The 112,766-nt window shown below is 34.8% G+C and overlaps 1 protein-coding gene across 6 annotated transcripts; it reads right to left on the bottom strand.

The window, feature by feature from the left end:
• Positions 1-10,326: 10,326 nt before the first annotated feature.
• On the bottom strand, positions 10,327-108,323 carry ELOVL2 (ELOVL fatty acid elongase 2). 6 transcript variants are annotated; one of them, XM_003760177.4, is made up of 9 exons: positions 59,735-59,777; positions 50,081-50,405; positions 49,461-49,524; positions 39,697-39,884; positions 27,860-27,937; positions 19,977-20,148; positions 17,028-17,152; positions 15,343-15,477; positions 10,327-13,827 (listed from the first exon to the last, which is right to left on the bottom strand). In XM_003760177.4, the coding sequence occupies exons 2-9, from the start codon at positions 50,159-50,161 to the stop codon at positions 13,702-13,704; spliced, it is 969 nt and encodes a 322-aa protein (XP_003760225.2). In that variant the 5' UTR covers positions 50,162-50,405; positions 59,735-59,777; the 3' UTR covers positions 10,327-13,701. The 6 variants fall into 6 exon arrangements, with proteins under 6 accessions (XP_003760225.2, XP_031802713.1, XP_031802712.1 ...); XM_031946853.1 differs by lacking the exons at positions 50,081-50,405; positions 59,735-59,777 and adding an exon at positions 108,202-108,323; XM_031946852.1 differs by lacking the exons at positions 50,081-50,405; positions 59,735-59,777 and adding an exon at positions 107,715-107,837.
• Positions 108,324-112,766: the final 4,443 nt, after the last annotated feature.

The raw sequence follows: 112,766 nt of genomic DNA, 5'->3' as shown, positions 1-112,766 counted from the left end.
ACTCCAGTATATTTGCCAAGAAAACCCCAAATAGGGTTACAAAGAGCATGACACTATTGAAAAATGTCTGAAAAACAACAAAGTTCTCACTACAGTTCCAAGCACTGTGTCAAATACTGGGGATACAAAGAAAGGCCGAAGATAGTCCCTACTTTCAAGAAATTCACAGGATGTGAACTAAAATTCTGACTCCAAATCTCTCTTTTTAAAAATTTGATATTTTATTTCCCCCAATTGCATATAAAAACAATTTTAAAACATTTATTTAAAATTTTTCTTGAATTCCAAATTCTCCCTCTTTCACCTTCCCTACTCAACAAAAGGTGATTTGTTGTAGGTTATACAAATGTAGTCATATAAAACATATTTCCATGTTGGTCATATTGTAAAAGAAAATAAACAAAAACCAAAAAAAAGTATGTTTCAATATATATTCAGATTCTACTAGGTTTTTTTTTTTCCTGAAGATTTTTCATCAGTAAGTCCTTTAAAATTGTCTTGGATTACTGTATTCCTGAGAATAGCTAAATCATTAAGAGTTGATCATCATACAGCATTGCTGTTACTGTATACAATATTTTCCTCATTTTATTTTACTTCATTTTATGTAAATTTTCCCAGCTTTTTCTGTGAGCATCATCATTTCTTATAGTACAATAGCATTCTATTGCAATCATATACAACAACTTGGTTGTCAGCTATTCCCCGGGTAATGGGTATCCCCTCAATTTCCAATTTTTGTCACCACAAAAAACTGTTACATGTTATATGTACTTTTCCTTTGTTTTTTTCCAGTAAATTCCTTTCTCATTTCTAATTTTGTTTTGATAATCATCTCATCATATTCACACCTGTGCCTGAGTATGCCTACTTCTAAATGTCTTAATAATGAGAGGCTTTTTCTTCTAGGAGTTACAAGTATTATTCTCCCATGAAGGAATGTAAACAGTTAAACTTTTTGAATCCCTTATGATTTTTCTTTCCTGTTTACCTTTTTTATGCATCTTTTGAAGCTTATTATATTTGAAAGTTAATTTTTTCTGAATCTTACTAATAAACAGCATTGCTTGCATCTACTGTTTATAAAAGATACTATCATCTGTGGGGATATTTTAGTATCAATATATTCAATATTTCTTTGAATAATTTACTAGTTGAAATAATCTCTTGCCTTTAAAGCTTGTTTATAGACAATTCTTTGTATTCTAATTAATCTGCATTTTAATTAAACATTTTTGAAATAAAGTTGTTTTTACTTATTTTACTTAAGACTTTTTAAAATTCTTGAATATATACGCCAAACATATTCTATTTAGATTTAATTATTATCCTTATCTCCTGCAATCTAGTTCTGTAGATCAATAATTGACTGTGGTATACTGTACTTTGACAAGTTATTCAGATCAACTTTGGGTCCTTACAGAATAGATCTTTCTACATTAGAAAGATTCAGCCATTGCCACAAATATATAGAGAGGCAGTTGCCAGCTTCCTAGATATATTATTCCTTGGAGAATTGTGAATGGGCAACATTTTTTCTATGTCAAGATGCATAGGAAGCAGGAAATGTGTGTCTATAATCCTCTCTACACAAAAGACAGTCATCAGAGCAATTTTGCCCATGTGACAAGGGGCAGAAGCCTGTAGGAGTCAAAGTGTTCCTATCCTTCAGTTTGAGGTTATGGATCCATGGAAGTTGTTTTCTTCCGTTCTATTACTGACATCCATCTTGGGTGGCTTGAAGGCTGATTTCTCTGCAGTTCTAGTTGTCTGGACCCCTACGAGCTCTATGGATTATGGTTTCTGAGTACCTCTGAACAACGAGACACTCCAAGTTCAATTTCTGCAGAGTTTTTGGTTCCAAGAGATTCCCCCCTTTTTTATTTTAGATGAGATTCTGTGTCTATACCCACTTCTGGAATCTGTGTTGCTGATATCGGGGCCAGATAAGGAAGCAGAACCATCTCTGAGCTTTTGCTTAGGAAAAGATTAGGATGTGCCATTTGGAGGGACTAGTCTAAGTAGTCAGTCCCTCTTTTTTAATCTTTCCATTCTGTAACTTTAATTTATGGACTGCCTCTTGCATGATAGTACTTAGTTTCTTTTGTGGTGAGTACTTTATAAGGAACACATCCATCATCTCTCAGCCTTGCCTGCTACCCTCTTGTGTCTGTTTTGTAACAGGAGAATTCATGATGATGCCCTTAGCCTTGATCCTCATCATTATCTTGTTCCCATGGTCACTGGAAGCTGAAGGGCTGTGCTATGAGAATACAAATTATTGTCTCCTTCTTCATCCTTGGAAAAGTTCTGATGCTTACAATTTAGGATGAGTGTCTTTTTCTACAGGACCTTATGGCCCATGTCAGATGGAGGAGAAATCATTAGTGTGAGATCTTTTAGGGGGATATCACAAGTGAGTGCATGCCAAGTGACTAGAAGCCTACCTGTGCTGTGTTCAATAGCAGGCATATCTGTTCTCTGGATATCAATAAAAGACTGTGATCCAGCTGTTGCTCTAGTTAACCTCTGATTTCTATGGTGAAAGTCAATGAAAGCTATACAAATATGACAGCTATCAAAAAGGAATATTCTGCATCTGGTGATAAAGAACAGAGGTCCCAGCAGATCCCATGCAGAGGTGCTCTGGGCTTATGTGGGGGAGAGTGGGAGGGAAAAGAAATGAACATAGCCTGAGTGACAGCATGGATAGGAAGGTGAAACCAACAAAATTCTAGGCCCTGTTCCCTCTCTAAGCATCAAGCTGTAGTAGAAGCTAGATAGGACACAAGAGAACCTTGGGGGTATGTGGGGCTGAGAAGGATAAAGGCTCACTTACCACTTTGAAGATGTTCAGAATTTACAAGTCTTCAGTGGTCAAGGTCTCCAATCTCTTTCCAAAAACATTGTTTCAGCCAAACTTGCTTACTTTGTGAACCTAATATTCTATTTCTTATCTTCCTGCCTTTGAATAACTTTCCTCCAGGCCTAGCATCCCCTCCCTCTTCCCCTCTTCCTTGTAGAATCTATGTTGCCTAGTCATTTCAGTGACCCCATGTGGAAATTTTTTGGCAAAGATTCTAAAATGATCTGCTGTTTCTTTCTCCAGCTCATTTTACAGATGAGGAACTGAAGGAAACAGGGTTAAGTGACTTGACCAGGGTCACACAACTAGTGTTTTGAGGCCTACCTTAATTCAAAGTATAATTGATATCAACTATGAGGCCTTTTTTTTCTTTTTTAAAAAAATTTTCTTAATGGTATTTTATTATTTCAAATACATGTATAGTTTTCAACATTAATTTTTGTAAAATTTTTTATTCCAAAATTTTCTCTATCCCTTAACCCCTCTTCTCTCCAAGATAGCAAGCAATGTGATATAGCTTAAATGTGTGCTTTATTTTTTTTATTTTTTTGCTGAGGCAACTGGGGTCAAGTGACTTGCCCAGGGACACACAGCCAGGAAATGTTAAGTGTCTGAGGTCAGATTTGGACTTAGGTTCTTCTGACTTCAGGGCTGGTGCTCTATCCACTGGGCCACCTACCTGCCCCCAAATGTGTGCAGTTCTTTTAAACATATTTCCATATTTGTCATAATCAGATCAAAAGGGAAAAAATTATGAGAAAGAAAACCAACAACAACAAAAGATGAAAGTATTATGTTTCAATCCACATTTCATCTCTATGGCTTTCTCTCGTTTTTCATCCCAAATCTAGTGGAATTGTCTTGAATTACTATATTGTTGGAAAAAGCCAAGTACATCACAGTTGATCGTAACATAATCTTGCTGTTACAGTGTTCAGTGTTTTCTTGGTTCTGCTCACTTCACTGAGCATCAGTTCATGGAAGTCATTGCAGGATGAAAGGGTATGCACAGTTTGATAAACCTTTGGGCAAATTACTCTATGAGGCCTTTCTTAATTCTTCAATTGTGTTATTTTCCCCATTCCCTACCCATACTGAAATTATTTTACTCTGTACATTATTTGAATATCTTTTGTATTTGTATGTTATAAACTTATCTGTTTGTTTTCCTTTCAGTAAAATTTAGACATTTGAGGAAGGACTATTTCTCTAGGCTCTAGGACAGTACTAAATACCAACACTTATTGAACTGAATTTTACTGAAATAGATTTTAAGGACAAATGAATATTTAATGGATCTCATGGAAGGACTGATATTTTCATTGAGAGCAGGGATTCTTAACTTTTTCATGGATCCCTTTGGCAGACTGGTAAAACCAATGGACCCATTTCTCAGAATAATGTTTTCAATTGCATATAAAAATCTTTTTTCAAAGGATATCAATTATATAGAAATGCAGTTGTCAATTTTTTTAAGTTTATGGGAACTCATAGACTAGAAGAACCATTCAGTATGTACTCTGTTGGAGACACACTATGCAAAGCACTAATAAGGAGAGAAAGAATGTTTCTGATATGGGAAATCTCAAAGGAAGTGACATTTGAACTTTAAAAAAAAGGCCCGGTTTTCAATATGTTTGAGGCTTTTTAGGGAAAGGGGATAGTGTGAGGTGAGAAAATTAGAATTTGATTCTGTATTATTTTATGAGTAACTGACTTTGTCCTGTAATTTCCATGATTTTTTGTCTATGAAGTTAGTTCAAAGTTCAGCTGGGTTGTGATGAGTTAAGTTAAAAAAAAATCTAGCTCTCCTGCCCTAAGGAATTTTGATAATGTAGGCTAGCAATGATCCCCTTTTATCATGAGGCTAAGAAGTACTCGCTGTCTGAAGGCAGGTGCAAGATAGTGGCCCAGACTTTTGGATAGCAAACCAGACATCCTTGAAGGATAGAGAGCTTGGTGAAGTAAAGATATCAGGCCCAAATTCCCTTTATGTTTAGCTGACCTTGGAGAAAGGAAAAGTCAGTGACATTTCTCTCAGTTAGAAGGTTATTGAGCTTGCTGAAACTGATACCATGAAATGTGAAAATGTACTTAAGGGCTCAAGCATTCGTCAGATAAGAAGCCAAAAAAGGAATCCAGGATTCCCAAATAATTTGACTTGAGAAAGGATTCATCTGATTCTGATTCAGTAGGTATACTGTAAGTCTTCCATCTCTATCAGCCTATTGTGGATCTTCTAAATGTAATTTGATGTGTGACCTGACTTTGTTTACCTAGAGAGTCTGTTTAACTAGGTTTGTTTCCTTAGAGGATGTATGAGTTTATAATTCTATTTAAGTTTATTTAGCTTTTATGACATTGTAAGAAGCATAGGATGAATCTTTTTTAAAAATAATTTTATAGTCCAAAAAAGGTAGGAGATTGAAATATACAATTTAATTTAGGTCTTTATCTGTTATAATTTTCTCCATAAAACCTTTTCAGAAACTTCATTTGGAATTCAGAATTGTTTTCCTGAACTTATGCTTAAACATAATAAAAGTTCCATAATGTCTGCAATTTTGGTAAAAACAATTTGGTAAAAACAGCAGGTAGCTACTACATGAATTAACAAAGGTGATGTTTCTCTCCTAATAAAATGGTGGGTAATTTTGACTTATTATTAAAATCCTATGTGATTGCATCATCAGAATTTTGCTTAAGATTCTCTTGCCCTCTTGAGCTAGCTTTGCTTTTAATGTCTCAGTTCATGGGATCTTATGTGTCTGTCTTTTAAAAAAACTTTTTGAAATGTACTGTTTCCATCTTAGTATAGATGATAGAGAGCTTGCCAGGAAAACCTAGGTTCAAGTGTAGCTTCTGATGCTTACTGGCAGCATGATCCCTGGCAAGTTAATATTTGTGTTCTAGGTCAGTGATGTCAAATGCAACTAGAAATGGAGCCACTAATCCATATTTAAAGATCCTTTTTGTGTTTTTTCAGTCATGTGACTCCTCATGACCCCATTTAGGGTTTTCTTGGCAAAGATATTGGAATGGGTTGTTATTTCTTTTCCCAGTTCATTTACAGTATGGGGAACTGAGGCAAACAGGGTTAAGTGACTTGCTAAGGTTTACACAGCTAGTCTGAAGCCAGATTTGAACTTAGGAAGATGAGCCTTCCTGACATCAGACTTGGTACAGTAGTCACTGTACCACTAACTGCTCAATAAGGATGTAGATTGACTTCGTTTCATAATGTATTATCATCTATCCTGGGGTTTTTTGTTTGTTTTGTTAAACATTTCCTAATTACATTTTAACCTGCTACTGGCACTGGGCTGAAACCACAGCAAAATACCTGAGTGCTGCCTGAACTAGATTAAAATGTAATTAGGAAATATTTTAATAAAACAAAAACAAACAAAAATATAATACAACATAGATAATATTAATTTGTAGTTTTCTAAGTCAATCTGCAACCCTCAGGGATTCCTTTTGGTTTGAGTTTGACACTGTCTAAAGCATTTCAGAGAAGGTGCCAATCTAATTGGTAGCAGTACTTTCCTCCCCTTGAAGTTCCCTCTTTCAGTGAAATCATAGGTCTAGTCATCATCCCTATCCATCAAAAACTCTTAAGATCATGGTTAATTTTTTCCTTTCCTTTCTACTTTATTATCCAACTCTTTTTTATTCTGAATCATAAGCAGACACAAATCAGCATTCCCTGAGCAGCTTTTTTCACCTTTTCAAAGCTGACAAGGTAAATCAACTATTTATCAGAGGTTCTGCTTCTAGTAAGTATGAACAGGAACTACCCGATAGAAAATTAATTTCTTGGTATATGTGAGAGTTTCTTCAATACTATGAGGATGTTGATAGTATCATGGAGTAGAGATATTCAATCCATTTCCCTTCAGCAGTGCAGTGTCCACTACTAGTTCTCTTATTCATAAAATTTTGCTTTCTATGCAGAAGGAAATAATATTCTACAAAATTAAACTAGTTTTAAAAATCTTATTAGCATGATTCTAGTTATTCCAAGTACATATCACTTTTTCTTTCAATAAAATGAACATCTGCTAAGGCCCAGTAGTAGAGTTCATTTAATCCAAAAGGAAAAATTATATTCCATTTCTAGTATCAGTATGTTAACCCCTGACAAAGTTGTGAAGTTGATAGTTTGTCCTCAATGCTCATCATTCTAGTTTTGTCCTCACTTCCATCACCCCCACCCCGACTCACCATGGCTTGACTTTTCCTGACATGTCTTTCTATTTGAGAAAAATTTAATTCAAAACACATTTATTATCATTAAGTCAAGGGTGCTCACTATACTCCAGGCAGTTAGTGAGTGCTAGGGACCTAAGAAAAGGCAACAACTTAGCCCCTGCCATTAGAGTAGCACATGTTCTAATGGAGAGATACAAACAACGATGTACCTACAAGATAGATACAAAGTAAATGGAAGAGAATCTCAAACGTTGTCAGAATAATGGAAGTCACCAGTATTAAAGAGTATTAGGAAGGGCTTCTACTATATTGCAAACTGTGCTGGATAGTGATAGCATTTATTAAGCACTTTTATTAAGCACTTACTATCCAATATCTTTGCCAAGAAAACCACAAATGAGATCACAAAGAATAGGAGGTGACTGAAAAAAATGACTGAATGGTAACACGAGTTAAGCACTGTGGTCAGTCTGCAGATACAAATATAAGAAATCACAACAGAAATTGAAGGGAATATTTTTAGTTTCTTTTGTGTTCGAAGTAGGCAAAAATCACAAAGGTAGGCAGGTGGTGAAGTGGGGTATTGTGAGGTGGTATGATGTGGAGATGGCCTAGAAGTGGCATCTCGAGACCTGGTTCTCAACAAAATAAGGCAAAAGCTCATATATAAGACTTCAGCATCCAAAGTGGGGGAATTCAAAATTCCTGGGGAGTAAAGGAAGAGGAGGAGGACTAGTATACAAGCATCATGATCAAATAGCTCCACAGATAAAATCAGACATGATCCCTTTATCCATGGGAGATTACATTTTTTTGCAGGGATAAGACATAGCCAATAATTGATAGGCGATAGAATGTATTAATGTCTAGAAGAGGCTCACAGAGAGGGAGGGAAGAATTCAGGGAGAAAAGATCACTTCTTCCAAGGAGGGTATTGAGTGTCAACCTTTAAATGAAAAATGTTTGGTCTTCATAGTAGAGAAACTGAAACTACCATACATGACTTCTAAAAATTATCTCTATACAGTATGCATGCTAAAAATTTAGACCATTTTATACCTTCCTTTCTATATATAGCATATGGATGGCATGTGGATTATTCCTGTTTTTACAACTATGTAGAGAAAAGTAGTTCATTATGTTTGCTATATACCCAAGACCTAAGTGCATCCATAGAATGTATAACTCCTTACTCTTGTCTCAAATGATTATATGAATGCACTCAGTCCTACTGCTGTTTGTTTTAAACTGGCCAAGGTCAAGTCCATTATAAACTATAAATAGATACTTAATTTTGAGTTCTCTATCAGGGATGCATTACATGAAGGAAAAGGCCATTTTAAAGAAGGCAAGGAAGAAAAAAGTCTATTATATACAGTCCAAGAAAAAACCTCAAGTAAAATATTTGGGGTTTTAAAACTATAAAATAGTTTAAAAGGGGCCTCTTTATTCACTCAGAATCCAATTTTGAGAAGCAGCATTCTTTACCCAAATAAAATCTTTTCAGGGTTTTTTTTCCAAAAGTAGTGCCATACACTGCTGTAATCCCTGCAAAGTAGTCCTGGGCTTGAATTTTACTTAATAAATGCAGATTAGTTATATTAACTAATGTGGTTGTCTTTTTCATGTATAAGTAGTTTTTCCTTCTAAATAAATTAAACCTCACATTGTAAACTGGTGTTTTCCTTTTCTGGCTTCTTAAAAACTAAGGCTTTTGAATTTCGTTAAGTATATTAAATTGAGTAACACTGATCTTCATTAACCTGTTAGCTAATTCCTGCATATCTCAATGTCAATTGTACAGCTCTATTTTCCCTTCTAAACATAAAGGTAATTGCCAAACCTGTTGGTTTTACCTTTATAACATCCTTCCTACCTGCCTTTCCTTTGATAATTAATGGGGAAAGGACACTAGAATTAAGAGGATTAGGAAAGGTTTTCTATAAAAGTAAGATTTTACCTGAACTTGAAAGATGTCAAGGAAGCCATTCTGATGTGGATCTTCATCTCTCCCCATTTCAGTCCACCTGCCACTCAGTTGAAGATCTTCCTGAAGTGCAAATCTGAACATGTCACCTCTCCCATCTTCCATCAACTCCAGTGGCTCCCTAGCTTTTCCATGATCAAAGATAAAAGTCTCTGTTTGGTGTTTAAAGCCCTTCTTGATCATACTTTTCAAACTCCCTACCCTTTTACCTTTGTGGTTCTCTTACACCTTCCCATTCCCTTCTGCCCCTTTAATCTGTGATCCAGGGTGCTGGCCTCCTTGCTGTTTATTCTTCAGACATAATGGCTGCAAATCCAGGCATTTTCATTGGGTACAATTCATGCCTAGAATGTACCCCCATCTTTATCTCTATCTGCTGGCTTTCCTGACTTTTTAGTCCCATCTTTTATAAATATCTTTTCCTGGTCCCTCTTAATTTTAGCACCTTCTCTCAGATGATTATTTCCAATTTTTTTTTTGTATATAGTTGTTTGCATGTTATCTTCTCTCCCCCCATCCCATCAAATTGTGAGCTACCTAAGAACCAGAACATCTTTTGCTTTACTGTATCTCTTGTGCTTAGTTAGCACTGTTCCTAGCAAATAGTAAGCACACAGTATTTACTATCTGAGAAAAAAGAAAAGACATTCCTGGAATAAGGCCTTTTATTGTCATTATAACTGAATAGGTAGAGTAAAAAAAAAATAAGATACTGTTTGGGCTTACCAAGTGGGGCAAATAAGGCAAGTGGAAAGTACATTAAAGTGGCATATTAATTTTTTTCTTGTCAATTTAATCCTTCTACTAATGCATATCCATAATTCAACTGTAATCAAGAGACTCCCATGCCTTGAACATGGAGAAGCTGTGCTTGCCTAGGGTCAAAAGTTTGCAAGTGTCAAAGTAAGAACTTAAGCCCTGATTTTCCTGACTGAATTCCAATCCCCAGTCCAATAAAACACACCGTCTATATAAAATTAGAACTTTAGGATCCCTGTTTCTATCAAAATTCAGCTCAAAGGCCACCACTTGGTCATTCAGGTAGGGAATGGCAGAGCTAAGATTCCCATTCACAATCCCTGACTTTAAATTCAAGTTCTTTCCACTCTTACCCACTGTCCTATAGAATCAAGAGCTCACCAAATCAAATGAGGAGCTTAACACTTACAAACTTTCCTAGGTATAAATATTCTTCTGGGTGACAAATGATTCAGATGTATAAACAAGCATATACTTAGGAAAAACCACAACTTATGGCTTAAGGTAAAAATAAATTTAATATACAACAATCATACTGAATGCTTTTAATATATGAAGAAAAAATAGCTTCTCCTGCCTCTCTGCCCACCCTTATCATGATGCTGTATTCTTGAGATTTAAGTCCTTTCTATATGAATACAAGAAATTGATGTTCTATTCCAGGTTTCAAACAGAAAAATACCCAGAAACATTCACAAAACAAGGAAAGTGTCTTTGACTCTTTGGAAAGAATTCAGACTGGCTTTTTACCCACTTGTTTTCCTCCAACCTACCAGCAAATGACATTTTCCCTCAAAAACAAACACAAGTAGTACTCAGGTGAAAATAATTTTATCCTTCAATACATACTACATGAATGATAGCACTGTATTTTAAAAGTAAGTTGAAAAATTTCACGTTCCATTCTGTTTAGACACATTTCATTTTAATTTTTTCATGGGGAAACTATCAACAGATAAATGTATTCACTAAAATCTAATTTTCTTTTACTGTTATGGGAAAAGAGCATTTCTTCCCCACCCAAAAAGCTCTGCTCGCACTTATTTCCTAAACAACATAGGATTAGACAGACATGTAAAAGTTTTATTTACAATGTTTTTATAAAAAATTCAGCATGTTTCTATTTTTTTCAAAGTTGCAATATTTCAAAGGTGTTTTAAGACAGAAGTATTTGGAACACACCTGATTCAGTTCTCACAGCTAAGATTTCAAAGCTATGAGTGTGTGCTTTTTCCAAGCCCTTGAATGATTTTATGATTTTATATGTATATTATAGCTATATATAATGTGTGTATATTTTAAAATTAGGCCTTAGTGAAACTAAAGACCAGTTTAGATTTGGACAAAGCTCTGAGTTAACCTTGAACCATTAATTGCTTGTGTATTCAAGGTGCCAGCTTACGTGCATGCTTGTCTATGGAGATTATCCCAAAATGTCATATTTCCCTCTTTGCCTCCAACAGCCCTGAGCTATCCTATGCTCACAACTGTTTGACTATGATTCCACTGAAAGAGGACCTTCCCTCTTTGCTTTTTTAGTATTAAGCAGCATGAAAAGATGACTGACTAGTGCAATACTCATTTAGCCCCAGACGCTTAAGTGGGGACTTTTAAGTTCCTCACTAATAAGTAAGTAAACTGACTAGAAGGAACAAGCTGGTAAATGGGCCTCTTTGATGGCTATTTGCAAAAAGTTCATTTTTACCTTGATTATACGTAACAAGATTCAGCTTTGTCTAAGACCTAGTCCTGAAGAAGAAACAGATTTCTCAAAAGAGCATCCTTCTCATCCTGTTTTATTCTTAGCCAAAGAGAAGCTATGACAATTGCTATCAGCTCTAGCTCTAGGTTTAAAAGGCATTGTGCAAATGCTATGCTGGCTTGAAGGTATGACCTCACTGAAGGACTATTAGAAGGTAGTAACTGCTCCAGTGGGGGGGTGGGGAGGGGCGGAACATAAGCTAATGCAAGGTGGAATAAGTGGTTAACTATTTTGGAGGCCTAGAGGAGGCTGGACTTAATTGCAATATGCCAGAAATAAAGAAAAAAATCATTGAAAAGGCGCCAAGATGGGACTGAAATCTGCTCTGTTGTGCTCAATAGAAATGGATCAAAGTTAAAAAGGTAATTAATATTAAACTGTGGTAAGAAAAGGAAAAACCAGATAGTCATACTAAAAATTTATTGAGACTAAATGCTGTATTCAGAGGACCTCTCAGAAGATGGGCACAACCTCCTAAGTGAATAATGTAAATGAATGAGAAAGTAGGGGTAAGCATAAGTTTTTATAAGAAAATAATTTAAAAGCTATTAAGAGTGACTTGAAAAGGTAACAAGCAGCAGGTGGAAAGTTACCAATTGAAAATGCTTTTCTGTGGCAACTGATGCCAAGAGAATAAATTAAAAAGCATTTTTAAAAGACTTAAAAATGAGGAACATCTGCAGTAAGCCCAAGTGTGGGTGAAAAGATGTTCTAAAGCTGCCCATTCTAATTCTGCAGGCTAGAAATTATTCTTTATCAAATATTCAGACAACATTCTCTTATTTTTAATCTAAGGAAAGTATCACAGTATTAAATTAAATCTCAATATTCCCTTGGGGAAAGAGGAGTTCTCACCAGGGCTTTCCTATGCTTTTAAGGTTGGCCCCCATTAAATATAGCAATGCCAGCTTTCACTTGCTAACCTGGCCTTTGCCAGTGTCTCATTACTATCTCACTATTTTCTATGGGAATTCTTTTTTAAATACATCTTTTGGCCCACTTCCTCCTTCCAAAGCTGGAGAATGTAAATAGTTTCAAAGGGTTGAATAAGGCAATTATTGCCATATCTCTAAGTCCAAAATAAGCACCATAAAAATTCCATTTTTATCTTATCTCCATTGCTCAATTAATTCTGATGTCAAAATAAGTGTCAGTATTGCATACAACCCAACAGAAGAGAAGGTTGAACTGTAGTCATTGCATAGAGATGGGAAATGTGAGCATCCTGTTTCAGGATACTCTTCATACTCAGCAGGCTGTCTCTCTGCATTCTAACTAATCCAAAGGATTTCTGGATTAACTAATTCAAAGGCTAACCAATGAGGAGGATAGACATAAAGATGGTAGTTTAAAAGGACCAAGGATTCCATGAATTTCTGAAGAGTCAGATTACTAGCCAAAGTCTCTGTGGTTATGAGGATTTGGCAGTGCATGTTTTCTCTCTTAGCAGAGTTAATTTTCAAAGTTTAAAATAAAAAAAGCAAATTCTATCACCAATTCACTAAGGTTTTTTTTTATGGACGAAGTAATCAGAGAATGTGAGACAAAGTAAATTGTGGTTTTGGAAAGAAAGACATTCTGCTTGATCCCTTTCTTTCCTTGTTCCATTTTCCCTTTTAAATGATTTCTAGAGATTTATGCCAAATTGAGCCCAATGGATTGACTACTCTATCCATAGATTTACTGCCTACTCTATGTAGCTAGAAGATAATAAACATTGTAGTCTAAACATTTTAACCTGAACAAAATCCTAACTTTTTTCCTTAAAGGCTTACCACGAAAATGCTTAATGTTCTTTGGGTTTATTTGGGAAACAGTGTATAAGGCATCATAAAAAGAAACATGGGGATGGGAGGGCACTTGAGAGGTTTTTACATTAATGTTGAGATCTAAAATTTCCAGCATCATCTCAGTGGTTAACCTTTGACCAAAGCATCTAGTAAATATGTTAAACCTAATAGCAATGAATTAATAATACATTTTTGGTACAAATGATTTATAAACAACAGATGTCAGTTTGCACTAAAATTTAAAGAACTGTTTCAACTCAGTTTTTGTTTTAAAACAAAAGACTTTCTTGGGCTCCATTGTGTGCTGTTCTCTTTCCTATTATCACTGTGCTTTCTTGTTTCCAATTCCATTAGTTGCAATGAAATGAACTTTGGGAAAACCATTTGTGATTTCTTTTCCTGTAGGGTTCTCTTTTGTATCTTGTCGCAGAGGCTTTTTCCGGTATGTCTGTTGGACATGCAGATCAGGAAAAAATATAAAAGTATTTCAGTGAGAGAATGTCTATATCACTGTAACATCCCCCCAACAGTACTTAAAACATTTTTACTTCTTCACAATGACTCCAGTTGACTTTTTCCCTTTCCAAGCTTACTATAGATTATACTTCTTTATTCATAGAACTTTCTAAGTCAAATTGGCCTAATTTCTATCCTTTGCACACAATTTTCTATATTTTGCCTTCATGCAACACAACCTCCTCTATAGACCTCTGTAGAGCCTCTATAGGCTCCCTCTCTTTACCTCTGCTTTTTTGAACTCCTAGCTTCCTTTAAGCTCAAACTCAATAGCCATCTCCTACATGAGACCTATCTTGATTCCCCCCATTTGCTAGTATCCCTTCTTTACCACTCAAATTACCTTAGACATACTTTGTACAGATTTTATGTTTACTTATCTGTATACCTAGTGTTTCTTACCAATAGAATATAAGCTTCTTGAGATCATGAAATGTTTTATTTTTGTTTCTATCCCCAGAAGTTATATTACAGTACCTATGATTTATGAAGTTCTTAATAAATGCTGATTTAATGCACGAATGAACACAGAATTTCCTTTTATTTAAAGCTAGAATATCCTCCGAGCTCTGTTTATATATGACAATTAGATCTCTCATGTGACTATTGCTATAGCAATTATCTCTCCAGTAAGTGTAACCAGATTTTTGGACCCAAGGAGATCTGTCCATGCATGTTTGAATACCTCGTTATATAAGGGCGCAATGAAATGCTATTGAGGCTGTAGCAGGAAAAGTCAAGGTATTGGTCCTTACCTGAACTGGCTTGTGCCATTTCCCCACTACCCTGACCAAAATACAGGAGCTCCACCTGTAAAGGCTGAGCAAGGGAATTATTTTTAAGGCAGGCAAGGGTATCACCTAGGATTGAGAATGAAATCATATGCCTTGCTCACAAAAGGCTCTGGTCTAATTTGAGCCAGTGTAACCAATTCTAGCCGTTACTGGACTGTCCAATCTGCTTTTCTTTGTTCTTGGCCATGAAGTAGCAAAGTGAATGACTCTCTTAGCTCCCTTTGATATGATCAGCAACTTGACCTATTTCATGTGCAATTATCCCTAGAAAGTATCACTGGATACTTATCTTTTGTAGCTTACATTCAAAGGCAAATTTACCAAGCCAATTTCAAAGTGTTAGTTTCTTTATGATTTGGCAAAATTATAATGTCAACATACACAAGTAGAAAATAAGAAGGAATATTTATTTCTCTATTCAGAAAACAGTTGAATACAATTTCCAAAATTATTTGGTATGTCAAATTTATCTTTTTCTAATGCTCTTTATTTTTGCTCCACTCCTATAAAAGTAGATTAATTTAAAATTTCATTCACTTGTGATCCATGTACAAAGTACTAAAGTACAAAGCAAATATGATGTCAGGATGTAGAAATCTATTTTAAAAAGATAACATTGCTTACCCATCTAACAACACTTATTTTTAACTCACCTGAACATAAAAATTTAAGAATAAGATGACTAATGTGAGCATGTAGGAAGACTGGAAGATGAGACAGCCAAAAGGAAAACCACAAGGTATCACAACTGCACTCAGGGTGTGTGATATAGTTAGCACAAATTGGATCTGTTAAGAGTTACACAAAAATTAGAGCTATAAATGAATCAACTTTTGAGTCACATAAAATCTTCAAAATCATGAAGCTTGTTCCTTAAGTTTTTCTGAGTATAGCAAGACATATTAAAATAATTTCAACAATTCTTTTATCCTAGATAGAATATTTATAAATATATAACTGTCTATTATATGAAATATATGATGAATAATTAAATTATATTCCTTATAGTTATGATTCCATAAGTTGTGGGCCATAGGAAAAAGAATTCTGGATTTAGAATTGGAATTTGTTGTTCAGTTGTTTTCAGTTATGTCTGATTCTATATGACCCCATTTGGGATTTTCTTGGCAAAGGTACAAAAGTGGTTTGCCATTTACTTCTCTAACTCATTTTACACATATTGAAACTGAGGCGAACAGGGGTAAATTATTAGCCCAGGGTCACACAGCTAATAAGTCTGGGGTCAGATTTGAATGTAGGAGGATGCATCTTCCTGAATACAAACCTGACATACTATCCACTGTGCCACTTAACTGCCCTTCGAATTGAAGACCTGGTTTCAGATCCTGGCTCTGCCACTTAAATACCTGTGTTATCTTTCTGGGCTTTAGTTTTCTTTTATATAAAAGGAAGGAGTAAGACTGGATGATTTCTAATGTCTTCTCCAGCTCTAAATCTCTGATCCAAGGATTCCGTAAGAGTCATACCTTCTTTTTTTAAAATCTCACTTGTCTATTTACCGTAGAGAGAAAGTTGGTTTTAGCATCAAAAAGCCAGGTTTAAGCCCTGTCTTTGTCCAGAGGCAATTTACTTAAATCCTCATTGCCCATCGCACATCTTTAAGACTACAAATTACAAAGAAAGTGCCAATGTACATTGGTTGAGTCTTTTCTAAACCTCAAACCCCTTAAAACTGAAGACATTAAAATTGTTTCCCTTTCCCTCTCCAAAAGACTATGATTTCCTCCAAACCCCTTACAGTGAATGATAATGAGATTCTAATTATCTAATTTACAGGAGAAAAAAAAGAGATTTTAGCCTATAAATAAGTTTGAAAGTTTTCCTAGTGAAGCAATATGACATAACTGATAAAGAATCCTGGCCCTGAAGCTAGAAGTACTGGTTCTGCCAGGAATTATCTGTTTGACCTTGACCAGCTGCTTCACATAACATATGGCTATGTATGATGTTCTCCAATTATAAAATGAGGAAAATAGTCCATGGTAGTGTTCTCCATAGATCTTTTGAGTCTTAATATTTTAAAATATTATATAAACTTTATGTAATGAGAAACTTATTGTCTATTTCAAAGTAGCAGCTAATCCACTCTCCTCTGCTATATATACAAATATATACATAGGATATGTGTATACATATATACAAAGGATATTCTAATATACAAGGATTAGTTCTTTTAAAGTTAGCCATCAAAACTATGAGAGTTTAACAGGATAGAGATATCTTGGGTATCCTTTCCTCTTCCATGAAAGTATGTAGATTTTATCAAATGGCCTATGGGCCTATAAAAGGAAAAAAGTTGAAATAAGTATTCACGTACCAGTTGTGCCTGTGTGAGGTATTTCTTCCACCATAGATACTTGTGCATGGACGGAATTACTGAGAGTCCATAGTAGGAATACATTAGAATGTGGATAAAACTGTTCAGTGTTGGTCCAAAAAAACCTGTGAAAAGAACATGAAAATGACTACTTTAGAAATCATGATCAAGTCCATTAAGGTCAAAACACAACTCTTTTTTTTTTTTTTTTACAAAAAAAAGTTCTTTGCTGTGTATAAAAGATAAAAATCATTAAGTAATCCTGATACCACTATCTAATAATAATTATTACAAAGGCTCTACACTGGCTATGTCCTTTCTTACTCTAAATATTTAGGGCAAGTTTATTGTTGGAAGGGCTGCATCATAATTTTTTTTCTTTTTGCTTTTTCCAGAAAGGCTATAGTTTCCATAAGAGTCCCTGTTTTTTTCTTATTAGACTAATGAAGATGACATGCTCCTAGGTTGCTATTAATTTGACTATAACCAATCTCCAAATATGTATGAGCATCTACCACATGGATATGGAGATATATAACAGATCATTAGAGGCCATCCCATAAATAAATGCTCAATGCCTGGATGATAATATAGATTGTGATATCTTTATCCCATCTCTGTCTTGAGATCCTATACAAAGCTCAAATTGTGTTTTGATGCCTCCATAAAGCTTTCCCTGGTGCTCCTCTATCTAAAAAGGTTCATTTCTTCCTGTGAAACCTCATAATGTTTGACTAATATCCCTTTTTAGACCTTACATTTTATTTTGAATGAGCTTTTTCCCCTACACACCTCATTTTCTCCACTGAATTATAAACTCCTCAGGGGCAAAGATGTGCCCTTATTTATTTGATTGATCTTAGCAATTGCCCTGGCTCCTAGCACAGTGCCTTCTATGTAGTAGACACTTAATATATGATGGACAGATAGAAGATTGTAAAATGAGAAAAATGGACTAGTTGGCTTTGGCTTTTTAAATCTCTTCTAGCTCTGAATTTATGATCTTAAGATCCTGAGAGTTAATGAACAAATGAAAACATTTGTGTTCTTGCTTGACAATGCCAAAGAGTCATTAAATACAGTTTTTAGTTCTGTTGGGCAATACATTGATAACTGCAAGAAAGAGATGCCCCCACACACAGTGTGGGCTTAAAGCAAAACTCTGAATATATTATTTTTTAATACATTCGAATATATTATGAATGCTTTTGTATTGAATACAATTACGAATACAATACAATACAAATACAAATGAATATTTGAACACATTACATCCTTGCTGCAGTTTGTCAAATGTTTGAATAGATACCTGTACTAAAACTTAGAGGAAGACATATCTGGAGCAGCCATTTATACATTGGAGAAGATGGTTGCATAATTACTTTGCCATAATAAAATCACCCAACCTTTATAAACATCCATAGGATACTAAAGTTTTTGCTAAGCTGAGATAGATTAACAATGTGATAACATATTGTGATTGGGATGAGGTGAGGGAGAACTTGCTTCTCACTCTGGAATTTCTGCATTTCTTTGTTGTGTCCTCATCCCTTTATTATGGGTTGAAGCTAAAAGCTAGAAATCTGCCCCTTCATCTCATTTATCAAATTATGTTAAAAATAATAATGACAATATTTTTTTCCTCTAAGGAATTTAAAACAGTGTATAGCAATCTTGCACATTAATTCCCAAAGCCATAAACCTTTTTTTACTCATTAGATAAATAGAAAAGCAAATGTACAATCATAATTGCTATATTATGTTAGCTTTAAACTTTGTAAAATGCTTTTCATACATGATTTCACTTGATTTCCAGAACTACTTGTGAGATAAATAATTTAGTTATCATCATCTCCATTTTAGAGGTTAGGTGACTGAATTTAGGCAATTTAGTGGCTTACCCAGGATATCACAACTAGACTAGCTTCATGAGGCAGAATCTTCCTGATGAAAACAAGTTCCATAACATGTCCATTACTCGACACTGGCTCCCATTAAAATGTTGATTAATTGAATATATCATTGGATAAACTATTTTTACTTTCACAAAAATACAGATACTGATCTTTATATTAGGTCACTAGGTAGCACACTCAATGGAGTTTAATTCATATTTTTCACTCACCTGAGTTCCTCTGACCTTCATTAACAAAAGCAAATGAGTAATTACTAAATATTATTTTTATAATATTTAACCTAGCATGTAATTTGTTATTTGCAAAATGCTCTATTAACACTAACCAGGAGCCTTTGGGTACAGCTGTTGTTTCATATTTATTTTTAAATCTGGGGAATGTGAGCACTGATAAATAAAAGTCAAGCTTGTTCATTATCCTTTGGATTCTCTAGTATCATGCCCACTTCTATTAGTACTAAAAGAAACCTTTTGGGAGAGATACTTTCAAAGGACTTTATTTTCTGCTTCACACTGGTTTCAATTTGCATTTTTATCATTAATTGGGGAAATCCAGTTACTTGTTCTTGGGATTTTAAGTAAGAGAATCAACACAGAGGCCCAAACTTCTGGTCAAACTATGTGATGTAAATTTGGTCCACTCTGCTTTTTTCAAATACTGGATAACTTTGGATCTCAGTATTAGGTTATGGAAGTAACTTCCATTTTTGAGGATAGGGGGAAAGCAAAACACTAAGTGGAATAAACTAATGTCAGCTGCATCATAATCTGTGATCATGGGTATTGGTGTGTAGTCAATGTACTCCCAGAGACACCAAAATAGGAATGTGCAAAGCTTAAAGAAATTTTAGCTTAAGAAAACATCATTCCTGATTTTGCCAGCCTCAAGTCCCTGAAGCCAGAATCAAGTCCTTGGGTCCTAAAGATGTGAAGTATCCACCTCTGCTCTTGCAGCTTTATGCTGTTGGTACAGTCTGAACTGTTAGGGCCAGGATCACATTCATCCAGAAGTGAAAAAATAACCAAATCCTTACTTTGTCCACATGGTATCCAGTTCAGAACACACCACCAAATGTTAAACATTGATGTATGATGGTACACATGGAGAAAAGTAATCTGACTGGTTTTCTTCCTCAGAACAAAGAAAATTGTATCCATGAATTCTATCAGTTTGGAGAAGTAGTACCACCACAGAACTCTGGCTACCTACAAAGTGAAAAAGAAGAGTTACTTTTGTTTCAGAACAGAGCACCTATGTGCACTGTCTGCACTGATCTATCTTGTATTTACTATGCTTCCCTAAAATCATTCTCTACTTGTTTCACAAGCACAGGCTTATCAAATAAAGAGCTAAGGCATTTTTCCCCTTTCTTTTTCCTTCTTGCCAAGATAAGGAGGGGAAGGGACTCCTTGGTCTCCTTGCTATTCCAGGCAGACCCTTCAGTACTTCATAGTCCTAACTCCTCATAAGTCTCATGTTGGAAAATGCCTCTTCTATAGTTACTACCTTTATAACAACTTATACTTAAACCTGATACCATTAGAGACACTGCATCATGTTCTCTTTTCCAGGTAATTAATAAGATTGTATTGCTTAACATCAATGTAAAAAAGACTTATTCTGCATAAAGTTTTATACTTCCTTCTCACTGTTTGAAATCCTCCCCACCCCAATAAAATCCAAAACCCTCTAAAGAGACTTCTAATTTGACAACACTGAAAGAATTGTATGGAAGCCCAAATTCATGATGACAAGAATCATAATTAAAATGGGTGATACACTATTAGTTGAGCCGTGAATTGGTGCAGACATTCTAGAAAGTGATTTATAAATGTTGCTAAACTGGATATCTTTGGTCTAGAAATACCAAAGAAACAGGCAAAATATTTATAGCATCTCTTTTCATAGCATCAAAGAACTAGAAACTAAGGAGGATCCCATCAGTTCGGTGACAAGTGAATAAACTGTGGCATTTGAAAGTAATGAAATAATATTGTGCTGTAAGAAATGAAGAAAGATAGTTTTTGGTTTTAAAATTTAGTATTTTTCCCATTACATGTAAAAATAATTTTTATATACTTTTTAAAAATGTTGAATTCCAAGTTCTTTTTCTTTCTTCTTTCTCTCCTCTCTCCTTGAGAAGGCAAGCACAGTTTGATACAGATTATATGTGCACAGCCATGCAAAACATATTTCCCTATTAGTCATGTTGTGAAAGAAAATAGAGAACAAAAGAAAAAAAAAGAAAAATAAAGGGAAAAAAGTTTGCTCACATTCAGATTCCATCTTTCTCTAGAGATGGATAGCAGTTTTCATCCTAAATTTTTAGTAATTGTCTTAAGTCATTATGTGGTTCAGAATAGCTAAGACAGTCACAGTTGATTATATAAAATATTGCTTTTACAATATACAATGTTTTCTTGATTCTATTCACTTTATATCAGTTCATGTAAGTTTTTCCAGGTTTAAGAAAGGTGATTTCATGAACTGTGAACTGTGTACAAAGTATTAGCAATGTTGTAGGATGATCAATTGTGAATGACTTTGGTATTCTCAGCAATGCAATGATCCAATGCTACTACAAAGGATTTGTGATGAAAAATGCTATCCATATTCAGAGAAAAAACTGATTGTGTCTGAATACAGATTGAGGCATACTATTTTTGGTTTATTTTTCTTGAGGGGTTTTTTGCGGGGAGAGATCTATGTTTTCTTTTGCAACATGATTTTTATAGAAATGTTTTACATAACTTTACATGTGCTTTCTCAATGAGGGTGGGATGGGGAGGAAAGAAGAGAGAGAATCTGGAACTCAAAGTTTTAAAAACAAATGTTAAAAATTATTTAAATGTAACTGAGGGAAATAAGATATTAAAAAAGAATTTGTAGATAAACTTAGTTCAACCCAGATTAAATTATCACAAACTTAAAAAAGAAGAAAGATGATTTCAAAAAGAAACCTGGAAAGATGTATGAAGCAAGCAGAACAAGGTGAGTTTTACAAATATAACATTATAAAAACAATTTAGAAAAATCTAAAAATTCTAATCAACACAGTTAACCATGATTCCAAAGGACTAGTAAAGCATGCTATCTACTTCTAACCAAAGAGATGATAGACTAATGTTGCAGAAGGGAACATGTATTTTCTGACATAGGCAGTAGAAAAATTTGCTTTGTATAACTATGCATATTTGTTACAAGGCTTTTTTTGTTGTTGTTTTGTGTGTGTGTGTGTGTGTGTGTGTGTGTGCGCACACACACACACAGAGAAGATGAGGAAAGAGGAAAGAGAATTTTTTAATTTAAAAATTAAATTACATTTTAAAAATTAATATAGGTGATATAGAACTAAAAGAGAAGTGTTCCAGAACTGGAGATAGATAAATGTTTTGATTTTCAAAAATGAGGAGGCTGGATTCTTTAATATATATATATATAACTAGATCAGTGGAATGCATATACTTGGATTTCAGTGAGGAGTTTGACTCATTAACTCATGAACAAAATGGAAAGGTGTAGCAGTTAGATGTGGATTTGGAACTAGTTGAATAATTATACCAGTGATGATTGATGGCTTGATCTCTGTCTGGAAAGATGTCTTTAATATTGCAGAATTCTTTATTTTGACTTTTTTCTGTTCATTTTTAAAAATCAATAGCATTTCTCACTATTATGTTCGTAGGTCCAACATCTAATGCATAATAATAGATGCTTGTTGATTGATTGACTAAAAACAGGGGTCCTCAAACTACAGCCCATAGGCCAGATGCGGCAGCTGAGGACGTTTATCCCCCTCACCCAGGGCTATGAAGTTTCTTTATTTAAAGGCCCATAAAACAAAGTTTTTGTTTTTACTATAGTCTGGCCCTCCAACAGTCTGAGGGATAGTGAACTGGCCCTCTATTTAAAAAGTTTGAGGACCCCTGACTAAAAACATAGTCAAACAAATTCCACAAAGATTTATTATGAAGAACAAGAGGATAGCTAGGTAGTGGAATAGGTGGAGCACTGAGCTTGGAATCAGGAAAATCTATCTTCCCAAGTTCAAATCTGGTCTCAGATACTTATTAGCTATGTGACTCCAGGCAAGTCACTTCACCCTGTTTGCTTCAGTTCCTCATCTATAAAATGAATTGTAGAAAGAAATGGTAAAACACTAATATTTTGCCAAGAAAACTCCAAATGGGGTCATAGAGAGCCAGACATAACAAACAAACGAATTTGAAGAAGATATTCTGCTCTGAGGAGATTTCAAAATTCTTTTAATAACTGTAAAGCTCCCTGAAATAAAAGTCCATTGGGTTAATGCTAACTTTTTTCTGTGAGGTCACAGAATCATTTACATATATATACTAGGTGCTGGAGGCGGAAATGCAAAAAGTAAATAGTCATTGCCCTCAAGGAGCATATTTATCAGATTTATGGATTTCATGAAGCTTGGGGAGACTTTCAAATAATTGGATAAGAAAATTAGAATCCAAAAAGATTTCAACAGTCATCTAGCATTTATTAAACACATATGATGTGCTAGGCACTGTGATAAGCACTATAATGATAGCACAAGTCTAATAAGTGGAAGCTTAACACACACACACACACACACACACACACACACACACACACACATTTAGAAGCTCTAAATTTGAGTTTATAAGTTGATAATTTTCCCAGTTAAAAAACTGGGAAAGGGAGACTGAATAGTAAAAAAGATCCAAGGAACTGAAAACTCATCATCAGTTAATAGTACTACTTTTATGAAAATATAATGTCCAGAATGAGAGAGTGTCTTGTGCCAAACATTTTAGGGAAATCAGTGATTAACTGGATTGTGACCAGAAGAGGGCCACCAAGAATACAAGGAGACTAAAAGACACCATCTAAAAATAGGTTGAAAGAACTCGGGATTGAAAGAACTGGATAAGAAGAGATTAGTGGAAGTAAAAGACCTTAGAGCCTACCTTCAAGTAACTGAAGGATTGTTATGTGTAAAAGTGATTAACTACCATTTTACATCTCCTGAGAGCAGAACTGGGTAGGGCCAAACCATGGGAGTTACAGGGACTTAAATCATAGGGTTATAGATTTAGAGCTTGAAAGAACCTTAAAGCTCATTGAATCTAATTCCCCTCATTTTATAGATGATCTAGCTGAGAGGCTAAGTAACTCACAGAGTTAGCAAATGTTTGAGGTGAAATGTGAACCCAAGTCTTTTTAACTCTTAAGTCTAGTATTTTATCCACTATTCCCCAAAATTTCCTCTGCAAATACCCCGAATTTCATCTGTATTTAAGAGGAAAAAAATTTCTAATAATTAGATGAATCCAAAAGAATGGGATGTTTCAGAAGGTATTCTTAAAGTACAGTCTATGACTCCTTGTCAAGAATGCTGGAGAAAGGGTTCCTGCTCAAGTATAATAAAAACTCACATTTACATACCACTTTTAAATTTTGTAAAGTGATTATTATATTATTTATTCTTTATAATAACCCTGAGGCAAATGCTACTATTATCTTCATTTTGCAGATGAGAAAACTGAGGTTAAAGTGACTTTCCCAGGGTGTCACAGGTAATGAATATGTTTGGGAGAAGAGGATTCAACTCAGGCTTTCTTCATTCTAGCAGCTCTGCCTGCTAGGGAAAGCTATCTCTCTAGTATGGATCTAACTAGATGATTTCTGAGGTTTCTTCCAACTTGGAGAGTCTTTTATTACTTTTATAGTAGAGATACAGAAATGTAAAAAGATGCAGAGCTCTCTCCACTTCACGATGACTTCTACATTTTGACTAAATGACAGCTCACCTGAAAAAGATCTTGGGCTTTCAGCAGATTGAAACCTTCATATGACTTAACACTAAAAACATAGCAGCCAAAACTGCTAATGTCATTTTAGGCTACAATGAGAGGCTTAGTGTCTAGATGAGAGAAGAAACAGTTTTGCTGTATTTTGCCACAATCCAGATCCCATTTGGAGCACTGTGCTTGGTTATGGATGAGTATTAATAAGTGAGAGAACATCCAGGAGAATGCTGAAGGGGCCTTGAAATCATTCCATAAGGCTTACTAACAGAACTAAGAATATTAATTTAAAGGAAATTCAGTAAGGAATAGCCATACTATGTCTTCTAGGTCAAATCTATGATCCTGTGTCTATAAAATGTCTGATACATAGGGAAAGGATGAAACTTGTTCTGCTTGGCCATAAAAGACAGAAAGAGGAGCAATGGGTAGAAATTTCAACCCATGACAACTATCTGAAAGTAGAAGAATCCACCTTGGAAAGCTGTGGGTTGCTTCTTGATAGAGATTTAAATTTAAGCAAAGGTTCTATAACCACTTATTTGTGTATGGCCAAGTAACTTCTTGTTCAGATGTGGGTGGGCTAGATGGCTCCTGAAAACAACTACATAGTCAAGGTTTGTAGTTACAAGAGAAGCACTTGAGTCTTGACTTTGCTTCTCTTTGTAATCTTGAACAAGTCATTTCTCTTAAATTCATTTTCTGTATAAAGATCACACAAGTGGTGTTATTCGTTGGTAAGGTTAAAAATGAGCTAACTTATATAAAACATATTATAACTTGTGAAGATCTATGCAAATGTCAATAATTATTATAATAGCTTGTATTGTTATTGTAACTGATGCCTCAGGAAGCTTTTTAAAGTTGGTTATCCTAATCCCAAGGTTTTCTATACAATAAGATTATATGATCTTCTGTGATAGCTTAGTACTTTCCAGGATTTCATTCTTACATCATTAGAAAATAATACTTGCATATCTCTCCCTGTAGCTTGAAATGAAGTGAGATGGTAATCTCATGAAAAATTCAGTGAGATGGTAATTGGGTAAAATGCTTTATTTTTCCTGTGTTCTATAAAGCATTTATGATGTCCAGCACAGTATAATCAAAGTTCACACTTCTAATGCCCTTTAGAGTTTAAAAACATGCTATTCAAAAAAACTCTGTGAAGTATCTTGTGAAACGTCACTATCTTCCTGTTGTTGATTGTCCTTCATTCTCGAAGAGGACCATGACATCAAGGAGGTGGTACCATGATATGCAAGTAAATTAAATTTAAGTCAATAGAGAATGTGCAAGTATAGATCAGAATGACTGGAAATGGTCCAGGAGCCATCTTGTTGAGCTTAAATTATTAAGTAAATTTAAATTACTTATTTATTTATCTATGGTCACACTGCTAATGTCTGGATTTGAACTGAGATTTCTTGATGCACACTCCAGAACTTTGCATTAAGTCCTCTATATTTGAGATTAATTTTCCCTGTAAGCATCTGAGTCATTATTAGTACTCTTAAAATTTGTTTAAATTTTATATGGCACATATATTTCAACAACTGCAGTGCTATGCTTGTAAATGTATAACAATCAGCTCTCCCCCCAAAAAGTACAAACAACATATTTTTAAGTGGAATTGAACTTTCTTGATTTTGGTTTTAAAGTTTTAAAATCAAGGTTAGAATTCAAAACAAAGCAGTTCTGGAAGGTTAGTTTGGAAGGTTAGTTTATCCTGACATCGAAAATATTGTTTTATATACAGTAGGTGCTTATTAATTGTGGAATTCAACTATACTGATGATCTAAACAAAACAAAGAAAACATATCAAAGAAAGAAAAACAAAAGGCATAAGCTGTCTCAGTGTATAACTAATTGACCCCCAGTCCATGCTAGTAGGTTGTCACTTCAGTTATTGGATGTTCCCCAAAAGGAGTGTTAGAAATCATATGGTAGCTCTCCTCTTATACAAAGCAGAAAGTAAGATTGACAGCTGGCAGGAAAATTGAAAAAGGACTTTGAAAAAAATCATGAAGATCAAAATATTAGTAAACACTAAAGAACTGAGATTATTTACCCTTTAAAGGTAAGAGGGTAATTTAATAATAGCATTCAAAGGTATGAAGGAGTCTAATACAGAGGAGAGAGAACAATTGTTTGGTGTCTTCCAGGAATGGAAATAGAAATATGTAGCAATGAGAATTAAGGTTAGTTACAAAGAAAAAAATTACTAATAGTAAGAAATAATAAGAGAGGTAGCATGGAGTTAGCAGATAGATAAGATAGCCTCCAGTCAGAAAAAAATGGGTTCATGTCTTGTTCAAGTTGCTGCCTGTGTTAGCGACAACTAAATTCTTTCCTGTAGGCAAGAGATGTCAAACTCTTGGTGTCAAAACTTCCCAGAGGCATAGGGGATTAAAATGTGTAGAAATATTTAACAAAATAAATAATACAACATATATAATATAACATTAATTCATGGATTTTTAAGTCATTCTGTGTCTGCATGGACCTGTTTCTATGTTTTTACACCACAACTTCTAGGTAACTCTCAGAGCCGGTCTAGAGCTACACTGCTGGAAAGTATCTTCACACTGGAAATTCTCAATGAAATTTCAGGTCTGATGTGTGAGAGTAAGAGACCAAGCTAGAGATGGAGAAGACAGACAGACACTGAGCTGGGCTGCCAGGACAAATTGTAAATGTCCAAACTTTTCAAAATGTACAAATTCTCAAATGCCAGGATCATTTAAATATAGAAGTAGATATAGAATACAGAAGTAGAAGTATAGAATGGTAGAGAAATTATTAACATTTAACATTTCTGTTTGACTAATATTTTTGAATGACTAGGTCAAATTCACATTAATATATTTGAAATCAGTAGGATGATTATCACTATCTCCACTCTTGATCTCACTATATTTCTAAAGCAATTGATCCAAAATGGAAAGCTTGTTGCTTTTCATTTCAGCAACTATGAAAAATCTCAAAAATGATATTTTATTTTCACCAAAGACAGGAACCTTCTTTCCACCCAAGTCCACCATTGTGGGTAAAGGCTCCATTGTCTCACAGAGAGACTTTTGTAAAATTATCAGTTTTCTATTTGAGGCTCACCCGGATATCTGCTTCTCCTGCACTGACGAGATTCTGACACTGCAAGTTGTAGCCTCCTTCCCAAGTGGCGAGAACAAGCTGAAATAGAAACAATAAAGAAAAGATAAAAAACAGCAGAAAGTATGTCTAAATGAATCACTCATTAATTTTTTTTTACTGGCATTTATTCAGGAAACTGGCTAGGACTTGGGTTTATGCCAAATCATTCTTAAACAGATGCTATCATAGGATTTGATTCTTGCTTTTGAACTGAATTGAGTATATGACATGCTATCTGCTATATCAAACTTATAATAATTTACAGCTTGTGGGATGACTTTAGAGATGCCTGGAGAGACTTACATGAGCTGATGCTAAGTGGAATGAGCAGAATCAGGAGATGATTATACATGGCAACAAGATTATATGACAATCAATTCTGATGGACGTGTGGCTCTTTCCAACAATGAGATGATTGAAGCCAGTTTCAATGATCTCATGATGAAGAGAGCAATCTACAGAGAAAGGACTGCAGGAATTAAGCGTGGATCATAATGTAACATTCCCACTTCTTTTGTTTTTGTTCGCTTGCGTTTTGTTTTCTTATTCATTTTTCTTTCCTTTTTGATCCGATCTTCCTGTACAACAAGATAATTGTACAAATATGTTTATATATATTGGATTTAACATATATTTTAACATGTATAACATATATTGGATTACTTGCCATCTAGGGGAGGAGGTGGGAGGAAGGAGGGAAAAACTTGGAACACAAGGTCAATGTTGAAAAATTATCTGTGCATATATATGTTTTGAGGGGAAAAAAGCTTTAATAATTAAAAAAATTACAGCTGTGCAGTACCTCATAATTTAGTCGACTCTAAACAGAAGTATATTTTATATAGGTTTAGAAATATTTATCAAGTTCTTATTCTTCCGAATTATCTTTTGTATGATAATTTAAGGATGTTTAACAAAACATCAAAATCAACTTTTTTCTTCTGCCTTGAAGTACTAGTAAAATCTTCTGTTTTGCTTTTTTTTTTCTATTATTGTAGAGGTTTTAAATATATTTTACCAATTTATAAATCGACTCTACAAATTACAGAGCAATCATGTTTGGAATATGGTTAGTATACTGAATTGTCTATAATATAGAGTCTCTAGGTGTAGTTTAAAAATCTGTCCAGTTTTTAAATTTGACATGCTTTTAATGAAACAACTCTTCTTTCCTCACACCCAATCCCTCCCAGTCACTGGCTCTCCATCTATTTTAATTAGTTATCATCCAAAGAAAGTGATTTTCCCAGCCAGTCCATGAAAGCAAATTACTGATTTCAGTTCCCAGAACCAGATAAAAAACTTTTTTTGCATCTTGTTTCTGTAAGGTTTATCACAGAACATATTTTTTGTGCAAAACTACCCATCTTTTATACATTTGATTCTTTATTTTCTCTCAATTTTTAACATTCTCTTAAAAGCTTTTTATATCTTTAAATAATTTTTATTTTCCCTAATTACATGTAAAACATTTTTGTTATATATTTACATTCATTTTTTTACATATTTCCATATGAAACATGTTGAAAGAGAAAAATCAAAGGGGAAAGCTATTAGGGAAAGAAAGTGAAAATAGTATGTGTTGATCTACATTCGGTCTCCAAGGTTCTCTCTCTGGATGTGGATGGTGTTTTCCATCCAGAGTTGGATGTTCCATTTGCATGTCCAGAGTTCAAAGGTCACTGAACCACTGAGAAGAACTAAGTCTATCATATTTGATCATTACACAATATTGCTGTTGCTGTGTACAATGTTGTCCTGGTTCTGCATGCTTCACTCAGCATTAATTCATGTAAATCTTTCCAAAACTTTCTAAAATCAGAATTTTCTGTTCATCATTTTTTTAGAGAACAACATTATTATTTTCATATGCCATAACTTATTCAGCCATTCCACAATTGATGGCCATCTACTCATTTTCCAATTCCTTGCCATCACCAAAAGAGCTACTACAAGATTTTTGTACATGTGGGTCTTTTCCTCCCTTTTAAGATTTCTTTAGGATACAGAAATAGTAATGGCACTGCTGGATCAAAGAGTATGCAGAGTTTTATATCTTTTTGGATATAGTTCCAAACTGCTCTCCAGAATGGTTGGATCAGTTCACAACTCCACCAACAATGCATTAGTATCCCAGTTTTCCAACATCCCCTTCAACACTTATCTATCTTTTCCTGTCATCTTAGTCAATCTGATAGGTATGTGATGGTACCTCAGAATTGTTTTAATTTGCATTTCTCTAATCAGTAGTGATTTAGAACATTTCTTCATATGACTATAAATAGTTTTAATTTCTTCATATGAAAATTGTTAATATCATTTGACTATTTATCAATTAGGGAATGGCTTGTATTTTCATAAATTTAAATCAATTCTCCATATAGTTTAGAAAAGTAAAAATCTTTTTGAGTTTCATTCTCTCTTTCTGCCTTTCCTCATTTGAGAATACAAGCAATTTGATCTAGATTATAGATGTGCAGTGATAGAAAAAATTTCTTTATTAGTCATGTTGCAAAAGGAATTGCATTCCAAAAAAAATAATAAAGACATTTTAAAAGAATGCTTCAGTCTGCACTTAGACTCTATCAGTTTTTTTTTTTTCTGGACATGAATAACATCTTTCATTACAAGTCCTTTAGAATTGTCTTGAATCATACTGCTAAGTTTGCCTAAGTCAGTCACATTTGATCACAGTACAATATTGCTGTTAATTTGTACAATATTCTCCTGATTATACTCATTTCACTTTGCATCACTTCACAAGTCTTCCCAGGTTTTTCTGAAAGCAACCTGCTTTCTTTTTTTCTGCTCATTTTGTATAGTACAATGGTATTCCATCACAATCACATACCACAATTTATTTAGCCATGATGGACATTTCCTAAATTTCTAATTTTTGCCACCACAAACAATGGGCTGCTATAAATATTTTGGTATAACATAGTTCCTTTTTCTTTTGATCTCTTTGGAGTACAGATCTGATGGTAGTATCATTGAGTCAAAGGATATACACAGTTTGACATCCATTTGATCATAGTTGCAAATTACTATTCAGAAAAGTGGGATCAGTTCATATTAGTGTCCTTATTTTTCCGACATATTCTCCAATGTTTATCATTTTTTTTTCTGCCATATTTACTGGTCATTTTCAGTCATTTGTAAAACTTTTGTTACCCCATTTGGGGTTCCTCTAAGCAAAGATACTGGAATGGTTTGCCATTTCCTTCTCCAAAGCACTTTACAAATGAGGAAACTGAGGCAAACTATTTTGCCCTGGATTTCAGAACTAGTAATTATCTGAGGCCAAATTTGAACTCAGGAAGATGAATCTTCCTGACTCCAGGTCCAGCACTCTGTACTTCTAGCTGTCATATTAGCCAATATGATAGGTGTGAGGCTGTACCTCAAAATTATTTTCATTTCCATTTCTATAAACAACATTTTAAGAATTTAGAACTTTTTTCTATAGAAGTTCATTAGTGTCTTGTGATGACATAATTGGCAGGTCTTGAAAAGAAAATTATTTCAACTTTTTTTTTCATGTCTCCTGAAAATCCCATTCTTTTCTCTGAATGGATTCCAGATTCATAGATTTTTTTGATTCAGAGAAATCTAGGCATATGGAGTTTAGATTTTTTTTCTTGGACACTAGTGGTCTTATGTGGTGACTTGCAAAAAAGGTGTTTCTTTAAAAGATCTGTGATTTCCTTGGTGGTATTGCTCTAGCCATTTACAGAGATCACAACTACTCCTCAAATTGCCCTATCATCACCTGAGAGCTGTCCTTATAGCTTATCTATAAATTCAGCTAGCCTGGTCCTTCAGTCATTGATAAAAAATATGTTGCCAGCTTAGTGGGACCTGCCAGTACTTGGGTTTTTTGAAAATCCAAAATAACCTCCAAGCCTTCTCCATAAAATAGAGATCTAGAGGCCACCAAGACATCTGATGTATGGCATTGCTACGTAGAGCATGATACTAACTAGCAAACTGTCTGCTAGTTAGATATGGCCCACTTCCAGTTTTTGAACAATTCTCAAGCTAAGAATGGTTTTTATATATCCAAATAAAGTTTCATTGTGTCTAAAAATGCAAAAAAAAAAAAAAAACCAACATTCTTAGAGCCATACAAATAGGCAGCAGGCCACGTTTGGCTGGGGAAAGATATGGTGTGGAAGTGAGCCTATTCTTTGGCCTAAAGAATTCAAATGCAAGAAAAGTTGCACAAGTCTAAAACAGAAATTGTTCACTAATTTCTAGTCCAATATTTCCAGAGATTTTCCATTCCCATACCCAGTGAAAATAGATGCACCATCATTAGTAGGGCTCAAGAGTCTCTGCAACTCATCTGAGCTTTGGATAACAGAAAATATTCATTTCTAACAATTTTTATATAATTATCCTGATTCCTAGTCAATCTTCATAGTACTCTTCATCTGCTTCAAAGGTAAAAGCAAAATATATTTCTTAAGTTATGGATCCAGATGTTCTTGATATTGTTCCTCTCTGACTTCATTTGGTTTGTTCTTCATTTCAGGGGAGAAAAGCAGGGGGGTTATTTCTATGTCTCTTGTATGGAGGCAAAAGTAATGCGATGTATATCTCTGTTCCATATAAGGTCTTGTAGTTATTTTCTTTTGAATGCCTTGCACTTGGAAAAAAGAGGTTTCCTTGAATTAGTCTGCCTAATGCTATCTATCACACCTATTACTTCCCATATCTTCATTAGCTATTTAAATTGCCACCCTGAGGAAACCAAATATAGATTAGCATCCCAGAAGCATAGAAAAAGAAAGTTTTGTATAACCTGTTAAGACTTAATAAAAAAATTAATATTTTCCAGATGATATTTTTAAATAAATACTTATGATCTAAATCAAGATGTTTCCTTCCAGGATACTGGAACTCAAGGACTTCCATTATTGGCTTTGTAAAAAATAAATAAATAAATAAAACAGAACAAAACAAAAAACCCAAAAAACTTAGCCACATCTAGCATCTCAATTGATGATAAACTTATCTTCTCTTGCAAAACCAGAGAGAGCACACCAACAACTGAGATGATTATCATGTCTTAGTCCTGAGAAAGAAAAAAAATTATTTTATTTACATGGGTCAAATCAAGTTGGATCACTGGTCCACCCACTGCAAAAGTAATAGTACTGATTCTTCGCAGACCCAAGGTCTTCTGGCAATGAGCTTAACCTTACATAATACATATTTAGGGCCCATTAAAACTACTCTAAACAAAGAAAGAAACACTCATTCAGTATCTGCTATTCATCTACTATTCTTTTTCTCACCCTTCCCCATCCCTTCTTCCAATTTCAGATTTCTTTTCCCATGGAGGCTTCAGTTCTGGTCCACACATTCAATTCTGAACAATGAGGAATTTATTTATTTTTAATTGAATTCATGGAGTAGGAGGTTTTCTTAACAGATAAGAAACATAAACTTCTTCCCTGAAAGAGAAGTAAGGATTACAGGAGAGTGACCTTCAACCAATAGGGCCACTCTGAGCCTTTGTCTTTGAGATGGAACTGAAAGGAAGCTCTGTAATCTTTCCTGGGCACTTGTGTTGGGAGATATATGGCATGCAGGAAGCTAGCATATTTAGCAAGAAGGAGAAACTGAAGAGAAAAAAAGTGAGGAGTTTCTGAAGGATTGGCAAAAGAAAGAAAAAAGAAAAACTAATGAGAAAAATCAAGGACAGGACAGACAGAGCAGGGTATGTGATAAACCATAAATTTAAAAACCAGGAATGATAAAAAAGAGAAATATTCTCAAGGATGATATATCCGTTGTGTTCCCATGAAGAGTCAAGAAATAACTAATCTCTTAGGGACAATATCAGACTTTTTAAAAGCAGAACCTCCAAAGAATATAATAAAAACAGCATTTGATTTGAGATTACATTTAGTTGCTTTGAGAATTTTGTTGTTGTTGCAGTTTGCTACTTTCATTACAACTATCTTTGGCTGCTTCTATTTCTCCAAATATGATAGAAGATTCTTTCAAAGTTCAATTCAGTCCCTAACTGATCCATGAAGAATCCAGTCCATGATCAGTGGAGCTTTAGACATTATCTAGTTTAACCTCCTCATCTAAGATGAGGAATCTGAAATTGGGAAAGGTTAAGTGACTTGCCCAATGCAACCTGGATTTTAAGTAGCTGACTCCGAATGCAGCACTCTCCCTTCTACTGATCTGAGCTCCAAATTTCTATAGCATTTATCTGTGTCATTGATTTACATATATTTAAAGCACTTGTTTATATGATATCTAACTATATCTGTCTCATATATATATATATATAAATATATATACACATATATGTAAATATAACTTAGTGTGAGAAACTCAATGAGAAAACTCCTCTCTTTCCACCTGAAAGACAGGTACTTACAGATTGACAGTATTGTTAATTTTCTTTTAAGGTATGTTTATCTAATTTTTCAAACTAGACCATCTGGTCTTTGTTATCCACAACTTTAGACTTCTTATATGTAAGAATTAGGCCTGTATTTCTTAAGGTACTTATTGCAGTGTCTTGCACATAGTAGACCATCAGTAAGTATATGCTGGTTGATTGAAAACTTCCTTTTTTTACTTTAAATAATAGTCAATATTCAGTTAACATTTATTAAATGCCTACAGTGTGTCTACAATGTACTGTGCTAAGCAATGGGGATAAAAAGAAGGGCAAAAGATAAGTCCCTGTCTTCAAAGAGTTCACAATTCAATGGGAAAATACAGTAGTTAGAATGAAGCTGAAAAGGGGGGGGGGTGATGAAATCCTACATCTAGGGTGGAAAATGATGAGGTGACTATCATAGTGACAACCTGGGAGAATCTATTAAATCCCCATCTTCTATAACAGAGGGAGAAAGGTGGATTTAAATTTACAAATTCTAAAATTTCCTCTTTGTTCACTTTTTCTCCCTCACCTCTCACCTCAGAAATTAGAAATGATTATTTCTATCATTCAGATGTAGGCCCTCTAGTTTTAACTTTGCAGGTTACATGGTACTACTAAGTGCTTCCCAGGAATGTAGGACAAGAGAAAGAAAAAGAACAGCAAATATATCAATATTATGCTGACTTTTTCCCAATACATAAAGAGGACTACGGTATTCTCTACTTGACTCAAACTTAGACAGCTGGTGAGCAGGAAGGCAAGAAAATTGTTAGCAAAGGGAAAAGGCTACATTTACCTCTACAAAACTAACCTCATAACTTTTGTGGTTGGGTGGAAATAATGTCACAGCAAAAAAAATTAAGTTTTTCCTCCTCCCTAATATGCCCCAGGCCATTTCCCATTCTGGGGCTGCACATGGCTGGCCATGTCTGCTGAACTAAATGATGAGGAGATAGACTTCCTAAGAAATAGTCAGGACACATAAGGTACAATGTAGGTTGCTAAGGCCAATTGTAAGGTATCAAGGCTGGGGCAAATTATGTTAGGAATATGGATGGGAATAGGGATATGGCAGGCATTCTAATCTGAAATATTCAAGAAGCCAGTTTCAATGCAAAAGGAACTGTATTAGAAGTGGGTTAGAAGAAAAATGAGATATAGTTTGCCATCAGGAAGTTTATTCTGTAGTAGAGAGGTGATGTATACATAGATACAAAATGACTTAAGGTGTCTAACTAAGAAAGAACTAAGAGATCTTAGAATGTGGCAAGTGAATAGGGCAAATTTAATATGTGAAAGATTTGTTTTGCAACAGAAGTTACAAATAGAAGTCCTCAGAGATTCGGGGGGGGGGTAGAAAACGACTTCTAGCTGGGGGAACAGGGACTTTATGGAAGAGGTAACATCTGAATTAAACCCAGAATCAAAAGAAGGGTTTTAACAGGTAGAAAAATGGAAGGTGTGATTTAGGTCATACAAACGCACTGAGCTCAGAAAACACAAGAAGAATGAAGAACAGTCAACAGTCTAATTGGGATTGAAATGAGAATACCTGAAAGTGAATAGAGGCTGGCAAGAGATAATAGTGTTAAAGCATAGAACAGAAATCCTCAGTCATTTGTGTGATGGACCCCTTTGGAAGTCTGCTGAAGTATATGGATCCCTTCTGAAAATAATGTTTTTAAATGCATATTATAAAATATATTGAAGTATAAAAGAAATTAATTATATTGAACTATAGTTATCAAAAATACTTTATAAAAAATAAAGTTCATGGACCCCCGATTAAGAACCCCTAGTAGAAATGGACTAAATGTCAGGCTATGGAGTTTGAATTTTATGTTGTAATTGCAACAAGGACCCAGTGAAGTTATTTGAACAGGGGAAAGACATGATCAGATCCTTATATTGGAAGATTAATTTGGAAAGAATGTTCAAGATAGATTAGGTTATTTCCAAGGTTGAAAAGGAAACTAAACAAGGTATTGTTTTTTAGGAAGTACTTTCAGTAGGAATGGAAAAGTGACACATTTAAAAGATATTGGAGGCAGAATCCTCATTACTTGACAGTTAATCAAATATAGTAGATGCGAGAAGAATCAAAGATGATGTAAGGAGGTGGAACGGGGAATGTGCAGACTACTCTTGTGAAAACTTTGGCAGTGAAAGAAAAGAGAATGATAGCTAGAAAAAGTAACAGGGTCAAGGGAAAAGTTGAGGGAGAGTAGAGGGCATATGTGGACCAAGTAGCAGATTTGTAGAATGAGGAGAAGGGATTAGTAGAGATAGAAACTACTGGATTAAAAATGAGAGACATCCCAATATTTACAGTGATTAAATCTGGTTACAATGGTTATTAAAGATGGGGGATGAAGGGTCAGTTATAAAAGTGGACTGCTAATTACTTGACAGCAAGAGAAAGTGTTTGCACTTAGACTAGCTTAATTTGTTAATTTCATTTTCTTATACTGATGCTAACTTTTTCCAAATAACAAGACAAGCTTCAGTTTAAAGAGCTGATGATGTGTGTGATCTCAGGGATAGAAGATTATATGTTCTATAAATTACATTCTTCATCCAATGACAGATTCCTGAAATTTCCATTAGAAATTCATTCTTTTAACTGAAGGTTTGATTTCAGTACAAAGATGTATCACAAATGCTTGCTGACTGACAGGACAACTAACACTTTGAACTGTTATCAATCATATCTTAGCATGAGGATGAGTTTTTTTTTAACCTTTCCTCAATCAATCAACAAGTATAATACTGGGTGCAAAGTGCTGAGAATACAAATATAAGCAGAAAGAAACTTTGCGTTTTAGAAATTTACATTCCAATGAGGAAAGACAACATATAAAAGTAAGCTGAAAAAGATGGTGTGGAATGGAAATAGAAAAAGGTTCGCAGTGCAGAGACCAGATAGAGGAGTCTAGATTGTTGCTTGTTGAGAAACAAAGAGATGGCTCATGGTTCTGGAAGGAGCCATCCTGAGACTACCTCTGAGTTTTGAATTCTAGGGATGAAGGGATCTTCCAAAATGAGAAGTTTTGAGGGGGCATGATGAAGGCATCCTGAGACCAGGTTTTAATACAAAGGTACAGAAGACAGCAGCAGGGAGTGACAAAGACAGAAAATGGACTCCATCTATGTCCCAAACTGAGGCCCTGAACCTTTCCCTGGCTCCCAGTTTTATTGGCCCTGTTTTTAGCAAAAGAGTGACATGCCCCCAGGGGGTGCATTTAAGGCTTTCAGAATAAGTTCTTGGTAGTATCTGTGTAAAATAACGAATGATTCTGCTGGCAGGACAACCAGTACTTGTTTTTGCCCTTGTAAAAAAAGCCTGAGCCCAGTGCTCTACAAAGGAATGGGAAATGTGGGATGTCATGGGGGCAGCTAGAAAAGAACTGGAATGCCTTCTCACACTTCCAGGGGTCAGTCATCAGGCACTGAGATGCCATTGAGCCAGCCTCACAGAGATGCTGGGAATGCTTCTCAAGGAAACTTAGCTGCTCTGAAAGCAAACTAAGCTAGCTCTCATTTGCTTATCTATACTATGGAGAAGGTGCCTGGATAGAAAGAATTCAAAGGTCACCCACCATCGCTGTTTAAGACCCCTAGTTTCAATATTGTCCTTCCCACCTCCATTTATCGAAAGCATCTGATGGGGAAGAAATTACAAGATACAATTAGGCATCTTCTCTCATCCTTCTGTTTTAGAGAAGTAAGAATTAATATCGACATAAAATAGAAAGCAAAAAAGACAAGGAAAGGAAATAGTTCCTGTATGCAATGAACAAAATGAAGGATTAGTTTCTAAGCAATTAAAACTATAATTTGAATGACTATACCTAAACTGACCAGAAAGAAACATTAAAATCCCACTGAAATTCAAAAGATCATGGAATACTCAGCCATTGCTTCCTTTTCTCAAATTCCCAAACTGAGGCACTGAAGAATGTTTTATATTACTAATAATCCCAACAGCTATTTCCAGCTCTAAAAGCATTTATTAGAGGAGGGCTTCTTAAAATTTTTCCATTCTCTATCCCTTTCTTCCCAAGAAATGTTTACATGATCTTAGGTGTGTATGTACATATATATATTTATATTTATACAAATCAAATGTTCACTGTCTTAATCATTATCATCATCATAAATTATAACTTTGTGACCTCTACATTTAATTATGAACCATAGTTAAAGAAGCTGGGAATTAAAGTACTCTTAAGACAGGCTATATTACATAATGTAAAAAGCATTGTACTTATAGGCAAGAGAGATCTAGGTCTATTTATATCTATCTACCTATGAGACTTACTAACTTTGACTAGGGGCAAATCCCTTGACTTTGCAGCCTAAGTCTTTCAATTACTAAGAGCTCTGAAACTCCCTAGTTGTGTGACTGAGCACATGACTTCTCTGGACTTTACCTCTATCACCTGCAAAATAAGGATAAGAACCAGAACAGTGCTGTCAAATTCAAATAGAAATGAAGGTCACTAAATGATCTATAAGAATCCCTGCAGATCACATAATGACTTAGATAACCATAACTTAACATTATTTCTGATTTATAGTATTTTTATGTATTGTGTTAAATATTATCTAATTACATTTTAATCTGGTTCAAGCTGCACTTGGGAGTGTAGTGGGCTGAACATGGCTGAGGAAGAAGGTCTGATTCCTCTGGACTAGAGAATCTCTAACATCTTCCAACTCTAACATTTTATAGTTCTATGAATCCCTCATTTTTCACAGAATCTTTAAAAGTTGGAAAGGATTTCATCATGAAATAATCAACAGAATATGTGATAAGTGCTCAATCATACCCTGCTTTTTAGAACTCCCTCAAAGAAAACCCACTACTTCCGGAGTCCACTCCATTTTTAGACAATCTACTAATTGTTGGGATATTATTCCTTCTATCAAATATAAATTTTGCCTTTTTTTTGCAACTTTTGCAGACTGCTCCTTGCCTTGCCATCTAGAATCATTCTAGAGCAAGTCTAATCACTTTTCCACATGACTATCCTCATGTCCCTTCCCAAATCATCTCAGTGGGTAATCTGTTTTGAATAAGACATGAACAAAAGAAAATGGATCTAAATTACTGAGGGGGAAATATAACTTAGAGATAAGAAGAACTTCATAAAGAAGACCTATCAAAAACCAGAAGTTACTCAGATCTTCAAGAATACCATAGCCCTCTTGGATTCTACCCCTAAAATTCTGTCAGAAGGCAGGGGCTAGATTGTAAATACCTATAGAAATTGCTCTATTCTGAAACTGTTAATAAATTAAATGGCATTTGTTAAGTGGTTACTCTATGCCACGCATCATACTAAATACTGGAATTGTAGCTTAAATGAAAACTTACCTCCACAAGCATATAGAGAGAGAGTAGTGTGATTCCAAGATTATAGAAAATGAGGATACCCCTGAGAGAAAGTGCAGGCCTGTTCTTCATATACTTGTTACCCAACCATATGGAAAGTAAATATATTACAGTAAGGAAAAAAGTAGGAAGGTAGGAGTCCAACATGAGCCATCCTCTGACCCGAGCATCTGAAAAGAAACACACATAGTGAGATTACTGAGTAAGAAAGTTAAGTAGACTTGCTAAATTTGATGTTCTCTATTCTAAAGAATGTAAAAATTCAGTTTATAACTGAATATAAAATAACACAAAGATGTAGGGGGAAAAAATAAATCATCATTACATTTCAGTTTAAGTGCCCTAAAATTATGTGCCTTCAAAGTAATAAATTAATGTTCACCCTGTGATTATATTATATAAAATGATAATTCCCAATTATATGGTGTTTTAGGTTTACAAAATGCTTCAGTTTTACAACAACTGTGCAACAGGACTCAATGCAAGTCTCGCTCCCATTTTAGAAACAAGGACACTGAGGCTCTAGAAAGTCAGTGACCTCCCCATGAAGTCAGTATATAAACTCAGATCTCTAAATTCCAAGTCTTCTGCTCTTACCTCATTACACTAAGCAGAAAAAAAATTTTTTTATAGTTAAAGGTCATTATGTGCTAAGTTCTGAAGCTGATAGCACAGTAGAAAAAAAGAATTGAATATTTAGTTGTTAATGAAGAGGATACAGGGTGATTAACCCCATAAATTAACCCTGTCTCCCAAAAGAGATATCATGTAATATTGCACATCTATATTGAAAACCATTTTGCCTAACATTTCAATAATAGGACCATAATTGCTAGAGAGGAAAGCAAACTTCCTGCATGCCAAAACTTAAGTTTTCACAAAAAATAAATCTGAAGTTTTCATATATATAAAACATTCTAAATGAATAAAAGCACAAAATGAGTTTAAAAATCCATATTTTAAGGATACCTAGTAAAATAATTAATACAACTGATGACACATATCCTTTTAAAATGTATTTATTATGAGCCAGGTATTATTTTTTAATGATCATTTCTTAGGCTTCTTCTGTACTCATTCAATAAATACTTATTAAGTACCACTGTTAAATGCAGAGATAATATATCTGGTCCCTAAATTCATGATGCTTACAGGGTAGTGGAGAAATAAGATACAAATACATAGCTATAGCAATAATTTATATCATAAAAAGTGCAGTGTGGGTCAGAAATCAATTTCGATGGAGAATAGGATTCAGGGAGGGTAGACTAGAAAAGTAATGTGAATTAAAATGTGAAAACTTTTGAATATCAAACCAAGGAGTTTAGATTTCATTTGGGACACAGAAGGGAGCCACTAAAGACTCTGAACAGTGAAGAGTCAGTTGTGCCAGATAGAGTAAGAGTTAAATAATAAGGAGTTAATTTGTGGGGAATTAAAACAAATTTGATTGTAGACATTGAGTTTGAGGTGGTTATTAGGTATCTTCAAAGTAATTGGCAATTTAAATTTATTAGTTCAGAACAGAAGTCAGATGTAGAGATAGTTATCTATGAGATCACTTTATGAATAACATTGTCAAAGGACAAAATGTTTAGGGAGGAAAGAAAAGGGCCAAAGATCTCTCAAGAAATATATTAAATAAGGATTTTGGGATGAGGATGTGCTATTAATTAAGGAAGTATAAAAGAGTGGTTAGAAAAAGGAGAAAAATCAAAATAGTGAAGGATCTCTAAGCTGGAGCAGGAGAAAAGAATCTACTAGGAGGGAGTGGTCAACTATGCTGAATAGGCACCAAAAAGGCCATTGAATTTGGCAATTATGTGTCAGTGGTGAGCTTTGAAAAAGAAGTTTTAATAGAGTGCTTCAGGTCCTAGGATAGTATTGATGACATAGTAAGACCTCAATAAATATTTGTTATTACTCTGGCTACCAGACTTTAAAAAATCATTTCAGTTTCTTATATTACGGATCTACTATGACTAACATGAAAATGAGTGCCACTAGATAGGGCTATGTAAACTAGCTATCTCTCCCTTTCAGAAATCTCCATCCATTATGAAGAAGCTTTGTTGCCTTATTTGCCACACCATCTAAGTACTCATCGGATTAATAGAGATTATTTATGGGTTCTTTTATTCATATTTCTAAGCCAGACCTCCATTTTTTCTCAGTATAATCAGATTAGGGTGGCTTCCCCTTTCTAGGGTGTGTGTGAATCTCCTTTTTGGTCTAGCATTTAGCTCACACTGTTTTTCATTTGTAGAAAAGCTAGGAGAAATAGATAGCAGTGATCTAGACCTTGGAGACTCTGAAGTGATATGAGAATTTACCCAGTCTACTTCGTGAAGGTCAACTGATACTGTCAATTTTATGATTTCCTGGCTATAAAAGGAAAACTTATTAAAAAAAAAAAAGACTAAAGCCCAGTAAAGTAGCCTATACCAGTAGATGTGGCTATGGCACCTTGTGAGAACAATTATATCTTTGCAGGATGATGGCTAAAGGTCCCAGCCTGGGTATCACTACTATTTTACCACTGATTCTTGAGTCTGGGCTGACTCCATCTTGATCTTAAGGAAGATGAGTGTCTGGGAGTGGGATAAGGAAGGTGGTCTCATTTAGCTGACACAAGCTGCCCATTACTGCCTCTCTCTTAGGGGACCATATTGCTTTGGTGAGGCCGACTCACTTTCCCTGTGAATTATTGGGGAGGAGGGGTGAAAAGAGTTGTGGCCCACTCCAAGAAGTTGCTTTCCCAGATGATAGTTGTAAGAATTAGAATGAAAGCAGAACTGGCAGCCTGGGAAGTGCTGTCACTCCCTGAATTCTTGTGCTTTTCTGATAGTTTGTGAAAATTGGTAAACAGATGTTGCTGATGATGAGGAAGAAGATAGGTCCCTTTTCTACAATTTCTTGCCTCAATGATAGCTACAGGCCTGGGAAAAAAGCAGGTCTGGTGGTGTGGAATTACTAGTATTCTCAATGCTCTTAGGCACAAGGTCCTAGGCTGTCTCCATCAGGGTCTAGGGGAAAATATTGGTTAAGGTAGTGGTGATGGTTTGACCTACCTGGAACCTGCTGTCTCCTGACTCCCTCAGGATGCCTTGGTGCTTCAACAAAGTGGGTTTGTCTTCCTGTGTGTATTAGGGGAGATTCCCTGAATCAGTGGAAATTTTCTGTGTGTACATTGGGGAGATGACCTCTAAAACACTGGTTCCTTAGTCTTTTGAGATCTCACACACTAAAACTATAAAAGTTTTGCAAATTATTAAGTTCCAGTCTTTTTGTTCTACATGACCATAGAAATAAGGGAATATAGACAAATTGAAAGGCATGGTATTGCCCCATACTCATACCTAAATTCTAATCTCCATTAAGTCAAATCACAATTAGCCAATGCTAATTGAGCAGAGTGCAAAGTGCAGAGCATCGATTTTATGCAAGATTAGGACAGGAAACATCTGGTGCAGACAAGTAGACAGGAACAGATGAGGCTGACATCTGGAAATCAATCTGATTCTATGTCAGAGATTTGGAAATCAACAAATACTCAAGTGGCAATTACTAGATGCTAGGCCCTGTAGAAGATGCAATAAAATTTAATGTAACATTTTTAACTATAAACAGCTTACTATCTAGTATTAGAAATGGAAAAAAAAGTTAATCAACAATATAAGAATTAAAGAGAAATACAATAACATAAGGCATATCTTAAGGCAGTATATAATCAATTACCAAATGAATAAATTCTGAGCTAAGAGAAAAGAGATCATTGTGCACTGGAATAGTTGAGAAGTCCTCTTAAAGGAGGGAGTCTTTGTACTAGTCCTTGAAGAGGAAGCAGGATTTTAGATTGCTAAAGAGAAGAGATAAGGGCAATATAGGCAGTGGTGTGAACAGAGGGAAAGGAGCAAGAGAAAACAAAGTAAATTCAGGAAAAGATGAATAGATATGTTTGGATATACTAGAGGAACTATATTTGTTGATTCTAGAAGAAAATGCTAGAGAGGTCAAATGGGGCCAAACTATGGAAAAGCTCAGAATGCTAGATTATATATTCTGGACTTTATTCTCTAGGTAACGGGAATCTATAGAAATCTTCCAAAAAACCCAAGCAAACTAAAAACACCACCTCCTCCAAGAAAATCTTCTGCATTTGTTTTCAATGTTTTCAAGTTAATATAGACAGATTTGAATGTGAATGTGGGGAGGGGAGGGAAAGGGAAGATTAAGAGGCTGAGAGGCTAGGAAAGAAGATATAACTATAATTCAGATCTGAACTAATGAAGGTCTAGACTAGAATGCAATAAAAGGAAAGAATGGCTATGAAAGATACTGCAAAGGAAGAATTGGTGTTTTTGGTGACTGACTAGGGGTCAGAGAGGTCAAAGATGATAACAAAAGACTCAATCTGGATTAATGGGGAAAAATGTTATTAAAAGAAATTTGTAGAAGAACATAGGATGGAGGAGGAAGGAATTTGTGAGCAAAAAAGAACTAGAGATTATTATTGATTACAAAATAGAAAATGTTGATTATATCAAATTAAAAAGTTTTTGTACAAACAAAACTAATGCAGACAAGACGAGAAGGGAAGCAAACAACTAGGAAAACATTTTTACAGTCAAAAGTTCTGATAAAGGCCTCATTTCCAAAATACATAGAGAATTGACTCTAATTTATAAGAAATCAAGCCATTCTCCAATTGATAAATGGTCAAAAGATATGAACAAACAATTTTCAGATTAAGAATTTGAAACTATTTCTAGCCATATGAAAAGATGCTCCAAATCATTATTAATCAGAGAAATGCAAATTAAGATAACTTTGAGATACCACTATATACCTCTCAGATTGGCTAAAATGACAGGAAAAGATAATGCTGAATGTTGGAGGGGATGTGGGAAAATTGGGACACCAATAAATTGTTGGTGGAATTGTGAATACATCCAACCATTCTGGAGAACAATTTGGAACTATGCTCAAAAAGTTATCAAATTGTACATACCCTTTGATCCAGCAGTGTTACTACTGGGCTTATATCCCAAAGATATCTTAAAAGAAGGGAAAGGGACACACATGTGCCAAAATGTTTGTGGCAGCCCTTTTATAGTGGCTAGAAACTGAAAATTGAATGGATGCCCATCAATTGGAGAATGGCTGAATAAATCGTTCTGTAAGAAATGACCAGCAAGATGATTTCAGAAAGGCCTGGAGAGACTTACATGAACTGATTCTGAGTAAGATGAGCAGAATCAGGAGATCATTATACACTTTAACAATAATACTATAAGATGATCAATTCTGATGGACATGGCTCTCTTCAACAATGAGATGAATCAAATCAGTTCCATTTGTTCAATAATGAAGAGAACCAACTACACCCAGCGAAAGAACTATGGGAAATGAGTGTGAACCACAACATAGCATTTCTACTTCTGTTTTTGTCCGCTTGCATTTTTGATTTCCTTCTCAGGTTATTTTTACCTTATTTCTAAGTCTGATTTTTTTTGTGCAGCAAAATAACTGTATGGATATGTATACATATATTGTGTTTAACATATACTTTAATATATTTAACATGTATTGGTCTACCTGCCATCTAGGGGAGGGAGTGAGAGGAAGGGGGGGAAAAGCTGAAACAGAAGTTTTGCAAAGATCAATGCTGAAAAATTACCCATGCATATATCTTGTAAAAGCTATAATAAAAAAACATTTAAAGAAATTTGTAAGATAGGAAGGAGATATTTTAAGGGAACATGAGATGTTTGATTTTAAACTTCAGGATATGAGGAAACTTGACTCCTGACAGGATAGGGATAGCTGAAGTTTTGGGAGCTATTTGATAGATGAAGCTGTGCATAAGAATGAGTAAGTGGGTATGTAGAAAGAAGAGCAGAAAACTATTAACTATACCTTGGGAAATAGTTAGTAGATGGGAAAAGAAAGATGATCCAGTAAAAAATAAGGACGGGAGAAAGGAGAGAGGGAGGGAGGAAGGGAAAGAGAGAGGAGAGAAACAGCGAGAGCGTGTGCAAGAGCGAGAGCGAGAGAGAGAGAGAGAATGAGCAGTTATGGGATAGAACTACTGTATGATTGAGAATTTATAAGGATATGTTTATCAAGTGATTCTTACTCACCACAGGTAATAGAGACAACTAGACATTAAGTTATTAAATGAAGTACAAAGAAATATTTATACTCTATTATATTTACAAAGTGTGAAGACTTTCTTGATGGAATTATAAAGGGAGCTTGCCACTGACTGGCTGAATACTGTCTTTAAAGTGGCCTTTAAAGAACTAGCTTGCCAACTTGCCAACTCTTGACACAGTGGAAGGTGGAAAACTTTGTGGAATGTGACCCCCTGGAAATCTAGAGGACAGCCAATTATGGAGGAAGACCCTAGAGACCACTGGCAGAGAAGGGGATTTCTATTTCCCTAACCCCATTAGCTATGGCCCTTTACATCAGAACTACTTGCCCATGATGAGACACTTAAGAGTAGGCCAAAGAGAGAGTCCATAGGGGCTCCAAAGAATGTGAGCCCTGCCATTAGAGAAGACAGTCAGCTATGGATTCAAATGAAAATTATCCTTGAAAGTCAAGGGGCAAGCTTCAAAGAGGAGCAGGTCTAGGAAACCCAGCTGAGTGATCTGTTCAGTAGAGATACTACATCTAGGAGAAAGTAGCATAAGGATAGTATTAAGAAGAGAAAATATGTGAATTATCTTGCCTATGGCTATCCCTACTATGTATGTATCTATCCATCCTTTCTGCTACATGGGAGAATGACTCAGGTTCATAGGAAAAATATTTTATTGCTACTCTTCTAAAGATGCCATCTTAATAAATGTCTTTGTTTTTAACTATTTGTCTACTTTCTACTAAAGGTAAGCTCCCTGGTAGGAGTTCATGAGTTAAGTTTTAGGATTGCAAACCATAAAGTACCTTGAATTTAGATAATCACCACCACCACTTGCAGCTCCCAACCCCAACCTGTAGTCTGTATTGAGAGAATATGTTACATAAGAAAACAGCTTTGATGTGTACTGATTAAAGCCACCATGTTTCCAGGATCAGGAAGTAGGTAGAGGGAAGGGAACTTTCAGTCTCTAGAAAATGCAATTATATAGACCAAAATACCACTGTTAAATGGCCTCAGGACCTATGATCCATTTCAGGAATAAACTTGTCATGTGACTTTAGAGAAGTCACTAAACTTTTCTAAGCCTGGATTTCTTCATCCAGAAAATGAAGTAGTTAGACTACATAATGTCTTCTGGTTCTAAAATGCTATAGTTTCAGGTAACCAGACACAATAGTGGGCAGACTTAAAATGAAAAGAGCAACCAAGGGGATGGTGAAACAAAAGGATGAAGGAAATAGAATCAAAGAAATTTAATACAGAAAACTCTTAAGAAATGCTTCTTCAACAAAAAGCTTTCTATTGATACATATTTATGACTAGCCTCTACTTGTAAGATGATATGGAAAAGAATACATAAGTTTAGCTTCACGTATAGCCTGGCTTTTTATCCAGCTCTGGCCTTGCCTTGGGAAGATGGGTTTGGGAGGCACAGGAAAATAGTCTCTGAAGGACTAAGTCCTCTATAATTGTCTTACATTTGCTCTGGGATGGGCCAAAGGCATCCGTCTAGAACCATAGAAACTTCAGGGTTATCTTGTACCTTCTTTAAAACTCCTTAAAATTTAGAATTATCCTAGAACTGACTTAGCTTTATCTAATAATATCTAGGATTTCAGAAATGAAGGACCTGGAAAAAGTAAAAACTACAAGTGGCAGAGTGGAAGTTCAAATTCATATTTGATACTATGCTACCTGCTCCATGGCAATGCCACTTTCAATCCAGAGACAGGTTGATCTTAATAGGAGAATTTCAGAAGACTTGCCTGATTCTATGTATCTGTCAAGGGTAAGGAAACTTAGGTTTATTATTTGCAAATACTTCCAAGAGGCAAGATAATATAGTGGAAAGAGTATTGAGCTAAAAACCAAAAGATCTCTGAGTTCCACTACTTATTAAATATATCAAATTGAACAAATTGTATAATTTCTGAGCCTTTTAAATTTCAACTGTAAAAATTGGAATAAAACTTTCTAGAAATGGCAATTTAAAAAATATTTGATTGTTTTTAATTTTGAAACTCACAATATAAAACAGAAGCACTTTATAAAAGTAAAATAAATAAATAAATAAAAATCAGAAAGATGCTTACCCATGAAATAAGTTCTAATACAGAGTTGGATTTTCTTTTGAGTAATTAAAAAAATTCAACCTGGCAAAACTATCCTCATTCTTTCCGGTCTTACTTCTATTCTATTGCTTGTTGGTGTGAGAGCTTGCAGAGTCCTTTTCAGGGCTGCTCATCCACCTTTGTCATCTACCTTCACCTAAATCCATGAAGCTGTAGCAATAGCCACACAATGATAAATCCATTTTGGCAGACAGATTAATCCAGGTTGAGGATAACTGACTGGCCTCAAACCCATCAGTGAGTTAGGGAGATATCTATTCTCCAAAATGTGAAACTTCCCCAGCAGACTGGGTGGATGATAACAATTTTTTTAAAAGATCATGAAATGGCTGAAACAGGACTGATCAGAGCTTGGTCAGACATAAAAGGTCCAAGATCATCTACTATCTCCCAGATAACTGCCACCAATCCTAACTTTTGTCTTGCCACTGGACTTTGATGACTAAGAGAAATGAGTTGACTCACTTAAATCCAATCCATATACAAATCACCACCCTGTGGTATTATTGATCCTCTTCAAAAATGAAGGATGAATGGATTTTAAGAATCCATTAATTTCCTTCTCTTTTTTCCCTCCTCCCCTACCCCAAATTTAAAAAGTGGTAAAACAGTCAATCAAAATAAATTCCTATTTCCATGTACCTAAATATACTTTAATCTACATCTTATGTTCATTACCTCTCATTTGGGAGGCAGGTAAAAAGATCTTGACAAATCCTCTTCAGTAGTGGTTGGTTATTACAATAATATGAGTTGTGATATTTTTTCAAATTGATTGGCCCTTACAAAGTTGTTTGTTGTTACAAAGGGATCATTATCAATAGTCCCTAGAATCCACTCACTGCATTGTAGGACTGACAATTTAAAAGTCATTCACATAGTCTCTAGTCATAAGGCTAAAACACAATAAACAGCAAAGAGGAAAAAAATTCCTTACTCCAGCCTTAAGGATCCACCTCTTTCTCTGAGTCCTATCTTAAACATAAAGAGGAATGAACTTAACTAACATCAATGAAAATGGACATTTCCATATATACAATAGAAAAGAAAAAGAGGACTATTGTGGGTCTCTTATGGATGGCTTGCTTTTCTTTTAAAACTTTTAATAAATTCAACCTATAGCTTTCTCATAAATTGGAAAAATAATCCTATTTCAGCAATTTTCTGTGAGTATTAAATAAGATAATGAATATGCCAGTGCTTTGAAAACCACTATATAAAAAATTTTGTATATTTTAATAATTCACTTAATTCAATAATTTATATATTGAATATTTAATTTTAATTATTTATCAATTTATCTAATTTAATAATATGCTACATAGGTTGTTATATAAATGAAAAATATTTTATTATCTTCATCAAAGAAATTTCATGGGCAATTCAATTCCTATAATTGAATAATACTCTTTCCCCTTCAAAAAGGAATTTGTAGACCCCCCCAAAAAAAAAACTTCACTCACCTCGAGGTCCAAACATATTGTCCAAAAATGCATTGACTTCATTGTCAAAAGCTATTAGCTGCTCCTGAAAAAATAAATGATAGATAATTTAAATTTCTTTTTTGAGAAGTATAGAAACCCAAAGGACTTTGGACAGTTAAATATCACAAGGTCTTAGCTCTCTCTGGGACCTTTAATTTGAAATAGGTGAAAAAAGGAGGGGAGAAGGGATTAAAAATGCCCCTATATCCGTGATCAGATTCTTTAATTGTCTTAAGCTTTTTATCATGCTAGTCATGGTAAATAGGAGCGCAACTCATTTCTTGCTTAATAATGTCCCAAGATTACTGATCCAAATTTCATTGACTTCCCTTGTTCCAAATGCCTTAAAAGGCCCAGAGGGCACAAGTACAATTTTGAAAGGAAAATTTCGCTCAAGTCTTGCCTGAATGTCTTTATGAAACTTCAGAGAGTAACATCTTCTCAAATATTATATACATGTGAGAAATTTTGGGGTTTTTTCATTATTTTTCCACATAATTTTTTCTCAATATTATCTCTTGTATCTCAATGTATATCCGAAACTCCACTTAAGAGTAATACTATTCTTTTAATGTACCATATAACAATTCTATCCTTACCTGGGAGTAGAAGAATGCCATTATAAAGCTAGAAGATCTAGGACAAGGTGTCTTCTCCTGTTTGACATTACTCCCATTCATGCGAATCTGTCATTTCCTTGCTTAAGTAATCTGCTAAGATGTTATCTACAGTTACTATAGAACCTGTTTTCAGCAGCTGCTTAGAGAGGACAACATAAGGCCTAAATCATCTGTGCCTTCTTCAGTGTGGAAAGGGAGAGTCTTATTATTTTGTTTGCAGAAAAGGAAGATGCCTGTCTCAAGGAGGATTTATCCAACACAATTTTGCTAAACAAATATCATATCCAGAGAACTGTATGAGATGCTGGAAGAGATTTAAAATTTATATAAGATTTAGTCTTTTATCCTCACGGAGTTCATAGTTTAATATAGAATAGGATAGATACACACAAAACAGTAACCAAGGTGAAAAAGAATAAATCCAATTCTTTTTAGAACTATTCAACAAAGACCTAGAAAATGTACTACACTGAGTCTTGAAAAATTACTATTTCCAGCCCAACTTAACATAGGGAAGGCTTCTGTCACTGAGGATAAGATATGATCATGAGAGGACTCCAATGATACTTTCAGTCCAAGGATTCAGAGTGAGCATACCAAAGGGTAGGAAGCAGGAATGGATGTAACTAGCAAGCTTTATAAGCTCATATCTCAGAATTGGATCAAAGATTCAGAGCAGCCTGAAGAAGAGACATAATCTGAGGGACCACCACAAAAGAGTGGTGAGGGAGATGCTATAGACCAAGGGGAGCCTTTAGTGAAGAGGTGACATTTGAGATGAGCTTTAAAACAAATGGATAGAAATTCAGTAAGTCAAAATGAGGGAGTAAGGACTTTTCAGGCACAATAGGATCTTTTTGGCAGCTACTCTATCCCTATCTACACAGAAAATGAGACAATTGGTCCTCAATTCCAGGAGGCTGATGTGGAATGTGAAGCCTATTCAAGTCCAAAGGTCTATTTGTAATACTAAATGGCTCTGACTTTCAAAACCTGAAATGTCCTGAAAAAAGAACTGATGATGTGACATAATTGCTGAAAAGAGACTCTATATATTTTTGTCCTGAGCACTTCCCTCAGAGTTAGATGTATCTTACTCTCTAGCCCTGGAGCTTTCTACTGAATGAAATCTTTGGGTCACCCTAGGTCAGAGGTATTTAATCTGGGATCCATGAACTTGTTGGGGGTTTTTAAAAGTATATTTTGACAACTGTATTAACTTTGTAATCTTATGTATTTGTTTTATATATTTAAATTCATTTTTCTAAGGAAGTACCTGAAGATTTCACCAGATTATCAAAGAAGTGGGTCCATGAAGAAGGTTAAAACCCTGGCTTAGGGGTTCTGTTTCAAACTAACCTGGATGTTTTCATTGATTGTGACCACCTTTAAACCTAATATACAAAGAATTTGGAGGCTTCTAGCACCAAAACAAGGGTGAATATACTTGCTTTTTCAGGATAAAAAAATGTAATCTGTGCTGCCCTCCACACTGGATGAATCTGTCTTTGATCAATGAGCTTGACGCCAAAGGTGAATATCAATCTTATTGAAGTATCTTTTCTCCATCCTCCTCTCATAACAGATACTAGTAGAAACCCCTTCTTGGGTGCTGAATTCATCAGGTATCCAAGTGTGATAAGGCTATGGAAAAACAACTGGTGAAATCTATTTGATTTTATACTAATAGGAAAATGAAGTCTGAGCCAGAATTTTGTTTAAAGTGTGTAAGTCTGGTTATCTTTTTCTACTCAGCCTACATTTCAATCATGCTTGATTGTTGGGGGGGGAGGGGGTGTAGGAAAGTAGGGAGTGAAAAGGAAGATAGGTGAGAAGAAAACAGTACTTGTGCAGGTAATGAGAGTGAGAAAAGCTGACTAGTTTGCCATCTCTGTTATCTCCTTATCAGGCCAGAAGCTCATCGAGGGATGTAGAGAACTGAGGAGCTTCAGGGACTTAATAGTTCCTGCAATCTTATGCTTATCTTACCTGTGTAGCTCCTAGCATAATGTTCTGCATGCAGTAGATGAACAATAAATGTTTGGTGCATTTTATAAGCACAATCTAAGTATCATATGCATATAAGATTTTCCAGAAAGTAGTACTTTTCAATTTTTTAAAGAGTAAACAGCTTCTTTCCAATAGCACTGAAGTACTACTTGACCTCTTACTATGAGCCAGGAACTTATAAATATTTTATGATTTAATTCATACAACAAGCCTGAGAGTAAGTACTATTATTTCCTCATTTAAGGGGACTGATGTTAAACAAAGTCAGGGTCACACACATAAGAAGTATTTGAATTCATCTTCCTGACTCAAGCCCCTACTGTGTCATTTAGCTGCCTCTTGAGTAGGCCTTTAATAGAACACTTAATAGAGGCAGGTAAGTCTTTAATCTCTCAGTCCTCAGTTCCGTGGATTTTGGATCTCATCATGGTACCATTATAGTCTTAAAAAGATTAAATAATACATATTGTTGAAAATCTTCCTTAAAGAACACCTTAAGATATATTAGAAATGCATTTAAGATAGAGATGATAAAGATATCAGATAAACAGGTCAAACCAAGGCAAAGTCTAAGATTGGAAAATCAGATGTGATACTATATAGAGAAATGAATGCTGAGGCTTTCAGCATGACACAGCAAAAAGATCTGGAATCCAGTCTTGATCTGAATACCGATTCTTCCATTTTCTATAATATCAATGTGATTTGGGGCAAGTTTTTTAACTTTTCTGGTTTCACCTTCCTTATCCCTAAAATAAGAGGAGCTGAATAAGGTAATTTCTAAGGTCTCTTCCAGCTCTGGATTGATGAAACTATAGCATCAGTAGTGCCATATTGTCATCAGGAATTTTTAAAGATTCAGGAAACTTTGAAAAAGTATTTTGGAAGAATTTTTAGGAGCCAATATGGTGGAGTAAGCAGTAATATTATGGCTGGAACTCTCCCATATTCACTTCCAAAGAACTATATAATAAATAGCATCCTAAAACAGAACCTAAGAAAAGCAGAACCAGCAAAAAGATGGGATAAAACACTCTTTGAGTCCAAGAAATTTGGAAGATGAGCAGAAAAGATCTGTTTCATTCAGGTAAAGGGAGAGCTCAGTCCAGGACAGGAAGAAGCAAGTCCCACCTTAGTAAAACAGTAGTAAATCCTAAGCTCTAATGTGGTAGATAGAGCAGGCAATGGCCAAGATCAGCCTATACCTTAGCATACCCAGGGGAATGGGTAAACTCTGGTTCTGAGAACCTCCAAGTGCTTCAACATACCCTGGACAAGCAAGTACCCACCAGCATGCTTCAATGTAGCCTCAGAGAAATAAAGAAACACATCAGTCTCAGCCCATGCCAAATACCACTACTAGGACCTTGATTCAATACCAAGTTAAGATGACAGATTCCTACAGCAGTACCAGTCATCTCCCACCACATCCCCTCAGTGAAGCACCAGACATAGAGGTCACAAGTGTGTCTTAGAACAACATCAGTAGAGCAGCAGGTCAACAGCAAGGACCTTGCAGCACTTGGCACAGAAAGCCTGAAACAGTGCTCCATCCACCACAGGGAACAGAGCTCAAATTCAAAACAAAGTTAAAAGAAAGGCTAAAAAAGATAACAAAAAAGAGAATCTGACCATAGCAGGTTATTATGGTAAAACAGGAAAGATCAAAACACAAATTCAGGAGAAAACAATGATGTCAAAAAACCTATGGGCAAAATCTCAAAGAAAAAGAGAAAGTGCTCTTAAGAGCAAAAAGAACTCATGGAAGAGTTAGGAAAGGAACTTAAAAATCATAAGTGAAGGGGCAGTTAGTGCAGTGAATAGAGAACCAGTTCTGAAGTCAGGAGGACCTGAATTCAAATCTGATCTCAGACACTTGACGCTTCTTATCTGTGACCCTACTGGCAAGTCACTAAACCTCAATTGCCTCAGCAAAACAAACAAACAAGCACATAAATAAGGGATAGGAAAAAAGGGGAAGGAAATGAAAGATTATTTTAAAAAAAAAAAGAGTCAATACCTAGAAAAAGAAAACAACTGCTTAAAAAGGAGAATTGGCCAAATGGAAAAAAAGATACAAAAGTCCACAGAAGAAAACAACTCCTTAAAGAGTATAATTAACCAATTAGAAAAAGAGCTACAAAAGATAATTGAGAAAAACAATACCCTAAAAGTTAGAACTGGGCAAGTGAAAGTTAATGATTTTAAAGGACAATTAAAATAATCAAGTAAACACAAAAAGTGAAAAAACGGAAGAAAATTTAAAATATCTCAGTTGTTTTCACTGACCTGAAAAATAGACCCATAAAAGACAATATTAGAATCATAGGAGTACCTAAAAGCCATAATCAAAAGGAAGACTTGGACAACATCCTTGAAGAAATTATCAAGGAAAAACTGTATTGATTTCCTAGAACCAGGAGGCAAAATAAGTACTGAAAGAATCCACTGATTATCTCAGGAAAGAGATCCCAAAATAAAAACTCCAAGGAACATTATAGTCAAATTTCAGAACTGTCAGGTCAAGGGGAAAAACCCTTACAAATGGCCAGAAAGAAACAATTCAAATATCAAGGAGCATAATCAGAATCATGCAGGTCTCAACAGCAGTAAGTATTAAAAGATCAGTGATCATATCACGGAATATGATGTTCTGAAAGCAAAAAAACTAGGACTATAACCAAGAATCACTTACCTGACAAAATTGAGCATCATATATCTAAGGGAGTAAAGATCATTCAATGAAATAGAAGGATTCCAAATTTTCATAAGGAAAAGACCAAAATTAAACAAAAAATTTGATCTCCAATATCAAGACCCAAAGAAGCATAAGCAGCTAAAAGGGAAAAGAAAACATAAGGAATTCAAAAGAACTAAATTGTTTATATTTCTACATGGGAAGATGTTGTCACTAATAGTGCTGCTAAAAACATATACATAAATAAAAAGTATGGGTACAAGGTGAATTTGAGGGAATGACATAAAAATTAGAGGTAGAATGGGATAAATTATTTCACATGATGAGGTGTGAAAGATCTATTACAGTGAAGTTGAAGATGGACAGGTAGATGAAGGTCATCACTTTAACCTTGCTTTCATCAGTATTGCCTCAAAGAGGGAATAATATACACAATTAGTTGAATATAGAAATTTATCTTACCTGACAGGGATGTTGGAGGGTAGGGGATTAAGTAAAGGGTGAGATAGGGACCAATAGAAGGAAAGGAACATCAAGTGAGGCAATCAAAAGCAAAACACTGTTGAGGAAGGAAAGGATTAAAGGAAAGAGAAGATAAACAAGAAGAAGAATAAGATAGAGAGAAGTACACAGTAATCTTAACTGTGAATGTGAATGGGATTAATTCTCCCATAAAATGGAAACAGATAGAAAAGTGGATCAAAACCAGAATCTTATAACATGTTTACAAGAAATACACTTGAAGCAGAAAGATACCCACACAGAATAAGGTAAGAAGTTGAAGCACTTTATTTCATACTTCAGCTAAAGTAAAAAACAAATAAACAACAACAAGAAAACAGGGTTAGCAATCCTGATTCCAGACAAAGTAAAAGCAAAAATAGACATTTAAAAGAGATAAAGATGTAAATTACATTTTGCAAAAAGGTAACATAGATAATGAAGCAATATCAATACTAAACATATATGCAATAAGTGATATAACATCCAAATTCTTAAAGAAGAACTTAAGCAAATTGCAGAAAGAAATAGTTATAAAAAGAATATTAGTAGAGAACTAGAGAGGTCCCCTCTCAGAATATGACAAATTCAGCCAAGAAAGAAACTAAGGAGGTAAACAGAATATTAGAAAAGTTAGATATGACAGACCTTTGGAGAAAACTAAATGGAAACAGAAAAGAATGTACTTTTTATTTCAGGAGTATATGGCACCTACACAAAAACTGATCATGTATTAAGGCATAAAATCCTCAAAATTAAATGCAGAAAGTTAAAAGTATTAAATGTATTCTTTTCAGATTATAATGCAAAAAAATACATTCAACAAAGGGAAGTAGAAAAAAATTAAAAATTAATTGGAAACTAAATCTAATCTTAAAGAATAATGGAGTCAAAGAATAAATCATAGAAACAACCAATAATTTCATTAAAGGGAATTTAAAAGACATTAAATTCATTCATGAAGTTCATTAGATACATCCATGAGACAAGATATCAAAATTTATGGGAAGTACTCAAATCAGTATTTAGGAAATTTTTATTTCTCTAAATTCTTACATCAATAAAATGGGGGAAAAACTCCCAAAAATCAATGAATTGGGCATACAACTGGGGAAAAAAAACCTAGAAAAAGAACAAATTAAAAATTGCCAACTGAGTACCAAATTGTAAATCCTGAAAAATCGAAGGTGAAATTAATAAGACTAAAAAAAAGTTTTTTGGAGAAGCTGTCAATTGGAAAAAATGCAGCAAATATCTTTAAGTCTAAAGATCCATGGTACATAGGAACTTGACATAAATATATAGGGATAAGAGCCATTCCCTTGTCTATAACATTCCTGTAGTTGGTCATTCAAGTTTGGTTAGGATATCTTCAATTCCAGGGAATACAAGATGAAGGAATTCATCCCATTTTTAGGACAGTTCTAATTATTCAGGCAATAATGTAATGAACAGTTAACACTTTAACAAAATTTTCAGTTTAGCAGATTAGCTGACAATTAACTGAAAAAATGAAGATGAGATAGGTGACCAAAATGGGAGAGAGAGTAGTATTATGAGAGAAAAATGAAGTGAACATGGATAGAAGAAGCTGGAGTGCATTAAAAGCAAACTTCTCCTTACTTCCCAATTTTCCAAAGAGCCAATCTTGGCATATGAATTACCATTTTAACAGAATGACACATCTGAAAGGTAAGGAAGATCTCTTAATCATGCTATTATTTGATTAAGCAGTTTCTACACTGATGTCTCTTTGTTTAGACAAAAATTTCACCCACAGAACCAATTTGTCTGGATGGTAGTTTTTCTTCCTTGTGATTCTTAATGTTTTAAAACCTAATTCTCTATTATGTATATGGACTATTTTTATCACTCAGTGATTTTAAAAGGGTACTATTACAAAAGAAACTCACTTAAAATCATCTCCATGTTCTACGAAAGTTCTATTTTCTTGATATCTGAATGAAGTTGTTCTTCAAGCTTATCTAAGATGCAAATAAATCAGGCTATGAAAGTTTCCAATACCCAAGGAGAAAGGTAATGCAGTATTGGGCCTAGAGTCAGGAAGACTACCTCCCAAGGTGTTGTGAGGCTGAGACCATATTTATGAAGTGCCTGGCATAGGGCCTGGCACATAGTAGATACCATTTAAATTCTAGCTCTTTATAGTGGTGATGGGAGGAGGAGGAGGAGAAAGAGTAGTAATAGAATAGCAATATTAGTAATGTGACGGTGTCATAATGTTACAAAAGTAGGAGGACTGAAGTAATTTAAGAATATCCCTGTGATTTTCATCTACATTATGACAGGTCTTTGTCAGTGCTTAATATACAAATTAGTTTTTTTCCCCCTCCAAACCGGACCTATGATTTCACTGGTATAGAGAACTTTCAATAAGAAAACTTTCTTCTACCAGTGAAGATTACTATTTCTTTGCAACTTAATAGAGATGTCTAGATGTCACTAACAACTCAAATGACTTGCCTAAGGTCACATAGCCCCTATGTTTCTGAGATAAGACTTGAATCCAGATCTTCCTGTATCCAAGATTATGTCTCCCCACTTCACTACACTACTTCTCAAAATGGAGGGGCCAGTCAGGGACACTAAAATAAGGCCGTTCTTCTTTTAGAATTAATTGCTTAGGAAAAGATTTAACACCAGTTTTCAAGGAGAAAAAAGGACCTAATAATACTCTCCCCCAATGGGCCAAGTAAGAAGAGGCAGAACCTTTGGGCACCTGCCCCTCTTGAAGTTGTGCCAATGTACTTTTGACCTTCCCCTGCATTAAGGAGATGGCTGCAGAAACTACAAATTAGAAAGTATTCTATTCTCTTGTGAGTGAATGATATAGTTATCTCTCAAAGATGGTGCTAGGGATCAGCTCTTTTTTCCCTCCTATTTTATTTTTAAATTGATGCATTTGTCTGCATTTCTTAGATACCAGGGAGATAATTTTCAGGCTCTAGGGAGTTGTAGGGTACAGATGGGGATGGAGCAGGAAGAGCACTGTCAACATAGTTACTGCTTGAGAAATATATTTTGCCATACTTTAAGGAAAGCAAGGATAGATAGGTAGCACAATAGATAGAATGCTGCCAGGCCTGGAGTCAAGAAGTCATCTTCTTGAGATCAAATCTGGCTTCAGACACTAGCTACATGACTAGTTGAATAAGTCACTTAGTCTCATTTACCTCAATTTATTCATCTGTAAAATGAGATGAAGAAGGAAATGGTAAACTCCAATATCTTTGCTAAGAAAACCCTAAGTGGAGTAATGAAAAGCTGGACACGATTAAATGACAACAAAGGAAAAGCATCCCTTACAGCTCAACTGAATTCAGCTAATACTTGTATATTGCTTTATGCTTTACAAAGATAACCACAGAGAAGTTAGAGGTAAACTACAGAATTATGCTAACTAGTTTCCTGCCTTAAAAAGTAAAGAAGGAAAGAGTAGAGCATATACTAAACTTAAAGCCCATAAGTGATTAACTTTTCAAAAAATTAATGTTAGAGAAGAGTGTATAATCACTGGTATTCAATGTTTAATGAATGTCAATAAACTAAAATTTTGTTCCTACTTTTATCCTGGGACCACCAAGTTTTTTGTGTTTTTTCAAATTCTACTGTGCACCCTCCCTATACGTCCATATATGCCACAATAGTAGATTCCAGAATAGTAGTTTCCATAAATCAGTACTAACTACCCCAAGGACATTCAATCATTAACAAGTGATGGTGTCCAGATGAGTTTGCTCCAGCACTACTAGTATGTTTGGAACTGGAAACCAGTCATAAACCCTTACCTATACCATCTGCCCGGTGGTCATTAAATCATTGGCTAGTGATGGTAGGATGAATCTGTGCCAACACTTTTAGAAACAATTTCAGAGAGGTTACTGAGTCATTGATTGTTCTTTGTTTTTACTGAAGCCACAATAATTAAACACCCAACAAATTGTAATGAATCAGTATTCTCCTTTGAGTAAATAATTTTTTGAATCATTTGCCAGATAACTCAGTTTTTTGTCTTTTTATTCTGTGCACCTAGCATGGTACCTGACTCAAAGTAGGTACTTAATAAGTAAAAATCAAAGAATATAAGAATTGGAAGAGATCTAAAAGGTCATTTTTTCAAACTTTCCATCAAATGCAAGAATCCTCTTCTACTTCATCCCTGATAGATGATCATTTAGTTTCTGTTTGAACTCTTCCAGTGATTACTTTGTAAAGCAGATCATTCCATTGTTGGATAGCTCTAATTGTTAATCCTAATTGTGAGAAAGTTGTTTCTTTATATTAAACCCAATTTTGCTTGTCTGTGCCTTCCCCCATTGGCACTAATTCTATCTTCTAGAGCCACACAATATAAATTTACTCTTTTTTCCATAAGACAGCTCTTCAAATATTTGAAGACATACGATCAGCATCCTCCTCCTCCAAGTCTTTTCTAATCTAGGCCAAACATCCCATTTCTCTCCATTGTTTCTTAAACTACCCTGCTTATTTTGACTGAATTCTCTCTAGTTTTGAAATGTTCCACTTACATTGTGACACCTAGGATTGTACTCAGTATTCCATAAGCATCTTTCCCCATTATCCTTCACTCTTTTCTTTAATGAAGATGTAATCCTTCTCCTTCATACATACCTCTCCTCCTCATTTCTCCAACACATTGCTCTGTCCCCTGTCCACTCCTTAATCTTCTAATCTTAAACCTATCAGCTGGCTCTTTCCTAGCTGCCTACAAATATACTCATTGTTTTAAAAAAAATCCCCAGCTATTTCAACTATCTCCATTTTATTTTCATGCTCTTTTGATGGATAAACTTTTTAAAGAAAACTCTGTACCTCTGACTTCTAATCTTATCTTTCAACTAAAACTGTTTTCTACAAAGTTACCAGTGATTGATTAATTACCAAATCTTAGAGCTTTATCTCAATCCTTATCCTTCTTACCCTCTTGGCAAGCTTTGACACTGTTCATAATCATTGCCCTCCTGAATTCGCTTTGATCTTTTAGTTTTGGCACTGTTTTCTCCTAGTTCTTCTCTCATTTGTATGTCTGTTCCTCAGTCTTATCTACTATATCTTCAAAGTCATGCCCAGTAAATGTGGGTGTCTCCCAAAGGTCTACCTTGGTCCCTTTTTTCTTATCTCTCTATACAAGGTTTTCTAAACCTGAGGTAGATGATTTTGTTTGTAATCTTAGGTGTTTTATTTTACACATTTAAAAATATTTGATAAGAAGCCTATAGGCTTCATTAGACTCCCATGGGGTCCCGTCACACACACACACACACACACACACACACACACACACACACACACACAAACCAATTAAGAATCCTTTCTTTCAGGAGCAGCTAGGTGACACAGTGGATACAGCACCAGCCCTGAAGTCAGGAGGTCCTGAGTTCAAATCCGGTCTCAGACATTTAACACTTCCTAGCTATGTGACTTTGGGAAAGTCACTTAACCCAATTGCCTCAGGAAAAAGAAAAAAAAAGAATCCTTGCTTTTTATACTCTCTCATTTAGTGATCTCATCAGCTCCCAAGGACTTATTATCATTCCTATGCAGTTTATTTCCAGAATTATATATCTAGCCATCATTTTTTTCTCCTAAGTGCTAGTCTTGAATCATCAATTGCCTTTTGGATATCCCAAACTAGATGTCCCAGAGAATTTTCTACATTAAACTCAACTGATCCATTTCAACTTATTATTCTTTCCCCCAAATCCCCCTTTACCCATCTTCACTATTACTATTGAAATTAGCACTATCCTCCCAATTACCTATCCTTGATTCCTTACTGGAATTCACCTCACATATCCAATTTGTTGTCAAATCTAGTAATTTCTACCTTTACAATATACTTGATATGTTTCCTTCTCTTCCTTTACACAACCATATACCTAGCACAACCTTGATCACCTTCTACCTATACTATGGCAATAGCCTTCTAATTGGCCTTCCTTTCCTTTCTAATCCATTCTTTATTCAGCTGCTGGAATGATTTTTTCAAGTATAAATCTAAAAAATGTATCCCTCTACTCAACAAACCTGTGCCTCAAGGTCAAATATAAAGTTCTCTGTTTGGCATTTAAAGCCCTTCACAATCTAGCCTTTTAACTTTCTGACCTTTTTATACTTTATTCCATTTCTTCAATCTAATTATATGTCTATTTGTTTTTCCTCTCATGGCACAGTCCATCTCCTAGTTTTTCCCCCCCCACTGGCCATTTTCTTTTCCTAGAATATTCTATTCTCTCCTCTCCATTTTTTAGCCTCCCAAATGTCTAGACTTAATTCATATACTCTCTGCTGCAGGAAATTTTACACCATTCACTTTAAGATTACCTTCCATCTATTCTGTACATATCTTGTATGTACATAGTTATTCACATTGTCTCCCTCATCAGAATGAGAGAATCTTAAAAAAAAAATAGAGATAGTTGAGTGCAGGAAGGTTTTTTGGTTTTTGTTTTGGTAGAAGAGAGGGATTTATTTTCCTCCCTGTTTTCTACATTTAACACAGTTCCTGGCTCCATACTGAATGTATAATAAATGCTTGTTAATTAACTGAAAACATATTTAAACATCCATGCCAGAAGTCCACATATTACATACTAAGTCAGTCAATCAATAACCATTTACTATGTGGCAAGAAGGGTGCTAAACTATTAAAAAAAAAAAAACCAGCCCCTACCTTTGATGAGCTCATATTCTAACAGGAAAACAACATGCCAGTAACTATGTACATAAAGATAGATACAGAGTACATGAAAGAAAATCTCAAGGGGGTTGAAGTACTTCATTATTAACATTATTTCCATTATAAAGAATCTATTATTGCTTTCTGAATGCAAAGAGTATAATAGAAAAACTTAGTGAAAGATGTAATTTTCTCTCAGTATTAATAAATTAGTACAGGATATATTTGCATTTTGAGCTCCTAACATCTCATCCTTGTTGTTATAATGACCTTTAGCCTTATGTTTGCTATAAAATCTGTCTTATCTTAGAGGAACATTTATTTTTCAAATCAAATATTTGTAACTGTCCCCTTTGCCTGACCTGATCAGAATTCCATGGCTAATCACACAGGAGTGAAAGTAGAAGGATTTGGTTGTGCTCCTACTCAATTTGGTTCATGGACTTCTATTACCACAATTCAGGTATCATCATGCCCCTCTATGGATTTGAATGATATGAATTGAATTGGATATGAAAAATTTTCATCACAACTTCTTTTATATCCCCATTTTTGTTTCCTACTGTCTACCCCCTCTTAGAACTTTTGATTCACTAATATTCCAATCTCAGTCCCAAAGAGCAGAAATTTTGAAGATTAATGTCCAAGGTCCTCATTAATAATGTCTTATTTATTTTGGGGAGCACAACAACCTTAAGACACTGTAAAAAATACACTTAAAATTATGTTGGCAATTAGAAGGAATTAGAAGAAAGTATAGAATCTTAGAGTTGTAAGGGACCTCAGAGATAATTTAATCCAATCTAGGAATGAATAGTAATCTTTTTTTTGTTTGTTTTGACACTTTTGACAATTAGTTTCCATTTCTTCTTAGAGATCCTCAGAGATATTCAAGGTAGCCCATTTACTTTTGGACAATTCTATTAGGAAAGAGCTAACTCATTACATCTTTAGTCAAAGTGGCTGTGTGTTAGTTGAATTAGTGAGAAGAGAGGTTTGAAACAGGGATACCATTTAGAAGGTTACTGTAAAGGCATAGGCAAAAAAAGCAGCAAAAGACAAGAAAACAAGTTATTACTGCTTTGGGAAGAAGCTCAGTGAAAGAACAGACCTGAGACAGAAGAACTCGGTTTGAAACCCAACTCTGATGCTAGGCATGAGTAATGTAATAGTAGACAAGTCACTGCCCTGCTCTGAACTTCATTTTTGTCATCTGTAAAACAGGATTACATAATTCTTAGCTCCCTTATAGCTTTAACATTCAATGAATTCTGTAAATTATTAAAACAAAACAAAAAATACCCCAGCAAACAACTTTCAGTCTATATGCTGGAAATAATTTTTACAGATAACTCAATTTCCTATACTTTATTCATATGCAATGAGATAGGATGTTCAGAATTTTGTACCTGGGGCACAAAAGCCCCAAATATGAAGGTTTACTAATGGTCTAATAGACTGCACATTAAGGTAAATTTAACTTTAAAAGATTTTCAACAAGGGTATTAATTTTTAAAAAAGAGTTTGGGGATTAAATCTTAGTTAACAAAATCATTTGCTCAGAGCACTGGTTTCCTTGAGTGTTCAAGTGATACTCTATAATGAATATTTCTGAAAGGCAGCAAGTTATTAGAAAAAAATTAAACTTGGGGGTCAGAAATATCAGGGTTTTAAGGTCTTTGGTACAAACACCTTAGTAAAAAAAAGCACTGGATTTGGAATCAAAGCACTTGAGTTTGAATTTTAGTGTCTGAGTAAGCATTGCAAAGTCACTTAACCTCTGTAAAGTTTAAGTTTTTTCATAAGGAAACTGAGGATTTTGGATTAACAACCTTTCAGATCTTTTCTAGGTAAATGAGCAAGCAGTTATTAAGCAACTGTTATGCCTCAAACACTATGCTAAGTGCAAAGAATGTAAATTTTAAAAATAATACAATCTCAGAAGCTATATTTTTCAGTTCAATAAATATTGATTAAATGCCTACTATGAGTCAGGTACTCGGAGAAAATACAATAGAAGGAGGTGAGTATTTTATTTTGGAAAGTTATATGGTGGTTGACTTTATTTAAGCCATAGGCAGGGGTCCTCAAACTAAGGCCCATGGGCCGGATGGGGCAGCTGAGGACTATTATCCCCCTCACCCAGGGCTATAAAGTTTCTTTTTTTAAAGGCCCGCAAAACAAGGTTTTTATTTTTACTATAGTCCGGCCCTCCCACAGTCTGAGGGACATGAACTGGCCCCCTATTTAAAAAGTTTGAGGACCCCTGCAAGGAATAAACTGGCAAACTCTAGTTGTAATAATGGTTTTGACTTAATTGGGAAGAGAAAGATGGAGAGGAATAGGAAAGCATGTTGGAGTGTATATCTGAATTAGCAAAGTGGCAAAAGGATGGCTGCAGAATCCAGTGAACCATAGTTGGAGCCCACCTATATAACACTCACTAATCAGGATAACAGTTTTTGTGACTCTAAATCTTGACCATGACACTTGCTAAGTGTGTAAACTTGGGCAAATAACCAAATCTATCACGGAATGATAAAAGATAAACAACAACAATTTCTGAGCCTTAATTTACTCTTCAGTAAAATAGGGATAATTATATATTCACTACTTTGTAGGGCTGTTGGAAAGAATATGCTCTTTAAATTGTATATTATACACTATATAAATGTACATTACACTCATAACATTATATATGTTCTTCAGTCATTTTGGTAGAGTATTTTTAGCCTTCTATTCAATGATACACAAAAAGCATGCAGAAAGATATATTCACTAAAGAACACTTGCTTGAATTAGAAAACTTGCTTGAATAAAGTGCCTTATGACACTCTATATAGGCAAATAAAATTTGATGTACAGAAGACAAATGACCTGTATCTCATACCAAATCAAATAATTATCTAATAACATAGTATGATGGGAAGAACATTGCATGTGCAATCAATAGGCTTGAGTTCAAAGCCCAGCTTTGCTGTTTACTACTTGTTTGATTTTGGACATGTCATTTAACTTCTCTGGGCTTATAAAAGGAAGCCAGATGTAATAATCTCTAAGGTCCCTTGCATCCTTGAATCTGTGATTCTGGATCCACCAAAGGAATGATAAAGCTAAAAATGATGTTAAAGTTGCCATTCAAAATGATTAAAGTTTTTATTAAATAGAAAGTAGTGAATGAAGAAAGAATTCCCTGGAGAATTTAGCTAACATTAGTTTTCTGTTTTCTAGGAGATCTTGGAATTATCCCAGCTTCTAAATTATTGGGCAGGGAGGAAAATAAAATTCTTTCACAATTAGAAACAGAAATGAAAGGAGATTCTGTCTGTATGTGCTCTGGTTATCAAGTACCAATCAGAAGGGAAGCAGGTTGGCTAGTTTGTATCCAGAAGCAGTGCCCTTGTGAAGACTAGAACAAAGAAAGGCTTTTAGTGAGTTTGGAGAAGAAAAAATGGGCCAGTTTTTCAATTCCAGTTTCCTAATTTAAATTTAACAATTGCATAATCATGCCCAAATATGTTATGGGACTTTTTTTAGAGAATTCACTTAAGAGAAGAAAGCAGATTTATTAACAATGCCAATAGTCTTATCATGTTAGCAAAACGCCAAGTATAATTCTTCACTACTATTACACATATTAAAAAAAATTAATTTCAAAAGTCATGTGTGATTAGAAACTAGATCCATATGGACATTTTAATATGGATTTAAGGGTGGGGAATATCAACTGATATACACTGCATGACTTTTAGTATCGTATTTAATCTCTCTGGGCCTCAGTTTCTTCATCTATTAAATGGATTTAATAATATTGAGATCTACCTCATTGTGATGCCAGAAAGACTAAATGGAATAGTGTATGTAATACCCTTAGTAATAATAAATCACCAACAAACTGTGAATATTTCTATGATTATTATTTTGGAATGGGAGGTTAGATTATGCACCTTCTAAGGATTGTTCCTTCTAGCTCCAAGATAGTATGATACTTATTTCTTTAAAATGGAGTGGGAGGAAGTTATCTGTAAATCATCATGTACTGTTCTTCTGCATAGTGTGAAAGAACATTTTCTGCTCAAAAAACACTTAATAAGGATATATCCTCATCCTCATCCTCATTGTTACAATGTTTGTGTATGCTGTTACAAAAAGCCATCTTCTAGGAGTACAGAAAGCTCTGGAGCCTCAGATACTTTTATTCATGGAGGTGGTGATTTTAAGAATTTACCAATCCATTCTTTAGGCTATATTTCCAAACTCTAATCCTACTGCCATCCCTAGTTATCTCTACCATTCAAAAGTACCTAAAGAGGTAGCAATTTATAGGGATTTTGTGCTTCTTCTATCTCCCAAAACACCTCAAAATCCAGAGAAAGATTTCTGCCAACAACTTTGAAAGTCATTTAATTAACTTTTTTACAAAATGAAGTTATCAGCTACAGTCTGTCCTGACTAATAATTTTACATTGTGATTTTCATTAGCCATAGAAGACAGAGAATCTCTAGTTTTTACATAATATATGACTGAGCTGACGGTGATCTTAATGAGTTTCATAATTCCATCTCATTGCCTTTATCAGGCCATACCATTCCTTAAAAAAGGAAACAATATGACTAAGAAAAAGAATAGTGGATCAATCAGTGAAACAGATTAGGTTCATAAGACACAGTAATCAATTACTATAGCAATCTAGTATTTCATAAACTCAAAAACTCAAATTTCTGGGATAAAAACTCACTATCTGAAAAATTACTGGGAAAACTTAAAAATTATATAGCAGAAACTAAGCATTGACCAACATCTAACACCCTATACCAAGACTGACATGGGTTCATGATTTAGACATAGAAGATTATACTATAACCAAATCAGGAGAACAAGAAATAGTCTACCTCTCAGATATGTGAAGATAGAAGGAATTTATAGCCAAAGAAGAACCAAAGAACAGTATGAAATGCAAAATGGATTATTTTGATTATATTAAATTAAAAAGTTTTTTCCACAAACCATACCAACGCAGACAAGATTAAAAGGGAAGCAGAAAGCTAATGGGAAAAGATTTTACAGCTAGTGTAACAAGATAAAGACCTCATTTCTAAAATATATAAGGAAGTGACTTAAATTTATAAGATTACAAGCCATTCTCCAATTGATAAATGGTCAAAGGATATGAACAGATAATTTTCAGAAAAAGAAATTAAAGCCATTTCTAGTCAAATGAAAAAAAATACCCTAAGTCATTATTGTTTAAAGAAATGCAAATTAAGACATTAATAAATAATAAAACTCTGAGATACCATTTCATACTTCTCAGATTGGTTAAGATGACAGGAAATGATAATAATAAATGTTGGGGGGGATGTGAGAAAATTGGAACACTAAAGCATTGTTGGTGGAGTTGTGAACTGATCCAGTCATTCTGGAGAGTAATTTGGAACCATATATGCCCAAAGGGCTATAAAACGGCGTATACTCTTTGATCATATAATGTCTCTACTAGGAATGTATCCCAGAGATCATAAAAGAGGGAAAAGAACCCACATGTACAAAAATGTTTGTAATATCCTTCTCCTGTGCTGTGTGACAGCACATAAAATCAGTTAAGTATCAAAACTTGGTGATCAATAATGTCTTTTTTTCTCTAGTATCAAATTCATAGCTTATCATTATAGATCCATGATTACCAGATATGTGGAGGATCTTCAAGTTCCTTAGCACAGAGAGCTCATTAGTGTCTGGTACTCAAAGTCTTAAAAATATTCTCTAGCTCAACTAGCCTTTTTGATCTAATAGATAAGCGTTAGGGAATTCTCTGAGGTACCCAGAGGCACCTTAATCATCACAACATGACTTTGATGGGAGTGAGCAGATTCCTCTTTAGGGCAATATGAGCTGTACATAACTGTACATAACTGTAGTGACTTGTCTGGCCTCCTCAACCCTTTCTTTTTCCAATTTACCCCCCCCCCCAACATTTTTATAAAAATGAAATCATGAAATCATGAACTGTCTTGAAAGAGAAAGAAAACTTCACAAGAACAACATACAGTTTGAGTACTGGGGGTAAAAAAGGGGAGTGATTCTAAATGTTTTATGTTAGTGACAGTAGAGGATTTATAATCTTATTAGAGACTACTAGCTGGTACACTGGTCCTAGAGTCAAGAATACCTGAATTCATAGTTGACCCCAAACATTTTCTAGCTACAAGTAAGTCAAAGCTCAATTTCTTCAGATGTAAAACAGAAATAGTAACAGCACCCACCTTACAGGATTGGTTTTTGTGATGATCAAATGAGATAATATTTATAAAGCGCTTATCATAGTGTCCTATAGTAGGTGCTTAATAAAAGCTTGTTTTCTTTCTATATATATATATATAAAACCCTTGGATCTTTTCAGCATCAACAGGAAACCACCTTCTCCTTGAGCCAAGTTATAGCTCAACCACTTTCAAGAAAGTGATTCTCAGAGTCAGACAAAGACCTTTTATCTTATCTAAACTTTCTAACCTCTCAACACCTCACATTGTGGTCTGCACATTTAAATTTTACAACTTCTAGGCTCTAGTGGTAGATTTCATTGACCATGATCTGGTACTGGTTTCCAGTTTATCTGTATCTACTAGAACTTGTATTCTACTTGAGAATTCAAGGGCACTTCCATCCCATGATAAAGCAACAAAGTTCCATCCTTGAACAATAACAATAATAATAGTAATATTAACTTACATTTATATGGTACTTTTAGATTTGCAAAGAACTATATACACATTATCTCATTCAATTATCATGACAACATTGTGAGGTAGGAATTATTATCTGCATTTTATAAATAAGAAAGCTAAAAAAGAAAAAAGGATAATTTTCCAAAACAAAACAGAAAAACAAATAAGAAAACTGAGACTGTGAGTAATTATGTGACTTGCCAAAGATCACAGCTAGTAAATAGTGGAGGTGAGATTTTGAGCCTAAACCATCCTGATTCCAATTCTAGTATTCTCTACATACAATAGTAATTTAATAAATGTTTCTTGAATTCAAAGTGAGGCTTAGCAAATACCTAACTAATGGCACCTTAAAGATGATTTTGTAGATAGGCTGCTGTTGTAAGTGGCTGAAACTAAATGACTTACTTAAAATATCTGTGTGTATGTGGCTCAATCAAAATTGGTTCTCAAATATTTTCATTTCCCAATGATGCTGGGATGCATTGTCACAAAACTATATCAATATTACAAATGTACATTGTTCTAATGTTTTTTGGTAAGACTTTATCACTTCCATATATTATGTAACCCTTTTTCTGGGGTCTTCAGCAACCACTTTGAATTGTGCCAAACAAGCATTTTTCTGAAACCAAAGTATTCTTCCTTTTAGTTGATAATTTGCAGTAAAGAGTAAAAAGTATTTTGCAATGCAAAAAATCCTTGAACTCTCAGCATTATGATCACATTCTTATAATTTTTATCTAGACAACAACTAGTTGCTGTACATAATATTCATGTGTATGTTTGTATATGCAATTTGTGGTTAAAGTACATCTCCAAGGTTCTCTTCCAGCTGTAAAGAACAAAGTGAAAATAATACTAATGATATTCCTTACATATAAACAGAGCTGTAAGACTTAGGTTTATGGTCAGAGATTCTGGGTGAATGTCATGTATGTGTCCTGATAAAGCAAACTCCTAAGCTTCATTTTCTGCATTTGTAAAATGAGAGAGTTAGATAAAATGGATTCTCAAGCCTTTCCAGCTTAAACTTTATGATCCTATGACTCATATAACATTTTGATCAAGATTTTGGCCAAATTTAATTTTTTGTCAAATTTAATGCTAACCCCAAAGAAGGAAAAATTTTCTTAAAGTATGTTTTACTATTTCTCATAATTTAATTAGGAAAACTTCTTATACTTCCACTGTGAAAAAAGGAAACTATTCTACATTTTCTCCTCCATTTGGTCCAAGAGGCTAAAAAAACTGAAATAAAAAAGGTGACCTTCAAGAGTCAAACAGAAATGGCAGTAACAGTTAGGAGAAAAATTAAATTTGATATTTCATTTCCAGAGTGGGGGAAAAAGAACTAAAAGACATTTGCAGTGAGAGATCACCAATGGGTAGCCTGCATTTTACACTGAGATCCTTAGAGAGTCACAAGGCCCCCACCAGATTAGTTACCTTCCCTCTCCTGTAGCAAATTCAAAAAAGGATATATATGAGTGTCACACTAGAATATCACATACAGATAGGTTGCAATCTGCACATCTGTGGGGGGGAGGGGATAATGTTCACATTATTGATATTACAGATCTATTTGAGTATTCTAGTAGAATTGTCAAATATCTCAAGTGTGCTAACATTTATATTCTTAAAAAGGTGAACTATTGGTTATTTGAAGTTTTACTGTATTACCTATTGCATCTTTTGATTGAGACATCTCTGCAGTATTACTTAGCACAGTGCCTAGTACATAATTGGCACTTTGTTTCTTAAGTGAGTAAATGAATAAATGTTTAAGATAAAAATTCTATGAGTCATATGTCAAAGTATGGCTTTGTGAGCATAACTTACTTCCATACTGAAATTCACTATTTTGAAAACTATTTTATTCAATACATTAAATTCAACAAACATTTCTTGATGACTTACTTATTGTGTAACAAATATTGTTCTAGGCTTTCTTCTTCATGGAATTATTTACAGTCTAATAGTTTACCATGTGATCAATCATTGGATCTCTTCTGAACTCTGTAATGACCTTTAGCCCAGAAACTATGCTCTATTCGTCAAAGAATATCTTGGTAGTCACCATTCAGAAACTGGTTGTGGGCTTTTGGTTTTCTCTCTGCAGCAATTAAATTGACAACTTTATGACATTTTAGCAATACGATGTAGTGGGAAAAGCACTGAACTGGAAGTCATAAAGGAGAGCCCTGTCTCTAATACTATCATCTGGGCAGGCTAATGCACCTTTCTGAGTCTCAATTTCCACTACTATAAAATGACAACAATAATCTTTAAACTATCTCCTTCATAGAGTTTGTGAAAGGCAAGTACTTTGTAAACCATAAACTGTCACACTCTTGCAAGTTACTATTTATATTATTATTCTATCTTGAAAGATACAGACATAGGTAGGTACATGGAGTGTGCCAGGTATTCCTAGGCATAAAAAACATACATACCAGCAATCATTTCATTGTGGGCATGGGGCTGTCCAAGAGCCTACTTGGACTTCCGGCCAAGATGGCGGTAGGAGTAGGAGCAGCTTTCCTACTGTGCAGAAGACCCCTGGCTACTGGAGTCACCTTCCTCTCCCTCACAGTACTCCTCTTTCTTTTTATTTCCCACTAACTTCTCCCCTGCTGCTGAGATCCAAGTGTCAGAAAAGGTATATCTAATTTCTTGGTCACCCTGCCATCCTAACTTCTCTATTTTTTTCTATTTTTGTCTCCCTGCACGTCTTCTCCCTATAACAGTGGCACTTCTACTTAGCACAGTCCAATAACTGTCCTGGGCAGGGTCAAATGGGCTATCCGTCTTCCTTTTTCAAATCTGCAGGAAGTCTGAGATCCTGCACAGGGACTTAATACAGCTGTATGCAGCTGAGTCAGAAAAGTCACCTAAACTTTTTTCTTCTTTGATTCATGTGAGCACTCTATTTTTTTGTGATTCTTTCTGCTTTACATAGTCCTGGGACTCTGATTGGTATGTGCAAGGAAGGTGAAACAGTTAAAATTTTAAATATAACATGGATATGTCATAGATCAACAGTCTTTAAATTTACTTGCTAGTTCCTCATTCAAAAAGTATGGAGCCTAGAGCAGAACAAACCAATTGGAAAAATACTCATTTGGCCAAAAAAGAAAAGGTTGAAAACATTGTTCTATATTTTAAGAAAAGAGAAATGATTTGATTAAAAAAATGGTTCTTAACAGATTTTGTATTATTAAAATAAAACTGATTTTTTAAAAGTTATTTTAGTTTTATGAATAAAAATGTCATCCAGCCTCTGCTGCTTAACTAGCTTCAATGATGGTAAGTAAGCTCATTGCCTCATGAAGAAGACAGCTTATTCCATTGTTGAACAACAGTCAACAGTTTAAATAATGCAATAAAAAAAATAAAAAGTTAATTACTCTCCAATCCTAGAAACAACGTAGACTCTCCCCACTTATGAACAGGTGATATTATAAATGATCATGAACAGTGTACTAATATTTCCCCATAAAAACACTGTTGCTAGGATCTCAAATTAACCCACATAGGCCTAATCAACCTATATAATCTGTCAATCGTACTACAAAAACTAAGCATCATGGTTAACAATAACTCTATGGGAAAATAGATTAATATAATTCCTTTAGATAAAATCCTGGCAACAGAATCAGGAATTCCTCATCCTCCCTTTTCCCCATATTCTACAGAGTGGGAACAGGTCATTCTATGGCTTTAAAGACAAATTAGCTTTCTGTCCTCATCTTTTTTTTATTCTGGGCATTTATCCTATTTCCTTTCACTCTAAAACAAGTTTCCCTCTGTCTTGTTCCTTAAACATGTATAATCTATTTTGAAGTTTTCTAAGGACTATTGTTATTGGAATTTGCATTGGTAAAGAATTTACCACCTAGTAGTCAATTGGCTGGTGATAAGAATCACTGTACTTAGGTAGGCTGGTTCTTGAGCATCAGTCTGCCATCAGAAACAAAGTTCATTTCTGGGGACCATCCTTGAAATATTTCCAGCTTGACAAACCTACGAGAGTTTATGCTCAAGAACCTAGGATCACTACCATGCCATTATAAAGCAGAAAAATAGAATTCTGTGCTTCATAATGTAAAATAAGATCTTTTAAAACACTAATATTCTTCTCATGGACAGCTAGATGGTACAATAAATAGAGCATGGGGCCAAGAATCAAAGATGTGAGTTAAAATCTGGTCTCAGATCCTTGCTAGCTGGGTAACTCTGGGCAAATCATTTAACTCTTAATTTTCCTCAATTCCTCCTTTGTGAAAAATATGGACATGCTATAAAAGAAAATGACTAATCACTCCAGTATCTTTGCCAAAGAACTCCATGGATAAGTTCATGTGATCAAGAAGAATCAGACACAACTGAATGATTCAACAACATTTCTGGTTGTGGTACATGGCTGAAAATCAAGAAATACTACAAACTCTGAAGGATCAAAATTTTGGTTGACTCAGAGGACAGTGGGGTGAGAAGAGATATTACTATCACTACCATCATCATCATCATCATCGTCACCATCTTTAAGCAAGTATTGTAAAGGATTTTGTCAGAGGCTGGGAAAAGATGTCCTGCATGAAGCCAGAACAAAAAATAGCTAATGTGATTGCTGCACTTATAAAAATGGACTATTAAGAGATCTAGAGCCAGGATTGTTAAACTGGAATCTACAGAATTCTAAGAAATCTCTGGATAGATTTCAAGGGATCGATGCACTCACCTAGGAATAAAAATTGCATCTTTGTTTTCACTAAACACTAATTTAGATTTAGCATTTTTATCCAATTATTAAAAAAAAAACATTATTCTGAGGTGTCCCTAAGTTTTACTAGATCACCAAAGAGGTCCATGACACTAAGTCTAGATAGGAACTAAGAAGTTCCCATCTAGAGGAAGGCCCCAGCATGGTGGATATTTTTTTCTTTATGGTGAATATATTGGAGGACATGGATAAGAAATGAACAAACTAAAAAAGCTTGTGATCTCTGTTGGATCGTTGAGTATTATATATTATTGAGCTCATGGTATAAAAACAGGAGGGATGGATATGTGAGAGATACAGGCCAACCTGACAAACATCAGTTAAGGGACTATTTGTATTTCCTCTGAAAGAACATTCTGAAGAATGTTTCATAGCATACTTTCAAGGAAAGCCAAGAGAAAAATCTCATTTCACCTTTCTTTTCTTGAAATATTTCTTTTTCTTTGTGGACTTCTCTGAAAACACAGGAGGATTTTTAGCATTTATTGTATAAATGAGGGGAGAAAAAGTGTTTTTTTTTTTCTTTTAAAGATAGCTTCTCTCCTTTTTCCCTATTTAGTAAATGCCGTGAATAGTTTTGACCCCAAAGTTTCTAAATTTCCTTACTTGACACAATGGAAAAGATATGATTGTTGATAGCAAAAATACTTAATTTACATAAGATTCTAAATTTGCTCAGTGGTCCTCTTGCTCATAGTTTTCCATAAATCTTTCATAAGTGATATACTGTTTGCCAGATTTTCTACTACAGTAGATCTCTTAATATTCTGTGGATACCAATGGAATATATGGGCTATCAGTTTGGTTTCTGCTTTTGTCTCATGGTTGACCTAACTTCATTTCTAATCATACAAACATCCATTGTACTGCTTCATTTGAACAATTCTTGGTTAACAGTGGATTGTACAATCTTCTAAAAGTTATTCACACTATTGTTTTCCTTCTGTTAAATTCTGAGCCAAACTTATTATCTATGTACATTGTCCATACAAGATGTATGTACTGAATGACCAGTTAGTTGAGTTGCTTATCCAATTGTATATTAATTACTAAATGAAACTCTATAATCTGTTGCTTATGAAAACACATCTAAAAACCAAAGACTAGAATAAAAAAGAATATAAATGAGAGATTGAAATAAAATTTACTATGTATGAGATGAATCTTCTAAAGCAGGAATTGTAACTGTGATATCAGATAAAGAAAAAGCAAAAATTCACAATAAAAATAAATAAGTAAATTATTTTATGTTGAAAAGAACTATATATAAACAAACCAATGTCACTAATAAATTTATATGCTCCAAATGACATAGCATCTAAATTCATAAAGGAATAATAACTAAATTAACTGGCCTCAAACATCTGGTAACTCATTTCTGAGTTCATTAGCAATAATAACACAAGAATAGTTTGGAGAGTTTAAATACTAGTTCTCTCAAACAATAATATAAGCAAATATTTGAAATATAAACAAACAGGACAATGTAGAATTGAACAAATTAATAGAAAAATACAGCCAAAAGGCTTATGATAACTTATAAATAAAACCATTAAAAATATTCATATTCCTTAAAAGTCTAGGGCAAAATTACAAAAATTAACTACATATTAGAGCACAGAAAATTTGAATTCATGTAAAAAGGCAGAAATAAAGTCAGAAAAAAGGCCTTTCTTCATCAACTTAGTATTTCCTCTATGAATAGTTAGGTTGACTTCTCTTAAATAACTAGGATGTCATTTAGGAAGATATGCAATGTTCAGAGCCTTGATGCACTCAGTACAATGTTATATACACATAGAAGCATCTGGAAGACCTCACCATCAATGGAAAATCTCTTTCCCATGTGGATTCTGACCATGGAAAATCACAACTTCTCAGACAACTCTTTAAAATGTATAAGTTGCAAAGAAGATAATGTTCTACATTAATCACGAAAGTTTCTCCCTGGAAGCTTCCTTCATCAATGAAATTATAAATCTGATTAGGGGGAACAGAACAACAGTTACAAGTCATTCAATCTTTGAAGTGAATATTCTCCATTCCATGATGGTGGCAAATATCTTTGTGAGTATACTTCTTGCTAATTTAATTCTCAGTTGATACTAGTCAATTAATGAATATTTATTCTCTACTATGTTCCAGGCACTGTGCTAAGTGATGGTGATACAAAAAGAGACAAAAGATAATCCCTGTCCTCAAGAAGCTCACAATTTATTTACAAGACTATTAAACAATGTTGTCTCTGTCTTTATATCTTTCAAAAAATCTGATAAGAGTTTTGACAGTCATAGAAATCTCCTTGTTAGAAGAGAACCTTTTTGAAATAGAAAAAAAAATTTTTGCTATAGGAATTTTTTTTTTGCTGTAGATTTTTTTTAAAGTAGAAAATAAATTCTTTGGGAAAATCAAGAAGACTAAGGGCAGAACAGGGATCCTCCTGGTAGTCCAAGAAGATTTGAAGAAAGTCTCCAGACTGGGAATTAACCCATGTGAAGTGCAAATACCTCCAGGCTAGTTCCACAGAAACACTGAGAGCCCTGGGGTGAACTGAGTTTAGCTGGAGCCTCAGCAGGAACCACAGAAACTTTCATCTCCCAGACTGCTTGAGGAATTGGGATCTGAATCTGGAAGGACTAAGTAAACTTCAGTTGATTAGAATGCCAAGCCCAGCTGTGTGGTAGAAATGCAACTCTGGGGAGAAGAAACCAATTCATCCACTGAGTGCAGAAGCAGTAATGCAGGGATGATACTGGCTGCGGTACTTGCTGGATGATACAGCTTTTGATTTGGGGTTCCTGGTCATAGGGGAGAGCTGAAGTGAAGTTAGAGGCACTATCTCCTGACTCCATGATTAGAGGTGCTTACACTACTAACTTTTATTTTAAAAAAATGAAGAGGCAAAGAAGAAAGAACTCAACCATAGAAACTTACTATAGGAACCAAGAAGATTTGGGTTCATCTTCAAAGGAGTACCCTGTAGTAAAAAAAAAAGCTTCTATCCCAAAGACTAATGGGAAATGGCTTTCCACCCAGAGGGAATTTATAGAAGAATTAAAAAAAAGAATTTAAAAATCAAATGAGAGACATTAAGAAAAAGCTTAAAAATAAAAACCATCCAAGAAAAACAAGATTGGGGGGGGGGGCGGGAAATTAACCAACTAGAAAAAGAGATACAGAGTCTCAGAGATGAAAATAATTCTTTGGAAATTAGAACTGGAAGAGGAGAAGCCAGTGAAGCTATGAGAAAGCAAGAAATAAGAAAACAGATTATAAAGAATGAAAAAATAGAACAGAATGTGAAATATAAGAAAAAATGACAGATCTGGAGAATAGATCAAGAAAAGAAAATATAAGAATAATTAGATTGCCTGAAAGTTGTGATCACAAAAAGGACCTTGATACAATAATGCAAGAAATAGTCCAAGAAAATTGTCCTGAATTGATAGAATATGAAGGGAAAGTAGAAATAGAAAAAATCCACTATTCATCTCAATGAGATCATTTGTGGAAAACATAGGAATATTATTGCCAAATTTCAAAACCCCCAGATCAAAGAGAAAATTTTGCAACAAACAAGAACACAAAACAATTCAAATATGCTGGAGCTGCAATTAGAATTAGTATAGGACTTATCCACAGTCACAGTAAAAGACTGCAGGTCCTGGAATCAGATCTACCGACAATCAAAAGAATTAGGCCTGTGGCCAAAAATATCATATCCAGCAAAATTAACTGTAATATTGAATGAGAAAAAATGGACATTAAATGAACTTGCAGATTTTCAGGACTTTTTGTCAACCAAACCCAAATTAATAAAAAATTCAACATATCAGAATCAACATCAATTTCAAGGTACTCAACGCAAATTGTTTATGGGGTTTTTTAATATTGGAAGTGTATACCATATGTTTAAGATTGACATCAATAATAGAGTAGCTCAAAAGAAAGACTCACAGAATCAAGATAAAAATAGTAATTATGTTATATGTTATATACAGTAAATATGTTATAGACATCAGAGGCATTAGAGGGGAAGGAGGGCTTGTAATTCTGGAAATCTACTCACATTGGGTATATAATAATAGCAGGGCAAATTAAGAAGCAGAGTTAAAGCAAAGAGTCAGCAGGGATAGGAAATATATGTGTGTATATGTGGGGGATGAGGAGAGAGTGGTGTGTGTGTGTGTGTGTTTGTGTGTGTATCTACAAAAGTGTCCATAAATTGTTCTTAACTATAGTTTGCTTGGGGCTTATGGGGGGGAGGGGGGAAATGAAAGAGGAAAAAAAATAAAGTAAAAAAGGTGCACAGCAGAAATAAAAAGAGCAATTTATAGGGAAGTAGAGAAAAGATGGACATTCATGAATATAATTGCTTTTACTAATATATAAACTTTCTTGAACTGGTAATTTGTTTTTATATATTTTGAATCTTCCCTGATGTTCTGCTGAGCACATGACAATGTTCTGTTTTGTTTTGTTTCATCTTATTTTGATATTCATTTTCTGTTTTACTTTCTCTGTTTTTAATAAAATAATTATTTTAAAAAGCAACAACAAAGAAAAGGCAGTAGAATCTTTTATTGTCTACATCTTTTAGTCAGTTTTGTGACTGTTAATATGTAGTTTGCCATAAAATAATTTTGGTAAAAGTCTTCCTTCTCTCTTTTCATGCCTTTACCAAGAAAGCCTTATTGTGTATATAAATTATTCTTATAAAAAATTTGGTAAAGATAAGAAAATGTGAATGTGAATCAGTATTATTGGCATTGTTAGTCACTTTTCCTTTAACAATAGAGTTCAATATTATTTCTTTTTAAATTTTTTTAGCTTTTTTATTTTCAAAATGTATGCATAGTTTTTGACATTCATCCTTGCAAAATCTTGTGTTCCAATTTTTTTCTCTCTCCTTCCTTCCACTCCCTCCCTTAGATAGCAAGTAATCCAATGTATGTTAAACATGCAATTCTTCCAAAAGTATTTCTAATCCCTTGTTATTTTCCCCTTTCATATACTTAGAAAATTGATTTTTCAATGTCCTTAAAATCATGTTACCTCTGTAAAATTGACCTAATCCAGCTCCTTTTCCATCACTGCATTCTTTAGTGCCAATTCTATTTCCTCCAGCACCATATCAGAGTCCCAATATTGTGGTTCCACTATTACAGATGAAGAAAAAAGTTGGCTAAACAATCTTTGTATATCTTTTCCAGGTCTCATCTATTTGTTTTTTTCTTTCTAGTTTTAGCTTTAGAAGCCTTTAGAATAATTGTACATAGTTGGGTCTGACAATAAGATTTCTTTAAATTTGTTTTTCCTTCCCTTTTTCACTGTCTAATGAAGTAATGCTGCTTTATTATCTTTCACTGTCTGACATCATTAAATTTAACAAATTAATTTTTATTCTAAATGAATATTGACTTTGACTGCCATATCTCTCTGGCATTAGATTAAGAGTCGACTGTCTGATACAGTTCCTAGTGTCTCTTGGTCTCCATATTGTGGCAACAGATTTGTGTAAGTTAAATTGTCATAAGCATATATGTACATTTACATAATATATATGCATAAGCACATATATACATAGATACACAAAATATATAAATATATAGTCTGCATTGGTACCTATTCTTTTATCAATTTTCTACTCTGGTGTTGTAAACAATTTATTTAAATAGACCAAGTTAAGATTAGTCCCAATTGTATGCCATATCTTCTAATTTTTGTTCCTTTTTCTAATTTGGTACTGATTTTGATCTTTGTGCTAACAAATGGAGAGTCTGACGATATATAGTTGGGTGACTTGGAAATGACTTGCACAGTGGTAAACCTCTCATTTTCTGTTTGTTAAAATGTTATCATTTGATTTTTTTTTTGTTACTTACTATTCACTATATCCAGAACCTCCTGACTCTTCTTTCCTAAAAACATTCATGATGTTATTTTCCAACATATTTTCAATGCTTTCCTCTGTGTCCACCTTTACACTGAATTAACGAAGCATTATTTAATTATGTTTACTTTAAAGGGTCTTATAAAGTTTTTATCAAGACCATCCATCACAAATTCTCTTTTTTTTTATCTCACATCCCATGAAGTCATCACCTAGTATCTTTGTCTTTAGTCTCTGATGAAAAATGTAACGTTTCTTCTCACCAATGCAAAGCTGTCTATGCTCTTCATCTATTCCTAATTTTTTAGAACATTGTCCCTTCTATAATACTTCTATTCTAATCTTCAGTCTCTCCCCATTCACTGGTTTACAAATGTGCTCAAGTCTCCCCCATGCTTTAAAAAATTCTCCTATAACCTAGCATTCTTACTAATGTTCCATATTTTTTCCTCCTCTTCTCAGCTAACCTCCTTGAAAAATAAGTTTTACAGTCAGTGACTTTACTTCCTTCCTTTTCATTTATTCTTCAATCTTTTGCAGTCTGGGTGCTGATCTTACTCAACTGAAATTCACTGCTTTCTCCAAAATTGCAAATGATATTTTCAGATACTAATTATCAGGTCTAGTAATTTTTTCTTAAACCTCTTCCTTCTTGACCTTTCTATCTCACTGATTGGCTAACAATAGGTCCCAGTCCAAGCCTCACTAGGTCATTGTTTGGGCTTGATGGCTCAGAGTGAGTATAAATAGCAAATGTTTATGTTTTGGCCAGAAATCCTAAAGGTCTTCCTCTCCTAGATTATTTTTTTTATCAAGTAAAAGAAAGAATTTTCCCTCTCATTTCTTACCTAGTCTTAATCACTGAATGGGTGTTGCTTTAGAAACCGAAACATAGGAAAAACCTTAGCTTAAAAAGACCAAGGTTACCCACTGAATCTGGGGCCATCTCTTATCCATTCTGATCTATATCTTGTCACTATACTGATGACTCTGGAAGAGTGAAGCTGGTGACCTTGCATAGCCCTGACTCACTGAAATCCAATTCACTTGTAAGTCATGATATCATGTGACTTCCTGATGTCATTGGTCCTTTCCAAGAATGAAGGATAAATAACAATAGCATTTGACACTATGATCACATTTTCTTCCTGGCTATTCTCTCATTATTCTCTCTTCATTCTCTTCTTATGTAACTGATCTTTCTGTCTCCTTTGCTGTATTTTCATGCATAGCATGTCCATCAATTGTGAATGAATCTCAAGGGTTAGATCTCTTTTCTCTTAATTCTCTCTTTCTTAGTTCCCATAGGTTCAATTATCAATCCTATCTTGATGATCTGTATACCTACATATCTAGACTTAGTTTCAGCCCTGCATCAGTAAAAGACTACTAAACTGAATTTCAAATCAAACGTCCCAGTGAAACAATATGTTCAAAGCAGAATTTTCCACCCTTCTCCCCAAATTCATTCTTATTATTGTCAAGGGTGCCCCTCCTTCCACTCAACCAGTTTTCTCACATTTGGTGTCATTACAATTCCCCACTCTCATTCACTGCTTATAGCCTATAAACTGCCAAATATTGTCCTTTCTACTTTCATAATATCTCTCTTTCTCTCTACTACTTTTTTCCATCCTACTTCAGGTCCTAATTATCTCTCACCTGGATTATTTAAATAATGTCTCATTGGGTATCTGCCTTAAATCTATTCTCACTGAAATCCATTTTCCACATAGTTACCAAAGTGAATTTCCTAAAAATACAGGTCATTATTATGAACCTCCTACATAAGAATCACAGGATTTAAAGTTGGAAAAGGTCTTAGAGGGAGTTCAGAAAGAGGGACTGAAAGGCTCCCTATTACCTCTAGGATCAAATATAAATTTGTCTATTTGATATTTTTAAAAAGATCTTTATAACTCAATTCCTTATCTTCCTAGTATTCTTACACATTATTCTACTCCTTTTATACATTTCTTTCTTTCATGGATTTCCATAACCACAGAATTCATCACTATGTCTGTTGGTAAGCTTTTCCATCCCCTAAGAAGTGGGTAAAGTCTATTTTTGAGTACGTACTCAAAGCCCTTCCAGTATGACAACACATATGGTCCCCTGGGAAATTAAGGGTCAGATACCTCTATGCTATGATGAGGCAGCCGACAAACACTTTGTTTACTATTACTTATACATTATGTAAATACAGAGACTTGTAGTTAAGCTACTAAAGTTTGCTCATGATCTTAATCAGTTAAGGAAACTAACTTAAGAGTATGTCTTTCTGGTCTCCTCTAGCCTAATGCTTCATAATGCTGTGAGAGAACCTTAGATTCTCAAAAGATTATATCACTTCAGGGTCTTATTAGATTAGAAAAGCTCTAAGTACATTTCAGAAATTTATTGTGTTTCTGTCACTGGAGAAGCATTATGACTAAATGCAGCAAAGTTCATCATCATAAAACTAGTCATTAGGTAATAGTTTTGAAGAGGGGACCCCCGAACTTGGCAAATCCTGGAAGGAGAAAATCTTCAATTTTGTCTCAATAAGAGACTTTGCCCCATGTCTTTTCCCTTAAATGAATTTAAGTTCCAACTGCTTGAGGGGGGAATGATTCCAAACATGCTAGCCATGTGAGGACCCTCTGTCCACTGGACCCTCTGTCCAGTACCCTCCTAATCTCTACCTTCACCTATCTCCTACTTCCAAATCCAGTAATAAACCTCGTTTATCAATCTAGCTCTCGTGCCAATAAATGCTTCTATTGGGGACTCACACCGCTACTAGACCTCATTTACCACCGTATCCTTGCTCCGAATCCAGAGGGGTTGCAGGGGAACTCCTTTTGACTCCCTGTACCCAAAACCTGCTACTAGACCTCAACTTAACCCTAATTTCATTTAGGTACCTCAAATTTAGACCTCAACAGTTTTACTGACTAAAGCAGGTCATAAAGGCTGTTTCTGAGGCAGGAAGAGACTGTAACTCTTATCAGTGGAAGAAGTCACACCAATGAAATCACATATCTTTCAAGAAAGTAGACTAGTAACCCAAAAATCAATTTAAGAGGATGCTTTGTCTGAAATTTTTGTGTAGGAAAAAGGCAATCAATTTGTTACAAAGCAATTTGTAAACAAATGTTAGCTGTTGATGCATTAAGGAAATAATTTGTCCATCTAAATAATAAGATAAGGAATGTTCCCCTTCTCACCTCAGACCTCCAGGTAGTTATATTACAGATATGATCTAATTCAAATAAGGAGAAGAAGCATATAGTGAAAAAGATTCTTGAATTTCAATAAAAGGTCAAATCCTAGTTCCCTTACTTTCTACAGTTCTGAATATAAGCCATTTCTTTTCAATTTTCTAAATCCCATTTTCCCCCTGCATTTAAAATGAAATGATTGAAGTAGATAACCTCTAAGACCTTTTCCAACTCTAAATTCTATGACCCTGTGTAGGAAGTCAAATATTAACTTTGCATCACAGAGAAAAAAACTCATAATGAAGTTATTAGGTACTTTTTTCAATAAACATCCATACCTAACTCCTATGAAAATCAAAACCCAAGTATTTCCATTGGTTTCCATTGATTTAGCAGATTCATTGGACATACTACATCTAAGAAATGGGAACTACATAGAGTTCTTTGGGAATGGGAAGCAGTCCTACTCTACATCTCCTACTTTTACCTCTCTTGCTGTCAACAAACATAAAAACTGCCATACCAGACCAGGTCTATATTTATTTTATGAATGAAAGAATATGAATAATGAAATAAATGAAAGAATAAAAATATGAATAATGAAATAAAGTGTACAAAGGAGAACAAAAACTATATTAAAGAAATACAGATATAGTCACCTTCTCATGCTAAATTTTCCCATATCTCAACACATTTTTTGCCCCTAATAACTACTTAGTGCAGAATGAGTTGTGAGGTCATTTAAGTATGTTCACTCTCAAAGTATACATAAACTGTAGGAAATGTGATCTTTTTCAGAATAACTTAGTTGAAGATTTCTCAAGATCTTTTTTCAAATTTAAGTTCAATGCCCGACTTGTAATCTCTCAAGTAGGCCAAGAATCACAAGGGGGAAAATGGAAAAAAAAAAAAAGAGGAAAGAAGGGGTTGTCCATGGTTATGACTGCTTAAAATGTACCACAAAATAGTAATCATTAAAATGATTTGGTACTGGTTTAAAAAAAGAGAGAAATCAATCAATAGAACAGATTAGGTACATAATATGCTTAAGCAAACACAGTTGCATAGTGTTCAATAAACCAAAAGACTCCAGGCAAAAGAACTTTATGTACAAAAATAATTACAGTAGCTCTTTTCATGGTAGACAAAAATGAGAAAGTAAGGAGGTATCCACTAACTAGGCAATAGCTAAAAAAAATTGTGCTATGAATGTAATAAAATATTTTTGTGCCATGAGAACTGAAGAAATAAATAGATAGTTTCAGAGGAAACCAGGAAAACTTCTGTGAACTTTAAAGCAGAATGTATTGAGAATAGCTAAGAGAACAATTTATATAATGGTAACATTGTAGAAAAAAAGTAACTTTGAAAAACTTTACAATTATAATGAATACAATGACAAGCCCCAAGTCCAAAAAAATAAAGATTAAAGAATTGAAGATGAAACAGGTTACTTAACTTTGACAAAAAAAGAGATGAACTTAAAATGCAGAAAGAGATATATTTCTGGACATAGTGAGGATAAATTTTTTGCTGAATTATGCAGTTATATTATAAGTACTTTTTGTGCTCAATGGAGGAATAATGATAGAGACATATTAAAATGCTTGTTAATTAAAAAAACATAAAGAATTAAATCCTCCAAATATTTTTTATTGCTTTTAGAACCAAAACATTAAGAAAAGAAGGATATTTGTAATGATGATTGCCAAATTACAGTATAAAATATGTATTTTCCCCCATATAGGCTGTACAATGTCAGATGCCAAAAAAACAGAAATTTGCTAGGTAATCACTAGCTGGAATGAGACAGATTTAAAGAAAAGACTATTCCTTCGCACTTGTAATAATGATGATGATTCATGATGATGCCTTTCATTTGCTAAAATTCAATAAAAACTCTGTGACATGATTATAGAAATAATGCTGGTGATTTTTCTGAGAATTGCTTCTAAACAAAATGCTAAAAAGAGAATATTTGTCAAAAATTTTTTTACTGTAATACATAATGGCCTCAGTAAAGGTTTAACCAAAAGAATGATTTCCTATTGATGTCTATGCTCCTATTAAAAATTAATACCATCCCAGAATACTACAAAGCCAGCCCTTTAGTGAAATCCACACTAATATATACACATACAAAAGACTGGTTTAATCATCCACATTAAAAAAAAAACAAAGTGGATAAAAAAAAAATCCCTTGCCTAGATTATGATATACAAATAAACTGGCATTCTGTTGATATGTATCTCACAGTTACAGAATGTAAAAATTGAAAAGCACTTCAGAGGTCATCTAATCTCACACCTAACAAAAGTCCATTCTATATTTTCCCTATCAAGGAATCATTTAAACTCTGCTTTAGTGTCCCTAATGAGTCTAATGGATTTTTGAGGCAGCCCATTCCAGTTTTATAAAAAACCTAATTGTTAAGTTTTTCCTAATATTAAAATAATCTACCTTTTTGCAGTATCCTGCATCCTCTGAAATTGAACGTAAGTCCAATCCCTTATAAATATTATAGTTCTCTTAAGACTTCAAAGACAGCTATAATACTATCTCAACTGTTCATGTCTTTTCTTCTCCATTTCAAACACCCCAGTCTCTTTAACCAATCCTATATAGATAATATATTCTATATTCTCTACTATCTCCATCACTCTAAACAATCTAATTCTCTAAATGTAGCTTAGGATGGCATTTGGATATCAAGAAAACTATGGCAGCCTTTTGGGACTGACACAAGTAACCAAAAAGTTGCCTATTCTTTTACAACTGGTGAACCATCAAACATGCCCTATACATTTACAACACAGGGCTTTATAGGCAAAGCAAGCAGTATAAAGAGTGTCTTGGGCTGGGCCCTAATTTTTAAAAAGGAATTGGTGAGGCTACATAATTGCTGGTGCTTTTCTAAAACTACTCCCCCTCAATAAAAGCTCATGTCTTGAAAAAAAAAGACATTTTCCCAGTTATGTTATATGACTAAGAATCATTTAACATCATGATTTCAGAAGAATCAAAATGACAAATAATTCAAAAAACAATGGAAAGATGCATGGTGGGTTTAAGTAAACTGCAGCATATTAGTAACAATGATTTGCAGTCCAGAAAAGGTATAAAATACTTTAAAAACTTGCATGAACAGAAAAGGAGATGAGTCAGTTATTATACAGCCAGAATAAGATCACAGATGACAGTCCAAATAGTACACTGGTAACAGTTAGAAAAGATGAATCAAAACATGGGATCAGAAGACATGGAGAAATTTGGGTTTGAATTAGCAGAACTACGCATACCAATAAAATAATGGAACCACCAAAGTACCAGGATTTTTTTTTCTGTTTGCTTTCATATTGGAAAGAGTAGTAGTTGTTATTAGTGTTTGATTTGTAGTTAGTGTTTGAATCTTAGCTCTGTCATGTGTGTGACTTTGAGAAAACCACTTATACTTTCTGAGTCTTATTTCTTCATCTGTGAAATGAGAATGTATGGTCCCTTGCAACTCTAAACTGATGATTTCTCTTATTGAATTTGGTGGAATTTTAGAGCTAAGAAGAAAACTTGGAGATCATCTACCTCAGCCTTCTCACAGGACAGTTAAATTAAGCAGAGATCAAAGAGATAAGGTAACTAACTTATTCTAGTCCCTGCTAACATTTAATGACAAATGATAGATTATAACACAAATTTCTTGCCTCTTTCCATTATAACATGCTCCTAGCATCTCACTTCTTTTCTGATGAGTCTGAAGCTATTTTCCCACACAGAAATAAATGAATAATAACTATTAGAACACTCTTCAATGATTTCTTAACCTGGCATTCAAGAGCTTCTACAACCTAGCACTTCCCTACATTTCTAGCCTTTTCATATTATTCCTTTTCACATATAGGCAACCAGATGACACAGTGGGTATAGACCAAGACTTTGGCTTTAGACACTTAGTAACTATGTGAACATAAGTAAGTTACTTAATCTCCTTTTGCCTGAGTTTCAGCATGTTTTAAATGGGGAATAATAATAGACATCCACATCTCAAGCTTGTTGGAGAATCAAATGAGTTAATATTTGTAAAGCACGCTGCAATCTTAAAATGCTATATAAATGCTAGCTATGATCATGACAATAAAAATTTTCTCTATACTCTGGTCAAACTAGATTCAACAGATTGCATACACATCTCACACTTTTCTTTCTCAGCTCCTAGCACAGTGTCCTACACAAGACAATAATTTAATAGATAATTGTTGCATTTGCTCAGAAGATGCTCTACCTAAGCATAGCTATGTTACACATAGTAGGGGTACCTATGAAGGAATGGAGGGTTTAGAATTGGGTCTTCCTGTGGGGCTTTAGTATCCTTTGTGTGTGTGGGGGTCTGAATTTATGATTTCATCTTCATTTATATAACCTAAAATATAGAAACTTCCTTTACCAATGCAGATTGGCAACTCTTCTGTAATTTGTTTTCTAAGAGAATCGTTGTTATATTTAAAGATTAAGCGAGTCCCTATGTGACCACAACAGGTAGTATATGCCAAAAAGTTGGATAATGAACCCAGTTCTTCATCATAATCCACAAGCATTTATTATGCATTTATGTGCCAGGCAGCTCCAAGGGTTAGACTTCTACTTACTACATCATGCTGCTTCTTGCTTTAGGACTTTAAAACAGAAAAAAAAATTCCTCTCAAAGAATTAATAGGCTTCATGCTAGCTTATAGAGAGAAGGGGAAAAGAAGTAGTAAATCTGTGTCCTTAAATGGTTTCATTTAGTAAGTATTTATTGAATTTTTATTATGTGCTAGTTGAGCGCTAGGATTCTTAAGCAATTTAAATTTTTTTCTCCTAAAGAGAAGAAAAAAGGAAATGTGTTGATTTGTGCATCTTCTCATAATATACTCCTTTCTGCCCCTTATTTCTCTTTTGTGGATAAACTATCTAGTTCTTTGAGAGAGAAAATAAAGGGGAAAAACACACACACACAACTACTAGCACAGCTTTGAGGCCAAATATCCTTTTGTTTAAGATAGTTCCTCCTGGCCTTCTATCATGAATAGAAAGCCATCCAATGCAAGGTCATTCTGTTTATTCATAGCACTCTCAAGACAATGAAATCTTTGCATCAAGGACTCAATCAAAGAGAATAATCTGATATTCACAAAGGAAGTCTAACAATAATAATATGCTTTGGCAGGCACAGCAGGTAAGAATGATAGCATTCCATGCCAATTAAGGGTCTGGATATCAATGGGAGTTATGATTCTTTTTCTAGGACATGGTCAATGTAGGGGTTATAATAGCAATCTAGGGTAGAATTAAAATACTAAGTTACGAGAAGACCATGGCTAAACCCTGAAGCCTTAGGTATAGATTGAATTCTGCCTCAACCACAGATAGACAAGGAATTTATCAGATATATATATAAATAAATTTAGGTAGAGAGTATAACTTCTGCCTATATGTTAAGAATTTTCCTAACTGGGGGCTTAAAGCAATTATGATGAACTCAGAATTTTTAATCTAAAATAAACTCCCCCAAACCAAAGTAGAATGAATCAAATGGATAAACCTAGGGACAATTTTCTTGCCCAACCCCCTTCCTTAACATCCTCCCATCTGCCTCCCCCACCTCTTAAAATGAGTTAATTATTTAAGAATGTATTTTTAAACTATCCATCAAAAGAAAGGATACTACAGTAGTTTTCTATACTTGGTTTCTAAATGAAAACTCTGCATAAGTTAATTTAATCATTATGGAAATCAATCAACAAGTATTTATTAAGCATGTACTATGTGTGAGAGACTAGTGATAGATACAAAGTTAAAAAACAAAATAGCGCTGATTCTTAGGGATCTTACATTTTATCATGAACAATTTGCTTTATCAAACATAGTGAAAGAAAATAACTTATGGGAAATGGTTGAATTTATAGAAATCTTCTCTTAATAGTTTCTGTGGAATATAAAAAGGTTTTGCTGTTGTTATTATTAGAAGAAATTCTAACATTTAAGTTCATTAGTCACAATGAATTGTCTAATGGTGTATTGAAAGCATTCTAAGTGTAAAACTGCTACATTACTGGGGGTTTGTTATAAAGGAGTTTCATTAAGAAGGCAGTGTATGTAGTATCCAAAATCCAAGACCACTGGCCTTGGAGTCAGAAGACTAGGGAGCCAGTCAGGCACTCCCACTTATTTGCTAAATTTCCTTTTCTAATTTCTGGCACTTTGTTTACTCATTTTTCTAACAAGGGATAATAGCAGCTGACATTTTTGTTAAAGAATTGTTGTGAGGATCAGATGGAATGATCTCCACATTGCATCTTATAACCATGCTGTGTTATATATAAAATATTCCTATTTTTTGACCCAAACTGTGATTTAATTAATATAGCAGCTCTTTTTCTTTATAATGTTATTACACTGATCTGAAGAATCTCAGGGCAATCATGTGATGAGATAAATTCAGAGTAGCATAGTAAAAAGAAGTAGTATTCAGGTATTGAGGTTCAAGTCCTGATTCTGTTGTTGTTGATCCTTCTACTGATCACTGTTTTCTGTTGTTCACCATCAGGGTGATGTCTTGAATTGCTTGTGAACTGGATTTTGGTGAGGGAGAGCTGCACAAAGTCATCAGCCTCAGTCTCTCTTCCAGAGTCACCAAAGTCCAACAGTAATACAAAAGTCAAGATAACTGACTGCTGCTTATTATCTTTGTGGCCTTTAATGAGTCATTAATGTCTGTTTCCTCAGCTGTATAATTACCTGAAGTAGTTATTTTCTAAAGTCCTTTCAAGTTCTAAATCTTATAATCTTATATATTTAATAATACTTTTTAGAGGGTCAACTTATTACTTCATCAATGGTGAAAACCACCAGTGTACAAAAGATCTCCACCAAAGCAAATAAATAATTTGTTTGTAACTTGAAGAATCGGTTGTCCAGAGGCAGCTAGATGGAGCACTGGATAGACCACCAGCCCTGAAATCAGGAGAACTTGAGTTCAAATCCGGCCTCAGACACTTAACACTTTCTGGTTGTGTGACCCTGGGCAAGTCATTTAACCCCAATTGCCTCAGCAAAAAAATACACACACACACACACACACACACACACACACACACACACACACACACACGAAGCAATTGTCCAAGGTGTTGCAAAGTTCAGTGCTTTGCTCAGCTCACAAAATTTATTTGTATCAGAAGTAGGACTTTAACCCAGGGCTTTCTCATTACAAGGGAATCCCTCAACTACAAAAAACATTTATGAATATATAGGTATGTATATATAATTGTAGTAAATGACATAGGTAACTCCAAAAACTTCATTTCTGGGGAATTCTATGTGAAGAGCAAAAAATAGAGCAGTCCAAAAGGTGAAAATAAAATTGCTATTGCTCACACCATTTCCTGAAATGGGCTGATTGGAAAAGAAAGAAAATGAGAATATATACTAGCACTGTAAGTGCTTTCCTTCCTTTTTTTCCCCTATTGCAACTTTCATTTTATATATAGGGCATATGGTGAACACAGGACCCCTGCACTGGCTAGACAATGGATTTTCAAAAAATAATAAGCAGCTTCAGATTTCCCATAATTCTTAGTTTGCCAAGTGAGACAAAGAAGACTATGTTTCAAAACTAAGTTTCTTAGTTGCTGTCCCAGCTGTTTGTAATATAACACTGCGTCCCAAAGACTGGGATTAATGAAGGAGAGACTGTCCCTCTTGTTACAGCCAAGAAGGATCACAAAAGATTTCCTAGCACATGTTCCCCAAATACAGTTTGTAGCCCTATATAACATTATCTGACCATTTTACCTAGCTTGTAGCTGTTGTCCCCTGGAAACAATCCACATTTCCAGCTACAGAGCTATTTGAAAGTCATGCAAATGAGTTGGCAAGACCCTTAATATTGAAAAAACTAAGGATCTACTTAGTCCTTCCCTTCTTGAACTTTTCCAATATATTTCATTCTGAGATGCTATTTAAATCTGAAAAACATTTTTCTTGGAATCTGATTTTCCCACCATTTGGGAAAGTTCATTGTACATACTGATCATGGCTATATTACCTCATATACTAATCAGGTGAATCCAATCAAAAGAGGAGAAAATCCATTCAAGACATCTTTTATCATTTCATCTCATAGGATCACAAATCTAGAACTAAAAGGGACCTCAGAGACCATGTGATCCAACATTTTTATTTTACAGATGAGGAAAAGGAGGCTCAGAGTGGTTCAATGAATTGATTAGGGTTACACAGTTATTAAATACTAGAAATTTGGATCCCAGGTCCTTTTGATTCCAAAGCCAATACTTTTTTTTTCTTTTTTCCATTCTTCCTTCCTTTCTTTTTCTCCTTTTCTTTCCTTTTTTCCTTCCTTTTTTTCTTTTATGAGTTAACTAGGGTTAAGTGACTTGTTCAGGGTCACACAGCTAGTAAGTGTTAGTTTCTGAGGTCACATTTGAACTCGGGTCCTCCCGAATTCAATACTTCAGAACTAGTGCTCTATTTACTATGCCATCTAGCTGCCTGCCAATGCTTTTTTCAACTATACTTCCTAACTTCCAGAAAAGCATATTATTTACATCAAATATTCTTCAGGAAAATGCAAGAATGATTTTTCCCAGAGCATCCACCCTATAACATTTGGTGCTGTTAACAAAATTTCCCTTTCATTTACAACTGTTCAGATAATATTGAAAATTCTTTTTAATAAAACTGTTGACTATAGGATTTACTACCTGTAACAATTACCTGTATTTTTAGTAGCTGCCTCCAAAACAAATTCAAATTAACTTTGTATCCTGAAACAAACAAGTTATAAAAATGAACTAAAGCCATCTATACAAAGTACTTCAAATTAATTGTAAGTTTATCAAATAATCTTCCTGAGTACTGGTCTATGGCATTCCTATGCTTAAAAATCCTCACCTCTAGAAATAAAATAAACTCCCTAGTTTGCCCTTCATAGTCTGACTAAAACCAACTTTTTCATTTGTATTCCATATATTCTACATCCCAGCTAAAATGAACTGCTGAGTTTCTTCCCATTTAGTATGACATAAAGTAGCCAATACTTCTGTGTCTTACATTCATTCAAATTATTCCCCCCAATTCCATGTCTGGAATGTATTCCTTCCTCACTTCTACCTATATAAATTTTTTCTTTCTTTCTGGATTGTTTGGATGCTACCTCTTTCATGAAGTCTTCACTGATCTCACCACTTTATAATGTTTCTTCCTCAAATTATCATGCATTACTTGTTTGATTACATGTAGAAAGTTTGGAGGGTAAGAATTATGTTGCTTTCATGTCTTCATCTTGAACACCAGATAAAGTATCTTGAATATCCTTTTGTTGAATTAGAATTTATTTAGATTGTCATCTCTATATTTACTTTTTGGATGGAAAAGGAGAATCCTTAGAAACTGAAAGGGAAAAAAACTGGGCCTGGCCTAAAAATCCACAGAAAAACTGCTACCCCAGTCACCAAAACCATTTGGTATTGGCTAAGAAATAGATTAGTTAATCAGTGGAATAGGTTAGGTTCACATGACAAAATAGTTAATATCTACAGCAATCTAGTGTTTGACAAACCCAAAGATCTTAACTTTTGGGAAAAGAATTCATTATTTGACAAATACTGCTGGGAAAACTGGAAATTAGTATGGCAGAAACTAGGCATGGACACACACTTAACACCATAAACTAAGATAAGATCAAAATGGGTCCATGATTTAGGCATAAAGAACAAGATTATAAATAAATTAGAGGAACATAGGATAGTTTTCCTCTCAGACTTGTGGAGGAGGAAGGAATTTGTGACCAAAGAAGAACCAGAGGTCATTATTGATCACAAAATAGAAAATTTTGATTATATCAAATTAAAAAGCCTTTGTACAAACAAAACTAATGCAAACAAGATTAGAAGGGAAGCAATAAACTGGGAAAAACATTTTTACAGATAAATGTTCTGATAAAGGCCTCATTTCCAAAATATATAGAGAATTGACTTTAATTTATAAGAAATCAAGCCATTCTCCAATCTGTAAATGGTCAAAGGTTATGAACAGACAATTTTCAGATGATGAAATTGAAACTATTTCTACTCATATGAAAGGGTGTCCCAAGTCACTATTGATCAGAGAAATGCAAATTAAAACAATTCTGAGATACCACTACACACCTGTCAGATAGGCTAAGATGACAGGAAAAAATGATGAATGTTGGAGAGGATGCGGGAAAACTGGGACACTAATGCATGGTTGGTAGAGTTGTGAACGAATCCAATCATTCTGGAGAGCAATCTGGAATTATGCCCAAAAAGTTATCAAACTGTGCATACCCTTTGATCCAGCAGTCCTACTACTAGACTTATATCCCAAAGAAATACTAAAGAAGGGAAAGGGATCTGTATGTGCCAAAATGTTTGTGGCGGCCCTTTTTGTAGTGGCTAGAAACTGGAAAATGAATGGATGCCCATCAATTGGAGAATGGTTGGGTAAATTGTGATATATGAATGTTATGGAATATTATTGTTCTGTAAGAAATGACCAGCAGGATGAATACAGAGAGCCCTGGAGAGATTTACATGAACTGATGCTAAGTGAAATGAGAGAACCAGGAGATCATTATACACTTCAACAACAATACTGTATGAGGATGTATTCTGATGGAAGTGGATATCTTTGACAAAGAGAAGATCTTATTCAGTTCCAATTGATCAATGATGGACAGAAGCAGCTACACTCAGAGAAAGAACACTGGGAAATGTATGTGGACTACTTGCATTTTTGTTTTTCTTCCCAAGTTATTTTTACCTTCTGAATCCAATTCTTCTTGTGCAACAAAAGAACTGTAACGGTTCTGCACACCTTCTACATAGATTGTATCTGGATATACCATAACATATTTAACATTTAGGATTTCTTAACTTTAGGTCCTGAGCTCTAGCCACTGTACCACCTAGTTGGATGAAGCATGCATTTCTTCTAGGATGAGTTGTTAAAATCAAGGCATTCAATATTCTAGAAATAAGATACTGATATAGATAGACAAGAACTCTCAGGAGTAAGCTTAAGGATATTCATAGAACTCTCAGGATTCTAAATCTCTTTCAAATCCATAAAAAATCAACCTTCAAGATAACTTTTTAATTTAATATATCAAATCCAGCCTTTTCTGAGAACTATTCAATACAAAATGATTTTAGTAACAAATACATAGCTTTGATTTCTTTTACTCCTTAATTACAATTATAGTTGATGCTCATGCACAGGTCTTCAGGAATAAAGCCAAGAATTAGAAGGACAAATATCTGAAATACTTTCTCACTTGTAAAAGGTGACACCTAACAGTTATAATTAAAATCCATTGATGCAGGACAAAAAAAAAAAACATTTTGCGCTGTTCAAGTAAGCAGTAACTAGTTAAGGCTGTTCAAGTAAACAGTAACTAGTTAAGGCTTAAAGAGAGGACTTTCTAGAACTGTCAATAGAAAAATGAACAGGAAAGATGAATAGCATCCATGCCCTCAGCAGACCTTTGTGATTGTTCTATATTAGGAATATAGTTAAATAATTACTCTCCTTGATTTGTTTCTCCCTCTCCAATTCATCCTTAAGACTAGTGCTACATTAATTTTTCTATAGCATTGCTTTATTTATGTCTATTTATGTTTATTTATAATACACACTATTTATGTACATAAATATTACGTATTTATGTATCCACTATTTATAGTGGATATAATAATGGACTTGAAGTCAAGAAGACCTGAGTTTAAATCTTATCCTAAATACTTATTTGCAGACTCCATTGCTTTATAAGTATTTTAAAGAAATAGTCACTTTTTTCATTGAGGGGAAGAATGTACCTCATTGATTCTCAGTGCCTTTGCAAAAGAGAGGGTTTTAAGTGCCTGGTTGTTTGAGAATTTTACTGTATTGTTTTCTGGGACATCCTCTTTGGCCACTTTGGATTATGAAGAAAAACCACAGAACCCAAAATGACTGGGGTAGATAGGGAAACACATAACTCTTATTGCTAATGATAATGAAAAAGTCTACCAAAGACTCACTCGGGCATTAAGGGAAAAGGGCATTAACAGTTTATAAAGCACATGCTCATCTCCAAACATTGACTCGGGGAACAATGCAGGCTCGCACAGGTACAAAAGGCAGATTCCCAGTATGGATAGCTTTATTTTCTTTAAAATTTGCTTATTAAAAAAGTTGATGCTGGCTAAAATACATGCACTTTTCACTTTCCGCCTAATTCACTAAATGCAAAGCAAATGATTTTGAAAAAATAGTAATGAAAATGTTCTGTCTTCGTTTCTTATAAGTATTGCCATTATGGTGCTATTGAAAGTTTTGTCTTGTTTAAAAAGAAAAATGCCATAGTTACAGTCCTCTTCCATGATTCTTCCTTACCAATTGCATTAATATGCTTATAACATTAGCGTCAGTTATGTTATTTGATAATGTTTGTTTTGATATTTGTATATTTGTTTGCAATCCAATTTTGCTCAGTAATATGCATGTAAATGCATACCTGAAATAAATGTAAGTACTAATAAAAACAAAAAACAAAACCAAAAAACCCCACTTATTTGCTAAATGACTCTGGACAAATCGGGTAACCTCTCTCAACCTGTTTCCTCATCCATAAAATAAGAATAGTAGTGCCTTACTTTCAGGACTGCTGTAAGCATCAACTGAAATAACACATCATTCGGGGGCTTTGTAAATTTAAAGTGCTGTATAAATGCTAGTTATTCTCATTCTTATTATATGATAGGTCTTCTCACAATCTTTCAATAGTTTCCCATGACCTGCAGAATAGAGCCCAAACTATTTAGCCTGATTGTCAACTCTTGCCACAACTGGATCCCTACATCACATTTACAAATTTGTTTTCCATTATTTCTTTACATTTACTATTACTAACCCAAATTGGTTAGATGCACTGTCCTTCAAAAATGTCTTTTCAATTCAGAAAATCTATTCATTACAAACTGGATTAGTTAAGTAATTTCTAATAAGGTGTAAAATACCTATAAGCTTAATGTTTCCAAGGAACATATTAATTTTCTTTTCCAGTTTAAGTAAACCATAATCTATTAATTTAAAGTTAAAAAATAAAAACAGTTCAGCAATTTTACATTTTTATGAGACATAAATGTATATATGAATTTCTCATAATATATTTCAGAATGTGGCCAATGCAAATTTCTGGTGAAATTCAACACTTAAATAATAAGCAATGCTTGGAGTCCTAAATAACAAAATGAACAATTAAATATTACATCTCAATGACCACAAAATCCGTGGCTAGATTTGTTCAGTGTTGCTTATCAGTAGAAAAAGAGCAAAACTATAGTTATGATAGCATATCTCTACAGCTTTTCTTCAAATTCACTTTGAAAAGTTCAGGAAAAATAGCTGTGACTAACAGGATGAAGGCAACTGGCTCATGAGAGGGAAGGAATGTCATTCTATTTCATATGACTCTTAGTCTGTTTTCCATGTGTCAATTCATCCTGCTTTTCCTGGAGTGATATGGTCTTCATATTAACTTTCTTTAGGCTTTATTTCTCAGCAACTGAACTAATTTTAGTACTAAACTAATCATTTATATACGTCAGTATTCCCATGGATTTCTGATCTTACTAAGTATCTTCTCCAAAGATGTAAATTGCAAGCCCTTCAAGGCTTAAGTATTTAAAAACTTATTATTTCTAATGTCAAACTGAATGGATTTATTGTTATTGCCTAACTTTATCTATAGAAATAGCTATTCTCCACCCACAGAAATCTTACTCATTCTTCAGTCTAGTTCAAATATCATTCATTGATCTCTCCTTTACTGATAGCCTTATATTATGTCTCCTAATTAGTTGTAAGTACCTTTAGGATGGATAATTTGTCTTGCATAAAGCTAAAACTAATAATTCTAAGGACCAGGAAAAATTATGACCAATTCTCTTAAGTATAGGGACAGAGGGAACTTGAAGAGAAGAAATTCAAATCTCAGGACATAAGACCCTGCTAGAGGAAAGACATCATTGCCCCAAAACACTTATTTCTGTGAGCAGAGACCACAGACTGCCACTGGGAAGCTACCTTGGCAGAAGGAATAGTATAGGGCTGGAGAAGAGAAAATTCTTGCTCAAATTTTTTTTATTGACTAAATGCTAAATGTCCATGTCCTTCCTAACTGAAAAGAGAACAGGCATTGTCAACACACTCTAAATTTTGACATCAAGCCACAAGATTGGATTATCCCATGTATCAACCTTAATTAAAACTATGGTTTTATTCATTTTTATATCCTCTACTGGGCATAGCATGGAGCCCAGCAAACGGCATGTTTCCAATAAAAATTCATTTACTTATTGACTAAGAAATAAGAAGGTAATTTTAAATGAATGTGTACTATGAATGAGAAATAAATGGGCTCCCAATTCTGATCTTAATGACATATTTTTATTATATTTATTTATTTTGCTAGTCAATTGGGGTTAGTGACTTGCTCAGAGTCACACAGCGTAAGTGTCAAGTATCTGAGGTCACATTGAACAGGTCTTTCTGACTCTAAGGCCGGTACTCTATTCACTGTGCCATCTAGCTACCCTGATAAACATATTTTTAAAAATAAACAAGAAGCTATATTAGGACTGGATTACCTAATAACATATAAGGTACTTGCCTCTGCCTAATCTTATAAAGCCATAATCTACTTCCTTTAAAAACATAGCTAGTTGTTTTGTTATTAAGATTTGCAACAAAGTTTCTTTCTTGGTAGTAAGGGATTGTTTTAGATTAAAGGTGGTACTTTGACCTCAAGAGGCCAGTTAAGATTTTTCAGTTCTTTAGTGTCTAATTATCTTTGGAGAAACTACCTTCAAAAGTAGATTTTTTTAATTTTTCATTCCTAGTTCATTCATTTAGATTTAATTCAACAATGATCTATTAAGCATATAGTAAATATATGCCTAGCATGGAGCCAGGCCCCTAGATACACAAGGATTACAACAAAAACAATTCTTGCCCTTTTGGAATTTAATATCTACTGGAGAAAAATAGAGCACACAGTTTAATAAATAAGACACTATAAACAGAAAATATAAAGTAAGTTGGGTGGAACAAAGGACACTGTCAACTGGGAAGGAGAAAATCCAAGAAAGGCTGTCATGTGAGCTGAATTCTGAAAGAAACTAGGAAACGAAGGACATGATGAGGAAGGAAAGCATTCTAGGCTTGGTGGATAGAATGGAAAAGAGCATGTGGTTCAGAGATGGGACATCGAGTAGACCAGTTTGGTGGGAACTAAAGGGTTCATGAAGGGGAGTAATGTGAAATCAGTTTTAAAAGTTGAAACCAGATGGTAAAAGGACTTTAAATGCCACTCGGAGGACTTTGTATTTTATTCTAGAGACAATATAAAACCAAAGAAGCTTTATTACGTAGAAAAGTTATATAGTCAGACATGTTTTAGGAATATCAATTTGTTAGTTCTGTGAAAAATGGAGAGGGAAGACAGGAAGAGACTGGAGGCAGAGACCCTTTAGGAGCCTGGGTCTCTCACTCCCATCTTTCTCAATTTCGGATAGTCCTTTCTTGACTAAATAAGTCATCTCTTTCTCCCTGTAGTTGTGTGCTTTAAGTAAAAAGAAAACAGACCTGGATCCTAATCTCAGCTCTAGTATTCACTGATTCTAAGACAAGTCTCTTCATCTGTAAAAGGAAGGCAGGGCTGGCTAAAATAATCTCTTAGGGTCTTCCTAGTTCTAACAGTCATTAAGAGTTTATTTGCTTTATCAAATTGAGGAGGTCACTAATAGAGCATATGCATAGGAACAGGAAAGCTATTTTTCAAAAAAAAGGATTAATTTTTTTGTAGTCTATTGTTTTTTGTCCAAACTATGATTTAATTGATATTGGAATCACTTATTGAGGAAACTTCTTCTAATAATGCAGAAAGACACCTGTTTGGCAATTTATACTTCGAGATTCTAGAGCCCTGAGAGTTGAAATGACTCGTCTGGAGTCACATAGCCAATATATACTAGAGGTAAGAATTGTTCTCAGCTCTTTCTCACTCCAATTATGGCTATCCACAAGGGCACACTGCTAGAATGCAAAATTAAATTGATAAAAATAAATGATTTTTTAAAAAAGGAAAAAAACATTCCCCAGACTTTCAGGATAACAGTACTGCTGACTTGACTTGCTGGTCAAGGAGAAAGAAAATGAACATAAAGGTCACTTCAAAGAAAATCATGTTTGAGTGGAATTAATGTGTAATTTATCTGACAATGAATCAAAGGAGAAATCCTTGACAAGATAATCTTACTTGAAGTTGATGCCAATTATTTACACCCCTAAATCTACATGCCCACCACTCTTAAGCTGGATTCTGAGCACCCTGGCTAACGAAATTCAAGTCAGCAAGTTATTTTGCTTATGAATGGGCTATAAAAGTACACATAGAAACAGGGAATAAAAATTCCTGAGCTTCTAGTTTTGAAATTTATGCTTTGGAAACATTTTCAATCACTCCTGTGGAAACTTATTTTTTTTAGAGTAAATTTTTGTTTCCTTTTTTCCGCATCAAAAATAGAATTCTTTGAGGATAAGAAAATAAGAGATACAACAGACACATAAAGCTTCAATTAAATTATCATTTTGGTTGTCACTGCTGTCCCCTCTTAAGTGGGTAGTATTAGAAACAGCTCAGATGAACTATTTCCCCTTATAGAGGACACGGATATAATGTGTATTGTATATCTATGTCTATATCTATATATATGTATGTGTGTATATTTGTATCTACACGTATAGCCACACATATTTGTTGCTATTATTTCAGTGTCTTCCAGTCATGTTTGATTCCCTGTGACCCCATTTAAGGTTTTCTTAGCAAAGATACTAGAATGGTTTGCCATTTCCTTCTCCAGCTCAATTTACAGATGAGGAAACTGAGGCAAACAGGAGTAAGTGATTTACACAGTGTCACATAGCTAAGTATAACTAAGTGTCTGAGGCTGGATTTGAATTTAGGAAGTTGAGCCTTTCTGACTACAGGCCCAGCATTTTATCTACTGGGCCACCAAGCTGCAAAGAATACATACCTTTAAAATGTACATAAATTGCCATTAACTGATAATACTATACAACCTTTCTCCTTCATGCCTACACACATTTACCAAAAGCAGGGAATTCCTCTGCCCAAACCTAAGTTCAAATTCTCAGTCCTTTTACTCTTTATATTATGTCACATTAACCCTTCTACAAATAATGACAGCCATTAAGGGAAATGGTTTCCAGGGAAGCTGTTTAAGTATAAATAATTAGGCCGTGGGCATTTAAACAAAACTGACCAAAAAACCCACAGTTTATCTCTGGCTATCAGAGATAAACAAAAAATGTCAGAACATAATGGCTCAGCCTGGCACACACCACAAAGTCTAACTTTTTTCCTCTAGTTTAAAGGACACATATTAATGAGAGAATCAGAGAGTCTTCACTTAATCCAGGTTCACTAACCCCATTGAGTCAAGCCAGGTAAAATGCACCTCACGTTACACAATAGATGTATACCTGAAAAACTAAACCTAAATAAAATCTTTCTAAATGAGTCAAATTTTAAAATTAAGTTTTTATAAATCATAGACAAAGTACTTCCCTTCAGATAAAGACTGTTCATTCATTGTTTTCGTATCCCTGGAAGCTGACACTGTACTTGGTGCATAGTAGGCTCTTAAGAAATATTTGTTGATTGCCTGAGATTTCCTTTTAAATTACCTTCTTCCTGTGGGAAGCAGGTTGACATAGTGGAACTTAGGAATTCCCTGAACTGGCACTCAGAAGGCCAGGGTTCTAGTCCTTCTTTATTACCAATAAGTAATTGTTCTTAACAAATAAGTTAATTTAATGTAATTTCTGACTTTTCCCTACCTCATATTCTATATGTAAGGTCATATATTTCAATTTTCTCTTGAATCTATACCCCCTGACTATTCTTACTTTAGAAATCCAAATGTAGGCATTCATTACCACCCCTATTGTAATAACTTCCCTACCTTCACTGTCTCTTCTTTCCATCCCAAGTTTTGTATATATTGCTAATAGCTAGCATTTTTTTGAAGTGTCTTAAGATTTGCAAAGCACTTTACAAATATCCCATTTTACCCAGAAGACAATCCTGGGAAGTAAGTGATATTTTTATCTCCATTTTATAATCGAAAAAATGTAGGAAGAGGTTGAATGATTTGCTCAGGGTCACTCTCTTAATAAGTGTCCAAAGAAGAATTGCAACTCAGGACTTTGTGACTCCAGCCATCTATCCACTGTGCCATCTAACTATCTCTAGAATTTATAAAGAGCTTTCAGGTATACAGAGTACTTTATCTGTGTTATCTCATTCTATCTGCAAACCTGGTAAATTCTATCTGCAACCCTGCAAAATAGTCGTTATTTTTCTCCCACATTTTACAATGAGGAAAATGAGGATGACAGATGTCATGATTTACTTGGAGTCACACAACCAATTAAGTATCTGAGACAAGATTTGAATCCAGGTTTTCCTGACTTCAAAGTCCAATATTTTATCCACAGCCCCCTACTGCTTACATACTATTTAGATCTAGTTATGTTACTACTCTTCTAAAAAGGCTTCAGTAGCTCCCTGAGCTTCCTAAGCAAAGTTCAAACTCTTTTCTCACACTTCATGGCCTTTTACAGCCTGAGATTACACTACCTTACTTTATCTTATTATGTTTGACAACTCTCTAATGTGTTTATCCTGTATATCTGTGTTTTTGTTTTACCTTCCATAAAACCATGAGCTATGTTTTATCAAAATTCTTTATCTTCTCTATAATTTAACATGATTCTCAACATAGTAGAGTTTTGATGAGTACTGATAGTGATTGTTATTTTTGGGTTTTTGCTAATTGATTCTGAGATTATTTATCAATATAAATATTTTGTATTTGTAACTTTTTTGTTGTTTGTATTATCAAGAGTTTGGTCCCTGAGAATCCTGAAGAATGGGGTATTGTACATATCATGTTCCAATAGTCAGGGTCATTGGAAAAGTCAAAGCTGCACAGGAATGGAGCCAACTTCCCAGAGTTGTTTGTTTGAAATCTTGGACTGTTTATGTCACACATGAAGCCAGAGGTCACATCCCCAGATTTTTGCCTCTCTCTTGGTCAAGAGATATTTCATATATTGTAACTGCCTTGTCTCAAAGCTTCTTCCACCCCTATTGTTTTTGGCAAGATTATAAGTCTTATATGGACGGATTTGAAGAAAAATCAACTAATGGGAAATAGGGAAAACCTATATGAAACATAAGTGACTACATTAATATAAAAGGAAAGAAAAACATTGTTTGCCTCAGTTTCCTGATCTGTAAAATGAGGTGGAGAAGGAAATAGCAAACTACTCCGCTACCTTTGCCAAGAAAACCCCAAATGGGGCCATGAAGACTTGGATATGACTGAAAACATGTTTGTGTAAAACAAATTTCCATTATTTAAATCATATAAATGTAGTAGAAGTATTTACCATTTAAAAGAAACCTATCATAATGAATTTTATTAAAAAGTAAATAATCTCCCCCTGTTATCTTTTCTGTAAATTCAGAAGATCAAATTCTGAGTTCCCTTTAAAAAGGGTAAATAGATGATTAATAATGGCAGAAGAGCTTACTTCAAGCAAATAACTAATTTTAATTAATAACAATATAAAAGTATCTTATCTAACGAATTTCTTAGATATTCTTCTTAATTACCAGATATTCTTTACATTTTGTAGGCAGTCAGCACACTCCATTTTATATTATGTTTATTTTGTGTACATATCATATTTCTCCCTTAGATTATGAGCTCCTTAAGTGAAAGGATTATATCCAATATTTCTCTTCAAGTCTGACAATGCCTTGAAATTTAGTGCTTAATAAATGTTTGAATGTTTTTAAATTGGTGACTCTGTGTGTATCCCTGTTTGTACGTGTATATACACGTGTGTGCACATGCACACACACACATATACACACACAAAATAGTGAATAAAGAACTGTCCTGACACATACTGTTGACAATAGGAACAATAGGAAAGTCACTTAATCTTTCAAAGCTCTAGGCAACTCTGTAAGTCTATTTATAGAAAAGGTGCAGACCTGCAGTAGTAGGAGGAGTTTCCTATATCAATGAAATTACTCATCCAACCCTCTCTTATGTATGAGAGAGACAGAGGGTCAAACAAGATAGAGGCAGAAACAGAGAGATAGACAGGGAGTTACAGATTACACAAAAGAAAACACTTTCCTAAAATTTAGGATCATGATAGCAGTGCTTAGAAGCATGTTGTCAATGCTTTTATTCTATTACTATCAGTGACCATAGGTTGTGTGAAACCTAATCTTTCCCTTCATAGGAAATAGACTAACATTCAGTGTCATATTCAACACAGAAAAGAAGAACAATAGGTTATCTTGCCAATCTTCTTATGTACAGTACTTGAGAGGAGAAGAGAGGCTGAGTTAGAGCCAGAAAATACCTAGCTCTTCACTCTTATGATTTGGGGCTATTTCCATATCTCTCTAGGACTTTCACTACAAATAGGAATTGAGTTAAAGTAAGGCTAGGAGGCTTAATGTTGTTATGTGACTTTTTTGTAGGCTTAAAACCCATCTTTACAATTTTTTAATGAATCTAAATCATCTGAGGATTGTACTTTTGTCCATTTTCTCTCTCTCTCTCTCTCCCCCCCTTTTATTCCCTCCCTCCCCTTACATACTTAATATAGATGCATAGAAAAAAAAATCCTACCATTACAAAAATCTCACCAAATTCCTCAATTTCCAATATCTCACCAGATTTCTCCATTCACTTGGCTGTAATCCTAAGTAAGGGAGGAAATATGAGGAAAATTAAAGAAAGCTCTTTTCTACTCTGTGCTTAGAGAGCACACATGCCTTGGCATAAAGAATGTATCAGATCCAATTCCACTAATTGAAAACAACAGTGAATCTTAGAAGCTGGGAAGTATTTTATTTTTCCTTTCAATTTGCTATTCTCTTTCTGCATTTTTCCAATTTTATTAATGACTTTGAAGGATATTTTTAATGTCATATTATCACTTAAGAGACACTAGTTTTGAGTCTTTGATAAAGGAGAAAAGTTAGTAATAATCTCAATAAAGAAAATTAACATTACTTATGACAGAATAAAAATGCAGACGAAGGAACAAGATAGAATTATAGATATATTGATTCAATATTGATTTTCCTGTAAAAAGATGAAATTTGTACTTGACATAAAAAAAAGAGTATGAGGGGAGGAAGATAGAAAGGGAAAGAGGATAGAAAAAAGAAATAAAGGATGAAGTAGAAATGAAAGAAAGTCAAGTCAGAAAAAAAACTATTACAAATAGAAATAGCAACAGAAACTTTATGATTATAAACATGCTTTTCATAAATTATACCATTTGATAATCTTATAACAACAATTATGATGTAGTTAAAATAACTAGAATTTCCCTCATTTTATAGACAAAGAAAATAAGGCCCATGGTCATTACAGTTAATAATCATCAGAGCATGGACTTGAATAGTCTGACTCCATAGCCAATGTTTTCTTCTTGTATATCACAGTGCTGAACAGGAAGGAAAATCTGCATAATTAAAGGCAAAAAAAAAAAGCCACTATATTTGGTATTTTGAACTATGGCAATTAGTAAGAAAGGAGTTTTTAAAAAAGATACTGTTAAGTTTAAGTATGAGAATATTTGACTAAAACCTGGGTAGGAGGGAAAAGAGTGAAAAGAGTCAGATTTCAGACACTGTAGACAGAAGAGCTGGTGGAATTACTAACATCGATAGGAAACAGAAAGAACACTGAAAGACTAGTAGCTTTCTTTCTGTTTCAAAAAGCACACTGTAGCAATGAGGCACTCAAAGGAGTACTAACAGTTAAAAAGAGGGGGAAATTTTTAATTCACATATAGTAACAATGAATAGAATGTCTTAATCAGATCCCTGAACTACAAACATGGTCACAGTCTGAGAAAGTAATCAGACTCCCAGTTCCCAGATTTGGTAGAATCTTTTACCAAAACCAGAAACATGAAGATTAAAGTAAAGGAAGAATATACATGAACGGACAACTAGAAATTTAAAAAATAATATACACTTAGTATTTTCTAAAAGTTTCCACTAAAGAATTTATTTATAGGTACTAAAATCTTAGAATGACTAGTAGATACAAGTTAGAGAAAGGAAAAATACAAATGTATAATTTGTAAACTTTGGGAAAGAAGTAGTAGCATTGGATGGCCTCCACCTAGTACACTAGACAATTTAAAAGTAAAAAAGTGCAGTTCATTTCACAGACCAGCAAAGAGAAGTCTGGGACCCTTAGGAATTAATCCAACCACAGGCAATGAATGATTCTTTATGGTCTGTATATAACATTATTGCATGTTATAGGTGATAATAAAATTTAAAATAATTAGTTCAACCGTTACCTAAAGAATGAAGTAACACTAGTACTGAATCATAAAAGTGGAAAGCAACTAAAAAAGTCACTTAGTTTACACTCCTACTTAGTCAGGGCCACTTCAACCCTCTTATTAATAACTTTTAGCTATCTCAACTTCTAGTGATCAGCTGGGCAGTAGATTTTGAAAATTCCAGGTGATTACACTATGATTAACAAATCTAAGTAATTTAGTACATCCAAATCGCCACTCAAATATGCACAATCCAAGTAGATTTAAAAATGTAACTCTTGGGAGAATTATCTCAAAATAATCAAAATAACAAAGACTAGATGATACATTTCCTTTTCCTTCCAGTTCATCTTACACATAAATATAAGTGTTACAAGATTTCATGTAATTGACATCTAGAAACTTCATTTTCATTGTATTCTTTTTAAAGAGCTTTCTTTTGAAAAGCATCAATATCGCATCTTTTGCTACAACATGAAAAAACTATCACTGTAACAACAGAGAAAATGTTTATCAGTATCCTATCCCTTGATTTGGGATAATAAATCTTCCCAGATAATATATCTTAAATTAACAAAAACTCTCACTCTAGACACCTCAGAACAAAAACTTGAGCCCCAAGTAGATCAGTCAAATGTTATTTCCAAGATTGAAAGCCACATACAATGCATCCAGTCAGGAAGAGGACAACATAAAATACAGGGACAATCTCATGCACAAGTAAAACAGATGATTGGTTTCCTGTAAACTATAAAGGATATGTCTAAAAACATGAATCTCATCTAATCTAATCACTTTCAGACTACAATCTAACAATGGGTAAGATGTGCAAGGTGGAGACATTGTCTCCAGATAGTCCCAGTTAATATACATCAATAGTTATATAACGAACAGACCTCTAGCCTTCTGCACTAGAATTGCTTTGGAGTCAGAGGAATTGGGTTAGAATTCTGTTTTTGCCATTTACTATCTATGCCACTTTATTTCTGAGTATGGATTTCCTTAGCTGAGAAATGACAAGGAGGAGAAAATGGACTAGATGACATTCAAAGTCTCTTCCAACTCAAAATCTATTATCCTATGACTGACCCTCACATTACCCTGAATACTTTTTGTCATTGTATCAAGTTAATACTTGGTCCCTTAGAGGATAAGATAATAGGACTGATAAATTTGAGTGTGGAAAGGATTTGGACATTGACAAGTCTTGGATGACTGGGAAAGACTAAGGAGGGCAAGACTCAAGGTGAAATATAGGGCCTAATGGAAAACTCTAACCATATGTGTCTTGGAAGAAGAAGCAGAAAACAACTTATGCAGGATTTTGTTTTATGCTAGTTCTGATAGCACAGTACAGCATGTTTTCTCCCTTTGCAGCTACAAGGTCAAGTTTAGAGGAAAAGGCTCTTGAGCCATCCATCCATTCCCTTCTCTGGGGACAAAGACTGACACTCAGCAAAGTGTTTTTAAGAACTGGAAGATGAAGACAACTGTTGGAAAGTAGATGCCATAAATATAACAGACACTATGTGCTTACTAAAGGGCACATAATGACTTTATAATCATATGGCTAGAAACAAACGTTCAAATAAAATTGAAATGACAAGTTTATTTCCAAAATGCTTTAAGGTTTATCAAATTCCTTCCTTGGAGCTACCTCCCAAAGCATACACGGCAACGTTTTACAGGCACGGAAACATTTTACAGGTGAAGAAACGTTTAGAATAAGGTAACGTATCCAACATCTCACAGCTACTAATTTTTAAGAATAGATTTGAAGTCAGGTCTTGCGAAACCCAGGCCAGCGGCTTTCTTCCACCACAGACAAATCCATGCCCAAATTCAGTCGTTTCATGAGACAAGCGTCACCATTAAAAGAAACTGAAGTGGGAAAAGAAAGAGGTTTGGGAGGCGGAGAAGATGCGGTTCTCATTCTACAAAGAGCTTGTCCTTTTAGCGGACCAAAGACTAGCCCATGCCGTGACCGTAATTAGAAGCCTGAGAGCCCACTCGCGTGAGCCAGGGTCGGGGTGCGGGTTGGGGGGACAGAGAGCAGGGCTCTCATGCCGCAGGTGGACGCCCACACGTCAGCGGACGGTGGGAGAGCGGACATGCTCTCTCTCCATTTGCCCCCCAACAGCTGGGCCGCAGAGAGTCGGTGGCGAAGCTCTCGCCCAGCTCGTGGTCACCGGCCCGGATCAGGCGCGCGTCCCCGGCTCGCTGTTCCAGGGGGTGTGACTGCGTGGGGCTGTGCACCGTGGCCGGGCTGCCGACCGCTCGACGGGCACGTTACTTCCCTCACACCCCCCCCGGACTGGGGCTCGCGCGCGAACTCACGGTCACCCAGCAGGGCAAGGCCGTCGGGGTCAGAGCATTGGTCCCTACGCAGCACGTGCGCGCGCGCGCGGGTAAGAGACCCCTTCAGGTGGGGTGGAGAGCGGGGGGGGGACTGCGCCGCCGCCGCCGCCGCCGCCGCCCCTCTGACCCCCTGGCCCGCCTGGGTCCCTGCACCGGCACTTCCTCGCGCACTCACCATGTTTGGCCAAGTCTGTGCGAGCCCGGAGGAGCGAAGAGATGCGCTGTCCAGGGTATCCAGCCTCCCTCTGCCCCGCGCGCGGCGGGCGCGCCCTCTATAAGGTTTTACACACGCGCGCACACCCCCGAGCACGCCCCAGGCACACACACTCACACCCCACAGGGCTCGGCTCGGCCTTGCCCCCGCCCCCCACCCCCGCCTCCCTTTCGCACCGGCCTCCCTCCTCTCCCTCCTCTCCCCTCCCTCCCTCGCAGCCTCGCGGCCCCGAGGCTCCTAAGGCTTCCCCTCAGGCTCTCACTCCGTTTCTGCTGCGCCCTCTAGGGAAGGGAAGCCTGCGCTGCAGGCCTGGGAAGGCGGCGGAGGAAGCTAGACGAAGGGAGGGGGCAACGCCAATAGAGGGGGCGGGGCCGAGGAAGAGACCACGGCTTGCCGGACCTCCTGCCAGCCCTTCACTCTATAACCAACACCTCCAGTTCCACCTTACCTTACCACTTTGGCTCCGGTAGCCTTCCTCGAAACTGGAGGTCTCGGGTGCTCCGCCACCGCCCCCTCCTGGACGGGCGGAGATGCGCAGCCAAGGACGCTCCACCACGGGTCCCGCAGCTCTCAGTTCTCTTTGAACCTACCCTCAAAAGAAAAGCCAGTGGTTGTTTGGGGAGAGTGTAGAGAGTGCAAGATAAGATGTTTTTATGTCGAAGGTGAAGCGATTGCTTCTCTTGCCTTCTCCCCCCCGCCCCCTTCTTCAAAGGCAACGTAGTTGAGGAAGGATCCCCCTTCCATAAGATTGCTCGGATGTGTTGTTTTTCGTCTTGCTGATTTGTTGAGGACGGAAGGGGGAGTGGGACTTCTGTGCTTAGGAGAAGGTAACAGAAGTAACAGCAAGAGATGCATCCCAAATCGTGACATTTATTCTGCATCCCAAGTCCAAGAGCCTGACACCCATTTAAGCACAAATTCAGGGTCAGACTCGAACTAACAAAACATGCCACTCTACCCTAAAAGTTACTCGGACTTAATAACGGTGAGAGCTGAAAGAATCTCAGACCCTGAGGTTTGTTTCATATCCCTAGGTGAAAATGCGAAGTTTAGGGGACACATGTTTGGTGAAGTTGGAAAATTTCTTTCCTTTCCCCTTAGTTTTCCCCTTTAATGACTTTAAAACGTTAAAAATTTAAGCTTTATTATATTTGTTGTATAAGTCATTTGAGTAATTTAGGATACAAAAGCCTATATCCAGTTAACCACGTAGGTATACAATAGAACATGTCTAACCTTCCTGCAACTCAGCTGAAGGTAAAGTCTCAAAGTTCCTCGTAAGAAAGCATTGTTGGAGCCTAAAGGACAAGACTGATATCTTGTGATTTGCAAGCTGTAATAAATTGTCATATGATTGCCATCTTTGCTGTGACACATCACCTTTTTTCAGTAAGTTCTTAGCACCAGTTATGTCTGTTAAAAGAGGTGAATGTCTTTATGATAATTAATAGATTTTTTATTTTTGATATTATCAGCTCAGTATCACAGAATCTTAAAAGCCAGGATTCAGCCCAAAGAACTCAGTAACCAATTTTCTATGTCACATTTATATGCTACAGAACAAAAATTCTCTCAGCTTTTGTGGATACTCAGGTTATAAAAGTCTGAATGTTAATATCATGGTGCATTTAATCTGGCATGACGTAATGCAAATACCTTTGTCTATTGCATTCTGGAGAATAACTTTATTTTCCTCCTCTACAGCACTGAAAGATAATCAGCCTTCAAACAATCAGGTTAAAAATTAAGAGTTGATGGTCACACCAAGAAAGCTTAATACATGAAATGAACTTAAATTTTTAAATCAGATCTGTACTTTTCTTATTAACTACCACATCATCATCCTTCCACTCTATTCACCATTGTATTCTCATTATATAAACACATACCCAATTGTAGTCAGATTTTAGCTGTAAATTACCTACATTTTATCTGATAATTGAAACACTTTATACACATAGTATTATTACCAAAAAAGGTAATTCAGTAAACTGGAGTTTTTATTATCCATCATTCACTTACTAGACAAAGAAGGAAATAAGTATACAGGAGCTTGCTTTTTAAACACATGGAAACTGGGATCCTATAGATTAAGATAAAGTAGAATATAAAATTTTAAATTTTATTAACAATAATAACTAAAGACCATAATTAATATAAATTTTAATCAAATAATTCAAGTCACATGTGTTGCTCTGCAAAGTTAAGTTTTTCCTTTAGCTGTATGTGACTCTTTATAGACTATAACACTCCAATATGGACTATGGGGTTTTCTTGTTAAAGATTCTAGAGTGGTTTGCTATTTCCTTCTCCAGTGGATTAAGGCAAGCACCTATTAAGTGACTTGTCTAGGGTCACACAGCTAGTAATTGTCTGGAGCTGATTTGATGTCAGGTCTTCCTGACTTTAAGTGCTCTATTCACTAAACCACCTAGCTATTTCAAAGTATAATTAGTATTAGCATAACCCTAGAATTTTATAACAAAAAGTAAAGATCACCTAGTTTAATTACTTCATTTCACAGATTAAGGAGACAAGAGACTGTGAGAATAGGGATTAGGATTGCTAACTGCCTGTCTCCTCTAATTCACTTTCCTCTGAAACATGATTCCTCCCTAATTCTTGTAATTAAAGTAACGGTGAACCAAGACAAAATTGTAAAATGGTTGAAATTTGTGGTCAACATAGCTTTTTCTTTTTTTTTTTTTTCTTCTCCTCTTAATATGGCACTCCCTCCCTCCTTCAGGCATTAGGAACTTTTGTGCCATCAGGTTTAGCCACCCCTCCCCTTCCAATGAAAACAATACCAAGATGAATAGTAAAGCAAACTCACATAACCTGAGGTAGAAGAGACCAAGAGATCAAGTAGCCCAATCCATAGCTGAACAGGAATCCCCTCTAAATAACATGGGAAGGCAAATTGACAAGCTATTGTATAAATGTCAGCTATAAATTAGATAGCTTTTGTACCTGGTACAAACATCAATATTAGTGGATTTCATGTTGAAAAAGGTATAAAATATTTAGAGCATAGAATAAGAAAATAATTAGGCAGTATTCATGCCATTTTTAGCTCAATGAGTAGAGATAAATATAAGAGGTTAGATTTAAGGGCTTGAAGCTTTCAAGATGAACAAATCATATTTAGATCTGTTGCTTTGGATACAATTAGAATTGGATACTGTCAGTCAACTCCAAAAACACATTTGATTTGCTTATTAATCCTCTCATTGCACCTGAGGACATGTCCACATGTTCTTATATGGGAGCTAAGTCATCCTAGTCTTTTTTTTTTTTTTTTTTTTGCATGGCAAATCAGCTCAATTGTACAGTTAATTCTGGCTTTTGACAGCTGAAATCATAGAGATTTCACTTTTGCATTCAAATTTTAATCATTTTTATAGATATGACTTTCACAATCTATTTTATTCTTTTATGTCTTTCATGTGATTGTTCTGCATTATAGTTTTCATATATAAATATGTGTCTCTAGGAGTAGGATTTGATTTTGACCCAAGCACCTATTAACTAGTTGATACAATCACAGAAAGTGCTAACAGAAGTAACCAGGTATTAATATGCTAATGAACTAAAAAAAATCCTGTTCTATTCCATGTCATCTCTTCTACTTAGCTGAAAGGGATTCTCAGATTGAATTGGAAAGCTAGCTGTTTATTTGCTAGAAAAAGTTAAAGTTTGGCCATAATCCTGCAGGCCTTTAAAATGCTAATCCTAGTGGGAAACATAAGTGATCTAAAAAAGAAACATGTCAATAATTATTTTTAAAAACCTAAACCTACCAACCCCCCCCCCAGATAGTAAAGTAGTTAGCATATTATAGGGATTATTTTTTATTGGAAGGTGATCCCTATATGTCTTCGAGAGGGCAGAAGGTATGAGAAGCAATTGTCTCTCCTCATCAGCCATGACATCTAGCTGAAATAATACTCTGCCAGTAGGAGAAACCACATCCACCAGGGAGCAATTTGGAAAGTTGAGTCTTCAAGATAGGGATCAGAGACACACTCTCCAGAAGGAAACAATTTATAGAGGCAGCCTTCAAGGTAGGAAGCAGCTTCAAGGAGTGAGACCTCTGGCAAGAGAGAAAAAAAAGTCAACTATGGATTCAAGAGATTATTTGCTCTGTTTAGTTAGAGTTGGGTTTTAGAGAGTAATGGCCCAGGGAGTCCAGGTGAGCAATTTGCCCAGCAGAGACGATGAGAACATAATCAAGTAAAATGACTTTGGGCCTTGCAGTAGTGGAGACCTCATATGTGGCTTTAGTCACATGTGTTCCTTGTGAATGTGTTGAGATCACATTAGTGTACTCTTAAGTCTGTACCCATTCTTACCATGGATGATGTGTGGGTTTATGAGAGTACATCTTAGATTCCTGAAGAGGAATTCTTTTCTAGCTACTTCTCTTAACAATATCACCTTAGTAAATGTCTTTGCTTTGAGTTGATTGTGACTCCTGACTATTAAAGATCAGCACATCAGTGGATGCTTATGAATTATAGATTTAGGAATTCAGATCCACAGTTACTTTGAGCTTAGGATAGTAACTAGGGGAGACCCAACCTTAAAGTGTGAATTCAAACTGGGTTGAAGGGTGGCACAAGATTGCCACCAGAGAGTGCTACAAATTTTAAAAATAATGACTTTCATAGGGTATTAAGGATATTATAATTTTATTGAAGATAAATTTAGGGTTCATTAAATGCACTAAAATTCCTAGAAAATATTACCTCATAAAAGCATATTGCAAGGAAAGAAAAATCCTAAATAGAGATCTTTTTAATTACACTGTGCTTTCTACTAGAAATGAAAGGTCATTTAGATTTTAAAACACATTAAAGGTCATTGGAAATTTTAGTCCCACTGACAATGCTCAATTGTTGTAGCCCAAAGAACAGCATCTAGTCAAAAAAGGGTTCAGATTTCATTTCCTTTGAAAAAGTTTGACCATATTGCAGGGAGTCTAACAAATTCAAGCAGGGGAAAATATGGCTA

Source organism: Sarcophilus harrisii, chromosome 1, assembly GCF_902635505.1.
Source record: "Sarcophilus harrisii chromosome 1, mSarHar1.11, whole genome shotgun sequence".
Classification (NCBI taxonomy): Eukaryota; Metazoa; Chordata; class Mammalia; order Dasyuromorphia; family Dasyuridae; genus Sarcophilus; species Sarcophilus harrisii.
This window is presented reverse-complemented; position numbering and strand designations above follow the sequence as displayed.

What these genes read in the sequence shown, in the direction of transcription:
- ELOVL2 (XM_003760177.4), bottom strand. Translation starts at nt 50,161, where the DNA reads ATGAATGGGAGTAATGTCAAACAGGAGAAGACACCTTGTCCTAGATCT. An exon ending in ACCTCACACAGGCACAACTG is followed by an intron (nt 15,478 to 17,027) that starts GTACGTGAATAC and finishes AACTCTTAACAG; the next exon opens with ATCCAATTTGTGCTAACTAT. An exon ending in TCTTAAATTTTTATGTTCAG is followed by an intron (nt 13,828 to 15,342) that starts GTGAGTTAAAAA and finishes CATGTCCAACAG; the next exon opens with ACATACCGGAAAAAGCCTCT.